Below are 128,100 nucleotides of genomic sequence, written 5' to 3'. Positions count from 1 at the left end.
AATAGCTGCAGGTGTAATAATAAAATGTAATGATTCACCATGTAAAACTCCAGTTTTCCCAGTAAAAAAAGCAAGCACCATTTGGCGGATGGCGCATGGTTCAAGATTTACAGGCCGTCTTTCAGAGAGTGTCATGCGTCCTACACCTTGCTAAATTCACTCAGACCGGATGCCAAAGTGTTCACTGTTGTAGACATCAGTAATGCATTTTTCTCTATACCTGTTAATAAAAATAGCCAGTTTTGGTTTGCATTCACATTTAGAGGACAGAGATATATTCAATTGTTCCAAGGATATTGTGAGAGTCCAACCATTTATGCTTAGGCAATGAATGCCAGCATGGCAAAATTCTAAATTCCAGGAAATAGCCAAATCCTGATTTATGTGGATGATGTTTTTGTAGCATCACCTGACAAAGAAACATGTGAAAGAGACACAGTGGCTTTATTGAAACATTTGGCTGAAGGGGTGTGGTGGGGTTTCGTTTCTCTTAAGGACAGGAGACAGTGTATTAAACACAAGATATTTATTTTGTCAATTCAAATCATGTATAGGTTGAGTAGCAGTACAATAATATCATCACTAGGTTGAGTATGAGTCCAATAATATCATCGATGATATTGACAAACAGACAGGTTCAACAAACAGACAAGTTTAACAAATACTTATCTAAGCATGATGAGAGCTCTGGAGACGATGAAAAAATCCTCCGGTGTGTTGTTGCAGAATATTCTGGGTAAAGGAAAAAACTTCAAGTACAAACTAGGAAATGGATCGCATATCTTTTTATACTCTAAAGGTGTGACTAGGGGGAGGTATTAACCTCGGCCCATCTGCTTTCAACCAGTTCTTTACGGGCTTTCAGTTGGTACGTCATGACCTCCAGACGTTACCAAAAATATCAAGTCGACAGTTTCACAAAACTATTTGATGACATAACATAATCAGTCACAGAAACATACATTCTAATTTCAAGTACAGTATATGAAATGATCTGGCTAGCTGCTTCTGTCAGTGTCTAACTTCTTCCAAGGATACCCACAGTCATGCAAGCATTTCCAAATATGGTCTAACAGGAATTATTTTCATGCAGCGTCTTCATGACCTCGAGACATCCTGGGGCCACCTTCACAAGAGCTGAATAATATGACACACACAACAATACAGATCTTTGGTTCAATTAAATGATATTATTTTATTACAGTATATTATTGTATTATTTTATTGTATTAAAAAATTTCCACCACAGAGGGACATAAAGTGAGTAAAAATAAATTACAGATGTGTAAACAACAGGTGAAATATTTGGGAAATAATCTGAGTGCAGGAGGAAGAACAATAGTAGAAGACAGAAAAACTGCAATTCTTAAATCACCTAAACCACAAACTAAATGAGAGATGATGTCATTCTTTGGCTGGACAAATTATTTCAGAAATTGGGTGTCAAATTATGCAGAAATAACCTCACCTTTGAGTAAAATGATGTATGACGAAACCCTTAAAATAATAACACCTCTAAAATGGAGAGGCTGAAGGTACTTTTTGTAGAATGAAGCAAACTCTGGTATCTAGCACTGCATTAGCCTTGCCAAATTATAGTAGCCCTTTTATTCAAATGGTAGATTGTAAAGGTCATTTTATGACCTCAGTTTTGGTACAACAATGTGGAGACAAAATGAAGCCAATAGCATATTTCTCATCTAAATTGGATAGTGTAGCATGTGCATTGCCACACTGTGTTAAAGCAGTTATTGCAGCATCCATGGTTGTAGAAACAAGCGCTATGATAGTCTTGTTTCATCCTTTAATTTTGAGAGTACCACACACGCTTCTGCAGACTAATATGACATTTTTATCACCGGCAAGACATCTTTCTTGCATGGCAACATTGTTATCGCAACCTTATTTGACAATCGAACGGTGTACAACGTTAAACCCAGCAACAGTGTTACCACTTCCTGAAGATGGCACCAAATACAATTGTCAATAAGCTGCAGGAAAGACAGCTAAAGCAGCCGCAGCAGGTTAGATATGCTTTAACTACAGAAGAAAAATCAACTTTAGCTGATACAATACTAAAAGAAATTCAACAACAAAGTCCTGAATTTGAACAAGAAATTTGGAAAACGAATGGAGCAATTTAGTGAAATGACATCCATGTGTGACCTAGCATAAACCTATCCTACCTAGCATAAACCTATCCTACCCAGAAACTTATACAAATGGGCGGCTATTTTGAGGTATGGTGTTAAACAAGTCTCAACAGGAAGGAGGGTAAGACAGATATGTCAGTATTATAATGTACTGTATCACTTATTAGTTTAATTTGTATTCAAAATTTTTTTGTAGGGCATGCTTAACATGCGCTAAATACAAAACAACAGGGGAATTTGATACTATGATGATTCCTTACACCAAGGACTACCCAGTATGGACTAGAATACCACCGAAGGTGGTTGAGAACAGCAAGGCTAAGATCCTGTGGGACTTCAGCTTCCAGACCGACAAACAGCTACTGGCTAACAAACCGGACATAGTGGTGATGGACAAAGAGCAGAAGAGAGCAGTGGTGATAGATGTGGTCACCACATCTAGAGCAGTATCACCACTGCTCTCTTCTGCTCTTTGTCCATCACCACAATGTCCGGTTTGTTAGCCAGTAGCTGTTTGTCGGTCTGGAAGCTGAAGTCCCACAGGATCTTAGCCTTGCTGTTCTCAACCACCTTCGGTGGTATGTCCCATTGGGATTTGGGTACTTCTAGTCCATACCGGGTACAGATGTTCCTGTACACTATCACAGAAACTTGGTTGTGCCTTTCCATGTATGCTGAGCTGGCGAGCATCTTACACCCTGCTACCACATGCTGGACTGACTCTGGGGCTTCTTTACATAGCCTGCACCTTGGGTCAGATCTACTGTGGTAGATATTGGCCTCTATTGCCCTTGTACTTAGGGCCTGTTCTTGTGCTGCCATGATCAGTGCCTCTGTGCTGTCTGTCAGTCCAGCTTTATTCAGCCATTGGTAGGTCTTCTTGATATCAGCCACTTCCTCTATCTGACGGTGGTACATGCCGTGTAGGGGCTTGTCCCTCCATGTTGTCTCCTCCTCCTCCTCTTCCTCCTCAGGTTTCTGCTGTCTAAGGCATTCACTGAGCAGTTCATCTGTTGGGGCCATCTTCCTGATGTACTCTTGGATTTTTGATGTCTCATCCTGGACAGTGGCCCTGATGCTCACTAGTCCTCGGCCTCCCTCTTTCCGCTTAGTGTACAGCCTCAGGATGCTGGACTTGGGGTGAAACCCTCCATACATGGTGAGGAGCTTTCTAGTCTTGATATCTGTGGCTTCTATCTCCTCCTTTGGCCAGCTTATGATCCCAGCGGGGTATCTGATGACCGGCAGTGCATACATGTTGATGGCTCGGACCTTGTTCTTGACATTCAGCTGACTTCTCAGGACTTGCCTTACTCTCTGGAGGTATTTGGCTGTGGATGACTTCCTTGCGGCCTCCTCATGGTTGCCATTAGCCTGTGGGATTCCAAGGTATTTGTAGCTGTCCTTGATGTCTTCTATCCTGCCCCCTGGTAGGTTGACCCCTTCAGTTCTGATCATCTTGCCTCTTCTTGATACCATCCGGCCACATTTGTCTAATCCGAATGACATCCCTATGTCGTCACTGTAGATCCTGGTGGTGTGGATCAGTGAGTCAATTTCTCGCTCATTCCTGGCATACAGCTTGATGTCATCCATGTAGAGGAGATGGCTGATTGTTGTCCCGCTTCGGAATCGGTATCCGTAGCCACTCTTTGTGATGATGTGACTGAGGGGGTTCAGGCCTATGCAGAACAGCAGTGGTGATAGTGCATCCCCTTGGTATATGCCGCACTTGATGTTAACTTGGGCAATTGGCTTGGAGTTAGTCTCCAGGGTTGTCTTCCACTTCCCCATTGAGTTCTTGATGAAGGCTCTTAGTGTCCTGTTGATCTTATACAGTTCCAGACATTCCAGTATCCACGTGTGTGGCATTGAGTCGTAGGCTTTCTGGTAGTCAATCCAGGCGGTGCACAAGTTGGTCTGTCTATTCTTACAGTCTCTGTGTACTGCTCTGTCCACCAGTAGCTGGTGCTTGGCTCCCCTGGTGTTACTACCAACTCCTTTCTGTGTCCCACTCATGTATTGATCCATGTGCCTACTCATCTTAGCGGCCATGATGCCTGACAGGAGCTTCCATGTTGTACTGAGACAGGTTATTGGCCGGTAGTTGGATGGGGTAGATTCCTTCTGTGGGTCTTTCATGATCAGGACTGTCCTGCCTTCAGTCAACCATTCTGGGTGCGTCCCATCCCTTAGCAGCTGGTTCATCTGTGCTGCTAGACGCTCGTGGAGTGCTGTCAGCTTCTTTATATATATATATATATATATATATATATATATATATATATATATATATATATATATATATACACATACAGGGAGAAGAGATCAAGAAGGTGGAGGATTTTGAGTACTTAGGGTCAAATGCAATTTCCTCCGGGATTAATAAAGTATCTCTCTATCTAACAGTCCAGAGCAATGGACAGTGTGGAAAAGAGGTGAAGAAGCGTGTACAGGCAGGATGGTGCGGGTGGAAAAAGTGTCAGGTGTGATAGAAGAGTTTCAGCTAAAATGAAAGGAAAGGTGTACAAAACTGTGGTGAGACAGCACATGTTAGAGGGTTTGGAGATGAAGTCAGAGAGGCCAGACCGAGATGATTTGGACATGTCCAGAGGAGAGATAGTGAATATATTGGTAGAAGGATGCTGAGTTTTGAACTGCCAGGCAGCTACGCAGGCCTAGAGGAAGAGCAAAGAGGAGGTTTATGGATGTAGTGAAAGAGGACATGAAGTTAGCTGGTGTGAGAGAAGAGGATGCAAAGGACAGGGTTAGATGGAGGCAATTGATTCGCTGTGGTGACCCCTGAAGGGAAAAGCCGAAAGGAAAAAGAAGATATGCACTTCAGGGTTAACACCTTATGAAACACTTTTTGGAAGACCTTATAGATTGCCTCAATTCAGAAATTAATGGGAACCTGATGATGAAGCTAATTTACCTGATTATATGAGAAGTATATTGGAAAAATTAAAACAAAAACAAACAGATGAGATTCCCTTGTGTCTCAGCAGAATGTCCAATTAGTTGAACCAGGAGATTGGGTATTGATAAGAAGTATAAAGAAGAAGCACTGGTATTCACCAAGGTGGGAAGGACCACATCAGGTATTGCTAACGACCCCCACCGCTGTGAAAGTAGCAGAGAGGTCAACCTGGGTTCTTTTAACACACTGTAAAAAGGTCATTTCGGCGGAAAGGCCCGATTGGGGAGGTGAGCAAAAGCCTGATAATAGGGTGGATCGGGACGTGTAGAGACTGGTGAGATCCAAAAGTCAGTGAAGATCTTACAAGACACCAATCCTGTTAGAGGGCTTCGTATTTCAGCCAAAAATGACCCCCAAATGGTTAAAACAGGTTGTAAGATGTTGGGCAGTGACTCTCTTTTTATTATTAACTTTCCTATTGTATGGTAACTGTGAAAGATGTCAAAGCGTCACACATCTCAGCTGCAAAATGATACCAATTATTCAAAAAGAAATGTTGCATTAAAATGACTTGCAGTCCATGGAGCGTATAACAACTTAATTACTCTCACAGTGCCTCCTAATACTACCACCTTTGTAGATATACCTATAACAGTGTTGAAAGGATTTAGGAGTAGAACAGAAACTTTGAGTCACTTTTAAACTATTGGTCAGGTTATTGGTGGTACTTGACTGGATATGTTTTGCGACTTAATTCGAGTGCTTTTATTACAACCCAGGATGTGAAGTACTGGTCGCCTGGTTATAGTGTAGAGGCTACATTTCTTAAAAGATAGAGTAACCCTCAGCTATCTAGGAGAATAACTTAGATTGAGCAGGAGCCTGTGCTCTTGTTACATTGATGCTGCCGGTTTCAATAAATCAAATGTCTGCTGATGGTGTTGCTGAGTTAGATGATAGAGGGAACTTCTCAATTATACATAGACCAAAATGTTACTCTACAGCTAATAAAAACAGCAAGTTCTGTGACACTGTAGTTTATTATAAGATGTTAAGTATCCAGAAGCAAATACTTTAATGTCATATTTTTAATTGTTCATGTGTGGGATGTCTAATGGGTTTAAATGTTAAATTAAGGTTAAAGCACTGAATAGTTTGAGGTGTCAACTGATGATCTTACTTATATTGGTGCCACAAATTAGCTGATCAGGTATCGGGAGAGTTTGAGTCCTATTATGTTGGTGGTGTACGATTAACAAGAATGTAGACAGGATCAACTACATCGATTATAATGTTCAAAAACTGGGGAACTGAGCACAGAGTGGGTTTGAGGCAGTTCATAATCAGCTAGCAGCTAGCTACGTCCCTTATGGCATTTCAAAACAGAATAGCTGTAGACATGTTGTTGGCAGAAAAGTTTGCTCTATGTTTGGGGAGAGGTGTTCCACTTTTATCCCCAACAACACAGCTGCTGAAGGAAGCCTCACCAAAGCTATAGAGGGACTTAGGACTCTCAGTGGCAAAATGAAGGAGCACTCTGGAGTCGACACGTCCATGTGGGATTCGTGGATGGATGCCTTTGGCAAGTATAGAACTTTAGTGACCTCAGTTTTAGTTTCACATGCAGTTTTTGCTGCTGTTCTAACCTTATGTGGATGTTGTTGTATACCTTGTCTGCATTCTCTGGTTAACCGTTTAATCACCACAGCTATTCTTTGCTCGCTGCTGATGGCTACAATGACAATGACGGTGAAGATTATGAATTAGACATATAACATGATCTCTGAGTGTAAGTATATTTGTTCTCATAAAAATGATCTGGCAGCTGAAAATCATCATGAAGAAGCTGATTCAGTGATACGAGGATGTGGGCAAATATGTGATAAATAGGAGGGAAATGTTAGATTAATGTATATATGTTATCCCATATTTACTCATTTTCATTTTTGAACCAATAAAGGTTTTGTGTGTGAGTGTCTTGCTATGCCCTGAGTTATGTTTACATAGGGGTCAAAAAGATCACAGCTGAGGTAGCAGCTGACGACTAGTTTAAGATGTGAACCTTCACCTGCTGAAAATAAGACAAAACCATATGAAGAAAAGGGTTTTACTTTTGTGACAACATACCATACATGGTGCATTGCTGATATTTTTGTCCCCCATCCTTTAGGACACATTGTTAACAAGGACTGCCCAACTGAAATAAAAAGAGGTTTCGGCGAGTCATGTTGAGAACGGGGTGGAGATCTGTAACTGATCACATCTCTGTCTGTTCTCCTCGCGAGTAAAAAATATAACTGTTGTCTTCTACTTTTTGTGAGTGTGTTTTAAATGTTCTAGGTTGTTCGAACCTGACACGTCATTCACATAGGGCCCGTTTCACAAAGCCGGTTTAGTGGAAAACCTGGGTAAGCTAACCCTGAAATCAGGGAAAACCAGGGCTTTCGGTTTCACAAAGGGAGGTAAGTTAATCCAGAGTCAGAGGAGTAAACCTAGCCTGTGTCACGAGGCGCGGTAAAGTAAACCTCTAGGTTTGTTACCATAGTAACAGACTCTGAAGCTAGCCTCACGAAACAGGTTCAGTTGAAACTCTGGGTAAGTTAACCCTGAAATCAGGGAAAACCAGGTTTTTCGGTTTCACAAAGGGAGGTAACTTAACCCAGGGTTAGAGCGGTAACCCTGGACTGTTTCACGTAGCGAGGTAAACTGAACCTCTAGGTTTGTTACCGCAGTAGCAGACTCTCTGAACATAACCTGGTCGGGAGCAGGTTTTATGCCACAAACTCAGGGTTTCTTCTGACTCCGCCCCCTTTCACCGCCGCTTTCATTTCCTGGTTCTGTCGGACGGAGAGTTTTACTGACGTAAGGTTTAATAAATAAGTCTGTATTTTAGAGGTATTTTAGAGGCGAACATAGCATGTTCGTTTTACATGGAGCCCCTTGATGGAGTTTCCGCATTAATTCACAGAGAATTAAATAATTTTGTATCGCCTTCAGATGTCCAGTCATATCCAGACAGTTCTCTTTATGATTGGTACCGATTCACGTCCCAACACACACACACACACACACCTGATCCATCCTCACATCTGCAGCAGTGCTGCGTGTAGCGCTCCGTTCAGTTTTTCAGTTTTTATTTGCAAACGGTAATTTTCCTATGTAATGTGGGAGATGCTCAGTGCGCCTCGCCTTCAAACTTTTACCCCAGTTTTTCTATTTCCCTGGAGAGAAAACCGTCAGAATCATCAAGGAGAAGTTCCACAGGACTGCAGGAGAATGATGTAGAAATCTAATAAATTCATTTGAAAGTATGTTCTCTTAATGATATTGTCCTGCAATGTTAGTAACAGTAACATCTTTTCGGATGTCCCAATACATGAGCTGGAAATACATGAGGACATCAAAACATACAGTTGCATATGAATTCCACTGAATTAACCGCTGGTGTTCACTGAGCATATATTTGTACATTGGATGTGACGGACTGTCCAGCTTGCTCTGTTAAAAAAGGATGAGAAAGTGTTGATCCCTCAGTGGAGGCTAAATGTCACTCTGTATTGCAACAGAATGTTAAGCAATAGGAACAATCGGTAACAGAAAATATTTGATCACCTTTCTTTTCTTCAATTTCCTGTTAATATCTTTTTCTTTTTATCAATTATGTATAATTTGACTAAAAGAAACAGAGAATTAAAGATGGAATGCCTAAAGAAGATTTTTTGCAAAAAAACTTCAAACACATTTAGAACATAAAGAACATTTTACAATTTTTCATCAGATGAAACTTCAAAAACACTAAATACTCAAAAACACTTAACACCAATAAACAAAGGGAAATACAATGTAAAAATTAGTACATTATAACAGGAAGTTTGCAAAAGTGAGGTGGTCATCAACTAAAGTGCATAGGACATTTTTGTAACACCAGAAGTTCCTTAAGTTACTCAGGTCTTTTGTCATTTTATAGAAACCAAATTCTAGTTTTAAGCGACATCTGATTTTACAGCAAAAAACAGTAGCTGCTTCTTGAACAGTATTCTTTTCAATTCTCCTCTTCCTGGTCACATAAATTGCAAGTTTTGCCTCTCCAGAAATAACTTTTAAAAGCTGCCCCTTTCTCTGATTCGATCTATTGTACCCAGCACCGTAGATGAATTTCCTGATACTAAAATTTTCACTGAACAAATTAAAAACATTCGTTAGAAGAGTGAAGAGCACTGCAAGTCTCCCACACTCACTGAAAGCATGAAAGACTGTTTTCCGAAGGGGACAGAAGGGACACTGGCTGGACACCGCAGGGGTGAAAACAGAGATAAAAGCATTGGAACCGATGGCACCATGTAAAATCCCCTATGAGAAATAAAGGAGGGAAACAAGTGACACTGCCCATGTCTGGAGCCAGACCTGGACGGAGGGCCCGTCAGCAAGCGCCTGGTGGCCAGGCCTACCACGGGGCCCGGTCAGGCTCAGTCCGTCCAAAAGGCAATGTGGATTTTCCCCACCCCTGTGTATCCACCACCCGCAGGGCAGACCGATGGGGTTGGGTGCGCTGCCATTTGGGTGACAGTGAAGATAGATAGATAGATAGATAGATAGATAGATAGATAGATAGATAGATAGATAGATAGATAGATAGATAGATAGATAGATAGATAGATAGATAGATAGATAGATAGATAGATAGATAGATAGATAGATAGATAGATAGATAGATAGATAGATAGATAGATAGATAGATAGATAGATACTTTAATGATCCCAAGGGAAATTCAGGTGACATCTGCTCGCAAGAGATACAATAAATACACACAACAATGACAGAAAGTAATGGCACAGCCAAAGACCCTGTATAAGTTACATTATTTACATGCTGTTACATAATTATAACAACAGGAAACAGAGCCTAGAATAAAAGGAAGGAAGCATAGGCACATGGGAGAAGAAGAGAAGAAAGAGCATTGGGTGTAGATGAAGTGTGATGAGTAACACGTGGAGCTGTAAACTGATTAAGGACCCCCACAAAGTGTCCCACAGTGCATCCACAGTGCGTCCCAGGCCCCCCACGTCTATCCCTTCTCACCCGACCTTGATGACCCTGCGGCTTCAGACCCCCTCCCCCTCAGGGGATCATGACGGACCAGACTCAAGCGGCAGAAACTGGCTTTGGGGACGTGGAATGTCACCTCTCTGGCGGGGAAGGAGCCAGAGCTTGGGTGAGGTGGAGCGCTACAAGTTGGATTTGGTGCGCCTAGCGTGGAGGTAAGCTGCAAAAAGCACGACAGTGACGCAGGCGGGTCAAGTCTCTAAACAGGTTTAATTGGACAGGCAAGGTTCTGGTACCAGGGAATCAATCCAAACAGCAGACGAATCAGACAGATGGCAGGCAAACAGGCAGGGTCCAATAATCAGATGGGTCATATAATAAAGGCAATCCAATAAACCAGGCAGAAAAATCTGAGGAGGTGTGGACAGCAGGTAGGATCCGGGGAAACATGCAGAGTCAAACACATAATCAGAATGGTCAGGAGATAAACGCTGGAAGGTCAGGACGAACACTAACAATCTGGCAGAGAGCAGAAGGCTGAGCTGGCATATGAAGGGTTGAGGCAGCTTGGGGAGTGGCTGCAGGTATGTGTAGAGAAGACAGGTGAGCAAATGAGGGACCTGATCTGAAATGACATGATATGTTAGTAAATATGAAAAACAAACTATTAGACATGAGGTGTAACAACGAGGAACGAACACGGGATTTGATTCTTCTTAAAGGGGCCCTATTATGAAAATCACACTTTTTCAGGTGTCTATATATACATAGTGGTCCTCCCTAACCCGACCAACTCCTAGAATCTGGTAAACAAACACTTCCTGCATCAATAGATATTTGGACTTTTAGGAAGTCATGGATCTGAACGACTCGATTGCTAGAATACACATCCTTGACGTCAGACTTTGCACTCTGCTATTGGGCAGAGTATTGGACGATATGGATTGGTGGACATGCTCAAGGGCGTGGACGATATGGACTGGTTGACACGCCCAAGGGCGTGGTCATCCCCAAAATGGAGTTCTTCGTGTCGGACGAGAGGTAGCAGTCTGTTGAAATGGCCTCTGTGACAAGGAGACAAGGTAGTTGCTCAGTTGTTGATTGTACAAATCAACACCAGTGTTTATTTTTCATCCCATCCAATGAAGAACAGAAGAGACCTGCATTTCATTTTTAATGGCTCTGTGCAGCTACATCGCCTGCACGTTTGTTTGTATGTGGAACCACTTCACTCCAGCCTGTTTTAGCAATGAGGGTCAGTACAGGCGGGGCTTTGTCTGAGACTGATCCTCATTCAAGGATCACTCCCAACCATACGGGACCAAGGAACTGCACCCTGGTTACAGGTAAGTCTCACCATATTTATCTTTTTGCAGTTGTCTGTGAGCATGAGTGATCGAGTGCTATTTGGCTAATTAGGTGGTACTGCTTTGTTGCGTGTGTGCGCTCCAACGTGTGTGTGCTAAACCTACAGTATCTACTGTAGGTACAACGCACCAGAGTTGGGCTCACATTTGATCTTTTTTCTTTTTGTCGGTTAGGAAGAATGAAGTCATGCTATGCTAAGCTATGTAGGGAGGTCTCCTTTGTTTCACGTTTGCGTGCTGTGTGTGTGTGCGTGCACTCCCACACGTGTGTGCGTGCTGGACCTACAGTATAAAGCTAAAACGCACAGTAAATTGTTTTCATATTATCTTTTCACAAATCTGTCAGCATAAATAAAGTCAACTTATGCTAGGCTACGTAGGGAGCTGTGCTTTGTTTCGTATTGTGTGTGTGCGCGCACGTGTTAAGAGTCGATTGTTTGTTGGTCGTCATAGCGACAAGGCACACAGGTCTGTCCTCCTTATCCAATATCAGAACATTGGTGTCCTGAAATTAGTGTCCCTCTTCCTTGTGCATCCATTCAGCCTACAGCTTCAAGGGACGTGGGGGGGCCAAACTGACCCAGTGGACAATCATACTGTTGGTACACAGCTGTCTTGCAGGACTCTTCATTCCCACTATTGAAGTAAAGGTATGTACAAGTCATATTCCATAGAATGTTTTAATAAAATTGGTCACACTAATTTTCTAAATATAGTTGTCTATAGGTGTTAGTGAATGCACATGTGTTGATAGTAGTTCAGTAAAAAATAAGTGTTGTGTATTAGAATATTCCAGCAAGACAGTGAAGTGAAGACTTAAGTATAAAATTTTTTGAGAGATTCATGTATGTCAATGCGACAATGAGTCAAACCCCACAAGAAAGAGCCAACTTTCTGTTAGTGTTGCAATATTTTAATATTTCAAACAAACATGTTTTGAAATTCTGTTGGTAATTGTTCGCACCAAAACACAGTGAAAAGTAACAATACAAATAAATAAATTAGTAGCAAGTACCAGGATGTATTTTGAACACAATTTTTCTAAACAAAGAAATGAATAAAACAATATCAATAACAGTAAAGATCTATCTTTATGTTTTATTGAACAGGTTTTGTAGCTGACATGTTGGACCTCATATGTGACAAAGTCTTGGTGGACCCCGTGCCATACACAAATAAGATGTTGTCCATTCCTCTCCCCGAGAATCTGTCTGCCCAGTATGAGCGTCCTGACAAGGAGGAGGTCATTGCCAGCTACATGACCAGGTTCAACCAAGACTCGGTCTAAATCCAGCGTAATGGCCTTTGTCTTCAGGAAACTCCTGGCGTATGTGAAGGACCACACATACTGGGATGACAACCCGGATTCTGCATCCTAAGTAGCCCCAGCACCATCCAACAAAGGTGCGATAGGCCAGATGTCTGCACCATCTACAGAAAAAGGACACAAAACTATTTATTTCACAATGTTTTCAATCCCGAGTATTACAACTGTTGTTTATTTCCTGATAGGATGGCCCTGTGTTCTCATTATTATTATTGGATGTATTATTTTATGTAAATAAATGCTTGTATATGTCAACATAAATGGATTGTGAATACCAAAAAATGTTCAACATGTCTATTAATAAGATAAAAATCAAGGTATCGCAAATACAATATATTAGACTTTGTTGTACCTTTATATGTCATGTTACTGCATTAATGAAGGAATGCCTAATGAAGCAAAATAAGACATAACTAGTTTTTATTCCGACATTTTTCAAAGAACGACTAACCGATGTATTGGTCTCAGACGTGAAGGGCCACACTTGGCCCTCAGTACGTGACCGGCCATTTGTAGGATGTACACGTTTAGGCACACAGGCTGGAACCCAGGATGTTGAGTCATGCACGGAACTTCATCAACCTCCTGCAGACGGCTCCTAACCTACAGTGAAAAACATGGTAAAGGTCATTTGAATTTACAGTTGTAAAAGTAGCCGAATACCGTGGAGACATAACTTTGTGGTTTAGCTGTGAGCTTGCTACTTGTGTCTCCCAACAGCAGTTGTTTTCTGCTTCTGTTGGCATACATTCATAGTGTCCACAGGAACAGCTGTACAACAGGTGAAGACACCTCAAAATAGAGTAGATAAAGGCATCACTGCAATATGGTTACATCATTTCACCATTAACCTGGTGTGATGGTAGCAGGTGTTAGCTCCGTGTGTCTTGTCACAGAGGACTGCCTCAAATATTTAGCAGCTTAGTAACGGGTTAAATCAATGTGATAGAAAAATAAAGTAACTTAGCCGTGAGCAGAAGCTAGCATTAGCCACATGGTAATAACTATCAGAACCACTATCAGACTTTACTGTCACTTATAGAAATAAAGCAACATTTTAACAGTTAACACATCTGTACATATACAAAATACATAATAAGACATATGACATTATTACTGTGCGATGAGAGGCGGGAGTAGAAACAAAAGTAGCTACCGGACGATGCTAACGTCCTGTGATGACGTAGGTTACACAACAAAACAACGCAGAACCAACTAAGTAACGTTCACACGTACTAACCATTCAGAAACGTCCTGCTGCAGCCGCACAGTCGGTGTTTCTTTAGGAGCTTCTGGGTCCGACTCAGGGTCATAAATGTACAGCGACACGATGGGTCCTCCAAACGCCATAATGATAACAAACGTAATGCCGGTCAGTGTCCCGTTAGCCTAACGCTCTACTTCAGAGGGGCGTGGCCCAGGTGAAGGAGGCGTTGACCAGCGGAGCTCATTAACATACTGCAGCCGGAGGCCTGAAACGAAGCGTTTTGTGAGTAGCTCAGATGAGCAATTTTGAAAACCCGATATTTAGGACCACATATCACTTTAGGTCAAAATATTTGGAATACAGTCTAGTTGGACATCTGGCAGCTGAATGACATTAAGTTAAAAACACATAATATGGGACCTTTAATGATAAATCACTTCAATCATGAATAAAACACACCTGTCATTTTTTCATGTCTATATACCTGTTTCAAAGATCTCTTAAGTCACATTTGTCAAACTCAAGAACCGGGGGCCACATGTGGCCTGCCACATCATTTCATGAGCATAAAAGTTCACATTGTCTAAAAATAAATAGGTCAACGTGTTCTTTGAACAAAAACTACATTTTCCACCAGGGCTCGAAATTAACTTTTTTTCTTGGTAGCACTGGTGCTCCCAAATTTAGAAGTTGGTAGCACCAGCAAAGACATTAGGAGCACCTACCCAAAAGCAAGGCAGAGACGGAGCGATAGAGACCGCTCCGTCCATCTCCGTTCCGCGCGCCTCTCTCCCTCGCCCAGGAGGGCTGCTTGCAGCTGCGCTCTCATCGTTTCCTGGCAGGACCGCAGGAGCGCGGTTTCACAAAAAAAGGGGCACCAGATTTTTTTCCCTAGTCGCACCGGTGCTCCCAAATATATTTAATAGTCGCATTGATAAAAATTTGGGTGCATATGCGACCAAAATGGTCGCAATTTCGAGCCCTGTTTTCCACAATGCAGTAGTTAACCCCGTTTTAACTAACAAAAACGATTTGAACAAGGTTAATGTTCTAACTTGTGTTTGATGTTATTTTTCTTTACTCACGTGGACAATTTGATCCTTGACTGATGGAGTTCTGGTTTCATAACCTGACAAATTAAAAGGTTTTACTTTATAACAGAGGAACAAACAAACATAGTTTTTCTGTTTAACTAATTGTGTAACTTTAATAACCAATAAATTCAGAGTTACTTAATATTACGGAGTAGTGACAATTATTTTACATTACTTTGAGTTACAAAAAAAAAAGTTACATTTATAAGTTACATCTGGTATCTACACCTTGGGGACAGCTATCATGCTGATGTGGCCCTAGGTGAAAATGAGTTTGACACCGCAGTCCTAAGTGTACAGGAATTGCCGAGCTTACTTTTGGCCGCATTACATTCTAGTTACTCGAACGGCACAAAAAACAAAACAAAAAACCCCCCAAAACGACTGCCCTGCTCTTAAAGCCGTACATTACTGTACAGTATATTATTTCAATTGAAAACCATTATTTTGAAGTATACTACCGGAAGTTGAGGACGTGCTGCTGCCAACTTAGCGCTGCTACAGATTTCTCTTTACCCTTTACTGTTTATCACTTGGCTGCGGTTGTCCGTCTGATCTGTGGGGCCACCTTTTCATATAGTGAATCGATTCCTGCACAAGTGTCATGTCATCTCCGGGCTTGTTGAAGAGAGAGTGTTTCGCATCTAGGACCCCGTCCTCCTTCTCTCTCAGAAAAAGATTCATAAAGAATAAAAGGGTCGCTCCACGGATGCAACATGATGCTGGCGAATGCCAGCTTTGCAGGTGGGACACTCGAAACTGCGAATAAGTTCGAATTTAGAGGATGGTTTGATTTGTCTTTTCTGTTGAAATAAGATAGTTCGCAGATGCACTTTCATGACTTTCTGGTGAGGTGTTCAGCAAAAACACGTACAAGAAAAGATTAGGAAATGTGTTCGAACAGATTTCGTATATTTAAGATTTTAAAAATTCATGGCGTGTTACGCATTCGAATATAATAGTTCAGTTCCAACTAGGGATCAGGAACTGCTCTTTCTCTCTGCAAAATTTTATGTTTGTGTTTTATTTCTCTTGGTGAACTTCCAGAGCGAGTCAATGCCTGACTGCTTCGGTTAGACTGGAAAGCAATTTCAGGGTTTTATGACTTTTCACCGTAGTGCGTGAAGTTGGGCACTATATTTTCGGGCCAGAACATTTAATGAGTAGCGGACAAAAGCAGTAGAGATAACAACGCCCACTGTAATACCTTTGCTAAGTTTATTGTCTTATACATTGATTGTGCCAGACCCAGTCAATTCAGCACAATATAACTTAAATGCGGACACAACAACATACAGACATACTTAATCTATTAACCTGGCACCAGAGCTATGCTTAAAATTACTGTCTTTTTCTTGTTTAATTAACTAATGTACAAAGTTTTTTTTTTCTTTTTCTGTTTGGGTTATTCAAATTTATATCTAAGTTACTGCAGTGATACTCCATTTGGTGTTGTGAAATATATACAATCAAACTGGTATGCAACATTAAAGGTCCCATATTATGCTTTTTCTAATTGATGTCATTCAGCTGCCAGATGTCCAACTACACTGCATTTGAAATGTCTTGCCTCAAAGTGATCCATGGTCCTCAATATCTTTCATTGAATATTGATATATCCTCCTCTACTCTCTGAAGGTTTTAATAGTGCGTAGCCTTCAGCTCCGTCTCTCCTTCCCCATCCCCCCTCTGAGCCTTCCCTATCTCCTCCCCCCTCTGAGCTGACCAATCAACACTGCCCTCCCCAGCACGTTCACGTTCGTTTACCACTCGAACGCGCCTGCATTACGGATCAATCGCTATTGTCTGCAACTTTTTTAACTTTCAGTAACTTCACCACTACATATTTTGCTCTAATTCTCGTGTTTTGCAGTCTTGTTTTTCATGATATAACAGTTGATTTTTCGGCGCTAAGCATGGACCTGCTTCCTCAGTCTTTGCTTAACAAAGACTCGTGGCTCATTGTGTAAACATGATCAGACTGGCCGGTGAGATAATTACACTGTGTTTTCTGAAAATTGTTATGGACAATGAGAGCTCTTGGATAACAAGGGAGCTAAGATAACGCAAACTACTGAAACATGGGATTTTACCGGTCAGACCAAGTTTTTGTCTCGTATTTTCGTGTGTGTGTGTGTGTGTTTGGATATATGCAGCTCTCCAATCACTTAGAAGAGCTAAAGCTGCTATCATTCACCAAAAAACAGACAATTATTCTGAATTAGTAATTAATGTGTAACTGGTTATGGGTTCGCAGTGGTGCTGGGGATAGCCTCGGGTGGACCCACACACACACCGACTGCTAACTAGTTAGCCAAATGCTAGCTAAATTCACAGCTTGTGAGGAACTTTCACTATGTATATCTGATCCAGGTCGTTACCACACACCGCTACCGTAGCCTGATCACAAAACACACACGCGCGGGCACACACACTCACACACATGACTGAAGTGGACCTCTAACTAGTTAACCAAATGCTTACTGAGTCCAACAGCTTGTCAGTGTGTAGCTCTGAGCTAGGACATTACCAGACAATGCCACCTTAGCCTGAACGAACTCCCCCTTCGGGGATTGCCACGCACTTGGGCATGTCAACCAATTAATATCATTCTAGCAAAATCCGATCGTTTTGATTTGGTCCGGGCCATGAATTCCTAAAACTCCAATTGATATAGGAAACTCCTATTGATGTAGGAAACGACCTAACCCGACCAACTCCTAAAATTGGTCGGGATAGGGAGGACCACTATGTGTATGTAGACACCTGAAAAAGTGTTCACAGGTTCAATATGTGAAAATAAATAAATAATTGTAATCAGTCCTTTTGTTAACTCTTCTCTGGACAAGAAGGTTCCACTGCATATTACACATTGAAGGGGGCTTTTAACTCTGCTGAGTTTTAAGTGCTTTTATCTGACATCCTTCTTTTTCAATTCTTAACATCAACTTTCACAAATTTCTCCTATCTGAGAATTTTTACTAAAACCTCTGTAAACAGAGGTTCTTCTAGGTGAGTACTCTATCTAAAACTGTAATGTAATCTAAAGCAGGTAACAGCTAATCTAATTTTGACCTTGCCCTCTCAAAGAAAATGTCAAATATGAAAAACTGATACTGAGAGTGAGTGAATATGTGGTTGTTATTACCCCATACCAGTCAGATTCTGTCTTGACAGGAAATCTGATGAAGCACATTGGTTAGCAAGTGTGAATACAGTTTTAAGTGAGACAGCAAAAAGCCATATGTCGTCCTGAACCAAACTTAACATTAGCTCGGTAGCTAATGAATAGCGTAAGCTTGATTACTAAACTGACTTGCTTTGATCCACATGTCAGTAAGTGCTTAACAGAAAAAGCCAGTTTTGCTGAATTTTATTTGCTGAATGACTGAATGATTTTAATTTAGCATCAGGATTGGTAACTATCACAAAAACAATGGACAGTATAACCAATCTTCAAGGTAACAAGCTAAGCACAAGCCCACCATGTGTGTGTGGGTGTGTGTGTGGGTGTGTGTGCGAGCGCGTGCGCCAGCACGAGGCATGTGATGCGAAAGTGTTGTAGTGTTGGAGTAGAAATAGTAAAGTTGAACAGTGTTTGCAGTTGCTCTATGCTGCATGTTGTTTCTGCCTGTTGCCATCTGCTTTCAGCTACTGCCGCTGGTTCGTCGCCTTTCGCAGGGGACAAAAAGAGGAGCCAAGTGCATAAGTGTCCTCTGCCGGTACATAGCCTCCCCATTGCAAGACTCTTACATTCCTTCCTCTGGCCAGAACCGGTAACTGGTAACTTGTGGTTCCAGGCAAAGCTGTACAAGAATTTGGAGCAGCCGACCCCAGAGACACGGCAAGCAGGTCCTGCTGCCTGTCAGCCCCTGCCCAGCTATTGGCAAATAGTAATAACCTCAACGGCAAACCAGGCATAAGATGGCACCAAAGACATACCACAAGAACTGAGAAGTCTGATGTAGGCTACAACAGAGGGCAACCTCCAAGGCGACCTGGATCCAGTGTCTGGTCCTTTTCTGCCAAAGATTGTGTGGAGGCTGCAGGTGCATCAGTTTCCCCACATTAAAAGATGCCACGCACAGGTGTCTTCCCAAAAGGGAACCCATCCCACTTAACAGTCCAGATACAAAGCCCTGTGGTGAACAGTAAGTGTTGACAGGGGCAAGATTGTGAAGTCTGGCAGCCCCTAGTCACAACCTGGCACAGAGTGGTTAGAAAACTGGGACCACTTCCCATACTTTGGCAGCCTTCTATCATTTAAAACCACCATCAATGAGGAGGTGCAGCACCAGCTTAGCTGTACTAGTGGGCCATACTCCAGACTGAAGAAAAGGGTCTTTGAAAACTGTGATCTTTGTTCAATGACCAACATCAAGGTCTACAAAGCAGTACTGCTTTCCACTCTTCTTTATGGGTCACAAACATGGACAACTCACAGTAGGCACTTGAGAGCATTTGAGGCAAAAGGTAAAAGGACAGCATCAAAAGTCATTTCAGGAAATGTCACATATCCGTCTTAGGGTGGCAGTGGCTCAGTTGGTAGAGTGGGTTGTCCAATGATCCAAGATCGGTAGTTCAATTCCCACTCCCGCCCAGTCATTTCGGAGTGTGAACTGAATGTGGGAGGTGTTATTTCACCCTTCAAAGCGAGCACTGTCGAGGCGCCTTTGAGCGAGGCGCCTTTGAGCAAGGCGCCGTCCCCTTTACAAGTTGCTCATGAAGGGCGCAACACGACGGACATGCCCACCACTCTACCTCCCCCTCACTGCATGCCCACAGGCCCTTGCGTATATGTGTAACAGGGCCTATATATGCATGTGTGTGATTACTAACCATGCGCTTGAGTGTGGTTCCAATTTACATTTGGGGATTATTACAGTATACTAAATAAAAAAATAAAATATCCCTAAACACCTGGGAGGCTACAGTGAATAACAAGTCTGCCTGGAGACAAGCTGTTTGAGAAGGGACTGCACAATATAATGATGATCAACTCAGTGCTGCAGTGTAGAAGCACAAATAGAAGAAAGAGTCCACTTCCACCAATAAAGTTCCACCAAAACCCACAACTACCACAGCCCACCCATGCCCATATGTCACCAAAGAATGTGGGTCTAGGAATAGCCTCTGCGCACCTGAAGACCCAGAAAAACCAAGAATGAGGACAGACATACTCGAACATGAGTCTGTCGATGATGAGTGTGTGTGTGTGTGTGTGTGTGTGTGTGTGTGAGAGAGAGAGAGAGAGAGAGAGAGAGAGAGAGAGAGAGAGAGAGAGAGAGAGAAACTACTAAATGTAACTTGCCACTATGATCATTCTTATGTTATGATGCTAGAAAAGTCTGTTGGGCTACAGAAATGCTCAAAGACAAATCAAACAGCAATTCAGAACATTGGTTGTTGTGCAGCTTTTTTTATACTTGTATGGGTCTGAAGTGGCAGCTTTTCAGTATGTTAAAGACTGGTGAATGGGAAACAGTCGGAAGTTTCAAGGCGTTGTGTTCTTTTTTACAGGTGTTCCATATTTGCCCTGTCTGGAAGTAGTCGCTCTGTTCATCGGATTCTGGCAGTCTGCCTCCTCTCATTCCTGGCCCTGCTTGGCTCTGTATCCATGGATCTCAACATGAACTTTGACTTGCTGCACACTACAGAAGCTGCTTATGATGATCTTACTTCATGCAGGACTATAGCTATCATGCAGCTTGTCAGTCAGCTTCAAAAGATGAGAAATTTTTTTACTAAAGACTTTCGCAATGATACTTTTGAATCAACTTTAGAGGTTATGTTTCCAGTTTTTGGTCATTTCTGTGACAAAATGGTGGGTCATATTAAAAGCCACGGGGTCCCTTGCAGTATTGAGTTGATTGGATTTTGCCAGGAGATGAGGAGAACCATTGAAGGATTTTTAAATGCTTCACTGGATACTATCATCCTTAGTGAGAATAGAAATTTTGCTTACACTTCAGCTATCGGAAGACTCCTTGACACTTGGGGTACAGTTGAGGATATTCTGGTAAAAGTGAAACAGAATTTAATATGGGGAGATGTACTGTCTGCAAGACTTCTGGTGACATTCATAGAGCTCAACCATCAACTAATGGACTTCCACCACATAGCAGCTCATGTTGACTTTCAGTACAAATGGTCCCATGTATTAAATTACCTTGGCTTAGCCAGGGCTTTGTCAGAACGATTCAATGACTGCTGGTTCAACAACATAACCCTCACATTAAATTTAAGCCATCATATAAAAAAATCTGATATATTTGACTCCAATCTTTGGCAAATCTCTGGAAAAAGAAGAGAGCTTCTGTCTGGATCTCATGCAAGAGTTGAAGCTCTGACCAAGACTCAGCAGTGCTTGTTTGATCATGCAGTTCCAGCTATCAGGCTGACATCTCGATCCATTTCTTCAGCGCTCAGTGTGAGGGTGTGCTTACTAGTCATGGCATGCCTAATCTACCCTGCGGTGATATTCTCTTTCAAGCAGATGACTGAATGGATACAGAATTATGCCCAGAGCTTGAAGGAAAAGACAGAAGACCTAAAGTACCAGAGGCGTCTGGCTGAGGATTTACTGCACCAAATGCTGCCCAAGTCAGTTGCCAAGCAGCTTCGCCAACATAGACATGTTAAGGCTGAGAGCTATGAAAAGGTTGGTGCAATCACAAGTTGTGTAACAATTATTCATTTTTCCAACATGGTTTTATATAGTGGTGGTTTGCTGAGAACAGTTCAAAAAGGAAAATGTATATAGTATACTGTATATTGTTTCTTCCTTGTGATCTAAAATTCCAAGTACTAGACAAACAGAAGCCAGTTCTCACCCATACATAGGGTAGTGGCAGAGATAACCATGTCCTAGGCTCATTAGGATGATGACCACTCACGCAATCACTTAATAATGGGGCAGCCATTAGAAACAATTTAGGTTTAGTATCTTGCCGAAGGACACTTCGCATAGACCGCATGAGCCACATTCTTATTTTGTAAACATACATTAAGATTAGATAGATAGATAGATAGATAGATAGATAGATAGATAGATAGATAGATAGATAGATAGATAGATAGATAGATAGATAGATAGATAGATAGATGCTTTATTAATCCCGGAGGAAATTGGACATATCCACTGCTCAGGCATACATAATGAATAAATACTGGATAAACACCATGATAAAAAGAAACACTGACACCGCAGGACATACCACAAGACTTACACTACACTAACAGACACATACAGCACTAACAGGACATACACTAAAATATAAACAATATAAAATAGAATAAAAACTGAAAATTAAGATAGCAGGAGGCCCACATGGTGGGTAAGGCACACCCTTCTTACAACGTAAGGCATGTCACTATCTAATGTCACAACATCACAACACCGTGGCCCCACTACACTGCAGTGCAGACAGACATCCCATCTCCTCCCCTCCATTCAACCGCGTGCTGACCTCGCCGACTCCCCCCCACTCTTCCTGAGAGAGTCATTGTACGCCCTGATGGCATGGGGCACTAAGGAGGACCTCAGCCTCTCTGTGGAGGCACTGTGTGACAGCAGTCTGCTGCTGAAGGTGCTTCTCTGCTGGGAGAAGGCGGTTTGCAAGGGGTGGCTGGTGTTATTCATGATAGCCCTGACTTTGGACATGGTCCTGCTCTCCAGAAGTATCACCACAGAGTCAAGGCTCAGCCCGACCACTGAGCCCGCTGTGCGGATGAGACCGGATCAGGTCTCCCCAAGACTCCTCCGAGCCTGTGCTTCGGAACTAGGGAACTGTAAAGAAGGTCCATGTCTCTTTTCCTGGCCATGCCACCCCAACACACAATGGCGTATGACAGCAAAGTGGAAACTATGGACTGATAGAACATGAGAAAACTCAGGACAGATGTTGAAGGAGACCAGCCTCCTCAGGAAGCACATGCTGCTCTGCCCCTTCTTGTACATACAGTCCGTGTTGAGTGACCAGTCCACTTTGCTGTCTAGCTGCAGTCCCAGGTACTTATAGTTTCCTACCACCTCCACCTCACTGCCCTTGATGATCACTGGCTGTGGAGAGGGGGGTGCCCGCCAGAAATCCAGCACCATCTCCTTCGTCTTGGAGACGTTGAGCTGGAGCTGGTTCTGTTGGCACCACTCGACGAAGTCAGCCACCAATGCCCTGTACTCCCCCTCATCACCCTCTCCGATACATGCCACAATCACAGTGTCATTGGAGTACTTCTGTATGTGGCATGTGTCTGAGTTGTGCTGGAAGTCCGACGTGTAGAGGGTGAAGAGAAGGGGGGAACGCGGTCCTCTGTGGAGCCCCTGTGCTGCTGGTCACCATAAAAGACAAACAGTCCTCCATACGGACGTACTGGGGTCTGTCTGTTAGGTAGTCCGTGATCCAGCTCACGAGGTAGGGGTCCACATCCATGCAGGTCAGTTTATCCTGCAGGAGCCGGGGCTGGATGGTGATAGGCCAGGGTTGTTGGGCTCAGTAGGGTGTCCTTTCTTGGGTACAGGGACAATGCAGGAGGTTTTCCACAGTGACGGGACCCTCCCCAGCCGCAGACTGAGGTTGAACAATCGCTGCAGGGGGTCCCCTAGTTCCGAAGCACAGGCTAGGAGGAGTCTTGGTGAGACCTGATCTGGTCCAACCACCTTATAAGGACAAAGCCTCCGCAGCAGAGATTAAGAAGCTTTATTGTCATCATGATACAATGAAATTGCAAGGTTAGAATAGAGAGTGGACAATTGATTCCGAGCTGCTGCACTCTGGGTGCGCCTCTACTATGGGTCAGCATAACCTAATGTTCCTATAAGCATGGTTTTTCTAATGATGGGGGGAAACTGGAGTACCTGGAGAAAAATCCTTGAGACACAAAGGGAACATGCAAAGTATACACAGAAACCCCAAGCTGAAAATGCTGGAAATGTTTGATGTGAAGCAACAGCCCTAACCACTATGCCACCGTGCCACTATGCCACCACATACATGTAACAGAATGAAGTATGACTGGCAAAAAACTGGTATTTTCTAAATATTATAAGCTTAAATCCACTGTGTTCTCATGTGTAACTTTATGCGCATTGACCTTGTAAGACTATTCAAGAACACCGTCTCTCCCAATAACACTCTGGCTGCTGTGGTAAGGTTTAAACATACCTTCAAAGTAAGATACAATACAAAACCAGATATAAATTCCATGAAAAATACATCTAACCATAACACGAAATCACTGGGAGCCCTGAGCTTGTTTCTTTGCCATCTGGAGCAGGGGTACATTGATTATGATTGGCCAGTCGATCGCTTTGGTAGTTCGGGTAGATCACGTGACATCCGTCCATCCATCATCTACCGCTTATCCGGGGCCGGGTTGCGGGGGCAACAGTCTCAGGAGGGATGGCCATACTTCCCTCTCCCCAGACAACTTCTCCAGCTCCTCTGGGGGGAGCCTGAGGCGTTCCCGGGGCAGCCGAGAGACATAGTCCCTCCAGCGTGTCCTAGGTCTTCCTCAAGTTCTCCTCCCGGTAGGACATGTCTGGAACACCTCCCCAGGGAGGCGTCCAGGAGGCATCCCGAACAGATGCCCGAGCCACCTCACCTGGCTCCGCTCAAGGCGGAGGAGCAGCGGGTCTACTCTGAGCTCCTCCGTGGTGACTGAGCTCCTCACCCTATCTTTAAGTGTGTGCCCTGCCACTCTACAGAGGAAACTTTTTTCAGCCGCTTGTAACTGGGATCTTGTCCTTTCGGTCATGACCCAAAGCTCATGACCATAGGTAAGAGTAGGAATGTAGGTTGACCAGTAAATTGAGAACTTCGTCTTGCGACTCAGCTCCTTCTTCACCACGACCGACCTATACAGCAACTGCATCACTGCAGAAGCTGCATGGATCCGTCTGTCATCCTCCCCTCATTTGTGAACAAGACCCCAAGATAACTCCTCCACTTGGAGCAAGGACTTTCCACCGAGCTAAAGAGGGCACACCACCCTTTTCCGGTTGAGACCCATGTCCTTGGATTTAAAGGTGCTAATCCTCATCCCACTCGTGTCACACTCAGCTGCAAACCGTCCCAGTGCACGCTGAAGGTCCAGGTTTGATGAGGCCAACAGGACAACATTGTCTGCAAAAATTAGAGATGAAATCCTTGGGTCGCCAAACCGGAATCCCTGCGGATCCTGGCTGCGCCTAGAAATTCTTTCCATAAAGATTATGTACTGAACCGGTGATAGAGAGCAGCCCTGCCGGAGTCCAACATGCATCTGGAACAGGTCTGACTTAATGGCAGCAATATGAACCAAGCTCTGGCTTCAGTCATGCAGCACGCGGTTGAATGGAGGGGAGGAGATGGGATGTCTGTCTGCACTGCAGTGTAGTGGGGCCACGGTGTTGTGATGTTGTGACATTAGATAGTGACATGCTTTACAATGTAAGAAGGGTGTGCCTTACCCACCATGTGGGCCTCCTGCTATCTTAATTTTCAGTTTTTATTTTATTTTATACTGTTTATATTTTAGTGTATGTCCTGTTAGTGCTGTATGTGTCTGTTAGTGTAGTGTAAGTCTTGTGGTATGTCCTGCGGTGTCAGTGTTTCTTTTTATCATGGTGTTTATCCAGTATTTATTCATTATGTATGCCTGATCCACAAAACACACGTGGACTGCTTGGGCAAACTCCCATGAACCCTTGAGGACTCGAAGGAGAGTGTAGAGTTGGTCCAGTGTTCCACAAACGGTACGAAAACCTCAATGTTCCTTCTGAATCTACGGTTCCACTATAGGTCTAATCCTCCTCTCCTGTACCCTAGAATAGACTTTCCCCGGGAGACTGAGGAGTGTGATCCCTGTCACTGGAATTTAGGATTCCCCTAGTGGGTACATCACCTACGTTTTTATCGAGAACAAACTCACGCTAGTCAGAGTTGTCTTTTGGAATTCGTGCGGGACAGCAGAGCTCTTGGACAAGAAGATGCTCCTCCAAACTGCCAGAGGTCTGCTGTCTCGTTTTTCCTTTTATTTAAGCAACAGCATAGCAACAGTACATGAATTTACGTCATCAATAGTTTGCCAATAAATGCATAAGAAAAAGTAACACCTAAAAAGTTACACCCCCCCATGTGGTTAATCATTCATTCGATCACACAAAGGTGCAGTGTCTGCGGTTTTAGTCTTTGACCGGCTCCTTTAACCTTATGCACACATTCACCAACAGATATGCATCTCCAAGTTTCCTGTTTTTGTACAAATTTCATATGTGGTTAATATTTCAGCAGAATTACATAGGGGTGAGGATACGGTGAGGCACGTGCACATCCGGGATGCAGACCTAGGTTGATTCTTTCATACACCTAGGGTTGACTTCCCGGAGGACACCCGCCACCTCTGTATTTAATCAGCAGTTTAAAGTCTATAGCATAAGTTTAGTCACATTATAATTGATAACATAATTTCTTTCACAATCCCCTATATTTGGACGTTCTGCTAGACATTCCCAACAGACTCTCAAAACACGTTTGGGCCTCCCGAGTCTGTCCGACCCCCTGCTCTGCCAGCGGATCCAGATCACCACCATGTGGTGATCGGTTGACAGCTCTTCCCCTCTTTTCACCTGAGTGTCCAACACACGCGATCGGAGGTCTGATGATACGACAACAAAGTTGATCATCGACCTGTGGCCTAGGGTGTCCTGGTGCAATGTGCACTTATGGACATCCCTGTGGTTGAACAAGGTGTTCATGATGGACAAAGTCCACAACAAGTCCAATAACAGAGCACCACTGGTGTTCAGATCGGGGTGGCTGTTCATCCTAATCACCCCTTTCCAGCTCTCATTGTCGTTGCCCACGTGAGCGTTGAAGTCATCAAAAAGAACACTGGAGTCCCCAGTCAGAGCACTATTCAGTATTCCTCCCAGGGACTCCAAGACGGCCTGGAATTCCGCACTGCCATTTGGCCAGTAGGCCAAAACAACAGTGAGACACCAAACCTGAAGGCGCAGGGACCCTCTCGTTCACCGGGGTGAACTCCAACATATGACAGCTGAGCTGTAGGGCCACAAGCAAGTCACCGAGGTGGTTGCCAAACTGTCTGAATGTTCCGTACGGTGTCCATGATGTGCATTTCTAGTTGGGACCAGAGTGGTTCTCACCAGGATGTTGAACAACTTCATGTACAATGCTTTGCTGTTGTAGTTGGTGTTCACATGCCTTTACCAAGGAATTTACATTCTCTGAAGCCTGTGAATGATTTCCTTGTTGCAAACATTGCATTATTTAATTCTTTAGCTTTCAGAATTTTGTTCCTGTTCTTTCTACATTTTTTTGGTAGTTTTCCAAAGTTATATTGCAAGTTAGCTAACGATACTGGTTTGGTTTCAAGTTTGCACTTGGATTTTGGCATGATTTGAAACACGTGGCATAAAACTGTTGTCTTGATATTATCAACTTCATTTAAATTTTCAGTGTATTTAATGACATTCGGGATGTGTATTGACTGAATGTATTGGGCATCTTATCCCATTTGTATTGGTTATAGTCACAGTTGGAATAATTGTTATCCTCACGAGGTACCGACAGTATATGTATGAAGTAGATTTAGTCCATAATAGTGCAGAGAGGACCAGGGCAGAAGTCAGCGCATCAGTACCATTAGTAGTCATGAATGACGATCAATAACCTCACAAAGTTCTGTGTAGAACGGAAGTTCCTCGGGAGGAGTGTCAATGTAGTCCACAACTGATGGACGGGTCTTTATGTAGGTAAATTTTTGTGCACCAACATGTCTATTTAAAAAAACAAAGATGGCAACACATAGGACATTTCATACAACTCTTGTATAACCAGTGGATTGTTGTGTGGGAATAGTACATAATATTATTTACGTTACTTCCATTCACCCTTTCTGTGAAGTCAGACTCAGTTCCAATTCTTGAGATGAAAGTGTCCCATTTGTGCAAATTACATAGAAGAGTGAGGTTACAGGGAGAAGAGATCAAGAAGGTGGAGGATTTTAAGTACTTATGTCACGCCCTGTGTTGGTGACTGCTCCAGCCTCTCCTCCTAGTCCTGTGTTCACAGGTGTGGGGGTGTGGGCGGAGTCGTCCTGGGAGCACCTTCACCTGGATCCCATCTGCAATCAGCCGGCTTCTTAGACCCAGCTCTCCACGCAGACAGTGCCAGATTGTTGCTCCATTTTGATGTTGGTGATTCTGGTCTCCCTGCTGCTGCTCTCTTTTACCACACACGTGCTGTGGTCCTCCGCCTGCTTTTGTTTGAATAAACGCAGCTTTTTGGATTTTTGGACTCTGGTGTCACTAATTGGGTTCCACTCTATAGTGTGCCGTAACAGAACAATCTGGCCATGACTAACCCAAGTGACCTAGATGCTTTTAAACAAGCTTTGTCCTCACAAGGGATTCTTGTGGGCCAACATGAACAGACGTTACGGGGAGTAGTGGAGAAGCTTCACGACCTGTCTTCAACTATCTCCGAGCTCACTAACCAGATGAACCAGCTCCCTGCTCTTCTCGCCTCCTCTGCTGCTGCTGCTGCTGCTGCTTCTCCTGGACCAAGTAATTCTTCTGACCCTGCTGTACCACCATCGGGCCCACCTCTTCAGCCTTCCTCCTCCCGGGAACCCCTCATGCCCATTCCTGAGAGATACTCTGGTGATTTGGGCGCTTGTGGTCGCTTCCTCCTCCAGTGCTCTCTGGTGTTCCAGCAACAACCCTCCACATACAACTCAGATAAGTCCCGCATTGCATTCATTTTAAGTTTACTTACTGGCAAGGCTGCTCAATGGGCTACGGCCTTGTGGGACAGTAATGCACCTACATGTCAATCATATGTGGTATTTTCCCGAGAAATGAGGAGAGTGTTTGATCATCCTGTCAAAGGAAAGGAGGCTTCTAAGCGTTTGCTAGCTCTTAGCCAAGGTTCCTCCTCAGTAGCCCAATATGCCATAGACTTCCGTATTTTGGCTGCTGAGAGTGGATGGGACAATGAGGCTCTCCAAGGTGTATTTTTACGGGGATTAGCTGAGAATATTAAAGATGAATTGGCAGCCCGGGATGAAACCAATAATCTTGAAGAGCTCATAACTCTGACTATCCGTCTTGATAACCGGCTTAGGGAGAGGCGCAGAGAGAAGGCCAATCGTCCACCTACTCCTCGGGGCCACATCTTTTCTCAAATGCCTGTGTTTAATGTTCCAACCAGTTCTCCTGTGCCGTCTAACCCTTTGGAAGTACTGCCTACGGAGGAACCTATGCAATTGGGTCGAGCCCACCTTTCTCCTGATGAACGACTACGACGCCGGAGATCGGGCCTGTGCATTTACTGCGGTGAGGCCGGCCACTACATTAGCACCTGCCCGAAACGGCCAAAAGAGAGGGCTCACCAGTGAGGGGAGAGGTCATGGTGAGCCAAATCTCCTCTCCCCAGTCCAACTGCCCTGATCGCCTCCAAATCCCGTCATCTCTCTTCTGGCTGAGTGAGTCTGTTCCCGTCTTCTCGTTCATTGACTCTGGTGCAGACGATAATTTCATTGACGCAGCCCTAGTTCCGCAAGCCAATATTCCCACTGTTTTAATTGAGGCACCTCGCAATGTTAATGCATTAAATGGAGACACCCTAGCCAAAATTACTCACCGCACTGTGCCCTTAACCCTCCTACTGTCTGGGAATCATAGTGAAACTATACAACTTTTGGTTATCAGCTCCCCCCATGCCCCAGTTGTCCTTGGTCTTCCCTGGCTTAAGATCCATAACCCTCACATTGATTGGGCAGTTAACAAGATAACCAGTTGGAGTGTTTTTTGCCATTCCCATTGCCTCAACTCGGCTGTAACTTCCAATGTCCGACCCCCTACTCCACCACTCAGTCCTCCAGATTTGTCTTTAGTTCCTGAGGATTATCACGATTTAGGAGAGGTTTTTAGTAAGCAAGGGGCTCTGTCTTTACCCCCACACAGACCATATGACTGTGCTATTGACTTGTTGCCTGGCGCCCCCTTGCCTTCAAGCCGTCTGTACAAGTTATCACGCCCCGAAAGGGAAGCAATGGAGATGTATATCAAAGACTCATTAACAGCTGGGTTAATTCGTCCATCATCGTCTCCATTGGCTGCAGGATTCTTTTTTGTTGACAAGAAAGACAAGTCATTGCGCCCATGTATTGATTATCGTGGATTAAATGAAATTACAGTGAAAAACAAGTATCCCCTGCCTCTCATAGACTCGGCTTTCCAGCCACTCCACCAGGCTACCATTTTCACCAAATTAGACCTCAGGAATGCATACCATCTTGTTCGCATCAGAACTGGAGATGAATGGAAAACTGCCTTTAACACACCTATTGGACATTTTGAATATCAGGTTATGCCATTTGGGTTAACCAATGCCCCTGCGGTTTTTCAGACATTAGTCAATGATGTTCTCAGGGACATGATCAACAAGTTTGTTTTTGTCTATTTAGAAGACATCCTGATTTTTTCCAAAGACCTTCCGCAACATAGACAACATGTCCGCACTGTTCTTCAGCGTCTGCTCGAAAACAAACTCTTTGTTAAGGCCGAGAAATGTCAGTTTCATGCAACTTCAGTTAATTTTCTTGGTTTTGTTATTGAGCAGGGTCAAGTCAAAGCAGACCCCGAAAAAGTAAAGGCAGTGGCCGAGTGGCCGAGACCTGAGACCCGCAAACAACTCCAACGTTTTCTTGGTTTCGCGAACTTTTATCGCAGATTCATTAAAGACTACAGCAGGAAAGCAGCCCCTCTTACCCAACTCACCTCCACATCTATCCCATATAAGTGGTCCTCTGAAGCAGATGCTGCATTCAATATGCTTAAGACTCTTTTTGTTTCAGCTCCAGTTCTCTCTCACCCAGATCCCACCAGACAATTTATTGTGGAGGTTGATGCTTCTGACTCTGGAGTAGGTGCCGTCCTTTCTCAACGCTCTGCTATGGACCAAAAACTTCACCCGTGTGCTTTCTTTTCCCGCCGACTCTCTCCAGCAGAAAGGAATTACGATATTGGTAACAGAGAACTGTTAGCTGTGGTTTTGGCTCTCCAAGAATGGCGTCATTGGTTAGAGGGAGCTGAGCATCCCTTCATTATCTGGACGGACCATAAAAATCTTTCCTACCTGCGGGCAGCTAAAAGGTTAAACTCTCGGCAAGCTAGATGGGCTCTTTTCATGGGGAGATTTAACTTTACCCTTACCTACCGGCCTGGCTCTCGGAATATTAAACCAGACGCTCTATCCCGTCAGTCAGTTGTTGATGAATCCGATTCTCGGCCTGAGACCATTCTCCTTCCAGCACAAATTGTGGATTACCCGGTGACCATGCCTGCCTGCATGATTGGGTCCTTGCAGTGGGAGATTGAGAAGGCAGTTCAGGAAGCTCAGCGCTCTCAGCCAGACCCAGGTAATGGCCCACCAAATTGTTTATTTGTCCCAGACTCTGTCCGGTCCAAAGTCCTTCAATGGGGCCATTCATCTAAACTTACCTGTCACCCTGGTTATAACAGCACACTTTCATTTCTGCAACAAAGGTTTTGGTGGCCCACCATGAAGCAGGATACTCGATCCTTTGTTTCATCTTGTACTGTTTGTGCTCGCAGCAAGTCCTCTCATCAGCAGCCAGCTGGTCTCCTTCACCCACTCCCAATTCCCAGCAGGCCATGGTCTCACATCGCCATAGACTTTGTCACGGGTCTTCCTCCTTCAGAGAGTAATACCTGTATACTTACAATAGTAGATTGATTCTCCAAGTCCGTGCATTTTGTTCCCCTAACTAAATTACCTTCTGCTACAGAAACTGCTAACCTTCTCGTCAATAATGTATATAGGTTGCATGGAATTCCCCTTGACATAGTCTCTGATAGAGGACCTCAATTTACATCTCAAGTGTGGAAAGCTTTTTGCCTTGCTATGGGGACATCTGTCAGTCTCTCTTCAGGTTACCATCCACAATCGAATGGACAAGCAGAGCGGGTGAATCAGGACTTGGGGTCTGCCTTGCGTTGCGTGACCTCACGGCATCCATCCTCCTGGAGTACATACCTGCCATGGATTGAATACGCACACAACTCCCTTGTCTCTTCTGCTACTGGGATGTCTCCCTTCATGTCCTGTCTGGGCTACCAACCGCCTCTGTTCCCTGACCAGGAGAGGGATGTCTCTATACCCTCTGTCCAAGCTCACCTCAGACGTTGCCGCCTCATGTGGAAGACCACTCAAGCTGCTCTACGCCGCACGGCAACTCGGAATCAGGAGCTTGCGGATAAGCGTCGTAAGCCAGCCCCTGCTTATAAACCTGGTCAGAAGGTGTGGCTTTCCTCTCGGGATCTCCCTCTCCAGGTGGAGTCACGTAAGCTGACACCCAAATTCGTTGGCCCGTATGTCATTGACAAGGTGATTAACCCTTCTGTGGTCCGCCTTAAGTTGCCGTCCTCTCTGAATGTCCACCCTTCGTTCCATGTCTCCCTCCTCAAGCCTGTCTCTTGCAGCCCTCTGTGCCCTCCGTCCATTCCCCCTCCTCCCCCCCGGTTGGTGGATGGGCATCCGGCCTTTACTGTCCGTCGCGTCCTGGACGTCCGGCGGAGGGGTAGGGGGTTCCAGTCTCTGGTGGACTGGGAGGGGTATGGTCCGGAGGAGCGTTCCTGGATTCCACGGGGCCACATCCTTGATGTTTCACTCCTCCGTGACTTCTACGGGGCTTTTCCTGATAAGCCTGGTAGGGCGCCTGGAGTCGCCCTCTAGAGGGGGGGGTACTGTCACGCCCTGTGTTGGTGACTGCTCCATCCTCTCCTCCTAGTCCTGTGTTCACAGGTGTGGGGGTGTGGGCGGAGTCGTCCTGGGAGCACCTTCACCTGGATCCCATCTGCAATCAGCCGGCTTCTTAGACCCAGCTCTCCACGCAGACAGTGCCAGATTGTTGCTCCATTTTGATGTTGGTGATTCTGGTCTCCCTGCTGCTGCTCTCTTTTACCACACACGTGCTGTGGTCCTCCGCCTGCTTTTGTTTGAATAAACGCAGCTTTTTGGATTTTTGGACTCTGGTGTCACTAATTGGGTTCCACTCTATAGTGTGCCGTAACAACTTAGGCTCAACAGTCCAGAGCAATGGAGAGTGTGGAAAAGAGGTGAAGAAGCGTGTACAGGCAGGATGGTACGGGTGGAGGAAAGTGTCAGGTGTGATGTGTGATAGTAGAGTTTCAGCTAAAATGAAAGGAAAGGTGTACAAAACTGTGGTGACACCAGCGATGTTGTTTGGTCTAGAGACAGTGTCACTGAGGAAAAGACAGGAGACAGAGCTGGAGGTAGCAGAGATGAAGATCCTGAGGTTCTCTCTGGGAGTGACCAGGAAGGATAGGATCAGGAATGAGTACATCAGAGGGACAGCACATGTTAGAGGTTTTGGAGATAAAGTCAGACAGGCCAGACTGAGATGGTTTGGACATGTCCAGAGGAGAGATAGTGAATATATTGGTAGAAGGATGCTGAGTTTTGAACTGCCAGGCAGGAGGCCTAGAGGAAGACCAAAGAGGAGATTTATGGATGTAATGAGGGAAGACATGAAGGTAGTTGGTGTGAGAGAAGAGGATTCAAAGGACAGGGCTAGATGGAGGAAATTGATTCGCTGTGGCGACCCCTGAAGGGAAAAGCCGAAAGGAAAAGAAGAACGGTACGGTAATTTACAGTAATCCCTCATTACTCACAGTTAAGGCATTCCAGGACACCTATGAAAAACGAAATTCCACGATCTAGCGATGAACTATTTTATGTATTATTTTATGATAATTTAACCCTTTTAACGTGGCTACCGAGCGGGTCACCTTGAAAGGGCTAGTGTACCTAGTGTACCTACAGCCCACCACCATTCCGCTAGTGAAACGCCTGCCAGCAACAACCCGGCAGGTTAGGAGGTGGTCCCCGGAAGCAGAGGAAATGCTGAGGGACTGCTTCCAGACCACCAACTGGGATGTCATCGTGGGCTCACATGGTGAGGACATTGAGGGGGCAGCTCAGTGTTTTACAGATTACATGAACTTCTGTGTGGACACTGTTGCCCCTGTTAGGACAGTCAGGTGTTACCCCAACAACAAACCCTGGGTAATAAAGGAAGTCAAGGCTGTCCTGAACAGGAAGAAGCAGGTGTTCAGAAGCAAGAACAAGGAGGAGATGAGGAAGGCCCAGCAGGAAGTGAGGGAGTGTGCCTAAGGGAGGCCAAGGAGGCGTATGGGAAGAAGCTGGAGAAGAAGCTGGGGCACAACCAGGTGCGGGAGGTCTGGAATGCTGGGCTTGCGCTAGCCATTCGCCACGTCACCATCGGCGTGTAAATTCAAATTGGCTACAAGGTTTTTGACCTATGTAGCCACAGTGGCATTCTTATTTTTAGGAAAAAAAGGCTAAAACTTACATCTTTTTTGGACTTCTGAAAATCCCCGAGCGATAACAAACTTTTTCTCTCGCTAGCGGCGCTATTTCCGTCGGTACATGCCGACGGAAATAGCGGCTGACAGAATTAGTCGAAGCATGCCGACAGAAATAGCCGAAGTGACCCGAACTCTCCCGATCATTAAATATGCACTCGAGTCATGACCTCCTCTGGTCCAAAGAAAAACAAAAACATTCTATTTTTACAAGCTAAACCCGCAAATTGGTGAACGGCAAGGCGATCGATCGAAGGAAAATGAGAATAGAGTGTTATATAGAAGAGTTTGTGTTAAAATTCTAATTGAACAACAAATGGTGAATGCTGAGAGGGGGTAGGAGTGGTGACAGACTGATCAGAAGGTAAATGAAAGATATTATCAATACTTTTTTTGTAGTCTTAGACTTTTGATCCCCATGACCGGCAGGAATAACCAGCAATGCATGTAAATGTGTATTCACCTCGCTTGCTATTTTTCGTGCCTTTTTAAATTTAAATGAAAAATCATGTTATCGAATTTAAAAAAACAAAAAACTATTCTATGGCATACCAATGGTGTTGGTGTTGGTGGTGGTCAAAGTTAAAATGTCTTCTAGTCCAAGTAAAACTTACTAGTAAACATTGAGTAATACCAAGAATCAAATTTAACAAAATCAAAGTGTCTAACTCAAAGTTAAAATGTGTTCTAGTCTAAGTAAAACTTCAAAGTAAACTTTGAAATAATATTTTGTATGACTGCATCTTCACATAGTGAATGCAAGTTTTCAATTGTTGAATCTCACATTTATACCTGCATAAAGTAAGATCGATATAAAGTTAGTTAAGCTTGAACTGCTGACTTAAGTGTATTTTTGTGAGTAAACTGAACAGAAGATTTTGCCCTCAGAATGCACCAGAATGCAGGAAAACAACCCCATTTTATAAAACATTTTCTGGGGAAGGGCCCCCGGAACCCCCTGTGGAGAATATCCTCCACACACACCCCACGACGAGTGTTGGTTGTCCGCATGCTACGCTGCTGTCTTGGACACAGAATGTGGCTTTTTGTGGCTTGCTCAATTCTTTTACAAGGAGCCACAGTGGCTTAGTCATACTAGTTCCTAGTGCAAGCCCAGGAATGGGATGAGAACTATCACCGGACATGGGAAAGGGCGCAGCACTGTGGAGGGGAATAGTGAACGAGCGAATGAACTAAACAGCTTTTTCAATCGATTCAGCTCCCCCACCCCTCCTGGCTCCTCATCCCCCGTCCTCCCTGCAGACCGCTCCACTGATGCTCCCTCCTCCTGTGCTTCCTCTCCTTCCACCCCTGCCACTTCTCCCGAGCCCACTAGAGAGCTGCAAAGCTCAACGGCCCCACCTCAACCATTGGACTGCCAACCTCGACATGATCTCCTGCTCCCAACACAACCGAGACCGTCATCACTGCAGACCTGGGGACGACAACGCTGCGGAGGCTCCGTCCCTATAAGGCGGCTGGACCGGATAAGGTCTCCCCAAGACTCCTCCGAGCCTGTGCTTCGGAACTGGGGGACCCCCTGCAGTGATTGTTCAACCTCAGTCTGCGGCTGGTGAGTGTCCCGTCACTGTGGAAGACCTCCTGCATCAGCCTTGTACCCAAGAAAGGACGTCCTACTGAGCTCAACGACCACCGACCGGTCGCTCTTACCTCCCACGTGATGAAGACCCTAGAGTGACTGGTCTTGGAGCTCATGCATCCACAGTTGTAGGGTGTAGTGTACCCTCTCCAGTTCGCCTATCAGGCCAAAGGTTGGGGTTGATGACGCTGTCTTGTACCTCCTCCACCGTGTGCTCTCCTACCTGGACGCCAGGGGCTGTGCCGTCAGGGTGCTCTTCTTTGACTTTTCAAGCGCCTTCAACACCATCCAGCCCGACTCCAACAGGATAAACTGACCTCCATGGCTGTGGACCCCTACCTCGTAAGCTGGATCATGGACTACCTAACGGACGATGCCATTACATCCGTATGGGTGACTGTTCTTCTATGGTGACCAGCAATACGGGGGCGCCACAGGGAGCTCTCCCCCATTCTCTTCACCCTTTACACATCGGACTTCAAGCACAACTTGGATACATGCCACATACAGAAGTACTCCGATGACACTGCGATTGTGGCATGTATCCGGGAGGGTGATGAGGGGGAGTACAGGGCATTGGTGGATGACTTCATGGAGTGGTGCCAGCAGAACCAGCTCCAGCTCAACGTCTCCAAGACGAAGGAGATGGTGCTGGATTTCCGGCGGGCACCTCCTTCTCCACAGCCAGTGATCATCGAGGGCAGTGAGGTGGAGGTGGTAGGAAACTATAAGTACCTGGGACTGCAGCTAGACAGCAGACTGGACTGGTCACTCAACTCGGACTGTATGTACAAGAAGGGGCAGAGCAGGATGTACTTCCTGAGGAGGCTGGCCTCCTTCAACATCTGTCCTAAGCTCCTCATGTTCTATGAGTCCGTAGTTTCCAGTGTGCTGTCATACGCCATTGTGTGTTGGGGTGGCAGGGCTAGGAAAAGAGATACAGACCGCCTTAACAGACTCATCCGCAGAGTGGGCTCAGTGGTCGGGCTGAGCCTGGACTCTGTGGAGACGCTTCTGGAGAGCAGGATCATATCCAAATTCAGGGCTATCATGAACAACACCAGCCACCCCCTGCACACCACCTTCTCCCAGCAGAGAAGCACCTTCAGCGGCAGACTGCTGTCACACAGCGCCTCCACAGAGAGGTTGAGGTCCTCCTTCATGCCTCGTACCATCCGGGGGTACAATGACTCTCTCAGGAGTAGCAGGGCGGAGGTGGCGAGGTCAGCACACAGTTGAATGGATTTTATTTAATATTATACTGTTTATATTTTAATTATAATTTAGTATATGTCCTGTTAATGCTGCATGTGTGTGCTTAGTGTAATGTCTTGTGGCATGTCCTGTGATGTCAGTGTTTCTTTTTTTATTTTTGTGTTTCTTTTTGTGTTTATCCAGTATTTATTCATTTTGAATGCCTGAGCAGTGGATATGCGCAATTTCCTCCGGGATTAATAAAGTATACAACTATCTATATATGTTAATTTCTATATTTGTCCATCCTCATCACTCCCAAAGACAATCATAGCTCTGCCACCTCTAGCTCTTCCACATCAATACCATGCAACATATCTGGACTAACAACATTCTTGTGAACTTCACCTTTCATTTTTTAGATTTGCCACAACTCACACAAATTGTCCACCTTTTTCCACCTGTTCCACTCTGCCTATTTTCTCGTATTCACTTTTCTACCAGAGCTCCCATTAGTTTTGTTACGAGACCCCAAAGCAATGACGTTCGGTCAGGGGAGGCAGGTGACGGCTTCACCTGCCATCATGAAAGAAAAAATTGAAAAATGGAAGAAATGAATTAAATGGTTATATTTATCCAGTGATGTGTATTATAAAGTTATTTTCCATTAAACATCACCAATTTTAGGTTATATTTACTCAAAATCGCTGAATTTTCACATTTACCACTGAAATACGGACAAGAGACCTGCGGTGAGGCACCAGGCAGCCGAGCCTCACCATAGATTGTTCAATGACTCGACTAGCTGTGCTGGCATGCTATGGTAAGCCTGTAATGCTAACTTTCTATATGTCACTTTTAAAATGTTTCCCATAATTTAGCTAATGTATATAATGTACAGTGTTGTTTTTTTTGTCAACAACTGCATGTGTGTAACTTCTTTCATGAGTTGAGCGGTCCTGAAACGCTTGCAAAAGTCATGAAGTGAGGCACAGTCCCAAGCCTCATGGCGCTGGTGATCCCAGGGATTCATCTGAGGAGTCTTCTTCCTTGGCCGTAGGAGAAGTGATAGTAAACTACAATCTATCAGCGAGTCAAGTGCAGCCATTCATTTGTTTTACGTCTGTCTTGCCTTACTATAAAAATGTAGGATTACATATCTAAACTCGACATTTCTTTGATACTTTTGTTCAGAAGGAGCGGCACATGGACTTCATATATAAGTAAATGTAACATTTAAGCAAACGTAGGAAAGGAAACAACACAATGGTCAAACGTACTAGTTGTGTGTTAGTTTGTATGTGTAAATAATTATGCTCTGAGACTTTAAAAATGACCTGTTGCTAATTAAATGGTGAATAAGCTTAATTGTAGGTTCATATTTTTGTAAATGTAATTATGATGAAATCAGTACCTCACCAGCCTTGCACCTCAATGCACGTTATTGCCCCAAAGTATTCAACATCATCTACCTTCTTCTCTGCAACCTGACTGACACCATGGATTCCCATATTCCGCACACTGTAAATTGTCTCTGCTTCATTCATCTAGACCTGCAGATACACACACAATACATCACATCATGCAAATTATTTAGAAACCATTTATTTTGAATATCAGAAACAACTGTAAAAAAAATTGTACCATAAGAAATAATGGAATTTTGACCCAAGGAGAGCTCAAACCCAGCCTAGATGTGTGAGAGGTAGACAGTGCAGTTCAGCAAGCTACTAACAAAAATACAAACACAGGAAAAACAAGATGATTCAAATGACAGATGAAATCCGAAAATCATTAAACTAACACAGGAAAATTTTGGGAACACATGAAGTTCAGGAGTGCAGTCAGGCAGGAACAGAGGAAAGCACAGGTTACCGTTAAAGGAGCTCACCAAGAGGAAACTCTGATGAACTGAGAAAGAATAACAGGAGGACTGTGTATACAAGGAGAAAAAGGTGGAAGTAATCAGGGACATGACCGAAGGCACAGAGAAGGGATACGGAGGTGAACAACCCTGGACAGAGGAGGAAATATTACATAAGGACAAGTTTCATTTGAAAAGTCTATGATGAAAGACAAATAGAGCCAAATGTTAAATGTTAATGAAATGTTAAAGAAAATTTGCAAAATTTCCAGTATTTGTGTCATCCAAATTTGCACTGAATTAAAAAAACAAATCATGAAATGTATTCAGTAGCTTTTGCATAATCGTACCGACCAACATAATAGAAATAAAAAAACAAAACAGATTACCTCTGTGTTGGAGGTGATTAAAAAAGAGGAAGAATAATAATATATAAAAATATGTAATTCACAGATATACCATATAGTAATGAAGTTGTCAAGTGTTATACATGGAATGTAAAGAGCAACTTAAATCATCTAGAGTAGTTTTGGAATTGTTTGTGATAATAATTGACTTGGAAATCATGAATTATTAATGGAAAGCAATTTTATGATTTTTTACACACATATAACCAAATTAAGCACATCATTCACACACACATTTACAGATTAATACTATGGGCTCTTAGTGTCCTCAACAATTGTGTTTTTATACAGGTAATAACAACAGCAAAAATGCAGAGGGACTAGTGGTATTATACTTAGTTTAAGAGAAAATTCACTGTGTCTCCCATTGTCTCTCAGAACACATCAGTGGTCCAAATTTTTGTAAATCAGTTACAACCCAACCTCTCCTCCTTATTGTACACCTGCTTGAAACCTCTCCAATAAAGAAGAAACACATTTCAGCCATATAACATACTTTTATCTCCTGATGAATATGGAGCAGTGCAATTATAGACAATTATGTTGACAATGGCAACAAAGAGAGCAAACACAAAAAATAATTCATTATGTTTGCAGATCCTGCACCAGTGGTCTTCTCATAGTAGTAAGGCACAAGAGAATAGTGTAAACCTCGAATTAGGTTGGTTACATGTACAAAGTTTATAGTGAGGAGTGTGTGGGGAAGGTTGTTTTCCACAGTGTTGCTGACTTTTTTACATTCAAGCATCAGACGCATTTCCCACCAAAGAGTTTTCACAAAGGCCTCTTTCTTTGTTAGTTGTTTAGTCCAGTAGCAGGATTACACAAAATCTAGCAGATTCAATCTCACTGTTAATGGGTGGATGGCAGCAAATGATCCCAGCCATAACTCGTTAAATTTTAATGCAAAATATTTTTCGTTGTCTTCCTTAATTAAGTAACGGCTAATAACCTGATATTCCACAACATTTTGTGGAGTTGTCAGGCCTGGATCGGGATAGCAAAAAAGACTTGTACTTTCTCCAGCAATTGTGTTTGTACTTTAATTTTAATCATGTGTTGCTTATTTCAAGAAGAATTGAGGCTTTTTACCAAATGAAGTGTTTTCTTTTTACATATGTGCAGAATCTGAGCAAGTTTTCATTTATGAAGGCAGCAACTCCTTTCTTATTCAGAAAAAAAAATAAAATTGTTGGACAAGTACAACCCACAAGAGGGCACAAGCCAGTGTCTTATTGTGCCAGTCCCAAACCCAGATAAATACAGAGGGTTGTGTCAGGAAGGGCATCCGATGTAAAACTTTTGTCAAATCAAACAAGCAAATCAAATATATGACTTACAAAGCGGATTGTTTGAGGCCCGGGTTAACAACGACCACCATTGGTCCTGTTCACCTACTGGGTGCCAATGGAAATTGGACTATTGTTGGTCGAAGAAGAAGAGGAGGAACGAGTGTTCATAGGAAGAGAGAGAAAAGGAACTCCAAGACTATAAGACTGAGAGTAGGGACGTTGAATGTTGGAACTATGATGAGAAAAGGTAGATAGGTTGTTTGACATAATGCAGAGGAGGAAGGTAGACATACTGTGTGTCCAGGACACCAGGTGGAAACGTAGTAAGGCTAGAATTTTAGGAGGAGGGTTCAAGCTGTTCTATCATGGTGTAGATAGGAAGATAAATGGAGTAGGACTAATCTTGAGGGAGGAGTTTGTGAGGAATGTCCTGGAGGTAAAAAGAGTGTCAGATAGAGTGATGAGTCTGAAGCTATAAATCAAAGGTGTGACGTTCAAAGTTGTTAGTGGGTATGCTCCACAGGTAGGATGTGAGCTGGAGGAGAATGAGAAATTCTGGTTGGACTTTGATAAAGTGATGCAGAGCATACCTTGAAGTGAGAGAGTTGTCATTGGAGCAGACTTCAGTGGACATGTTGGTGCAGGAAACAGCTGATGAGGAGGTAATGGGCAGGTTTGTTATCCATGAGAGTAATGCAGAAGGACAGATGGTGGTTGACTTTGCAAAAAAGATGGAAATGGCTATAGTGAATACTTTCTTCCAGAAGAGGCATGAACATAGGGTGACCTATAGGAGTGGTGGTAGGAGCACACAGGTCGATTACATCTTGTATAGACGGTGACATCTGAAGGAGATCAGTGACTGCAAAGTAGAAGTAGGCATGAGTGTAGCCAAACATCATAGGATGGTGGTGTGTAGGATGACTGTGGTGGTGAGGAAAATGAAGAGGACAAAGGCAGAGCAGTGGACGAAAGACATAGGTGGAAGAGGAAATGGTGGAAGAGGAAAAAGGAAGAGTGTTGCATGACTTTTAGGAAGGAGTTAAGACAGGCTCTGGGTGGTCAGGAGGTGCTTGCCTGAGGAATGGAGAAGAAGTGTGCTGGTGCCCATTTTTAAGAACAAGGGGGATGTGCCGAGTTTTGGCAACTACAGAGGAATAAAGCAGATGAGCCATTCGATGACGTTATGGGAAAGAGTAGTTGAAGCTAGAGTAAGGTCAGAAGTGAGCATTTGTGAGCAGCAGTATGGAGAATTACTTCAGTCAGTCAGTTACTTATGATTTTGTTTCACACTTTTTAAACAATTGTATATTTTCTGTGAGTCGATTATTGCATAGTGGGTACATTCACTTGTGAAAACGAATCAATTCTTGACAGGCAGGATGTGATAGAATTCTGATTTGTACCATTCTAGAAGAGCTAATGTATATACTGTATTTCTGGTTCAACATCATAACTCAAATACATCACAGCAACATTAGTATCTTCAAATAATCCTCAAGCAATTTTGCAAAACGCTAATTAGTTGCTGGTTTGACAAACAGCTTTGAGGTCCTGTCACAATGTGACAGCGTCACAATGTTATTTTGGTGTTGGAACATAGTTGCTTCTCTGGAGAAGACAAGACTGGACAAAAAGTCGAAAAATGCTCAGAGAACAAGATTCTCTGAACAAACTGCTACATGTCATGGAGAACCTCAACCACCAACTGTACGGCAGAAGGAATGAACAGAGAAGTGTATTCACTGAAAGGTGTCTTTCACTGAAGTGCTCAACACACAAAGTGGGAAATTCTTCATACCGATCAGAGTACGCTGTTGCATTCATAGTATATTCAAGGTGGGTATGGTTGACTTCTGCCCCTGAATTGCTAAGAGTGGTTTGTAGTGGTGTGGACGAACTTCCTTCCATACAGACTTGAATGACACTGGCCTCTCCATTTCTCTTCTCCATTTTTCTCTTTCTTAAAGGTCCCATATTATGCTTTTGTTTATACATGTCATTCAGCTGCCGGTTGTCCAACTACACTGTATTTGTAATGTCTTGTCCCTAATCAGAATCAGAATCAGAATCAGAATCAGCTTTATTGGCCATCGTTTGTAAAAAGCAGACGAGGAATTTGTTTCCGGCAGGTGGTGTCTCAAACTGTTCATTCATAAGTTAACTATTCTAAATACTTAAATATTATAAATAACTATACTAAATACAAAATGTAGGAAGCAAAAAGCAGTAGGTGGGGGGGGGGACACGATGTACAGGTGCTGAGTGCATGTTGCAGGGGTTTGGAGACAAATAGTTAAAATTTATTGTTCAAGTGTCTTATGGCTTCGGGGAAGAAACTGTTTTTGAGTCTGGTTGTTTTTGAGAGGAGGGCTCTGTAGCGCCTCCCAGAGGGTAGCCTTTTGAATAGACGGTGTCCAGGGTGTGTTGGGTCTGAGATGATCTTCCCTGCCCGACTCCTAATTCTTGAGGAGTACAGCTTTTGGAGGGAGGGCAGGGAGGTCCCAGTGATCTTCTCAGCAGACCTGATTGTCCTTTGTAGTCGTGTCCTGTCCCTTTGGGTGGCAGCACCGAACCAGACTGTGATGGAGGAACACAGAACCGATTCAATGACTGCCGTGTAGAACAGGACCAACAGCTCCTGTGGCAGACCGTGCTTCCTTAGCTGCCTGAGAAAGTACATCCTCTGCTGGGCCTTCTTGAGGATGCAGCTGATGTGGAGAGACCACTTCAGGTCCCTGGAAACAGTAGTCCCCAGGAACTTGAAGCTCTCCACAGAGTCCACAGGGCTGTTTGCAATGGTGAGGGGGAGCAGAGGGGAGGGTGACTTCCTAAAGTCCACTGTCATCTCCACAGTCTTGAGCGTGTTCAGCTCCAGGCTGTTGCGACTACACCAGTCCACCAGCTGTCTCACCTCCTGTCGGTATGCGGACTCATCCCCGTCCTGGATGAGTCCAATGACAGTTGTGTCATCTGCAAACTTCAGGAGTTTGACGGCTGGGTGCGTGGATGTGCAGTCGTTGGTGTAGATGGAGAAGAGCAGCGGAGAGAGGACGCAACCCTGGGGGGCACCGGTGCTGACTGTCCGAGTGTCTGAGGTGATCGCCCCCAGCCTCACCTGCTGTGTCCTGTCTGTCAGGAAGCTGGTGATCCACTGACACATGACAGAGGGGACTGTGAGCTGGTGAAGTTTGGAGGATAGCAGCTCAGGGATGATGGTGTTGAACGCCGAGCTGAAGTCAACGAACAGGATCCGTGCATATGTCCCTGGGTGGTCGAGATGATCCAGGATGAAATGCAGTCCCATGCTGACTGCATCATCCACTGACCTGTTTGCCAGATAGGCAAACTGCAGGGGGTCCAGCAGGGGTCCTGTGATGTCCCTCAGGTGGCTCAACACGAGGCGTTCAAGGGACTTCATGACCACAGATGTCAGAGCGACAGGCCGGAAGTCATTTAGTCCTGTGGTGGAGGGTTTCTTGGGGACCGGGATGATGGTGGAGCGCTTGAAGCAGGAGGGTACCTCACACAGTTGGAGGGATCTGTTGAAGATCTGTGTGAAGACTGGAGCCAGCTGGTCCGCACAGACCTTGAGGCAGGAGGGGGAGACACCGTCAGGGCCTGGCGCCTTCCTGATCTTTTGTCTGTGGAACTGCTGACTCACCTCCTGGACGGTCACACTGAGGGGGGTTGGGGGTGGTGTGGGCTGGGGGTGTGAAGGGGATGGGATTGTGGAGGGGAGGGGGGTTGGAGGTGGGGCAGGCAGGGGGTTTGAAGGGGGTGGGGTGCAGACAGTGTTTGTTGAGGGGAGTGGAGGTGTGAATGGCGGTGTGATATGGGCTGTAGATAGTGGAATGGGGGTGGTGGGTGTGAAGGCCTTTTCAAACCTACAATAGAATCTGTTGAGGTCGTCAGCCAGGTTCTTGTTGGCCTCAGCAGGGGGGGACGGGCGTCTGTAGCCGGTGATGTCCTGCAGACCTCTCCACACCGACGAAGGGTTGGTGGCTGAAAGGTTTCCTCTCAGCTTATCAGAGTAACTCCTCTTAGCTACTCTGATCTCCTTAGTCAGTGTGTTCCTGGTCTGCCGGTACAGAGCCCTATCCCCAGATCTGTAGGCCTCCTCCTTAGCCAAGCGCAGTTGTCTCAGCTTGGCTGTGAACCATGGCTTGTTGTTGCTGTATGTGCGGAAGGTCTTGGTTGGCACACACAGGTCCTCACAGAAGCTAATGTAGGCTGTCACAGTGTCCGTGTAATCATCCAGGTTGTCCGTAGCAGCTTCAAAAACACTCCAGTCGGTGCAGTCAAAGCATTCCTGCAGTTCCTGCTTTGCCTCGTTGGTCCACTTCTTCACCGTTTTCACCACAGGCCGAGATATCTCAGCCTCTGCCTGTAGGCTGGGATGAGGTGGACGAGGCAGTGATCGGAGTTTCCCAAAGCTGCGCGGGGGACCGAGCGATAAGCGTCCCTAGTTACCGTGTAGCAGTGATCCAGCGTGTTGTTGTCCCTCGTCGGACAGGTCACATGCTGCCTGTATTTAGGGAGCTCGTTGTTCAGTTTCGCTCTGTTGAAGTCCCCCAGGATGATTAAAAATGAGTCCGGGTGTTTCCTTTCAATGTCCGTGATTTTTTCCGCTAATGTATGGAGTGCGACATCCACATTAGCTTGCGGTGGAATGTAAACACCGACGAACACGAAAGAGGAGAACTCCCGCGGAGAATAAAAGGGCTTGCAGTTGATGCAGAATGTCTCAATGTCCGGTCCACAGAACCTGCTGAGCACTGTGACATCCTTACACCAACCCTCGTTGATGTAGAAACATATTCCACCGCCCTTGGTTTTCCCCGACCGCTCCTTGACGCGGTCCGCTCTGTGAAGTTGGAAGTCCGGCAGATGCAGAGCGCCGTCGGGGATCGATTCACTGAGCCAAGTTTCAGTGAAACACAGGGCAGCGGAACGTGCAAAGTCCATATTTTTCCCGCAGAGGAGGTGCAGCTCGTCCAGTTTATTGGGTAGTGAGCGGAGGTTAGCCAGATGTATTGATGGCAGCGGGGTCCTGAATCCCTGCTGGCGGAGTCTCACCAGCGCACCAGCTCTCTTACCCCGACGTCTGCGTGGCCGCAGCCCATAAAGGGCCGCAGCTCCGCCGATCAAGATCTCCGCAAAACTGCTCGGATCTGACGCAAACTGCGGAATAAAATTACCGGGTAAGAACTGTCTGATGGCCAGCAGTTCCTCAGAGGAGTAGGTGATGGGATAGCACTCAGAAAAAGACGCGAAGGTCGACAAAAAACACAAAATAAAGTAGAACAAGAGAGAGCTCCGTGCCGAGGCGTCCATCCGCGGCGCCATCGTGCATCAATCATAAGTGCATCGTGCATCGTGCATCGCCATAAGTGATCCTCAATATCTTTGATTGAATATTGATAAAATCACTTCCGCCTGAAACGCTCTGAGTTAACGGGGCGGTACTCTGAGCTCCCTATCTTCACCCCCCTGCCCCTTCTGACCGCCCTCTATCAACACCCTCCCCCCTCGGGTTCACATGTGTTTTGTTTGCATGCGCCACATGACCGTGCAAGGCACTACCAATCGGTCTGGAACTTTTTTAACTTTCAGTAACTTCGTTACTACGTATTTCACTTTTATTGTTCTTGTGTTTGTCTGTCCTGTTAATAACTGTTGATTTTTCTGCACTGAGCATGGAAGTGCCTTCTCAATTAGTCTAACGTGACTCCGTAGATCATTGTGTAAACACATGGACTGATCCTACTGAGACAACTGGTAAACATTGCAAAGAAAACACACAATGTGTGCAAATAGGATAAAAATCAGTGGAGATGCACCAGATGTTTACAGATAGGACATGCGCTATGTTTTCCGACAATCGTCACAGACAATGAGACCTTGCTGGGAGCGAAACTAACGCATAAAACATGGGAGAGGTAAGACTTGAGTACCGTGAGGAAAATGCAGATATTGCATCCTGTAATGGATACAGAGTCAGTCACTTCTATCTCATTCAGATTACTGATCTGGGCTCCACTTCTTATGACACATCTGGACCAGGGAAAGTTCATGCGCTTTCTACACAAGCGCATGAAGCCACAATGTAAACGTCAGTGTGTGTGTGTGTGTGTGTGTGTGTGTGTGTGTGTGTGTGTGGGTTACAGTACAGGTGTGGACTCACACCTGTACTGTAACCCTTGACTGGTGACACTGATTATCTATTAGGCTGTAAATAAAGACTAAGGCTGTTTGTTTATGAGCGGTGTGGATACACGCAGCTGTGTTTGCTATGACGATGAGAATATGCCTTTAGCGGACACACGCACACATGAATGAAGTGGAGTTTACTAGTAGCTTAATGCTAGCTCAGCCCTATTCCTTTCATTGTCACTCGCACTGAATAACCATGCGGCCACACCTTTTATAGACGTCACACAACTAAGTCACAGAACAAAACCCACCGATATGACCATCATTTATGCCACCACAGCTAGAGAAACAAAATACAGAAATATACTAACCCACAACTAGATGTTGCATCACCTCAGTCATATGTAAAATGGGGTATTTTCCAGCAGTGATGGCATTACAGTGAAACAAGTCTCTTTTAAATATGAAAAATTAAATAAATTAAATGCTTGTACTCACCAAAACAGCTGTTCAAAAGGCTTATTTAATTACAAAATCCATTCTCTTCTCTTTCCTCAAGAACACTTTGATGACTTGGTTGTACAGTTTATCGTTGTGTTGTAATTCCAGCAACAAATGCTTTTCTATTGGCATGGAAGCCAGTGCTGAGAGCACATCTGTCCCGTCTCTTTTTTCTCAGAAGAACTGTGCGACGTGAAAATGGTGTTGCGAGTATATGGGCAACCAAATCTTCAATTTGTCCTCTTTCAGCCATTGTGACAGCAAAAAATAAGTCATTTTTTCAGATTCAAAACATGTGCAGACTTCTCCTAAAACTGTAGACTCTAATGGTAACCCGACTCTTGTGATCTGAATAGCGCCACCTTCTCAGAGTGAGTATCCAATCACAGGACACATACATGTCAGGACAACGTGGGCTAGCTAACAGATCCTAAAAGGCCAACTTGTGATCTGATTGGCTATTGGGTCTGTCTATTAACTATATGTGCCCATTTTCTCACAGTCCTGTATTCAAGATTCTGGAAGGCCTGGTCGGATTTCATTGAACCTGGCAACACAAGCTAGCTGAATTCTGTTTGGATAAAAACACTTTAACCTAAAAATAGAACACTGACCCAGTGTTGGCCTATGTCATATTATATCCTAATGTGTAAAAAATGTCCCTCTCACCCTTGCAAGGTGGTTTCTGTGTGTAATCCTCAAGCTTGGGTCCTCTACCAGAGGCCTGGGAGTCTGGGTTCTGCACAGAATCTTAGGTGTTCCGAAGACTCTTCTGGACTGAGGCTCCGGATGTTGTTCCAGGAATCTGCAGGGGCCACTCTTCCAGTTTGAAGGTCACTGCCCCAAGTGCTCCTACTACCATGGGGACCATGTTAGTCTTGACCTTCCACATACGTATGTTCCAGCTGTTCTTTCAACCTTTGATACTTCTAAATCTTTTCGTGTTCCTTCTTCCTGATGTTGGCGTCAACTGGAATCACCACATCTATCACCACTGCTCTCTTTTGCTCCTTGTCCATCATCACTATGGTTGGTTAGCCAGGAGCTGTTTGTCAGTCTGGAAGCTGAAGTCCCACAGAATCTTAGCCTTGTTGTTCTCAGCCACCTTTGGTGGTATGTCCCATTGCGATTTGGGTACTTCTAGTCCACACTGGGTACAGATGTTCCTGTACACTATCACAGCTACTTGGTTGTGCCTCTCCATGTATGCTGAGCTGGAGAGCATCTTACACCCTGCTACCACATGCTAGACTGTCTCTGGGGCTTCTTTACATAGCCTGCACCTAGGGTCAGATCTACTGTGGTAGGTATTGGCATCTATTGCTCTTGTACTTAGAGCCTGTTCTTGTGCTGCTATGATCAGTGCCTCTGTGCTGTCTGTCAGTCCAGCTTTATTCAGCCATTGGTAGGTCTTTATATCAGCCACTTTCTCTATCTGGTACATGCCGTATAGGGGCTTGTCCCTCCATGTTGTCTCCTCCTCCTCCTCTTCTTCCTCCTCAGGTTTCTGCTGTCTAAGGCATTCACTGAGCAGTTCATCTGTTGGGGCCATGTTCCTGATGTACTCTTGGATTTTCGATGTTTCATCCTGGACAGTGGCCCTGATGCTCACTAGTCCTCGGCCTCCCTCTTTCTGCTTAGTGTACAGCGTCAGGGTGCTGGACTTGGGGTGAAACCCTCCATTCATGGTGAGGAGCTTTCTAGTCTTAATATCTGTGGCTTCTATCTCCTCCTTTGGCCAGCTTATGATCCCAGCGGGGTATCTGATGACTGGCAGTGCATACATGTTGATGGCTCAGACCTTGTTCTTGCCATTCAGCTGACTTCTCAGGAGTTGCCTTACTCTCTGGAGGTATTTGGCTGTGGATGACTTCCTTGCGGCCTCCTCATGATTGCCATTAGCCTGTGGGATTCCAAGGTATTTGTAGCTGTCCTTGATGTCTTCTATCTCCCCTTCGGTAGGTCAACCCCTTCAGTTCTGATCATCTTGCCTGTTCTTGATACCATCCGGCCACATTTGTCTAATCCGAATGACATCCCTATGTTGTCGCTGTAGAACCTGGTGGTGTGGATCAGGGAGTCAATTTCTCGCTCATTCCTGGCATACAGCTTGATGTCATCCATGTAGAGGAGATGGCTGATTGTTGTCCCGCTTCGGAATCGGTATCCGTAGCCACTCTTTGTGATGATGTGACTGAGGGGATTCAGGCCCATGCAGAACAGCTGTGGTGATAGTGCATCCCCTTGGTATATGCTGCACTTGATGTTAACTTGGGCAATTGGCTTGGAGTTAGTCTCCAGGGTTGTGTTCCACATCCCATTGAGTTCTTTATGAAGGCTCTTAGTGTCCTGTTGATCTTATACAGTTCCAGACATTCCAGTATTCACATGTGTAGCATTGAATCGTAGGCTTTCTGGTAGTCTATCCAGGCGGTGCACAAGTTGGTCTGCCTATTCTTACAGTCTCCGTGTACTGCTCTGTCCACCAGTAGCTGGTGCTTGGCTCCCCTGGTGTTACTACCAACTTCTTACTGTGCCCCACTCATATATTGATCCATGGGCCTACTCATCTTAGCCGCCATGATGCCTGACAGGAGCTTCCATGTTGTACAGAGACAGCTTTTTGGCCAGTAGTTGGATGGGGTAGATCCTTTCTATGGGTCTTTCAACCATTCTGGGTGCATCCCATCCCTTCGCAGCTGGTTCATCTGTGCTGCTAGATGCTCATGGAGTGCTGTCAGCTTCTTTAGCCAGTATGTATGGATCATATCGGGGCCCGGTGCTGACCAATTCTTCATCTTTGAAACTCTTTCTTGGATGTCTGCCATTGAGATGCTTACTGGTTCTTGTTCTGGGAGGCAGCTGTGGTAAGTTCTCAGGTCCACTAGCCACTAGGCATCGGTGTTTTGTGATGCTTCTCTTTCCCATATGCCCTTCCAGTATTTCTCCACCTCAGCTCTTGGTGGGTCTGACCGGCTGCTTTTCCCTTTCACTGAGAGTACACCTTTGCTGGTTGAGTGGAGAAGGTGTTGTTTATTCTCCTGGCCTCTATTTCCTTGGTGTATCTCTTCAGTCAGGTAGCCAGAGCCGTTAGTCTCTGTTTGGCAGTTTCGAGTGATTCAGGTATGGACAGCTTGCAGTATTTCCTGGGTACCCCTTTATTCACCACATTCCCCTTCTGCAGCTCGGCTAGCTGGCTAACTTCTCTCCGTGTCGCCTTTATCCTGGCCTCTAACCGTCTCTTCCATGGAGGGTATTGTTTGTTATGCCCTGTGTTGATCTTATATCCCAGCATCTCGAGGATTACTGTTACTGTACTGTGAATCAGCTTGTTGGTCTCAGTTATGTTCCCTGTGGGGATGGCTCTTATTGCAGCATTCACAGATCTTTCGCAGATCTTCTGAAGGTACTTGACAACTTAGCTTCGGTGTTCGTCGGAGGCTCCAGGTTTCCATTTGGGTCACGATCTTCCTTCTCAGGTCAGCAGCTCTTGTATTGAGGCTGTCTATGTCTCTTGGGGCTTGGTACCCAATCTCGGATTGTGGGGGGACTGGATAGTGACTGGATAGTGTTTTTCCCAAACGGGATTCGAACCCACAACCTCTTGGCACAACCTCCTGCATTCAAGTCAGTTGAAGTTTACTTTATTGAACCCCGCAAGGGGAAATTACAAAGTCACTCGGTTAGTTGACAAGTATACAGGCCCCCTGGACACAGCACACAAGGGGCCTGTAAGCATGCAGTTAGTACAATCACATTAAACTACACACATCAGGGAGGCAGAGTGACGGTCAGCAGCTTCGGAACGCGCCCCAATTTTGAGCAGCTTGTAGGGGGGACAGCGCCTTGCTCAAGGGCGCCTCGGCAGTGGCTGGGAGGTGAGCTGACACCTCCTACTGTCAGCTCACACTCCTGGTGACATCCCGCGGGAGCGGGATTCGATCCGCCGATGGCTGGGGCGATCCGTCTACGAGACACCTGCTCTACCGCTGAGCCACTGCCGCCTGAAACAAACAGGTGCTGCCCCCTGAAATTAACAGTTGTTTGTATTGCTGTTGGTCCAATAGTCCAGTTTTAGCAGGTTTTCTGTTGTTTAGGTTTTTTAGTTAGCTTTTTACTTAGTTTTTAGTTTTAAATAGCTTCCTGTAGAAAGAGGGAAGAACCCTGTTCTGCCAGCCCTATTGGAGCTGGACAGCGGTGGCTTGCTTGCTGTTTTTCATTTTGGCTGGCCCACTGTATTTAGTTAGTTCAGGGATACCTTAGCTAGATGTTCTTAGGCTCTTCATGTTTTAAGCTGATCCCATGTGTTCACTAAATAAAGGAAAGTGTTTCTAGTCTGTTTTTTTTGTGTTATTTTTTGTCTTTTACAAATTGTGGTCTCTTTTGATTATGTACGATCTCTGTTGTATGAGCTGGGTCAATGGATCGTAACATCATTTTGAAGCCTGTCCTAACTACAGTAGTTGACAACTAAGATTTTCAAATGTGTTTTGTGCTATCATGCTTTGTGGCAGTAGGTCCTTATTTCTGTATGATTAGCAATTTGTAGATATGGCCTGCTGATGTTGACAACTTTGTCTTGTTTGAGTGGGTGGCATCTGTGTTGAAGTGGCCAAAAAACATGTGGACATCGGTATTGCAATGTATTTTGAGTGGTGAAGTGAAGGTTTACTCAGTTGCCTTGAATTAGAAAAAGTAAAACCAACTGTGTTTGGAGCATAGGCTTACTGTAAGAGGTTTGAAGAAGCAAGGGTGTCAGACTTTCATTGAATTTACTTGGTAGAAAAAGGCTTGGCTCTTTTTGGTCACTGGTGTATGTCCAGGAGATTGAAGAAGTAGAGCAGTTAAGACGGTTAATGTTAGTGAAGCACTTTAGGAATTGTCTCCCTGGGAGAGTTTCAACATATTTGAATTAATGAAAAGTTTTTAATGTTTTCGTATTCTGAACCATTGACTTTGTTGCAAACAGGATTTTCTGCATTGGGGCGGCATTAGCTCAGTCCATTAAGTCTTGGGTACCGGAGGGTCGGCGGTTCAAGACCCCTGTTGGACAAGAAAAAAATTCTGACTGAGCCGGCAGTGGGAAGTGTCAGCTCACCTCCTGAGCACTGCCAAGGCGCCCTTGAGAAGGTGATGTCCCCTTTATAAGCTGCTCATTAGGACGCATGACGAAGTTGCTGCCCGCCACTCTGCCTTCCCCTCAACTACATACTTACAGGCTTCTTGTGTGTGTGTGTGTGTGTGTGTGTGTGTGTGTGTGTGTGTGTGTGTGTGTGTGTGTGTGTTTGGGGGGGGGGGGGTTACGGGCCTGTAAAAACATATGTGATTAACTAATAATGTGTTTCTAAAGTGGAATAATATTTTCCCTACGGGGATCAGTACAGTAAATTTTTAAAAAAAATTAAGGTGGATAATTATGATAGGATAGAATAGGCTTTATTAATATTGTATCAAATGCTATGCATTGAATACAACAAAATTGAAGATATAAATATTCTTTTGGTGCATCTACAAAAAATAAAAAAGACAGAAATAATGATTATAATTATTATTATAAATTTGATTTATATAGCGCTTTTCTAGACACTCAAAGGTGCATCCATTATTCATTCGCTCCTCATTCAAATATACACAGTCTCCACAGAAACAACAACAAGCCAATACAATGCACAAAATATAAACATGTATAAACAACATTCGAGTCTGACATGTCAAAAGGTAATATCCATGTGATGATCTGGGTCTGCCCTGTTCTGTTTTGCCTTATTCTTATGTTCCTGACTATGTCTTTTGTTTCGGTTTTCAGTTCATGTACTTTTGTTTCGGTTTTCAGTTCATGTACTTTTCTGGTTTTCTGTTACTGCCACATTCAAGATTCATTGCACCTGGCTTTGTTTCTACTGATTGTTTTGTTTGGTCTTTAGCCAATCCGTGTTTAGTTCTTCCCCATTGTTCACTTCTAGTTAATTAGTTCATCATTAGTTCCACCTGAAACTAATTTAGAACCCTGGTCTGTGTACTGAAGGGTGTTCACTTCAGTTCATCCATGTCGCAGTGTTGATCAGTATTTGTTTGTGCAGAGAGCTGTGTATGCCTTCCTTGACCATTTCCGTACGACCATAAGATTGCCTAGCACTGTTTTGTATTTTTCTGGATTCTGACCCTTGAATGTTCTGACCACGATTTTTGCCCCTTTCTGCCCTGTGTATGACGTTTGGCCTGTCTTTTGGATTACGGCTTTGCCTGCCTCCTGTGTACTGTCCTGATTCTGATCCTCTGGTTTTTGAACCTTGCCTGTTCTAGTACGACGAGCTTTGGTTATCCCTCCGGTGCTGCAATCTCTGTGTTATTCTGGTTTGAAACGGACTGATTAAAGGCTTTTGATTTTTGACACTATCACTCTCGCGACTGGTTCCTTTGCAGACCGTAAAAGTAGACTGCGACCAACATGGAACCACTAAGAGACTCACGACTTCTGGCTACGGTGGAGCGTCAGTGAGTCATTTTGAAGCAGCAACAACAGCAGCTTCTATAGGTAATGCAACACCTTCAAACCAATACCCATAAGATGACCGACCTGAGATCCATAATGAGAGCTTGCCAGTTTGCCACTCCTGTCACCACTACATCTCCACAGGAATCCCGCCTTCCTTAGCCTGAGAAGTATGACAGTAAGCCCGTTACTTGTTGGTCATTTCTGACCCAGTGTAAGATAATCTTCAGTCTCCAGCCCAGAACTTTTCCCACAGAACAATCCCACTTAGCTTACATCAGTACGCAGCTGACCGGCCAGGCCAAGCAATGGGCGACTGCAGTGTGGGAGGCTAGGTTACGATGCACCCAAAAGTCAGCAGGAAGAAACGTAGGAAGAAATGAAGAGAATCTTCGACCAGTCTCGGCATGGCCATGAGGCAGAAAGGGAAGATAACCAAACTGTTTCTGGCTTCGCGATTGAATTTCAGACACTGGCCTACAACAGTGGTTGGGAGAAGAGATCCATGTATGACGTTATCCTTGACGGTCTGTCAGAGAGGATAAAAGACGAACTGCTGACCCATGACCTACCAGACAATCTGGAGAAGCTGATCAAACTGGCTGTTCACGTGGATTCACGGATAGAGGAGAGAGAATGCTTAATTAAGCTCGGTATTTTTCAGTCTCATACTGCTCCCTGGCCATCGTCAGGACGTACCCCTGTACCGAGGAGACTTGACACACCCACCTTCAGACAGGGAACCAAGGCAGCTGGACAGGGGTTGCCTCACTAAGGAAAAGAGAGAGGAGGGTAAAGGAGTGGACCTGCCTTTACTAAGCGTGGACACTTCGTCGAGTTCCCAGTAAAAGGCAGTGCCCACGAGCAATTCCTGTTGAGACCTCCCCAAAAAACAGAACCTGACTGCCTGTCACCCTGGAGTGGAATGGTGGAGCCAAGAAAACCTCTGCCCTGGTGGATTCCAGCTTGAAGGTCAACTTCATGGACAAGGGGGCAGCCAACAGATGAAGAGCTCCCCTAGAGGGGATAGAGTGCCCACTGCTTGTGAACTCCCTAAATGTCCAGAGGATCGACCGCGTCACCCAGTCAACCACTCTCCCGAAGCTAAATACTTCAGGAAATCATCAGGCCGAGATCAAATCCAACCTCATTGATTCACCACACTCTCCCGTTGTGCTGGGCCTTCCGTGGTTAAACAAATATAACCCATCTTATTTGATGTCTTGGGGCGGCAGTGGCTCAGTGGTAAAGCAGGTGGTAGAGCGGGTCGTCCTATGATTTCAAGATCGGCGGTTCGATTCCCGCTCCCGCCCCCCCCCCCCCCAAAAAAAATACCCGGAGGTGAGCTGACAGTGGGAGGTGTCAGCTCACCTTTGGAGCACTGCCGAGGCACCCTTGAGCAAGATGCTGTCCCCTTTACAAATTGCTCATTTAAGGCACACCAAGATGGAGCTGCCTGCCACTCTACCTCCCTTGCATGCCTACAGGCCCCCTTGTGTATGTGTGTGTGTGCTACAGGGGCCTGTACACACTAATATATATATGCATGCGTTTGAGTCATTAGCTAGAGTGTGCATTCTTAATTTCCCTTCGGGGATCAAAACAGTATATAAAATTTAAAAAAAAAATTTTTGACTGGGGTAAGCACGAGATCAAGGGCTGTAGCCCATCTTATTTGATGTCTTGTTCAAGCGAGTTATCATGTTGTTGCTCCTCGGGAGGTTGAGATTCCTTGTCTGGATCAGGTCCCCAAGATGTATCAGGACCTGAGAACTGTTTTTAGTAAATCTTGTGCAACCTGTTTACCCCCTCACAGGCCTCTATGACTGTGCAATTGATTTGAGACCCGGGGCAGTGCCCCCTAGGGGTAGCCTGTTTTCTCTCTCCTGTCCAAAGCACCAAGCCATGGAGAAGTACCTGGAGGAGTCGCTGGCAGCCAGGATCATCAGACCCTCGTCATTACTTGCTGGGTCCGGTTTCTTCTTTGTGGGCAAGAAGGACATATCTCTCAGGCCTTGCATTGACTACTGCAGACTTAACAACATCACCATTAAAAACTGGTAGCCCCTCCCTCTCATGTCCACCGCCTTCGCGCTCTTCCAGGGAGCCACCATCTTTACGAAACTGGACCTGTGTAATGCTAACGATCTAGTACATGTAAGAGAGGGGGATGAATGGAAAACTGCATTCAACACATCTACTGGACACTGGGAATATCTAGTAATGCCATTTGGATAATCAAACGAACCTGCAGTTTTCAGTGTCTTATTAATGATGTTACATCCCCTTCGTGGGATGTAACAGTTGGCAAAGTCAACATCAAGTGACTTTGAATAAGCTCACTATCACCATTTCTGTATGGGCCTGAACCCATTGGTCAGATCATCTCAAAGAGTATATGGATACCTACTCCAAAGTAGGGTAACAATCAGCCACCTGCTCTACAGTACGTTTGACATCAAGCTGTATGCCAGGAATGAGCCACAAATTTACTCACTAATTCATACCACCAGGATCTACAGTAATGACATAGGGATGCCATTCAGATTGGACAAATGTGACCAGATGGTGTCAGGGAGAGGCATAATAATCAGAACTGAAGGGGTAGAACTACCAGAAGGCAGGATAGGAAACATTCAGAGAGGTTAAAAATACATTGGAAGCCCACATGCTAACTTGCAGTAAGTCTTATGCAATGCTGTGGAGGAATTTTAGCCCACCCATCTTAGCACAGTTCTTGTAATTCAGCCACCTTGGAGACATTTTCAAGCATGAACCGCATTTACTGTATAAGGTTTTGTCACAGCTCTGTTTTTAATTACTTTTTAAAAAAAAATTTATATACTGGTTTAATCTCCTTAGGGAAATTAAGAACACACACTCTAGCTAATGATTCAAACGCTTGCATTCATATATAATATATTAGTGAGTATAGGCCACTGTAGCACACACACACATACACAAGGGGGCCTGTAGGCATGCACAGGGGTGCAGTGGCAGGCAGCTCCTTCTTGATTCGCCTCAAATGAGCAATTTGTAAATGGGACGGCACCTTGCTCAAGGGCCCCTCGGCAGTGCTCCGGAGGTGAGCTGACACCTCTGGGTATTTTTTTTTGGGCGGGAGCGGGAATCGAACCACCGATCTTGAATCATAGGACGACAAGCTCTGCCACCCGCTGTACCACTGTGATACTGCCGCCCCCTCTAAAAGTCTTGAACTGAACCCCATTGAGATACCCATGCATCTCAGTGGGGTTCAGTTCATGACTTTGATTAGACCACTCCAAAGTCTTTATTTTGTATATGTGTGTCTGTGTATTTAATTAGGGTTGAGCCGGGTTTTCATTTCAGACGAGTATCCAGTACGGATAAAGCATTTTTGACGAGTACGAACATGATAGAAGTAAAACTCGTCAATACTCATGCTTTTGCTGAAGAAAACTCCTCATAACAGAATGTCTTCATGCTCTGTGATTGGCCAGTCACACACAGCGCCCGTCCCTCCCTACAGAGACACATCACTGCATCCAGAGCAGAACTGTTGCTGCCCAACTCCCACACACACATGCAGACATTGACTGATCTTTCTGTGCGTGACTTCGCTGTAGCTCACGTTGCTCTCCTTAGGTTTTCTTCAGCTTGCCTCCATTTCGGTCTATTTAAGGTTACTTGGTGAACTTGTTTCTTGCTTTGCCTTGTTGCACAATGTGGTGCATTTGACCAGACAGAGCTGAAAACTGCTTCTGTCACAACGGTCACTGCCTCCACTCCAGTCATCTATTTTTTTTTACCTGCTTGCTCTTAGTTCGACACTTTCTCACTTCAGTTCAAATTACTAATTTATATACTTGATATATATCGTCTGAATCACCATAACACCTCTCTCTTTGGCTTCATGACTGTCCCTTTTCTCTATGGCGTTTTTTGCTTCGTAATTATATCTTGGTATGGCGTTATCTAACAATTTTGGATAAAGGTGCCTTTTTTTTGGTTATCATAAAATCCATTGTTCTTTTATGCCACTTTGTGATGTTGAGTTGCATTAACTGCTGGTTTATCACTGACTACACAAGGGTAGACATTTCCCTGTCCCTATATGTCTGGCGAGAAGGAAAGCATTTGGTTCGTTCTTTTTCTATGTATCTGTTTTTTAAATTTTTTGTTCTTTTCTCAGGTCACCATTTTTTTCTCAGACGTTGTGGGCTTCACTTCTATTGCTGCATCCTGTACTCCTCTGCAAGTCGTTGAGATGCTCAATGATCTCTACATGTGCTTTGACATGCGCATTGACTCCTATGACGTCTACAAGGTAACTTTAAAATTAATGTATACATATATCCTATCTATGTAGTATGCCTCTCCATCTATGTAGTATGTGTATGTATATATGTAAATATGCATTTACATATACACCTCACGGTGTCACGTTTAATCTCCACCTACTACCTGTCAACCAATCCCAGCACATCTGCCAGAAGGAATCACGTGAACAATATGGCATGAAGCATCGGGCAACGACGGTTACACCTTTCGTTCACATGATATCTGGGACGAAAATGCTGGCCAAAGTGAAGTTTTTTGTGTTGTCGTGTGGATACTATAACCGAAACTTTTTCTATCCGGGGGCTGTCTCCTTCCGACGAAAAACAATGTGATGTTGTGTGTGTCCCATGTCTACACGTAAACACAGAATGGACGGAGTTAAAACTGGCTATTTTCTGACGTTTAACAGCTCCACGTTAAAGACGCTTTGATAAACATGCTTAACAGCTGGATATTTGCTCATCTGTTTCTTTCTTTATGAGTTATAAAGTTTCTTTATTTATTTATTTGTTCATTCATTCATTCATGTTCCTCGCGAAAAACACAGACGCCCATTCTGGGTGAGACCGTGATCCGCTGCCTGTTGATGGGATAACTCTGATGGGTGCGCTTGGTTTATAGTACCAATACATTTGTTTTCATATGTTTGATAGGAAGTCTGATATTATTGTTTCATGGTAGAATTTCCACAGGTGCCTGCTAGTGTATTTATATATATATTGAAGTGTTTGTGTGTGTGTGTGTGTGTGTGTGTGTGTGTGTGTGTGTGTGTGTTTATATATACATATACACAATATAGACCAATGTAGCCGCGAGAGGGCACAAGCCAGTGTTATATTGTGCCAGTCCCAAGCCCGGATAAATACAGAGGGTTGTGTCAGGAAGGGCATCCGACGTAAAACTTTTGCCAAATCAATATGACAAACCAAATGACTTCCATACCGGATCGGTCGGCGCCCGGGATAACAACGACTGCCATTGGTGCTGTTCACCTGCTGGGTGCTGGTGGAAATTGGACTACTGTCACTCGAAGAAAGAGAGGAGGAAAGTGTGTTTGTAGGAAGAGAGGGAAGAGGAACGCCAAGAGTATAGGACTGAGAGTAGAGACGTTGAATGTTGGAACTATGACAGGAAAAGTTGGTTGAAATGATGCAGAGGAGGAAGGTAGACATACCATCTGTCCAGGAGACCAGGTGGAAAGGTTGCAAGGCTAGAAGTTTAGGAGCAGGTTTCAAGCTGTTCTATCGTGGTGTAGATAGGAAGAGAAATGGAGTAGGAGTTATCTTGAAGGAAGAGTTTGTTAGGAATGTCCTGGACGTAAAAAGAGTGTCAGATAGAGTGATGAGTCTGAAACTAGAAATCGAAGGTGTGATGTTCAATGTTGTTAGTGGGTATGCTCCACAGGTAGGATGTAAGCTGCAGACAACGATAAATTAGAGTAGCGATGCGAGCGGAGTCAAAGAGCGTGACGACAATCGTGCATGATGCAACGTCACAATCAAGTGCAATCCTCCATGCCATCCTCCAGAAAGCAGTGGCTGTAAGTGTAGATGTTTTTCTTTATGTTTAAGTATTTATATTTGCAGACATTTTGTGGAGTTAATTTGTATTTAGAAACTTTATTTGTATGTGTATGAGACAACCTTACAGCTATCTACTTACCTGTTCTGTGTACATTAAGTTAATTGCAAATTATTTAAACTGTTTATAAGAATGTTTTACATATATTTTTTGTATTTTATTTTAGTTTCACTCCAATTCAATGTGTGACCGCCAGTAAACTGCTGTGTGGAAATTTATTAAATGAGCAAGGTCACTCACTTCCTGTCTCTTGAAAAGTAGTTTGGCTGGCTGTTTAATTCATGTTAACGCTTGGAAAGTAGAACGCATGAAGAGAACAGTACAGGTGGCAAAGGCCAAACAAGGGACTTATGATGACTTGTATGCTAGGTTAGACAGTAAGGAGGGGGAGACTGATCTGTACAGGGTTTCGCAAGACAGAGAGACAGATGGGAAGGACGTGCAGCAGGTTAGGGTGATTAAGAATAGGTCTGGAAGTATATTAACAGGTGCCAGTAGTGTGATGGGAAGATAGAAAGAGTACTTTGAAGAGTTAATGAACGAGGAAAATGAGAAAGAACAAAGACTAGATGAGGTAGCTGTAATGGACCAGGAAGTAGCAAAGATCAGTCAGGATGAAGTGAGGAGGGCATTGAATAGGATGAAGAGTGGAAAGGCAGTCGGTCGTGATGATATATCTGTAGAAATATGGAAGTGTCTAGGATAGGTGGCAGTAGATTTTCTGACTGGGTTGTGTGGTGGGGGTTTTGTTTTTCTTAGGGACAGGAGACAGTGCGTAAAACACAAGTAATTCATTTGCATATTCAAATCATGCATAGGTTGATTAGCAGTACAATAATATCATCCATAGGTTGAGTAGCAGTACAGTAATATCATCAATAGGTTGAGTATAAGTCCAACAATATCATCGATGATATTAACAAACAGACAGACAAGTTCAACAAACAGACAAGTTCAACAAATACTTATCTAAGCATGATGAGAGCTCTGGAGATGATGAATGGTTCATTGAGGTGTTGTTACAGAATATTTTGGGTACAGGAAAAACTTCACAGACGAGAGCTGCAGCGGAGTTCCAGGTACAAATGTGAAAAGAATCAGACATCATTTATACTCTAAAGGTGTGACTAGGGGGAGGTATTAACCTTGGCCCATCTGTTTTCAACCAGTTCTTTACGGGCTTTCAGTTGGTACATCATGACCTGCAGACGTTACCCAAAATATAAAGTTGACAGTTTCACAAAACTATTTGATGACATAATATAAACAGTCACGCGAACCCTGTGAGGACATATCTGCTGCAGACATTCTTTGGATGACCCTGTGCAGAAACATACATTCTAATTTCAGGTATAGTATATGAAATGATCTGGCTTGCTGCTTCTGTCAGTGTCTAACTTCTTCCAAGGATACCGACAGTCATGCAAGCATTTCCAAAGATGGTCTAACAGTAATTATTTTCATTAAGCGTCTTTATGACCTCGAGACATCCTGGTGCTAACTTCACGAGCGCTGAATAATTTGACAGACACAACAATCCAGATCTTTGGTTCAATTAAATTATATTATTTTACTATATTATTTTATTGTATGATTTTATTGTATTAAAAACTTTCTACCACAGTTGTTCAGCAGGATCTGAGATAGTGAGAAGATGCCTGAGGAATGAAGGAGAAGTGTGCTGGTGCCCATTTTTAAAAACAAGGGAGATGTGCAGAGTTGCGGCAACTACAGAGGAATAAAAGCTGCTGAGCCCTACAATGAAGTTATGGGAAAGAGTACTTGAATGTAGACTAAGGGAAGAAGTGAGCATTTGTGAGCAGCAGTATGGTTTCATGCCAAAAAAGAGTGCTACAGATAAAATATTTGCTTTGAGGATGTTGATAGAGAAGGGCGGCACGGTGGCGCAGTGGTTAGCGCTGCTGCCTCACAACACGCACGGACCCGGGTTCGAGTCCCGCTCTGTGTGGAGTTCGCATGCTCTCCCCGTGTCTGTGTGGGTTCTCTCCGGGTTCTCCGGCTTCCTCCCACCTCCAAAAGCATGCGCTTCAGGTTGATTGGCCGGTCCCAAATTGACCGTAGGAGTGTGTGTGTGTGTGTGTGAATGGTTGTTTGTTTGTTTCTATGTGGCTCCGCGGTACACAGGCGTCGTGCCCGGAGTGTCCCCCGCCTCACGCCCTGAGACAGCCAGGATAGGCACTGGCTACCCCGCGACCTGCGTTAGCGGATTAAGCGGGTTGGAAAATGAATGAATGAATGAATGAATGTTGATAGAGAAGTACAGAGAAGGCCAGACAGAGCTGTATTGTGTTTTTGTTGATCTGGAGAAAGCTTATGACAGGATGCCTGTGGATGAACTGTGGTATTGTATGAGGAAGTCTGGAGTGGCAGAGAATTATGTTAGAGCAGTGCAGGACATGTATGAAGACTGTAAGACAGTGGTGAGGTGTGCTGTAGGTGTGACAGAGGAGTTCTAGGTGGAGGTGGGACTGCATCAGGGATCAGCTCTGAGCTCCTTCTTGCTCACAATGTTGATGGAGAGGCAGACAGACGAGGTTAGACAGGAATCTCCATGGACTATGATGTTTGCAGATGACATTGTGATCTGCAGTAAGTGCAGAGAACAGGTGGAGGAGAAGCTAAAGAGGTGGAGGTTTGTCCTGGAAAGGAGAGGAATGAAGATTAGCCGCAGTAAGACATGTACATGTCTTACATGTGTGTGAATGAGAGGGACCCAAGTGGAAGAGTGAGGTTACAGGGATAAGAAATCAAGAAGGTGGAGGATTTTAAGTACTTAAGGTCAACAGTCCAGAGCAATGGAGAATGTAGAACTGAGGAGAAGAAGCGTGCACAGGCAGGATTCAACGGGTGGAGAAAAGTGTCAGGTGTGATGTGTGATAGAAGAGTTTCAGCTAAAATGAAAGGAAAGGTGTAAACAACTGTGGTGAGACCAGAGATATTGTTTGGTTTAAAGACAGTGTCACCTAGGAAAAGACAGGAGACAGAGCTGGAGGTAAAAGAGATGAAGATGCTCAGGTTCTCTCTGGGAGTGACAAGGTCAGGAATGAGTACATCAGGAATGAGTACATCAGAGGGACAGCACATGTTAGAGGTTTTGGAGATAAAGTCAGAGAGGCCAGACTGAATTGATTTGGACATGTCCAGAGGAGAGATAGTGAATATATTGGTAGAAGAATGCTGAGTTTTGAACTGCCAGGCAGGAGACCTGGAGGAAGACCAAAGAGGAGGTTTATGGATGTAGTGAAATGAAAGAGGTCAAGAAGGTAGTTGGTGTGAGAGAGGAGGATGCAGAAAACAGGGTTAAATGGAAGCAAATGATTTGCTGTGGCAGCCCCTGAAGGAAAAAGCCGTAAGGAAAAGAAGAATTGACTTGTTCAACCTTTTATTGGAAATGATCAGTATTTCTCTTACGTTGACTGCACTGATTGTAAGTCGCTATATTTCAAAATAAACCTCATTAGTGCAGTCACTTGAATCAAGTTTTTAATACAATTGCTTCTTACAATTTTTTTGTTTTCAGAGATGTTGAATATCAATTTATGAAAAAAGGTTGTTTATTGTCTGTTGATGTCTTTATTTTACATAAAATCAATGCGGATGATTTATTATTAGACTATAGCTGTCCTGGCGTTACTAACGATTATCGAGCAAATGAAGGCCGGTCTGTGAAAATATTGTCTCAGATTAAACCAGTCTGTGGCGCAAAAAAGGTCAGGGACCGCTGGTTATGAGGATTTTCCTTTAGCACAAGCACGAGTATTGACAAGTTTTACTCGTATTGTGCTCATACTCGTCAAAAATGCATTATCCGATACTCATCTGAAACAAGTATGTGGTGCAACCCTACTGGCTACTTAGAAGAACATAAACATAAAACATATTTTCATTTATTTCACCATTTTTTGTTGAGTACACAACTCCTCATGCTAGAAGTTTAGGAGCAGGATTCAAGCTGTTCTATCATGGTGTAGATAGGAAGAGAAATGGAGTAGGAGTTCATTCATAGTTTTGATGCCTTCATTGAGAATCTACGATGTAAACAGTCATGAAAAGAAAGAAAATGTGTTGAATGAGAAGGTGTGTCCAAACGTTTGTGTGTATGTGTGTGTGTGTGTGTGTGTGTGTGTGTGTGTGTATGTGTGTGTGTGTGTTTCACAAAAATTAAAGTAACACTTTTTTAATTGGGCCTGGCATGAAATCAATTAAACCTGTCTGATAATTTTCAGGTTGGTTAAGCAGCTGAGGGCATTGTTAATCACTTTCAGCTGTATTGGTGTTCATGGAATTAACAACAGGTGCACTACAGTGGCAAAAATTTGAAAACCCTCAAAACAGGACTGGTTTTACATGTGGAGGTCATCTCAAGTTTCTCTCTCTTGATCTTTTTGGCTGGTTTTCTACTCGTGCTGGTTTTGGCTTGAGTAATTATCTCTACTGGCAGTATGAGGCGATTCCTTAATCCTACAGAAGTTGCACAGGTTGTCCAACTTCCCCAGGATGGCACATCCACACGTGCTGCAGCAAGAAGGTTTAATGTGTCTCCCAGCACAATCTCCAGAGCATGGAGGAGATTTCAGGAGACTGGTGATTATTCTCGGAGAGCTGGACAGGGCCATAGAAGGTCCTCAACCCATCAGCAGGACCGATACCTGCTCCTTTGTGCAAGGTGGAACAGGCTGAGCACTGCGCGTGCCCTACAGAATGACCTCCAGAGGGCCACTGGTGTGAATATCTCTACCCAAACAATTAGGAACAGACTTCATGAAGGTGGCCTGAGGGCCCGATGTCCTGTACTGGGCCCTGTGCTCACTGCCCAGCACCGTGGAGCTCAACTGGCATTTGCTCAAGAACACCAGTACTTTTCACAGACGAGAGCAGGTTCACCCTGACCTGTGATAGATGTGATAGAAGACAAGGGGAACGTTATGCTGCCTGCAACGTCGTTCAACATGACAGGTTTGGTGGTGGGTCAGTGATGGTCTGGGGAGGCATATCCTTGGAGGGACGCATAGACCTCTACTGCCTAGGAAATGGTGCTCTGACTGCCATAAGGTATCAACATTAAATCCTTGAACCCATTGTCAGACCCTACGCTGGTGCAGTAGGTCCTGGTTTCCTCCTAATGCATGACAATGCCCATCCTCATGTGGCAAGAGTATGCAGGCAGTACCTGGAGGATGAAGGAATTGAAACAACTGATTGACCTTAACGATCCCCTGACTTAAACACAATAGAACATCTGTGGAACATTATGTGTAAGTCCATTATGCGCCACCAGGTTGCTACTCAGACTGTACAACAGCTCAGGGATGCCCTCACATAGATCTGGGAAGAAATTCCACAAGACGCTATCCGTCGCCTCATTAGGAGCATGCCGTGACGTTGTCAAGCATGCATGCAAGCTTGTGGGGGTCACAGAAGATACTGAAAGCATTTTGAGTTGCAGAAATTAAGTTTTTTTGTTAAAAGGACTAGCCTGCAACATTTTCATTTCACTCTGATTTTATGGTGTCTACATAAATAAGCCCTCTGTAGGCTGAAAACTTTTATTTCCATTAAAAGACTTTGCATCCTTTTGTTCCTAAGACATTGCCCTGTCATTTTTGTGAGCAGTGTTTATATATATATATATATATATATATATATATATATATATATATATATATATATATATATATATAATATAAAAATAAAGGTCCCTCTCACCCTTGTGGGGTGGTATCTGTGTGTCATCCTCATATATATATATATATATATATATATATATATATATATATAGACCTTAGATCAGTCTCTCCCTCCTCACTGCTACCTCTACCTTCACCTTACGCTGCATCTCCCTGTACTCCTGTCTACTCTCCTCAGTCCTTTCAGTGTCCTACTTCTTCTTAGCTAACCTCTTTCTCTGTATACACTCCTGTACCTCCTCATTCCACCACCAAGTCTCCTTATCTACTTTCCTTCCAGATGACACACCAAGTACTCTCCTACCTGTCTCCCTGATCACATTAGCTGTAGTTGTCCAGTCATTCGGAAGTACCTCCTGGCCTCCCCGAGCCTGTCATAACTCCTCCCTAAAAGTCATGCAACACTCTTCCTCTTTCAGCTTCCACCATTTCATCTTCTGCTCTGCCTTTGCCCTCTTCATCTTCCTCACCACCAGAGTCATCCTTCACACCACCATCCTATGCTGTTTGGCTACACTCTCACCTACCACTACTTTGCAGTCACTGAGATCCTCCAGGTTACACTGTCTGCACAAGATGTAGTCTACCTGTGTGCTCTTACCACCACTCCTATAGGTCACCCTATGTTCATGCCTCTTCTGGAAGAAAGTATTCACTATAGCCATTTCCATCCTTTTTGCAAAGTCAACTACCATCTGTCCTTCTGCATTCCTCTCCTGGATACCAATTCTGCCCATCACCTCCTCATCCATTGAAGTCTGCACCAATGACAACTCTCTCTCTTCTAGGTATACTCTGCATCACTTCATCAAAGTCCAGCCAGAATTTCTCCTTCTCCTCCAGCTCACATCCTACCTGTGGAGCATACCCGCTAACAACACTGAACATCACACCTTCGATTTCTAGCTTCAGACTCATCACTCTATCCGACACTCTTTTTACCTCCAGGACATTCCTAACAAACTCCTCCTTCAAGATAACTCCTACTCCATTTCTCTGCCCATCTACACCATGATAGAACAACTTGAACCCTACTCCCAAACTTCTAGCCTTGCTACCTTTCCACCTGGTCTCCTGGACACACAGTATGTCTACCTTCCTCATCTGCATCATATCAACCAACTCTCTACCTTTTCCTGTCATAGTTCCAACATTCAACGTCTCTACTCTCAGTCCTATACTCTTGGTGTTCCTCTTCTCTCTCTTCGTGCGGACACACTTTCCTCCTCTCCTTCTTTGAGCAACAGTAGTCCAATTTCCACCGGCGCCCTGTAGGCAAACAGCGCCGATGGCGGTCGTTGTTAACCCGGTCCTCTACCGATCTGGTATGGAAGTCATAGGTTTGATTCACATCTTTGATTTGGCAAAAGTTTTACGCCGGATGCCCTTCCTGACGCAACCCTCTGTATTTATCCGGGCTTGGGACCGGCACAATAAGAGACTGGCATGTGTCCTCTTGTGGCTACATTACTGTAGTGCTATATATCGTGCATTAACACTTGTGACTTCACCTCATCGTGGATTTTTGGTAGGTAGTCACGTGATACCATACATTCTATTGGCGTATGGCATCTGGAAGTGCGCTACGTTCAATGAGCCTCGGAACGCAACGCACTTTCATGAGGTACAAAGGTGCATTAAACAGTTGATCCCCATAGAAAGTTAGCACACTGACATATGAATAAACATTCTATGATTTTTACAGTAGCTTCATTTAACAGTGGGAGATAGGATAGAATTTTCAAGAAGAAAATCTAGAAAATTACATGTTAAAAAATTGCATTTCATTGAGGGAAATAAGCATTTGATCCCAACCATAAGCAATGCTGGCTCCCACAGACCATTGACATACTCCTTATCTTGGTGAAGTCATTACTTGCATTAAAGACACCTGTTCCAAAATTTCACACCTGTATAAAAAGCCACCTGCCCACAGATTCAGTGACAAAGACTAAAGGGCTGTCTAAAGTAGTCAGGGACAAAACTATTGACCTACACAAGGCTGGAATGGAATACAAAACCATAAGTAAGAAGCTAAATGAGAAGTTGACAACTGTTGGTGCAATTATTTGGAATTGGAAGAAGTACAACAAAGGGAGAGCTAGGTCTATTAACCTAGGCTGGGAGCTCCATCCAAGATATCACCTCGTGGAGTCTGAATGATCAAGAGAAAGGTTAGAGATCAGCCCAGAAGTACTCGGGAGAAGCTTTTAATAACCTGGAGGCAGCTGGGACCACAGTCACCAAGAAAAACAATGGTAATACACAGTGGACTATGCCAAAAACTGCTACTTTAGCCTGAACATTAACTTCACTTTGGCGATAAACCTGCCATTATCTGGGGACAGTGGTGTGTTCTCCTACAGATGGAGCTTGTTCCATCAAGCTGTCAATCACTCCCGTTGTGATGTCACAAAAGTGCTTATTTTAATTGGGACATTTTTTGACTCCTGGACATTTTTCTAGAAATTACAGCTGATACAGGATTGGTTTGTGTTCCAGTTTCTAGGAGTTGGTAGTGTTAGGGAAGGCCACTATGTATACAGTATGCTGAGACCTGAAAAGTACATTTGGAGGAAGAGAAATGCAAAGTATGACAATAAGAACACAATCACCACCATCAAACATGGCGGCGGAAGAATTATGCTTTGGGGGTGTTTCTCTTCTAATGGGACAGGTCGACTTCACTGCACCAACAGGAAAAGGAACTGGGTCATTTGAATGAAAAACTCCTTTCCTCGTCCAGCACACTGAAAATGTGTCGTGGATGGGTCTTCCAGCATGACAACAACCTAAAGCATAAAGCCAATTAAACAAAGGAGTGGCTCCATAAGAACCACATCAAGGTCATGGAATGGCCTAGCTAGTCTCCTGATCTTAATCCTTTAAAAAACTTATGAAGTGAACTGAAGCCCCGAGTTTCCAAACGCCAGCCTCAAAACCTCCAGGACTTGGAGATGATCTGCAGAGAGGAGTGGACTAAAATTACCCCTGATGTGTGTACCATTCTAATAAACATCTAGAAGCGTCTGAATGCTGTGCTTGCCAACAAGGTATCACCACCAAGTATTCAATCACGTTTAGCTAAGGGGTGATGGAGGAACGACTTCTTCTTCCGCGTGTTCGTTTGATTTTGGGTAGTGAGAATGTTGGAGGTCCGAATAAAGGCTGGAAATGATGAACAGTCCTTTGAAGGTTTATTACAGAATATTCTGGGCACAGGGAACTTACAGAAAGAGCTGCAGCGGTGCACATGTGCAAAGATAAGAGAGGATCACACATCATTTATACTCTAAAGGCAGGATTGTGGGCGGTGAATCTATGGTTTAACCTCGAAATGTCTGCTCTAAACCGGTTTCAGTTAGTACATCATGATCCCTAGGTGTTAACACAAAATGTCAAGTCGACAGTTTCACAAAATTATCTGAGAGTACAGCATTATTAATCACGCCGACCCAGTGAGGACATATCTGTTACAAACAAAATAATCTAAGGATACTGACAGTCATACAAGCATTTCCAAATATGGTCAAACAGTAGATTATTTCCATACAGAACCTTCATGACCTCAGACAGCCTGGTGCCATCCTCAGGAGCGCTGAATGATTTGAGACACACACCCAGACAGTGCCTTCAATCCCCCTTCCGGACTGAAAGAGTCCGACACACAGAAAAACAATCACAAAAAATACCTCATCATCAGGGGTCATCATCAGGGATGGGACTATCAAAAAGAGAAGACAGGAGCATCTGTTTATCAGCTGCTGGGGGAGCAATTGCACGCAAAAGGGAAACACGTAGAAGAGGAACCACACAGCCCAAACAGCCTAAGAAGTAAAATGATGCCAATAGGGATCAAAAATTTTAGACACACTGACCATAAGGGACCAGTGGAAAGCCAATAAAACAGAGAAAAAGAGTCGGGTTTATCCTTTGCCATCGCTACCTGCAAGTTATGCAGTGCACCCAACTGTGGTTCAATGGACTGGTGAATTTCATCATAAGTACAACATGTTTGGTTAAGAAGTACACTTACAACCCCTGATGAAGCAGTTAAGAGATCAAGCACCAGTAGATGTTGTAAAAGATTGGTTCTCATAGCATCAATTTCATTGTTATAACCCTGATAAATGTTGAGGGACATATTCATGAAACATTTAAAGCGATAATCAAGAGTTTTAATTCGTAAAGCTAATTTGCCAACGCCAATTAGGTGAATATCAAACATTAGACAATACTGTACTGATAGAGGTAAGTAATAGACAGCAGTGAATAAAATGGACTCTTTTTTACCTTTTTTAACGGACTGTACACAAAGGACTTAATGAATATCAAACATTGAAAGTGAAATTGATGAGTCATGGGAGGCTTCACGTTCTTGTGGTGGGTAGTTCCCTTAAGGAGAGCACTTGTCAGCAGAGGGAGGTCTTTGCACCTTTTCCTCTAGGATGAGTTGTCAGTACCTTTTCCTCTGGGATGAGTTGTCAGGACCTTTTCCTCTGGGATGAGTTGTTAGGACCTTTTACTCTGGGATGAGTTGAGAAGAGTCAAGTGGAGTCGAGCTGGGTGATGTCAGCTTCTTCAGGACCTTAGGGTTAGACTACCTGGTCCCAGGTTGATTCACGGGAGTATTCTGCCCAAAAAAGTGAATTAACCTCTGTTGGTTGAAGTCATCAGCAAGCGGTTGCCTGCGTTGGTTCCTCAAATAAGGAACTTTCTTTGGCTGAGTAGTTCTCAGCGATCTCGTCCAGACCGATGTCCAGAGCTCGTCCTTCACCAGCTGGGGGAGGAATGGCCAGACCCATTGGAGATCTGGCAGGTTGGGTTGAAGAGATGTGGAACCACGTGTCCCCCTTTCCCAGCAAACGGACTGCAGTTCCCGTTTGCTCAGTCACCTGGAAGGGACCTGTCCACCTAGGTTCAGACCATTTTCGTTTTGTTACTTTCAACCACACACTTTCACACACATTCATTTCTCTGGGGACATCCCTCTGTTTTTCCGTGAGTTGGGAGAAAGTAATGGTCAGTTGTTGCAAGCCTGGGGGGCCTGAAGTGTCTTTAGAAGTCAATGGAGCTGTAGGGGCTGGAAAAGGTCTGTTAGTGTGACATTTGAATGGAGTCCAGACTGTGGAGACTTCAGTGACATTCGTACGTTCATCAGAGCCAAAGGAAGGGCCTGCAACAAATTCAGAGATGAGGCTGCCAGGCAACTTTGTAATTTTGTCTTTGATTGTTCTGTTCATTCGTTCAACTTTACCCTGTGACTGGGGATGATACACAGAGCCAAAATGATTCTTCAAACCCAACATTTCTTTATTTTTGAAATGGGACCCATTATCTGATCGAACCTTCCTAGGAAACCCATGAGTTGGAATATAGTTGTTCACCAGATGTTTGACCACAACACTAGATGTCTATTTCTTACAAGGGTAGGCTTCAGGCCAGCCCGAGAAAGAATCTATGATGACTAGCAAATACCTGTATCCTGACATTGATTTAATCATGTCAGTAAAATTCATTGAAACCACCTGACAAGGAGCGTTCACGTCCGGATCGTGAATTCCCTGTGGTGGTTTCGTCATAGGCACACTGTTATACCTACAGCAAACACTGCAGTCCTGCAGTTCAGTTTTCACAATCTGTCTCATGAAAGGATGCCACCAGGATTGGAGTTGTCTCAGTGTTTCATCCAATCCTACATGGCATGTTCCATGGGCCTCAAGGATCAATTGTTTCAAATTCTTTTGTGGCGGGATTGGTTTACCTTCTTTTCTCCACTCCCCCTCTTCATCTCTAACACCCCCTTACGATTTCCAGATACTCCTTTCTTCTGGACTTGCCTGTCTCTGCCACTCTCGTACTGCATTGGCTGTTACCTGTTGTTCATTACCTTCAAGCTCGCTCACCGAAAGCTGGAATGCCGGGCGATAGCCTGTGACACATTTTGCTGTATGATCGGCAGCTTCTTTTCCTGCTGAGATAAAATCATTCAATCGTGAATGTCCTTTACATTTGATGATTGCTACTGCTTTTGGTAACATCAACACTTTTCTTAGATTCATGATGTCTTCATTATGTTTAATTTGACCTCCGGCCGCTGTCTGGAAGTCGTTCCGCTGCCATTCACTCAATGCCACATGTACCGTTACATGTGCGTAGGCCGAATCAGTGTAAATATTCACCTTTTTATCTACCACGAATTTGAGTGCTGCGGTAACTGCCTTTATTTCTGCTCGTTGTGCTGACTGTGGACCTGTGATTCGTTCAGCACAAACCTCTTAAAATCCTGTTTGTTTGTTGAACCACTGAGAATCCAGATTGCAGTCCGTCAGTTCCTTTGAAACAGCATCCATCAGTGAACAGGATTAGGTCTGGATCTGCAAGAGGCGTTTCATACAATTCAGCTCTGAAGGAATTTTCGTCCAGAACCTTCTGGACACAAAAATGTGGTTCACCTTCCAGAAGTCCTTCTGCCATGTTGACTCCCTCTTGAGTGAAAATAATGTGTGGTTGTGTTAATGCCACTTCTATTTTTCTTTGTCTTGTCCTCCGGTCCTTGTGAACATTTGGCTGGAGACATATTGGACCACACTATGTGATGTTCATACGGTCAAAGGATGATGTAGAACAATATGTGCAGTTTTCTGTATCAATCTGGCTAGTGCTGATGCAAAAGAAGCACAAAGTGGGTGTCGTTTTTCATAGTTCTCAAGTGGAGTTGACGCATACATGCAAATTTGTCTTTTACCTCCTTCCCCCTTCTGATAAAGTACAGCAGAGAAGCTGCTGTAGAGTTGTTGTTTCAAGTAGATAAAGGCGTCTTCAGCCTCAGTAGTCCAAAGAAGGGTATTGGACAGGTTCCTCATGCCTTGGTTGTTCACCATGTCACGCAAGGGACGGGTGAATTCAGCAAAGTCCATGGTGTCGACATTGTGTCGAGAGTAGTTGCAAAGTCCAAGAAATGCAAGCATTTGCTTCACATTGGTAGGTTTGGGATGGTGAAGGATGTCATCTTTGTGAGAGAGGGACATTCCTGTGCCATGTCGAGAGATCATGCAGCCAAGGAAAGAGACTTGGGTTCTGGCAATTTGAAGTTTGGACGTAGAGCATTTCAATCCAACCTTGGCCAAATGGAGCTGTAGAGCATGTGTAGCATCAAGACCGGATAATTCAGAGGGTGCGGCCAGCAGGAGATCATCTACATATTGCATCAAAAGGACACCAGGTGGCAACTCTAAAGTTGACAAGAGTCATTTCAAGTAGGCATTGAACAATCCAGGTGAAAGAACAAAGCCTTGAGGGAGACGAGTTTAGGAATAACATTTGTCGTTCCAGGTAAAGGCAAAGAATTGTTGCATGGAAGGATCAAGTGGAATACAGAAAAAGGCATTGGCCAGATTAATGCAGGTAAAGTAGAGGTGAGAGGAGGTTATTTGGGACAGTGCAGAATGCGGATTTGGGACCGGAAGAGTTGGTGTTCAGACAGCCGCATTAATCGCTCGCAAATCATGAACCATCCCAAATTTGCCTGTACCTTTCTTTTCGACTGGAAGGATAGGAGTATTAAACTCAGATCTGGGAATTTCAGTTAGGACTCCTGCTTTCAGGAGGCCATCAATTGTTTCAGAGACACCAAGCACCCCAACCTCTTCAACGGGGTACTGGGAACATAGATCGCACCAGGTTTCATTTGAAACGTAACCGGTGGGACATCACATCGTCCAACATCCGTAGGATCAACAGTCCACAAGGAATCAATCAGTTTGGAAGCATGTTCACTGTCGGGGGTCTCACGTCCATGATGTCTGTCAAGTAACTGGTGTTGGAGAGTGGACAATAGAACAAATGGTTGAGATTGAATCCAATGGGCCTCCAAAGAAGGCGAGAAAAGTAATTCATGGTGAAATGTAGTTTGCCAATCAGTAGTGTCTATACAACTCTTTACAAAAGGACCGAGATCTTTCTGCGTGTGCTGAGGAGAAACCATCAGTGAGACATGAGGATGACACAGAGGCATGGTGGGATCAGGGGGATCCTTCATTGTGTACCATTTGGATTGGTCCGAATGCAGTTCCACAGGGAATGCAACACCAGGTTTACCTGCAAAGAGGTCACCTATGCACAATTCCCACATGTCGCCTTCAATATTCTGAAATTCATTTTGATAGACTTCATCACCATGTCTGTCATTATAGAGAGTGCAATGCAATGAGTAAGATACCATATCATAAGGTCTGATGTTACGCACCCATGTTGACCATGATGCCCAAAAGTTTTCATCTAGATGCAAGCCATCAGAGTCAGTGCACACTTTCGCCCAGTAGATGTCAACAGTGGCACACGCCACAGGAGGATCTTGCAGGAGGGCCATCTGCACAGTGGGGCAAGAGGATTCAGTCACAGAGCAGAGATAGGAGTTTCCATCTGGGAAACTCAACGTTGGTCCATCAGGGCCACACTTGATGAGAGGAGATGTGGTAATCAAAAGGTCTCTTCCTAACAAATTGACAGGGCAGTTAAGCGCAAGGACAAAGCAGCAATCAAAAACTTGAGAAAAACAGTGTACAGTCACTAGAGAAGTCAATTGCAGGGATATGTCCTCACCCTTGAATCCAACGAGCAGGATATTGCGTCCAGTGAGGTGGGCACCAGGCGGCAGGATCCTCACGGTGGAGTAACGAGCGTCGGTGTCAACCATAAAAGGTATTGAAATGCCTCCTACAGTTAAGTTCATCATAGGCTCCTGCAGGCCTAGGCACGTGGATCCAGGGCACCTTCATTGCGGAAACTGTCCACCCGGTGGCAAATACTGCTGGTTGGGCACCGGTGGATCGTGTTGCTGCTGGCGTTTTTGCTCAAAACTGCATCCCTGAGGCCTGTTGAAAGTGCCTCTGACCATTCCCTGACCTGGTGATTGTCCTCTGCCGTGTCCTCCCCATCCAAACTGATAAGGGTGTTGTCTGCAGTTCCTGGCCCAGTTTCCAGACTGTCCACAATTTAAGCATACATTATGACCGCCAGGGGGCGCACCTCGACCCATGAATGGACCTGCCTGATACATTGTGCACTCCGATACAACAGGTGGTGATGAAGTCACAGAGGAGGAAGAAGTTTCCTCTTTTTTCTTTAAATCTTGTAATTGCATTTGAGCCAATTGTGCTTCAGTATTTTTGTGTTTGTCTACTTTAGATTCACGTTTTTTCACATGAGTCCGCAGATGGTGTTTAAGGTGGGAAAGCCACTTGTCTATTTCAGCACTTGGAAGGTCTGGGTTAGCATCCATGGCTTGTGCCAAGGGTTTGGGGACACCCTTCATAATGGCGGCACGGAATACCTGTGAATGTAGAGGTGACGCTGTAGGGGTGTTACCTGTTTTTAGCGCATAATCGGCTTGAGCACGGGCACAGAAATTTGCTGCTTCCTCATCAGGTTTTGGAGTGAACACCAAGTCTGAAATGACACACTCAGGGATAATAAACACATTATCCAAAGCAGTGGACAGGGTGATGTAATCACCTCTAGTTAAAGGTTGGTGATCAGGCATTGACGCTAGACCGGAATTTTGAAGCACCTGTGTCCAAATGTGCTAATGGACAAGTCTGAGTTAGAATTACGCGCATATCCCCAGCTACCATCATCCCTCCCGTTACCTGCCTCTGCACTGCCTGCAACTAGTTCCCCCCACCTGAAGAGAAAGGTGGAAGTTTCTGCATCAACACATTCAGATCGGTGGGAGCAAAGGGTCTCCAAATGGTGGCAGCATCTTCTGTCGCTGGATCCACTTTGGTAATCATCAGCCTGAATCTCCACCTGTGAGCAGGTGACTGGTCAGCAAGGTGGGGTCGGCGCTTCACAACAAGAGGTTTCAGTGCAGCTCAGAGGGGCCTTGGAGTCATTCAGGGTGGATTCTGGGTGAGTTCTTGAAAGAGACTGCATTTGACATTTTAGTTCTGCCACTTGATTCTGTAAGTGAGCAATGTAGAATTTGTTTTCCAATGCTGGTCTAGTTCGTGCGGCAGCTTCTTGTTCTCTTTTCACTTTGTGTTCCACCTGGAGGGTGCGGTTTTCTGTCTCCGCTTCTTAAGTCGCTTTGTCCTCAAGTTGGGTGGCACGTCGATGGATGTGGGTTTTCACTGAATCAGGGATTTCACCATGCCTGTTCAACTCCTTTTGTTAAACATCAAGAGAGTTAGTCTTTTGTCTGGTGATTCTTTGGGGTCGGCAGCTTTTTCTAATTTTTGTTCCATTTCCTGAATGGCAGCGGTAAGGCCAGTTGGTTAGCTACGTTCGTCAATTGTGTTTTTTCGAGCGATCTGATTAACGCACCAGATGTGTCAACATTTACATCAAGACGGCCCTCATTGATGGTTAATCTAGACCAGGGGTCGGCCACCTTAAAGGTTCAAAGAGCCAAATTGAACCAAAAAAACTAAAATCAAACCTGTCGGGAGCCGTAAAAAAAAAATTATATGCTTTATAAGACTTTCAATTCCCGTCTAATCTGTATGAATATATGTATGCTGAATGGCTGCAGCGCTGCTTCCTTTATTAAATAGAATGTGGAATCCTTGTGACTCTCCCAACCTGACGCGGTCTGGCAGCCCTCTAGGACAGAGTGGTAGAGCCACGGCTGACAGCAAGGAGTAGACCCGGGTAGACCTGCCCTCAGGTGGCCAGAGATACCGGGAGTCTCACCCGATTGGTCAGGATTCATATCACATCACTCACCACCTGCCCACTGTGCTGCCAACCAATCACCACTGCTTTCTAAAGCCAGGGCAACAACTGCCTAGGACCACACAATGCATCTGAGCTGTACTAAAAGGAGCCTGACTAAATTTTTAAACAACATGATAACTATGATAATGTAATAAAGCGTAGGCAATTTACAACAATAAGTTTTGGGGTTTTTTAAAAAGATTTTTAGCTATAAGTAGAATATCTATTTTTTTCTGTTAAGTATTATTTTTTATTTTGTGATTAATGACCAGGGAGCCGCAAGGGGGGCACTAGAGAGCCGCATGTGGCTCCAGAGCCACAGGTTGCAGACCCCTGATCTAGACATTATACACATGCTATTTGCTAATGCTATTTGCTATTATGCTAGCTTCACAGTAGTCAACTTTAAGCGCACACTCATTTAATCTTTGCAGACATTTCAACCCTATCCCAGTACACACAGAGCTCACAGAACTCATCTAACCTTTTCTCAACTTTGAAGTCTGTACACATTTGAACAATCACACACACACACACACACACACACACACACACACACACACACACACACACACACACACACACACACACACACGCACGCGCGCCTTTTCTGTCTCCTTCATCGGTGTCGTTAAACATGTCGATGAAGACATAGGAGGAAACCATCCCCTTTCACAGCATTTTCTCATCCACTCTTTCAATTCTGTTTTCTTCTTTTCCCGTTCCTTCTCTGACAGACTGCCTATGCACACATCTGCCGCATTTCTCACTTGTTCCCCAAGTAAAACCAACTCAGGGCGGTCAGGCATGGATCGCAAATGAACCATTCCTTCTCTCTGTCAAATTCACCTTCCATGGTTGCTCCCTGACCTCCCGGACTGGAAGACTCTAGGACACCGCTGCTCGAGAAAGTGTCCCTTAACACACAGTGAGACCTGCCCGCCTGTATGACTCCCTCCCTCGGGGAGATTCAGAGACTCCTTTTACCGTTAGAGCGTCTCTGACTAGTCACAAATACTCTTATAGTCGGCAAATACGTTGGTCCGACCCCCGAACATACGAACTCAACAAATGTACAGGCTCAAACTCCACATATACGAACTGCAACCATAATGGCACAATAGCCAGTTACACTAACTTTCAAATACATCGGTACTGCTTCCGGATGTACGAACTTTACTATTTCAACACAAAGTTTTTAAACGAGGAATTCAAGTCTCTAAGATTCCACAAAAGAACGAGACAACCTCTCAAGCCAAATTTCTCCAAATGCGCTGGCACAACCTCTGGCACAGCCAACTTTCAGAGGGAGCTGCAGCGGTGCACATGTGCAAAGATAAGAGAGGATCACACATCATTTATACTCTAAAGGCAGGATTGTGGGTGGTGAATCTATGGTTTAACCTCAAAATATCTGCTCTAAACCGGTTTCAGTTGGTACATCATGATCTCTAGGTGTTAACACAAAATGTCAAGTCGACAGTTTCACAAAATTATCTGAGAATACAGCATTATTAATCACGCCGACCCAGTGAGGACATATCTGTTGCAATCAAAATAATCTAAGGATACTGACAGTTGTACAAGAATTTTCAAATATGGTCAAACAGTACATTATTTTCATACAGAACCTTCATGACCTCAGACAGCCTGGTGCCATCCTCAGGAGCGCTGAATGATGTGAGACACACACACCCAAACAGAGCCTTCAGGGGTCAAATGCTTTATATTTTCCTCAATAAAATGCAAATTCATTTTTATTTTTCATTTGATGTAATTTGCTTTATTTTATTTTTTATTCCTTCAAACACTGTCAAAACAAAAAGCTTCCATGAAAATCCGAGACTGTTCATTTACAGTATGTCTTGGTATGAAAGCTTTCAAAATCATCAGGGCATGAAATACTTATTTACTCCACTGTATGTACTGTATGTGTGGGTATGTCTGTATGCGGAGTGCCTGGTTATCAGATCTCTACCTCTGCTACATGAATTTTATCCATGTGGGGGGGTGTAGAGGTGAAGCTAAACTTTATTCCACCACACTAATAGAAGTGGTACGCTGATGCACTTTCTTGGCATCAAAATTTCGATAAACCACCTTATGCTTGAATATTCTGTTTATTTTCATTACATTTACTCGACCAATAGTTAATATTCATTCATTCATCTCTTTATCATCAACCTCTTTATCCGCCATATCGGGTCACGGGAAGCTGAAGCCTATCCCAGCAGTCTTAGGGCGTGAGGCGGGGCAAACTCTGGGGGTGCGAGGCCACACCAAAACAGACAACCATGCATGCTCACTGTCACTCCTGTGGGCAATTTGTAACGGCCAATTAACCTGAAATGCATGTTTTTGGACGTGGGAGGAAGCCGGAGGACCCGGAGAGAACCCATGCAGACCTGGGGAGAACATGCAAACTCCGCACGGAGCAGGACTCGAACCCAGAACTGCCTTGCTGTGTGGCGACATACTGTATCTATCCACTGCACCACCGTGCCGCCCCAATAGTTAACATCAAATAGCAAAACATTCAGGTTAGCATTCTGGGGGGAAAAAAATGTAAATGCTTCTAGGCAGAAACCTAACCCAGTCAACACTGTTTCTCACTACCTGAGCACCAGTTATTGCCAGAAGACCAAATACATCGTTTGGGTGCCATAGGGGGACAGCCATTATAAAAAAAAACAGGTAGTCCTAAACATACGAACATTATTGGATCTGAGAGGTTATTTGTAAGTTGATTTGTTCATAAGTTGTGATTCATTAAATTTCCATCTATAATCGCTATTCCCACTGCTGCCACCAATGTAGCGATCGAGGAATAAGAAGCTTTTAACTTTTCAAGAGGTACTTTTTGAGAGGCATCGGCCCAACTCTTTTTATTGTCACTCGCACAGAAGAACTGTGGCTACACCTGTTATCAACGTCACACAACTACATCACCGAACAAGTCACTGCTGCACAATCCTAACACTCTGCCACAACTTTGTCCAGACATTTATATTCATTGAGAAAAGCAAAAAAAAAATAAAAGCAGCAATGTCAATAGCTTGCTGGCCACTAGATACATACTGACATTTGGCAAAATGCTCCTTGACACCTGATTGTTACGTAGCACAGGACAACTGCGTGCAGTGTGCCATTATTCACGTCTGTTGTCTCATCTATCACTGCAGCAACAAAAAGCGCTTTTTGATTTCTGCTTTGATTTCTTCTCCAATTAAGTATGAAATAGCATGAATGAGGTCATTTTGTATTTTTTCAGATGTCCCAATAAACACTCTGTTCGTAGACAAGTGATAATGCAAGTCTGAGTCATGCTCAGCAAGAAAAGAAAGAAGTTACGTGTAGTTGCGTACCTGTTCATTGAGCTGCAAATCCACTGTGGAGTCCCCAAAAGTTTTTAAAGGCACCATAGCTTGCAAATGTCCAGTCCAAATGTCGACAATTTCTAGCGTCCCTCAAAGCTTGTCAGCCCTAGGTATCGCTCGTAATTAATTTTCTGGAAATGGTGGACAAACCCTTTTCCAACCAGAGATAGCTTAGCTAGCTCAGGTATCGGATGACCAAATCTTTGTTTTCTCTCCATCAGCCATTGTGGGAACAAAAAGCCAGCAGATTTTCCAGGTTCAAAATGGTAGATTTCTCCGCTAAAGCTCTGTGCTCTATCTGTACTGATCTGTGTAGTGCTGCTGTCTCAGATGGGTATCACAGAACATGTACATGTCATGTCAACGTGAGGCCAGCTAGAAAGCCAAGGGGTGCCAACTTGTAATCTGATTGCATCGATCTATTAACTATACAGTATATGCCGGCTCGCCCAGAGGTGGGAGTTGAAGACCTTGCTAACAGAGGGTTCCACTAGAACAGGGCTATTCCATTAAAAGTTGCGGAGGTCCAGTTAATAAAATGTCCTCTTAGTAAAAGGTCTGAACCCAAGTCCAGTTTGTGTCTTATAGCCGCCTCTATGTCCACATTTTTGGTTATTATCAATTTTCAGTGCAGGATATTATTTAACTGAGTGCACAGCTAGCTCTTTGATCATCCATAAAAGTAGACGCAGGCAAATACATTTAAAGCCTTTATGTAAGATTTAAGAACACACACAAATCCCAGACTTAAAAATAAAATGCAAACAGAGCTGAACCTTTTTTTTCTTGTAAATTAAAGAGGTGGCAGCCTAAAGAACTGAAGGCTTACACTTCAAATAAAAAAAACATTAACATCTTAGAAAGCACAAATAAAAAGTGGCTCTTTCAGAGGAAAAATGAAAACAGAACTTCCTTCATGAGAGATGGACTAGAGCAGACATGAAACTGTTCATTTGTGAGCCTCGAACATTGCTTGGATTTAGGATTAGCAGGAGGAGCTGCTGCCTAAGGCCAACCTTTTAGTGAGATGTGATGTAATATCAACTAAAAAGTCAGCTATATTCATTCTGTACTCACCTTGCAAAAAGAATGAAACTCTGTTGCTTTCTGACTGTTGCCTTGCTAAAAAGCTGCTATTTTCAAATAGACAAGAACTGCTTTACTCAGACACCTCACATTGTTGTGCAGTAGAAGGTCATTGGCTTTTGCCTCAACAGCTTCCAGAAATCCTCTCAGGAGGCAATGCTGAAGGGTTGTGGATGTCCTAAGGAAATTGATGAGTTTCATCGCTGTGCTCATTACTCTTAACAAAATTTTCGCATAGAGTGGCACAAAGTACAGTCTGATGGATGAGGCAGTGGTAAGGAATTGTACCTGGGTTCATTTCATTTTCATATAATTTTCATGTACCGCCGCTGTATCCATCATAGCAGGTCACGGTGAGCTGGAGCCTATCCCAGCTGGCATAAGGCAGGGGACACTCTGGGCACGACGCCAGTGTACCGCGGAGCCACATACAAAGACATACAAACACGCACACACACATTCATTCCTATGGGCAATTTGGGACCAGCCAATCAACCTGAAGTGCATGCTTTTGGAGATTGGAGGAAGCCGGAGAACTCAGAGAGAACCCATGCGGACACAGGGAGAGCATGCGAACTCCGCACAGAGCGGGACTCGAACCCGGACCCGCCATGTTGTGAGTCAACAGTGCTAACCACCATGCCGCCCTGTACCTGGGTTGTCCTCTTTCATCCAGGGCACAGTACTCCTCTCTTTTCCCTCTTGTGTCCTTCTCTGGTGACAGAGACCACCAGCTTCAGATCTATGCCCTCTTTGTCAGCATCTCTTCTATTGTTGCATATATGTCCCTTCCTCTTGTGTGTATTAGTGGTGTTACACCCAGCAAAAACTGCCTTGTCTGTGTGAAGGAACCTGACACACATAAAAGCTGAACATTACCAGTAACAACTGTAGACTCATCAATGGCCACAGATATGCATGGTGCTCTCTGAGTAGCTGCATCAAACTGTTAATATTTGATTGATTTTTTCATACATCTCATCTTTCTGTTTTCCTTCAGATAATGTCTCAACAAAGGTGTATAAAAGATTATCTGAGTTGCCCCAAAACCCACTATGCCTTTATTGAAAAATTGTTTGCATTTTCTTCGGTCATCTTCAGGTGATAACTTTGCTCAAAAGCTCTGTGCTTTGTTTCGTAGTGGTGCTTCATGTTACAATGTTTAGTTAATGATACGTGTTCAGACCATATAAGGTAAAATGGTTTTAACTGGTTGACGGAAGAATAAACTTCTCCGTACACTCATTGTTAACCAACAGTTTTCCATATTAGCCTCCCTTCGTTTGGAGTAGGCTATACTGTCGTCATTGTCTCCCTTCCCCTGCTCTCCACTGTAGCAGTAAGCTCACAGTGGTAGCGGCAGCGGATGGCACTTACACAGCAGGTAAACAAACAATCAGATTGGCTGAACTGAGTGGAGATATTACCGTATTCACTGGAGGAGCTGAGCCCACCGTCTGTAGCCGCGACCATCAGAACAAATCTACTCTCGTGAATTTATCATGGAGTGGTCACAGGTCCGGATGGAACCATCACGTTCGGATCCTCAAAACACATTTTTTTTGCATTTTTTGCCAAGTCTGTCTGACCTCCTGCTCTGCCTGCGGATCCAGTTCACCACCAGGTGGTGATCAGTTGACAACTCTGCCCCTCTCTTCACCCAAGTGTCCAAGTCATAGGTCTGATGATACAACATCAAAGTCGATTATTGACCTTCAGCCTAGAGTGTCCTGGTGCAATGTGCACTTATGGACATCCCTGTGCTTGAACAAGGTGCTCATTATGGACAAACTGACTAGGAAAGAAGTCCAATAACAGAACAACACTTCTGTTCAGAATAGGGAGGCCGTTCATCCCAATCAACCCTTTTCAGGTCTCACTGTCATTACCCACGTGAGTGTTGGAGTCCCCAAAAACAACAATGGAATCCACAGTCGAAGCACTATTTAGTACCCCTCCCAGGGACTCCATCAAGGACGGGTATTCAATCAATCAATCAACCTTCATTTATGTAATGCTTAATCACATCAGCAAACATTTCAAAGCACTTTAACACACAGAAAAACCCAACAGAATCCTCCAGAGCAAGCATAAGCAACAGTGGCGTGGGGAAAAACTCCCTCATTGAGGAACAGATTCTGGGCAGGACACAGACTCTGGAGGACGGGCATCCACCTTGACTGGTTGGGTGGAAAAGGAAAGATACTGGGGATAGAGACAGGGCAAGAAAAAGAGAAAGACAGAGAGAGAGAGAGAGAGAGAGAGAGGGAGTGGCTGATAGACCAGACAGAATTTGCAGTCCAAATTATGCTGTAGTTGCTGAAGTGGGGGTGGGATTTCCATGCCCTCGTATTTCCTGTCTTCCATACTTGTTCGCCACCCGTCAAGCAGAAGCACAAAGACAGCAGCAGTATCTTGCAAACATTTTAAAGGTCAAATTAATATTAGCAGGAAAAGCAAAGAAAGACAAGTAACAGAGGTTACTAAAGTAATAAAGTACATCTAGACTACTGAAAATCCCCTTAGTAGTCTTCTGCCTCCCCCTCTACTCTTAAAGACCTGACAAGTTACCAGAAATTCTGCATCCTCAGATCGAAGAGCAGTCCGCACTGCTGTTTGACCCGTAGGCCAAAACAACAATGAGACACCTGTCCCCAACTGGAAAAAGCAAGGATCCGACCCTCTCATTCCCTGGGGTAATCTCCAACATATGGCAGCTGAGCTGTGGTAGTAAGCCCACACCAGCCCGTCACCTCCCAACTTGGGCAACGCCAGAAAAGTGAAGAGTCCAGCCCCGCTAAAGGGGTTGGGATCCAGAGCCCAACCTGCCACCATTTCCTGTCGTGGCTTATGAGACAGGTGATAGCAATTAGCATCGTGAGTTAATAATACTGAAATGCTGTGTGTGTGTGTGTGTGTGTGTGTGTGTGTGTGTGTGAATGTGTGTGCGCATAGACACACACACACAACTACATCGATTGTCCCATTCCATAGTATTCCATGTGGACCCCTACCTCGTGAGCTGGATTATGGACTACCTACCGGACAGACCCCAGTACGTCCGTATGGGGGACTGTTTGTCTTCTATAGTGACCAGCAGAACGGGGGCACCACAGGGGACCGTTCTCTCCCCCATTCTCTTCACCCTCTACACATCAGACTTCAAGCACAACTCAGATACATGCCACATACAGAAGTACTCCAATGACACTGCGATAGTGGCAAGTATCCGGGAGGGTGATGAGGGGGGGTACAGGGCATTGGTGGCTGACTTTGTGGAGTGGTGCCAACAGAACCAGCTCCAGCTCAACGTCTCCAAGACAAAGGAGATGGTGCTGGATTTCCAGTGGGCACCTCCCTCTCCACAGCCAGTGATCATCGAGGGCAGTGAGGTGGAGGTGGTAGAAAACTATAAGTACCTGGGACTGCAGCTAGACAGCAGACTGGACTGGTCACTCAACTCGAACTGTGTGTACAAGAAGGGGCAGAGCAGGATGTACTTCCTGAGGAGGCTGGCCTCCTTTAACATCTGTCCTAAGCTCCTTCTCATGTTCTATCAGTCCGTAGTCTCCAGTATGCTGTCGTACGCCATTGTGTGTTGGGGTGGGGGGGCCAGGAAAAGAGATATGGACCATCTGAACAGACTCATTCGCAGAGCGGGCTCAGTGGTTGGGCTGAGCCTGGACTCTTTGGATATGCTTCTGGAGAGCAGGACCATGTCTAAAGTTAAGGCTATCATGAACAACACCAGCCACCCCCTACACACCACCTTCTCCCAGCAGAGAAGCGCCTTCAGCGGCAGACTGCTGTCACACAGCGCCTCCACAGAGAGGCTGAGGTCGTCCTTCGTCCCCGTGTCATCAGGCGGTACAATGACTCTCTTAGGAGGAGCGGGGGGGAGGTGGCGAGATCAACACGCGGTTGAATGGATTTAATTTAATTTTATACTGTTTATATTTTTTAATTTTATACTGTTTTATATTTTAATTTTATACTGTTTATATTTTAATTTAATACTATTATATATTTTAAATTTTATACTGTTTATATTTTAATTTTATAGTGTTTATATTTTAGTTATAGTTTAGTATATAAGTCCTGTTAGTGCTGCATGTGTCTGTTAGTGTAGTGTATATCTTGCGGTATGTCCTGTGATGTCAGTGTTTCTTTTTCTCCTGGTGTTTATCCAGTATTTATTCATTATGTAATGCCTGAGCACTGGATATATACAATTTCCTCCGGGATTAATAAAGTATCTATCTATCTATCTAGTACTATGTATACAGTATATAAAAAAAGTGTTTGGTTACAGCTTTCAAATTTTGTTTAAGAAAATGTTGTCAAACTATGAAAACAGGTGGAGACAATTGGTGATGCATACATGGTAGTAAGCGGTCTGCCTGAGAGGAATGGTGACAGACATGCAGACGAAATTGCGAAGATGTCACTGGATCTGGTGGCAGCAGTCAGACAAGTCTCCATTCCTCACATGCCCAACCAGCGACTAGAGCTCCGAGCTGGCATCCACACAGGTAAGAAGACCACACTATAAGATGTATTTTTTATTTATTTATTCAGTTTATTTTCTTCTTTCCAGACATGTTATTACAACAGATTTTACTTTCATCAGTGTTGAGACATCAGCAACATCATCCGAAAAGAAAAAAAAAGGGTTGACGGGTAGTAGCCATTGGCTTGTAAGGTTCCCGCCCCTAGATCAACATTATCTCTCTCATTGCAGCTCATTGTCAACCAATACATACTTTGCATGTCACAAATCAATTTAGATTATTTTATTCTGGTACATTGTTGTTTTGATCCAAAGATGCAAATGACAAATGCAATTTTCTTGTTTGATCATCTGGCCAGCTCATTAACTTTGATGTTTTGGGCAGCCTCTTTAGAGGTAGTTATAACAGTCTAAATGTCAAATAAAAACAGCAAATTTGAGTATATCACTATCTGTCTGTGTTAAAAAAGGCATCACTTATTCATTATGACATCATCTATAAAATTGAAGATGTGTTCTAATAGCTATGTTAGCATGGGCAATGAAATAAAAATATCTTACAATTTGCACTAATTTTGTGAGGTGAATGTTGATATTCTTGCTGAGACCAGTGAGTGTTAATTAGAGCTTAGTTAGTGCTTATCAGTGTTTTTTGTTTTTGTTTTTTTTTAAAAATTGTTTTCTAATTTGAGTTCCAGTTGAATGGTTTACTAATCATTTGAATACTTCAAACAGTTATCAAGTATCAAAACCAAGCTTTCAAAGACCCTTATAGGCAGAGAGTATACAGTGGTACCTCGACTCACAAAATTAATTGGTTCTGGAAGAAATTTCTTAACTAGAAAATTTTGTAAGTAGACACATTTTCCATGCAAATGCCCTAATCCATTCCAAGTCCCCCCAAAATTCAGACATTAAACCTTTTAACTGCTGTCCTCATTGTTTTTTGGCCTCTTTGGTTAATGCGCTACTTGCCTCACCATGCCGAACAACAGAGTGAATTCCAGTCCCCCTTTCGAACTTTTCGAACCACCAGCGCGATGCCTTAAACTTCCGGTGTCCTTTCGCCGACGTTCCCTCACCTTAATTCTTTTCCTCTTTTCACCATCACTTTCTTGGGGTCCATAGTGAATACTCTAAAAGTTAATACATTTACGTAAAACGATCAGTACACCTCATGGGTGGAGAGCCGAATGACAAGGACTCTGCATACACCCATCTATCTACACACATAGACACATACGGTAGAGGTCCCTCTTAGCTAACGAGATGCCAGGAAGATGCTACGTAATAACCAATGGCAGAGCAGCTATAAAAATTTTGCGTTCAGTAAACTTTGGGAACTGCGAGTAGCAGCCCATACTGTATTTTTACCTTTCGTATCCTGAAATTTCTTTTGTGACAAGAGGCAATATTTTCCTGTTGACAAGTTTCGTAACTTGAAAATTTCATATGACAAGACATTTGTAAGTAGAGGTACTACTGTACTCTGCCCTGAGACTGGATTAAGTCATTGAAACTGCTCTGGCCTGAATGATGATACCTCCCTCTTAAATGAACTTCCACTTCTGAGATGTGTATGGCCACCTCTCAGTGTGAAATAACATTCCCTCTAAAAAATGGATGCTATATCTAGCTATCTATTTGCTATATCCACATTTTAGTCTGGAGGACACTGACTTGTTTTAGGCCTAATCCTTTTTGAAAATGGAGCTATTGACTCTATAAAGAAGCTATTTCTGTGCATTTGGGCATATCTGCCAGTGTTTTTGTCCCTTTCAAACTGCTGTGTTGGAGACTTCTAAAAGCACTGCCTTGAAAAAAGGAACAAATGTGAACATGGAACAGATTATAAAAATCATTGCAGCAAGAATGTACACAAAGAAAATTGCAGCATCATAAAAGCTGATGCAACATATTTTACTATATTTTACACACACACACACACACACACACACACACACACACACACACACACACACACACACACACACACACACACACACACACACACACACACACACCAGTAAGGCTGATCAGTTTTTACATCAGGGTGAATGGGGTTGAATACATTGAAGACGGCAACAGTGGCTCAGTGGTAGAGTGGGTCTTCTAATTGATCACAATTGATCCTGTGTCTAGGAAACTCTTTGTTTGGGGTCTCCTGGGTTCTGCTCCAAGAAAAGAGCAAGTATTGTATTGACTCACAATTCACCTTTTTGTGAGTTCACATTGAATTCAAGAGTGAGACTGAGCAGCAACTGCAAGGTAGGGCTTAGAGGGAGTCTGGGATTGGGCCAAAATCTAAGTTATTGCACCATGTTCTATCCCATGATTCCAATGAATGTAATGATTCCACAATAATCACTTAGTGCAGCAGGTGGTATACTAAAAATCCATCAAACTGACTGAGATTAGAACAATCCCTGACTGGTACAATACAATACACAGCACAAAAGTTTTCTCAAAACTTTGATTGCCAGCACAGTTTTTATTTTTATTTTAATGTTCTTTTCAATGCAATGTTTTGTATTAGGTCCATGTGTTGCTGGGATAGTTGGCTACAAGATGCCAAGATACTGTCTTTTTGGAGATACTGTCAACACAGCCTCTAGAATGGAGTCCACCAGCCAACGTATGTGTACCCATACACACAATGCATGAACACACACTCACACACACACACACACACACACACACACACACACACACACACACACACACACACACACACACAAGCTGTGTACAGGTAGTTCTCAAGAACTTTCGATTTACAGACAACTGCGCGCCACCATATCCGACTACTGTACTTCTTTCTGCCACAACCCTGCTGAAAAGCTCTGCTGCGTTCCCACATCTCCAACACTCATCCCCCCCATCTTGTTCTTGTCTTGTCTCTGAGCATCTCAGCATGTCAGTCTTACCTCCTTGGATACTCTGCTTTATCATGGCTGATAAAGCAAAGGCTAATGAAGACAACTCTGCCTCTCACTGACAAGTCGTCCCTCTTCCTCCTCTTCCTTCGCTCTAAAGGTAACTTTCATTACATTACTATATAACTGTACAGTGGATCGTCAACATCAACAGCTCACTCTGGCTGTTGTTGTTTGATGGACTTAAAAAACTGGTCTAGAGTTCATTGAATTGTTTTCTTCTTCTCCTCAAGGATTAAATTATAAATAACAAAAGTTTAACGTGCATAAACCGATCCTAAGTCAGTCACGTGGTATCAGCTGTGTAATGAGGTTTGTACATCATCATTTTCAGTTTTTCCCCTAGTTGAAGCAAGCCTTGATACATGCTTGGTTGAAACGCCCCCTCCCCTACTCGGCACATGCTTTGAAACCTCGTTTCGGAATGTCAGATCACTAATGCAAACCTTTCCACTGGTGTTCTGCATTTGGGTCCCAACCCTGCCCTTCGTGACAGAACAACCTTGCCAACACTGGACCCAGCAGACCCCTGTTTTCTCCAGGGTTTTGCTGCACTAACCAGCAGCAAGCTCCGGGATCCTGAATTGGCTGCCGAGAGAAAGCAGCTGGGGATAGCCACCATGGCATGGCTGTCAGCCTACCCTGGAATTCCAGCTCCAGTTTTTACGTCTGTCCTTGAACCTGTTCCTGCACCAATCCCTGAGCCGGTTCTAGTGCCAACTTCCCTGTCTCCGCACCCGGACCCCAGCCTGTCTCTGCGCCCAGACCCAAGCCCGTCTCCGTGCCCTGATCCCAGTCTGTCTCTGCACCCCAAGCCCAGCCTGCTTCAGTGCCTGGATCCCAGCCGGTTCCTGAACCTGTACCCGACCGCACCCAGACCCCAGCCTGTCTCTGCACCCAGACTCCAGCCTGTGTCTGCACCCAGACTCCAGCCTGTCTCCGTGCCTGGATCCCACCCTGTCTCTACACCCCAAGCCCAGCCTGCTTCAGTGCCTGGATCCCAGCTGGTTCCTGAATCTGTTCCTGACCCTGGGCCTGAACTCTATTTGATTCTGGGGCCCGACCCTGACCCTCCCCTGGGACCGCTTTTGGGATGTTGGGGGCCGTCCCTTGGGGAGTGTCATGGTTCGGTGTTGGTGCTCTGCTGTACTGGGTGTGGCAGGAGGAGAGGCCGAACTTGTTGGTGGAGCCTCGTCTCCACATCTGGACTTGGATCGGGTTGATTAGCCTGAGGCTTTATAAACCGGCTGCTTCTTTTGTGTCTTGCCAGGCTGTTTTTATGTACTTCTGCATTTCTTGTGTTTCCTTGACTTTGGTTTGTGTCATTAAAATATGGATGCAAACCTTTCTACCAGTGTCTTGCATTTGGGGCCCAACCCTGATGTGTCGTGACACCAACGCTCTGGACATTTATTGGTGTCTTCTTTCTTTTCTTCATTGATTGCAAGACTCCTCACTCAAAGCGATGGCGTGTTTGCTCCTGGGTGCGCTCTGACTTACACAAACTTTTGCAAAAAGCTGTCACAACTTCTCCATCTTCCTATGATACGCCATCCTCTGTTCTGTGTCTGGATCAGTCGTTATTAGGCTAAATTCCATGATTTTGAAACCCAATTTTCACTGACAAGACTGTTCCCCAGACTGTTCCTCAGCCTTTCCCGTTGAAAAACATAATTGACATCAATAGATGTCCTTGGAGGCCAGGGAGTTAATATGATTATATTTTTATATTCTTATTTACTATACGGTCACATGACATTGTAATGACCTGTGTTAATGCAGACTGTTATTGTGATGTTGCCCTTAGCGTCATACTGCACATCTGTTGGGCTGTGAAGAAGTTTGCAAAACTTGTGTAGCAACTTCCAAACCAATAAGTCGCTTAGAGGCTGACGACAGGGCCTTCCTTTGTCAGACGCGCTTCCAGGCAAAAATCACCACGATACATAAAAATACGTTCAATCCTTTATTAACGAAAAAAGAATAATCAACTCATAAAAACTGTTCACAGACTCATATAAGTGACTCACAAAGACGTATCAATAAAAAAACGTTGTGTGATGTGTTGCGTGTTGCGTGTTTTGCGTATTGCGGCGGTCAACAAAAAATACGGCAACCCCGCTCACCCTCTCTCTCCCCTCCACACAGGTGAGAAGATACCCTATTTAACCTATATTGACGTTCACGCCCACATCCGTTTGACCCACTTATTCCTTCAGTGAAATCACAAAAAACAACATCACAAACAACAACAAATACAATATTCAAACCATCATCATATCATCTCATAATACAAAATACCTGTAAATTCATTCATGGCTCCTACACTTCAGCCCCTAATTATTAGGATAACACATAATAATTACCCACATTCATATTATAGGAGACATGAAACAGTTAAAAGCTTAATATCATTAAAGTCCATAACACATATCTTGTCTTCTGTCTGCTTTCTTCCTGTGTCAGAATTAAGTAAAGGCAACAATCAGTCTGTCAAAAGAAGTTTTTAGCCATCAGTCTTTGGCAAGTCAGTCAAAATCAAAGTCAAACTGGGAGTCAAAGCGTTCCAATATTCAGCAGCTGCTCCTCATCCAGCTTCAGCCTCCTGTAGTAGACAGATCTTTGTTATTGGATGATCCAGACAACTGCTCTTTGTTTTAATCCGCACCTGACGCACAAATCCTCATCTGTCTGGAAAGGTTTGAAGGACTTTTCCCATGACCAGGAATTTCGAGGAGCCGTGTTGTCCATAATGAGCACTATAGCATGTGGTTACGGCCGCCATGTCCCACCTCTTGGTGAATATGCCTCAGAAGCATGTCTGAGATATGGAAGTCTTTAGCCAGTATTAGGGGTTGTTTAGCCTCCGTGGGCATAGATGATCTACTCAACCGACCGCCAACTCTCAGAACATCATCTTCAACACGTGGGAAAAGTTTATAAATGTGGCTATGGCCCTTAACACTTTTGCCATTTTGCAGCCTGGAGAATTCCTCTGGAAACTTCTTCCTCTGGCAGAACCTGATGATCTCCAGTTCGGCCTTCTCCAGTTCCTCCACTGACAGACAACTTGGAACTATCTTCCTCTTGAAAGCATCCATATCTTCCTCTAAAGAACATCTTTGTTGTATCACATCCAAATTAGACTGAAAGTTCGGTGTTCAACTGTTTCCTCTTCTTGCAACAAGCCAAGAGCCAGTCCTTGAATCTCAACATCCAAGCCACAGATCTTTTCAGACCAGTCCAAGATGAAAAGTAAGTGATCATGCGAGTCACAGCATCACTCTCTTCTCTGGCCTGTACAGCATTCACAACAGCAGCTTTCTTGATCTCAGGGTCATCTGGTGGAAGCTGATGAACGTCCTTAGGATTAACAGGCCATATACACTCAGGTTGACAGAGAAAAGGCGGACCCAAAACCCATGTTAGATTCTTGAGGAATGCCTCCACTTTCAAACCTCTAGAGGCTACATCGGCTGGGTTGCTTGCAGTGTCAACATACCTCCATTGAGAAGACCGTGAGACCTTGAGAATTTCTGAAACTCGGTTGGCAACAAAGACTTTGAACCTGGAAGTCTCGGTCTTGATGTATTTTAGCACGGATGCACTGTCTGTCCAAAATACAGAATTGTGAAGTTCCAGTTGCAACTCTCTCCTCCACAAGACATCAATGCGGCTTGCCATGGTGGCAGCAATGAGTTCCATACGAGGGATGGTAACCGACTTAAGTGGAGCTACCCTAGCCTTTCCCATGACAAAAGCACTGTGTACTTTTGAGTGTGTGCTATGTAACAGCAGGTAAGTCACTACTCCGTAGCCATCTTCACTTGCGTCACAGAAATGGTGCAGCTATGCTGTAGTTGTTTCTCCAAAGTCTGGTGGTTTCAGGCATCTCATGATGTTAAAATTCTCTAGACGGCACAGTTCCTGCAGCCAAGTCATCCATCCATGAGCAACTGATTCAGGTATGATGTCATCCCAGCCAAGTGATTTCCTGCACAGGTCGCTTAAGATTTTCTTGGCAAGCAACACAACAGGGCTCAGGATTCCAAGAGGATCGAAGATGGAGCTGACAGTTGAAAGAATTCCTCTCCTGGTGAGTGGTCTGTCCTTAATGATGATCTTGAACTTAAAACTGTCAGACCGAATGCACCATTCCACACCAAGCACTCTCTCCAACGGTAGCTGATCCTGATCCAATTCCAATCCTTTCGTGTCCTTAGCTCTGTGACTATCAGGTATTACAGTCATAACCTCACGTCTGTTGCTTATCCATTTCCTAAGCTGGAAACCACCCTTCGCACAGATGGAGACAAGGTCATGATAGAGAGATACAGCTTTGTCTTCTGAAGGCACAGACACCAGACAATCATCGACATAGAAGCAATGTAGGACCTTATCAATCACCTCTTGGCTGAACTGTTCTTTATTATCTTCTGCACATTTCCTGAGAGCAAAGTTGGCGCAGCTGGGAGATGAAGTCGCGCCAAAGAGATGCACTAACATCCTGAAATCACTGAGTTCTTGATTTAAATCTCTATCAGGCCACCAGAGAAACCTCAAGAAATTGGCATCTTCAGCTGGCACCCTTACCTGGTGAAACATGGATTCAACATCTGCCATGATTACCACTGGTTCCTTTCTGAATCTGGTCACCACCCCAATCAATGAACTCATCAGATCTGGACCTTGTAGGAGCTGAGCATTAAGAGATGTTCCTTGGAAACTCGCTCCACAGTCAAAGACAACTCTTATCTTCTTCTTTGTTGGGTGGTACGCCATGGTGGGGGATATACCAGACCTTGCCATTGCAGCATTCCAACTCCTCTTCGGGCACCTTTTCTGCATAACCTTTGGCAACCAGATCATTGATAAAGGCTGTGTAGTCTGAATAGAACGATGAGTCCTTCAAAAGCCTTTTCTTCAGGTACTTGGCACATTGCTCCACAATTATTCTGTTATTTGGCATGTTGAGTTCCTCATTCCTTAACGGTAAGCCAATCTGGTAATGGCCATTCACTTGCTTTGCTGAGTTTGTAACCAAGTCCATAAACCTTTGATCCTCTCTTAACATTCCAGGTTGCTCATCCACACTGCATTCAGGGAAATCCATCTTGAACTGTTGCTGCCAAAGTTAATCCAAATTCACAACTGACACTCTGTTCACTGACAACTCCGGCTGCTCGCAATCCATTGCTTCCTCACTTTCTACCTTCAGAGGTCCATTCACAGTCCATCCCAGCATCGTCCTGATAGCATAAGGTCAACCATTTACACTGTGAATGATTTGCAATGGTTCCAAGGCCTTAGGAACATTTGTTCCAATCAACAGTTCAATCTCTGCATCTATTTCAGGCAAACAAACTTGTTTTAAATGAGACCATCCCTGAAGATCCCTCGGTCTTGGAATGTTCCCACTGTGGACAGGCATACGCTCCTGTGTGAAAGTCTTGGGCAGTTCACAGAAATTATCATACTTTAAGCCAGAAACCTCCAATCCAGACACGATATGGCTGCTCACCACCTTTTCTTGGCCCATTGTCTGCAAAAGAATACGTGTCTTCTTTCCTCTGAGGCCAAGCTTGTGCATCAGCGCCTCTGTGCAGAATACTGCTGTACTTCCTTGATCTAAAAAGGCATATTTGGTAACAATTTTGCTGCCCTTTTTTGACTTAATTTGTACAGGAACTATGGGAAGTTTACAATCATGATCACCAGCCCCAGTCAGACCACTTGACACTAGGGTGCTGTCCACTGTTATCTCTGATTTCTATTTTTCTTGTTCAGAGTCCTTTGCTTTTTCCTTTGGAGGGATATGAAGAATAGTTGGATGTAGGAGACCACACTTTGCACAAGAAATACGTTTTCTGCAATCTTTGCTGATGTGTCCTGTACACAAACAGCCAAAGTAGACACCATTTTCTCGTAAGAAGCCTATCTTCTCTTTGTGGGTTCTTCTCTCTAACTGAGGACACAAATCCAATGTGTGTCTGCCTTCACAACAAAGACACATCCTCCTTGCAGCTTTAAGTTGTTCCTTCTCTTTGGTTCTGGGTTGAGTTTTGATTCCTACTGGAGCTACAGTGGTGGCAAAGCTTGTTCCTTTCATCCCAGTAAGTGGCTGTTGCTTGAGTTTGTTCACACCTTTATTTAATGTTGCTGAGGGAACATCCTGGATATTTCCAAACACTGGGTCAGTTAAGATTTTTACTTGTCTCTCAATAAAATTGGTGATGTCACTGAATGTAGGTCTCTGATTGTGCCTCTCTTGCAACTCACAGGCTACAGTTCTCCACTTGTCTCTGAATTTGTAAGGTAACTTTTTTATAATGGCGAGCATGTTGGCAGGTAGATCTAGCTCATTCAAGTATTCCACCCCTTCCATGGCATTCGAGCAACTTCTGAGGAAAAGACTGTAGTCTTGGAAAGCCTTTACGTCCTCTGTTTTGATGGAAGGCCAAGACAGAGCCCTTTCCAAATATGCAGAAGCTACTTTCTGCTCATTTCCAAAATGCTCCCTTAGTAGAGCTTTAGCCTTAACGTAGCCTCTTTCTGGGTTCAAGTGCTGGCAGCTTGTAACTAGTTGCTTAGGATGTCCTCTAGTGTACTGCTCCAAGAAATAGAGTCTGTCGCTGTAGTTTTCAGTGTTTCTTTCCACACCATTCTCAAAAGCTTTAAAAAATACATATTTCAATGGATCACCATCAAAAGTTGGGATCTCTCTCTTTGGTAACGATGAGAGGCATTGCTGCTGTATCAGAAGGGTAGTTATTTCATTTTGCTTTCTCATAATTCCCAGCATATTGTTTTGATCCTCATTTTGTGATCTAAATCCAGCATTCCATACATCTCCATTTTGAGTTTGGGTGTTCTCATTAGCACTGTAATTCACTGAATTTTGTTTGGGTTGGTTAAGTGACACAGGCTCAGAATGGATGAAGTGAGGTGCAGTTTTCTCCTTAGGCCTTGCTCCTTGGTCCATATAATCATGTTTAATTTCCTTTTGGTTCAGTGACATTTGTGGAATAAAAGAATTTGCATTAGCATTGAGAGCCTTTTGGTTTGATTTTCCCTGTTCCAGGTAAGAGTTCATTCCATCAGAACACTTCGATAAGGAACTCTTTCCACTTCGAATGCTCTGAGATCGTAAAACATTTAACTTAGCCATGTGCACTGCAATATTTTCATCCAATTTAAGCTGCTCTTTCTTTCTCCTCAGACGTTCCTCTTGTTCTTCCAGCTCCTGTTTGTTCTTAAGAAGTTTCTGTCTTGCCATTAAAGCTGCTAAGTCAGCCTCAGCCTTAAGACGTGTGGAAGAAGCAGAAGAAACAGTTGACTTTCTTCCAGTAGAGGAGTTTTTGCTTCCCACATTTGATATACTGTCACTTGGTTGTATGTTGTCTTGAATGTCCTCTGTCATGATTATGGACACAGCCTGAGTTGGTGTTTGATGTTCATCCTCTGTTGGATAAGGAAACACTCCTTCTCTAATTACAGCAGGATCCGAATGTCCAAAGTTGATATTTTGTTGCGGTTCTTCAGATTTACTTAGCCACTTTTTAACCTCTTCTTCAAATGCGTTACTGTATTCCATGATGCTGGCAAACCATTCGTTTTGTTTGCTTTGTTCATCCTCAGGCAGCAGAGGAATCAACACATTATGTGATGTGATAGCATTTTCACAAAGTTGAATTAAATTATCAAGATGAGGTTGAAAATGTTAAACATTTTCCCTGCTTTTCATAAGTGCTTTCATTTCAGGTATGAGCCCTTTTATTTTATTCACGGTGATTTTGCGTTCATGCTGAAGTTTTTCAATTTTATTTGCCCAGGCCTTGGCTGTGAGTTTAGTTTCTCTTTTGCCACACTCCATTTCAACACCAGCATTCGTTTTACTCATTTTCATAAGTTTCACTTTGAATTTTTTTTTTCAGTTTATACCTTTTTGATTTATATTTATTTTATTTTATTCAATATATTTTTTGCGCATTTAAACCACATTCACAGACGAAAAAAGGGGTTCATGCAGTAATCATCATCCCACACAGCAGCAGCGCAGCAGCAACGTCAGAGCGACAGAACGGAAGTTCATACATGGAGATAAGTTTGGCATCAGAATGAACAACGATAATAACACTGATGCGATGAAAAATCAAGTCACCAACACGCCATCGTTCCCAATGAACAAACAGCAGTCAATATGGAAGCCGCATTCCTTCCATCAATATTCAGCCTCATGCGTGCATCTACAGGTGTGGCTCACCTGGCTGTAGTTCACTTTGCCAGCGGCTCCAGATCTGTTCAACAACCAGCTCCTACCTCCGTAGTTTATCTCTGATGATGGTTTTTTTATTTGATCCACTTCTTCCTTTTCCCCTCTTGATCATTTGATCCGTTGCGCTGTCAGATGATGTTTCCTTTCAATGCTTCCAAACCAATAAGTCGCTGAGAGGCTGACGACGGGGCCTTCCTTTGTCAGACGCGCTTCCAGGCAAAAATCACCATGATACATAAAAATACGTTTAATCCTTTATTAACGAAAAAAGAATAATCAACTCATAGAAAACTGTTCACAAACTCATATAAGTGACTCACAAAGACGTATCAATAAAAAAACGTTGCGTGATGTATTGCGTGTTGCGTGTTTTGCGTATTGCGGCGGTCAAGAAAAAATACGGCAACCCCGCTCACCCTCTCTCTCCCTTCCACACAGGTGAGAAGATACCCTATTTAACCTATATTGACGTTCACGCCCACATCTGTTTGACCCACTTATTCCTTCAGTGAGATCACAAAAAACAACATCACAAACAACAACAAATACAATATTCAAACCATCATCATATCATCTCATAATACAAAATACCTGTAAATTCATTCATGGCTCCTACAACTTGGGAAAAGGAAACAAGAGTTAGTTATAAGCAGGTGTCTGTTTGTAGATTGATAAAGCGGATAAAGCATGTGTCTGCAAGTTCCATGCGCTCCAATGAGCAGCTTGGAAGGGTGACAGTGCCTTGCTAAAGAGTGCCCCGGTTCACACTCCAAATATTTTTTTGATCGACACAGGTCTTGAACCAGCCACCCTCCGGTCCCTGCAAGGTCCATCTCTACTACAGTTATAGTTAACACCTGGGATATCATAATATTAAGAGTTCTTAAAGATTTTCTACTGATTATTCAAGTCCAACATTTGTGGCAGACCGACATAAAGTTGAGAAAAGGATTTACACATGATTTTTATTTTTTTTGTAAAACGTGTGTATGGGAACGACACATACCTGTATTTTATTTTATTGTTTTGTTTTTATGTCCTGTAATTGTTTCTGGTCAGTCTTAACCAATAGTACTTTCATATTTAGAGTATTAATGGCATTTTTTCATTCATTCGTCTTCTATCCATGCTTCATCCGCTGTCGCAGGTTGCTGGAGCCTATACCACCAAACTGGGGGCATGAGGCAGTGTACACTCCACTCGCGATGCCAGTGCACAACTGAGTCACATGTAGACAAACAAGCTACACGCACACACACACTCACGCCTACAGTTAATTTGAAACCAGCCAATTCACCCGAAGTGCATGTTTTTGGAGGTGGGAGGAAGCCAGTGAACCCGGAGGAAACCCAATCTGACACTGGGAGAAAATGCTAACTTTGCTCAGAGTGGGACTCAAACCGGTAAGTTTAACTATGCGGCAGCAATGCTACCCACTGCACCACTGTGCCGCCCTAATGGCATTTAAACAACCTCAAATGATGATTTTAGACTGAAATTTGATAATGTTTTATGAACAATTCAGCTTACAACCAACCTCTCAGAACCAGTTGTGTTTGTAGATTGAGGGCTACCTGTACATTCATTTTTACAGATATCACACACACCTGTTATAAATGTACAGACATGTCTATAACAAGATACATAGAACTGGTGTCAACAATTTTTTTTTTTTAATAATCACGTGAAAAATGTTTAATCTTCACTTGGGCAAAATCTGTTTCATTCTGTAATGCTGATTGTTGTTTGCGTGTCAGCTCAGAAAATCCACGCCAGTTCAGAAACCTACTTTGCTCTGATCAAAGACAACGCCTATGAGCTGCAGCTTCGTGGAGAGATTGAAGTTAAGGTAAATGAACCATTATTTAGAAGCAATGCTGTGGAAATAATGTTTTTTTCAGTAGTTAATAAATCTAACCTCTGGTTTATTTTATTAAATCATTTAATTTTGAAAATATTATATGCAGTCAGGTCCATAAATATTGGGACATCAACACCATTTTCATGTTTTTGGCCATGCACACCACCACAATGGATTTGAAATTACACATGAGAGGCACATGTAGAAACTGTTGTAAATCCTACACTATTCACCTGATTTGGATGCAAATACCCTCAAATTTAAGCTGGAAGTCTACACTTAAATCACCTAGTTTGTGTCATTTCAAATCCATTGTGGTGGTGTACAGGTTCAAAAACATGAAAATAGTGTTGATGTCCCAATATTTATGGACCTGACTGTAGGTCCAATTAGTTAGAGAAAAATATACAGCAATAAAAATATTAAAATATCACCTCATGTTGTTCCATCACCGGAACAGTGTTCCGGTGGTGCAATCTGAGCCGCGGAACCAGTTGCCGACCAAGCAGGAGGTTCCGGAACAGCAGTGGGATCTGGACAACTCCGTAGTGCCGCCAGAAACGCAGCAAGCTGTTCCTAGAGAATGTTCATGCTGCACTCCTGGCGGACGGTCATGGACCGAATGACCTCAGCCAAGAGCTAGAGGTGGTGTTCATAGCACTGGATCAAGCTGTCACTGTCCCGGCTCGAACAAGACTGGTGGTGAACTCAAAAGCACGACAGACAAATAGGGCGGGTCAAGAGTCTCAAAAAGGGTTTAATCAAACAGGCAAGGGTCAGGTATCAGGTAATCAGTCCAAACAGCAGACAAATCAGTCAGATGGCCATCAAACAGGCAGAGTCCAATAATCCAGGCAAGGTCATACACAAGAGGCAGTCCAAAAAAACAGGCAGACAAATCCAAGGTGGAGTAAATGTAAGGCAGGGTCCGGGAAACAGGTTGAGTCAATAACAAACTAGAACAGCAGGCAGGATACAAAAGTTGGAAGGTCAGGGTGAACACTAAACAATCTGGCAGAGAGCAGAAGGCTGAGCTGGCATTTGAAGGGTGGAGGCAGATTGGGGAGTGGCTGCAGGTGACAAGAATGAACTGATGACGGCAGGATCTGAAATGACGTGATATGTTAGTGAAAAGAAAAACAAACAAACTACTAGACACATGGTGTGACAGCTCACATTTATCTCCTCATTGCCTCCAGCGCCCGGCTTTGCCTTGACACCCCGTTCCAGAACTTCTGAACCTGGATCCTGAAGTTTGGTTCTATCTGTGTTCTTTGGATGACATCCTTAACTAGCTACCAGGTTTTCCACAATACATTATTTTATTATACCTTTCTTCGGCCTCAGCTCCACTTTTGGGTCCTCCCCTCGTGCTTGTTGATTACAATGTCACAACTTACTGTTGTTATATTTTAACTCCTGCCAGAGATTTCACTTACTTAAAGGGACATTAAAGCCAAAATGAACAAGGTCTGTATTTGAAGTACATAAGTAAACAAAAGGCTTTGTGGCATTTTTATTTCTTTATAAGCAATGGGGACTTAGAAAAACAAAATTTATTGCAAGTTATTGAGCACGCCATGACAGTGGAAGTGACGCAATTGTAGACATTGGGGTGAATCCATATCAATGCAGATAAAGCAAGCGACAAGGTAACGATCCAATATTTTCACATTTTTTATCAGGATATCACCTAAAGTCATATCATCGTCATCGTATACTGAGGATGAGTTCCCTGTGAACCCACCTGGGGGTGTAATTATCTCGTATAATCACCCGATGTATGCGGAGGATGAGACTTTGGATATCTAGGGACTCATCCCAGGTGGCTTCATCTGAATCAAATTCTGATAGAGATATCGAACTAGTTATAATGTCTCTTTTTGGTTTACTGTGTGTATGTAAAAGTTAATCACGCTTCCGATGCCAACGCCCGTCAATGGGATTTTCCATATTATGTTAGCATAGAAATAACCGCCATTCGTTACTGTTGGACTGTGGAGTTAATAACAATTCTGGTTTATATTAATATGTCTTGTATTAACGAATGTATAAGGATCAGGGCCTGACATGCCGTTTTTGTATGTTTTATTTCAGTTTCACAGATCTTCAGTAAAATGACCTGTCTATCACTTTGATGCTGTTTACTTTTCGCGAGTGCCATAATCGTGCGATAACTGGTCTTAAAAACATTTATACAATATCTCGAGTATCTCCAGAAATTAATTAATTATTCACTAAACCATGGGAATTCAGAATAAATACTATGGGTTGTCCGAAAATGACCTTACCTTCAAATCTCTTTGGAAATCCTCAAAGGTAAAGTGCTCACGACAGATCATTGGATCTTGTCATTTTGACCCCATTTATTTGTGCTCTTCATTTCCTTCCTAGCTTCTCAGAAGGTGTTCTGAAGGAGGTCCTTGTCTTTATGTTTTTGTCCTGTTGTGTTGGCACAACCATTCACACGCAGGTAACAATGATTTTTATCGGGTTTATCGCTTCAGTGATCGCATTGTGTTCTAATAAGTGCCATATTGGCCCAAACATAAGACGACCCTGATTATAAGACGACCTCCTCTTTTTCAAGACTCAAGTTGGAAAAAGACTTTTTGTAAACCAAATTTAATTTTTATACAGAAAATACAGTACATCTGAAACAAATGATTATAACAATATATTCCGAGAAAAAGCATGTTATTTTGCCTCATTCACATCATGCAAAAACTGTCTATCACATCTTAATATCTGATGGGCATCCCGTCCTTTCGTTTCTCATCCATGGACGCGCACACCCTCTTTTTGAGCTCTTGGAAGCGGCCGCTCTGAGGACCACGGGAAGCTGTTCTCTTACTGTGAGCATTTTTTAGGCGATCTTTTTGAGCTCTCCATCTCCGTGCATTACACTCTGTGACACCATATTTTACAGTCGCTTGCAATTGTTTGAAGACTCTGCCACATTTATCAGCATCATCTTGAAGTTTGCATCATAACTTCTCCTCAGCTGCCGATTAATCTGGCCGATCTTCGACCCACTTTTCTCCAGATTGTCACTACATTTCTCCATTTTCTGTTATCTCTTCTCTAATTTTCTTCTATTTTCTTTCTTACCGCTATTTTTATTTTTCTTCTTCGTGACAGGGGTTTTCTTTGGCTTGTGGAGTTAAGTTCAGCATTCGTTTTAAAGATATCTGGCGCCATCTAGCGTTGTGAATGGGTATAATGTCGAGACCCCGAATATAAGACAACCCCCACTTTTCAGTCTTATATTCAGGCCAATACGGTATGTCGCTAATAACGTATGATGCCCACGTGACCACTGGATTGAGAAGCTGCAGTGCAGATTTTAAGGTTTTCTGACCAAAGGGATGATGCTAGACATATCAAATTTATTTTTTCTTCTACTTTACATAATGATGAATAACATCCTGTATGTGTCACTTAAAAATGAGTTTACTGTCCCTTTAACTCGGAGACCCCCAACCTATTGTAGCTGTTTTTTGGTACCTTTGATACTGTATTTGTCTCTATATACCACATTAAAAATGATTTAACAAACCCATGCTTGGTATTGTTATCTTAAGCACAACTTCAGCTATATGAAGAGATAGTTACCGTTTCTGTATAATTTACTACATTGACATATTGGGCCAAAATAGACAGTCGAATTCGAAAATGGAAAAATTGTATTTTATTGCACATAAAAACCAAAACCATGGTGATGGATCTGGTTTTGAACTCAAATAAAGGTTGTTATAGGCTTTTAACATAACTATGTGCCACTCTTCAAAGCAGTTTCTGTTCAAAATGAGATACAGCACCACGTCACATAGTAACCATGTGACGTGGCAGAGCTTGGTCTGCCACTCATGTCCACCTGACACAACTGTGCCACAGCTCAATCTGGAAGTCCTTGTGGGTCAAGGGCTTCACCTGGTGTGACTTACTGATAATGCAATGGAGGAATTCGGCGCTGTAGTAGCAATATGAACAAAGTGCAAAAACAGCGGTAACATGTGGTACAAGCACACACTGCACACAGTAGTGCAGTTGATAGCAGTAGTCCTTAGCGCGCTCGCTACCGCAACCTCGCTAGCATGCACGCACGGTACCGCTAACAACTACCACTAACAACTGGTAACGACTAAATGTAAGTGACAGTAGTATCCCAGTTTGTACAATGGCAACTATATGGACAGAAATGACGCATGCCATCTGATTATACCAATACAAGTAGTCATTTGAACCTCTTGTCTTAGATCAAATGTAAACAATCATATCTCCGGCTTTCCATGGTCAATCAGCTAAAACCGGAACAGAGTTCACATCTACAGTATACTGAAGTGTAAAGATGCAAGCAGCAATCCACGTGACATACTTTCTATGTTATGATTGGTTTAAAGCCACCACGTGATCTGATCATGGGGTGTGTTCATAGTGCAATAAGGGTTAACATGCAATTAGATCACCAAAAGTCTCTTTTATCAAAGGTTTTTGAATACCTACAGAAATCATATGCTGATTTTCTAGGTTGTATTTGTGAATGTGGAAACAACCAGAATAGAAATGTGCTACTTCAGTGTATTTAATCATACAGCTAAATTGTAGCAGGGCACAAGCATCCTAGTCCCATTGAAAACTGCACACATGAATGAATGGTAAGGAAGTAGACGCTATGTATTACTCAAATCTGGTTAAAGCTTTGAGTCTCACCAACCATCATGATTTTTCACCTGTTCATTATGTTCATAAAGGCTGAAGTTTGCCATCACATAATAGCCACTCTGTCCAGTTTTTTTAAATCATAAAAATTTCTATATCCCTCCTGTGAAAGTTGAGTTTTGGCCAAGATTATGTTTTCCCTCAAGATGTAATTTCACAAAGTTTTAAGTAAAACAAAAATTTAGAAGAAAATTAAAAATTTTCCTGACAAAATAGTCCTGACAAATTACAATATGCCATACAATATTGATGATGATATGCCATATTATCGTATTAGTCATTTATTTTTTTACAAAGGGAAGCCAAACTCACAAATCACTCTTATGACGTGCATTGTTCAGTTCTGTTCTCTCATAGAAGAAATCAGTAATAGATATAGTATTCACGTTTGCATGCATCCTTACGTCTTTGACACATTTTTTGACAGGGAAACACGATCGTCAGACAGCGTGCATCCCTGGGGTGCTAGCTTTAAATGCACTTCCATTCTCCACTTGTTTTCTCCATGCAAGATTCTTATCACGAGGCTCACCTTCGTGATTCTGCCTTATTAAAATTGACCAAACGGCAACACAACATCTGCTTGTTTCACATTCTGCAAAGAGAGCGAGGAGTTAGTTAGACCCTGCAGAGCAAGCATAAGCGACAGCTTATGCTTGGAGAGTCCGGTTGGGTTTAAACCGCTCTGAAATGTCTACTGCGGCACGGTGGCGTAGTGGGTAGCACTGTCACCTCACAACATGGCGGTTCCGTGTTCGAGTCCCGCTCTGTGCGGAGTTTGCACGCTCTCCCCTGTGTCTGCGTGGGTTCTCTCCAGGTTCTCCGGCTTCTTCCCACCTCCAAAAACATGCTTAAGGTTAATTGGCTGGTCCCAAATTGCCCGTAGGAGTGTGTGTGAGTGAGTGTGTGTGTGTGTGTGTGTGTGTGTGTGTCTCTGTGTGTGGCTCCGCGGTGCACTGGCGTCGTGCCCGGAGTGTCCCCCGCCTCACGCCCTATGCCGCCGAGATAGGCTCCGACTCCCTGTGACCCGCTGAAGCGGGTCATAACCTGTCATAGTTCCAACATTCAACGTCCCTACTCTGAGTCCTATACTCTTGGCACTCCTCTCTCTTCATGTGAGCACACTTTCCTCCTCTCCTTCGACCAACAGTAGTCCAATTTCCCTGTAGGTCAACAGCGCCGATGGCGGTCGTTGTTAACCCGGGCCTCGACCGATCCAGTATGGAAGTCATAGGTTTGACTGCATGTTTGATTTGGCAAAAGTTTTACGCCGGATGCCCTTCCTGACGCAACCCTCTGCATTTATCCAGGCTTGGGACCGGCACAATAAGACACTGGCTTGTGTCGTCTTGTGGGTACATTGATATAATTATGATTCTCGAGTGCACTCTTTAGTTCAAGCTATTTTAGCAAGTTTGCATTAGTTCAATCGTTGGCATGCTTTACAGTTCACGTGGTACCTCCGTGTGGGAAAATAACTCAGCGTCCTACCACAAAGAAATCCTCTTCTGGTTTCTCCTCGAAACCAGCACAGCTTCCATGAACCTGGAGAAGTAGTGGCCTGCACAGCCTCCCTCAGCAAGAACGACCACGACGTCCACTGAAGCCCTCAGCTCCGACATCCGTCCTCCGTCCGTGCAGTTCAAGAATCAGTCTCCCTCGATGGCGGCGGCTAAGCTAACCCAGCTAAGGCGTTTCGGCAGACTACAAACACACTCTGTCAGCACCTCAGTTTCTGCGTTAAAAGCGTGTTGTCTGGCGAACCGTTCAAGTCCAACAAACAAAAGTTTATCCATGTTCGAATCAGTCTCCACACTTTCGTTGACAAATGCTCCACGCTCGCTGTCACTACACTCACTGTCATCACACTGTCATCACACATGCTCTCTGTACTCACTCGCTACACCCGCGCCTCATTGCCGGCTTTATGCCCTTCCATTTCCTGTCACACGCATGTGAACTGGAAGTTAATTGGACAGATCAATACCGTTTTGCACATCTTTTAATAGTTTTCAAGTATTTAACCAGCAATGAAATAGTTTACAGCGCATATCGAGACCCACCAATATATATATATATATATATATATATATATATATATATATATATATATATATATATATATATATATATATATGTGTGTGTGTGTGTGTGTATATATATGTGTGTATATATATATATACACACACATATATACATGTGTATGTGTATATGTGTGTGTGTGTGTGTATATATATATATATATATATATATATATATATATATATATATATATATATATATATATATATATATATATATATATATACCTCTCCAAGGAACCATCACCTTATCATGGTGGAGAGGTTTGTGTGCCCTAAGGATCCTGGGAGCTGTGTTGTCAAGAGTCTTGTACTCCTGGTAGGGTCACCCAAGGCAAACAGGTCTCAGGTGAAGGGCCAGACAAAGAATAGTTCAGAAGATCCTATGAAAAACGTAAAAGGGAAAAATATTACCCTGCCCGGAGGAAGCCCGGGGCCCACGTCTGGAGCCAGGCCTGGACGGAGGGCCCGTCAGCGAGCGCCTGGTGGTCGGGTCTGCCACAGGACCCGGCCGGGCTCAGCCCGAAAAGGCAACGTGGATTCTTCCCACCCCTGTGGACCCACCACCTGCAGGGCAGACCGATGGGGTCGGGTGCGTTGCCATATGGGTGGCAGTGATGACAGGGGGTCACGACGGACCAGACCCGGGCGGGCAGAAGTTGGCTTTGGGGACGTGGAATGTCACCTCACTGGCGGGGAAGGAGCTGGAACTTGTGTTGGAGGTGGAGCGTTACCAGTTGGATCTGGTGGGGCTTACCTCCACTCATAGCCTTGGTTCTGGATCCAAACTCCTGGATAGGGGTTGGACCTTGTTTTACTCCGGAGTTGCATCAGGCGTGAGGCGCAGGGTGGGTGTTGGGATACTCACAAGCCCCCGGCTGAGCGCCGCTGTATTGGAGTTTACCCCGGTGGATGCAACTTACGACCGACCGACTTTACGACCACAATGTCCGGGTAACGCGGGCATTCCCTCCAGCCACAGTACTCACGCTCTGAGGCTCCCGTGCTCTCTTCAGTCACCATGGCGCACACACGCTGTTCAGTCACACCATGAGATCAATAGCCCAGCTCACTGCTGATGGGCTGGGCTGCTTAGGAGGCTGTGACGGAGAAATGTATGAATGGCGTATGGAAAACTGTTAAGCGTTACGTGAACTCTTCGGCTGGATTTGAAATTGACGAAAAACTTGATCAGATTCGGGAGAAAATAGTGAAACTGGCAAAAAACCTCTCCTTGGAGAACTCACGAATTATCACGCTGTATGAAGAACTGATTGCGCTGGAAGAAGAAAGAGTGGAAGAAGAAGAGAGAAGAGAAGCAGAGAAAGAAGAGGAGGCAACAGAAAAAATGTTCACCACCAAAGGCTTGTCAGAAGGCTTTTCCCTGTTAAATAAACTCCGTGCACACTTTGAAGAAATGGACATAGAACATAGAAACATTTGCAAGGATTGAACGGATGGCAAACGACGCTTTCCGTCCATATCGTGAAATTTATGAGGAGAAAAAGAAACAAACAATTCAGACAAAGCTCACAATGATTATGAAAAGATCGTCTCCCGCTCCCACCAACCCACACGCTGCCCCAGCTGACGATCCGGACGACCCCCAGCCAAGAACCAGCGCTGCTGGATTTAATTTTTTCTTAAGAGTCGATTTACGACCAAGTCGAATTACGACCGATCTGTCGGGACCAATCGCGGTCGTAAGTCGACGACTACCTGTATATGCATGTGTTTGAATCATTAGCTAGAGTGTGCATTCTTAATTTCCCTTCGGGGATCAAAACAGTATATTAAATTAAAAATTAAATTAAAATTAAAATGAAGCTTCATGAAGCTTCGAACCAGCGTGAACCGACTGGGAAGAAAAGCTTCAGTGATTCATGGGGCTTCATCTACCCATCACTATCCACACCTGTTGCTGGTCTCCACACCTGGACTTGATCAGGGTGATTAACAGGAGGCTTATTAAGCCAGACTGTGTCTGTGTTCTTGGCCAGTTCATCTTGTAGGTCTGCCTACGTTTGTATCTCTGCTTACGTCTTGGTTTGATTCTTGCCTGTATCTGGAGTTTTGATTTTCCGATTAAACCATGGACAAAAGCATCTCCACCCGTGTCCTACATTTTGGCTCGTTGTGTCATAGCTAAACATTTATTTTGGGCTTTTTATGAACAACTCACTAATTTCACTAAAACTTTGGTAGGGTTTATCTCAGAATAATCACTCCACTGTAATGATTTTCTGTCCCCTACCAGGGTAAAGGCAAAATGAATACATACTGGTTGATTGGCCATAAGAACTACAGCGTGCAGAATGACAGTCTGGTTTGCAACTGGAATCCCAAAATGGCAAGAAAGAAGAAGACAGTGGCATGCAGTATGGGCTCTGTGAGCAATGTAAGTTGAACTTACTCAGTTTTCGATGAGAAGGGTCCAGACTTTCTGGGCATTGTTATGTCACCCCTTGTATTGTTGAGTTCTGATGTTTGCATTCTGTGATAGCCTTGTGTCAGCCTGATTTTGTGGTCACTTGTTTTCCTTTATTGTTTTTAATACAGAACCTTTTATCTGTATACTGTTACTTTTATGTAGATACCTTGGTCCACTTTGCCTTCTCTATTTTATGAGGAGTATCCAAATAATGTTAGGGTAGAGGTCAATACAGTCATTATAATTTGCATATTGTCCATGTGTTTTCCAAAATCTCAAATTTAAATTTTTATTTTTATTTTTTCCTGTATAATTAAAAAAAAAATTTTTTTATATACATTATATTTAAGCGCATATATTTGAGTGTACTGTGTCTTAATGCCATAGTGTAGGCACAATAGAACAGAAAACCATTTTGCAATGTGGTTAAAGAGAAACAACTTTTATTATAATACATAATAGAGCTAATGGAAACACATTTTGGTGGTAGCATTTTGAGGACAAATCTGACAAACTCTTTAAAGAATACATTTATACCTTCCTTAAAGAGAAACAAGGAGCCTCTGGTTACCCTCACAAGTCAACATGAATACATAAATGAATATGAAGATAACCAGGGTATTAAACTTGATCCTAAGAAAATTAAGCGCAACCCTGCTAAAAGGCAAAATGCTAAATTATTATTAAACTCACTTTGGTGAAAGCTTGCACAAAGATCTTCAGTATTTTCCGCACTATAAGGTGCACCTAAAAGCATATAATTTTCTCATAAACCTGCAGTGCGCCTTATAATCCAATGCGCCTTATATATGGATTAATATTCATATTAATATTGGCTAAAAACATGATCGCTAAAAAAAAGCCAGCAGTCTGGCTGGCAGTCATGCCGCACTATGCCACCAGGGGCACCCTCACATGGCACTCGGGCCTAGAGGTAAGATCGGGCCTAAAAAATCTAGCCTGAACCGAGCCCAAGGGTATTAAAGCCCGACCCGAACCAAACCCGATGGTATTAAAGACCGACCCGACCCAAACGTAATTATTGACATTTTGAGCCCGACCTGAACCGAATTTCGGGCTTGGATTCGGGCTTAAGATCTAACCTCTACTTTCAGTGCATATACGATCGGAAAGGTAAAGTGACAGGAGAAAATACAGCTGACTCACAGAGGGAACTGAGTAGGTATTGTAGATGGATGTTTGTCATACAGCACCTTCTATGTTTTACCTAAATTATTTATTTTATAATGGTATTCCTTAGTTTAATACACATAGATCGTTTGAGATACATAATATATAAATGCATATTTATTTAAAAAGTACTGGCTGGGTTGGGCTTCGATCTTAAGATCTTCAGCCCGAGCCCGAGTCCAAAAATAATGTGACCCCAGCACGAGGGTATTGAAGCCCGAGCCGAAAGAAATTGTTGACTTTTTGAGCCCAACCTGACCTGAACTTGGGCTCAGGCGTAAGATTTACCTCTACTCGGGCCCACGCTCCCTAACAACGGTAGTCAAGGGGCGTCACCGAAGTGCCGTTCTCTCAGAGCAGCTGGCGGAAAGCAGCGGTGCCTGGCTACAAAAACGGCTATCAAAACACAGGGAATTTTCGACAGTTCTATTAATAAAGTTTGACTGACTGACTGATCTCAGTATTTCCCAGCCACTGTGGCGCTGGAAATAACCCACTTTAAACTTAATTAGTCTAAAAAATGCCATTGTCGATGTCAGTGCTGTAATCTGGAATCTAGTGATGGTCCATTCTATTAGTCTGCAGAAACACACGGAGAAACTGGCATAAATGTGAATGAAAGACCCTCAAAGCTGAACTTCCAGCCTTTTCTGAAATTTCAAGAGCTGAGTCAATGCTAGACAAAGGGGTCTAGTGTCCTGCAATTGATTTGCAAATGTAGTTGATAACTGAAACAACATGTTACGGGGGGGCGCATTTCGGCTTGTGTGTTCTTTCTGTCAGCGACGTGCTGTGAGATTCAAGAATAAAGTCAGTTCTAGGAGTAAAACAGCATCGCATTTGCCAGTAAGTTAGCTGCCTGAAATTAAAAACTGGTTAAAAACTTGTTTAAGACACTGAGGTGCAGTAGCAAATAGCTGCACCTCACCTCCGACTGGACTACCGATCGATTGAAACAATAATTAATATAAGACGAACGTCAGAGCTTAAATATGTGCTTCGAACTTCAGATCAGGAAATAATCCGCCCTGTTCAAACTGAGTGGTCCACTCGTAATGAATTTAACCAGTTTTTAATGTCAGGTTTTTTTAGTACTGCGTATTTTGCCAGAAAGAGTGGCAAATATGCCACTTTGTCTGGCTCTTACCTCCGTGAACCTCACCACACGTCACTGAGAGCAATAGAAATAAAATCAAATTGAACTATGTTTTTAGATAATTTTGTACTACAGTAAAATGCAGTACTTTTATCAGTAAGTCTCAGCAGATAACGAAAACACCCAAGCATGTTGACTTCTTTCTAAGATGGCAAAGTGATCTAGCGATCAGGTTTCCTTGATGAGGCTCAGAATGGCCTCATTGAAATAACAATAGTCTTTCACAGCTGACTAAAGGTACTCACAGTCATGAATGCTCTAGCTAGTGGACGGATAGCGCAACTACAGCCACTAGTTTTTTAAATCTATTTCAATTTTTTTTATTATATGCGTCTTATAATCCAGTGTGCCTAATATAGGAAATAAACAGTAAAATAAACCATTCATCAAAGGTGCGTCTTATAATCCAGTGCGCCTCATAGTGCAGAAAATACTGTAATCATCTTACAACAAGTCTGGTGATAGATAGATAGATAGATACTTTATTAATCCCGGAGGAAATTGTACAGAAATTGTACGGAGGTGAGCACACCTGAATGTTTTTTTGAATATATCTTTTCCAGCAAGTATGAAATTTAACTGTTTCATTAACGGTGCTGTTGCTCTGGTCCAGTGGAGGTATAAGTCTGAGTGTGTCTCAGCACCTGGGGATGTGAATGTTTTCACTGCAGCTTTCACAACAGCTTACGCTAGACTTGAATTGTATAAGTAGCTAGATTTACTCCAAGAAAGGATTTCGTATTGTGATACAGATTCAGTTGTATACACTTCTCCTACTAGGGATCAATATAACCCTCCGCTGGGAAATTATTAGGGAGATGTGACATCAAAATTAGATCCAGATGACTTTATTAAATCATGGAGTGCTGCAGGGCCAAAATCCTCGCAGTAAGGTAACTTTCCACGCCAAGGGGATTACACAGAATTATGAAAATTGTAAAAAATTTAACTGACACACAGATTTGGTAGAAGCGTATCTTAAAGAGTGTGACACATGATGTAAAATCCCAGCTCAATACAGAAATATTACAAGACATATGAAAACTTTTGAACTGACTAATAAAGAGAAGGTGATCAACTTTGCTTGTAGTCTTTGACAAGAGGTTTATGGCTACTGATGGTAGAAGACTACTGTTTGGCTATTAAAAGACACGGATTGTGCACTGACTCAATAAGAAAAAAACTAGATTTATGATGGGATGACCTGATGACTTCTCTGTACAGATCTTTTGAGAAAATATTATTACTCTGTATTATACCTTAGTGACAGGAGTACAGAGAGATGCAGCGTAAGGTGAAAATATAGGTAGCAAAGGCCAAACAAGGGACTTATGATGACTTGTAATGCTAGGTTAGACAGTAAGGAGGGAGAGACTGATCTATACAGGTTGACAAGACTGAGACAGAGATGGGAAGGACGTGAAGCAGGTTAGGGTGATTAAGGATAGGGATAGAAGTCTATTGACAGGTGCCAGTAGTGTGATGGAAAGAGTACTTTGAAGAGTTGATGAACTAGGAAAATGAGAGAACAAAGACTAGAAGAGATGGGTGTTATGGACCAGGAAGTAGCAAAGATTAGTCTGGATTAAGTGAGGAGGGCATTGAAGTGGATGAAGAGTGGAAAGGCAGTCGGTCCTGATGAAATACCTGTGGAGGTACAGAGTAGAATTTCTGACTGGGTTGTTCAACAGGATCTTAGTGAGAAGTTGCCTGAGCAATGGAGAAGTGTGCTGGTGCCCATGTTTAAGAACAAGGGAGATGAGCAGAGTTGCAGCAACTACAGAGGAATAAAGCTGATGAGCCATACAATGAAGTTATGGGAAAGAGTAGTTAAAGCTAGACAAAAGGCGGAAGTGAGAATTTGTGAGCCGCGCAACGTTTCTTACCAAAAAAGAGTACTACAGATGCACTATTTGCTTTAAGGATGTTTATAGAGAAGTACAGAGAAGGCCAGATGGAGCTGCATTGTGTTTTTGTAGATCTGGAGAAAGCTTATGAAAGGGTGCCCAGAGAGGAACTGTGGTATTGTATGAGGAATCTTGAGCGGCAGAGAAGTATGTTAGAGCGGTGCAGGACATGTATGAAGAATGTAAGACAGTGGTGAGGTTTGCTGTAGGTGTGACAGAGGAGTTCAAGGTGGAGTAGGGACTGCATCTGGGATCAGCTCTGAGCCCCTTCTTGTTCTCTATGGTGATGGACAGGCTGACAGATGACGTTAGACAGGAATCTCCATGGACTATGATGTTTGCAGATGATACTGTGATCTGCAGTGAGAGCAGGGAACAGGTGGAGGAGAAGCTAAAGGGGTGGAGGTTTGCCCTGCAAAGGAGAGGAATGAAGGTTAGCCGCAGTAAGACAGTATACGTGAAGGTGCACAGGTGAAGAAGCATGTACAGGCAGGATGGAACAGGTGGAGAAAATTGTCTGGTCTAGACAATTTTGTTTGGTCTAGAGACAGTGTCACTGAGGAAAAGACAGGAGACAGAGCTGGAGGTGGCCGAAATGAGGATGCTGAGGTTCTCTTTGGGAGTGACCAGTAAGGATAGCATCAGGAAATAGTACATCAGAGGGACAGCACATGTTAGAGGTTTTGGAGATGAAGTCAGAGGCCAGACTGAGGTTGTTTGGACATATCCAGAGGAGAGATAGTGAATATATTGGTAGAAGGATGCTGAGTTTTGAACAGCCTGGCAGGAGGCCTAGAGGGCGACCAAAGAGAAAGTTTATGGATGTAGTGAAAGAGGACATGAAGGTAGTTGGTGTGAGAGAAGGGGATGCAGAAGACAGGGTTAGATGGAGGCAATTGATTTGCTGTGGCGACCCCTGAGGGGAAAAGCCGAAAGGAAAAGCTTATACCTTAGTGAGCACTGTATTTTGTATTCTGCATTATACTATAAGTCATGTGTATTGTGTATTATAATTTACCATGTATTGTATGTTGTGCATTATGTTTTGTTCACATATATTTGTATATCAATAAATCCTATCAATTCTTCGTCTTTGTTCACGCCTTGTAATCTGTACAGATAAAAAAAGCCTACAGCATTTAGTATTTAGTTTACTGAAAGATTGAATGCTGAGCATGGCTGAAGAAGTGTATTTTGGTCCTCCCAACTCCCATTTACAGCCCTCCTTGTAGGAGCAAGCAGGAGTGGTAAATCATTCTTTGTCAAACAGCTTCTTCAAAATATGGAACATACTCTCTAGACTCTAGGGTTGAGCTGGGTACACATTTCAGACGAGTATCCGGTACGGATAATGCATTTTTGACAAGTACAAGCACAATATGAGTAAAATCGTCAAAACTCATGCTCCTAAAATTCTCTAAACTGCCTTCACGCTCTGTGATGATCCAGCCACACGCAGCGCCCGCCCCTCCCTACGGAGACTGCAGCCAGACCAGAGCTGGCTGTCGCTGTCCCATTCTTGCACTCACAGATATTGGGCCTATATCACAAAGCAGGTTTAGTGGAAAACCTGGGTAAGTTACCCTGAAATCAGGGAAAACCAGGGTTTTTGGTTTCACAAAGGGAGGTAACTTAAAGGGACTGTAAAGTTAATTTTAAGTGACATATGTTATTCATCATTATGAAAAATAGAAGAAAAAATAAATTTTATATGTGTAGCATTGTTAGGTCAAAAAAAGCTTGAAATCTGTGCTGCAGCAGCTTCCGTATTCAGTGGTCATGTGGGCGTGCGTCATACGCCACTGGGGCCAAACATAGCAGCCATAAGAAACAATGCAATTCTAGACGCGATTAACACCAAAAATATCATGGTTACCTCTCCAAGGAACCATTACCTTATCGTGGTGGAGAGGTTTGTGTGCCCTAAGGATCCTGGGAGCTATGTTGTCGGGAGTCTTGTACTCCTGGTAGGGTCACCCAAGGCAAACAGGTCTCAGGTGAAGGGCCAGACAAAAAATGGTTCAGAAGATCCCATGAAAAACGGAAAAGGGAAAAATGTGACCCTGCCCGGAGGAAGCCCGGGGCCCACGTCTGGAGCCAGGCCTGGACGGAGGGCCCGTCAGCGAGCGCCTGGTGGCCGGGTCTGCCACAGGGCCCGGCCGGGCTCAGCCCGAAAAGGCAACGTGGATTCTTCCCAACCCTGTGGACCCACCACCCGCAGGGCAGACCGATGGGGTCGGGTGCGCTGCCATATGGGTGGCAGTGACGACAGGGGGTCACGACGGACCAGACCCGGGCAGCAGAAGTTGGCTTTGGGGACGTGGAATGTCACCTCACTGGCGGGGAAGGAGCCGGAACTTGTGTTGGAGGTGGAGCGTTACCAGTTGGATCTGGTGGGGCTTACCTCCACGCATAGCCTTGGTTCTGGATCCAAACTCCTGGATAGGGGTTGGACCTTGTTTTACTCCGGAGTTGCGTCAGGCGTGAGGCGCAGGGCGGGTGTGGAGATACTCACAAGCCCCCGGCTGAGTGCCGCTGTGTTGGAGTTTACCCCTGTGGATGAGAGGGTCACTTCCCTACGCCTTAAGGCTGTGGGGGGGAAAACTCTGACTGTTGTTTGTGCATATGCACCAAATATCAGTTCAGAGTATTCGGCCTTCTTGGGGTCCCTAAATGGGGTCCTTGAAGGGATCCCTGCAGGGGACTCCATTGTACTCCTGGGGGACTTCAACGCACACGTCGGCAATGATGGAGACACTTGGAGGGGCGTGATTGGGAGGAATGGCCTCCCTGATCTGAACCCGAGCTGTGTTATGTTGTTGGACTTCTGTGCTAGTCACGGATTGTTCATAACTAACACCATGTTCGAACACAAGGATGCTCATAAGTGTACCTGGTACCAGAGCACCCTGGGTCGGAGGTCAATGATTGATCTTGTGATCGTATCATCTGATCTTCGACCGTGTGTTTTGGACACTCGGGTGAAGAGAGGGGCAGAGCTGTCAAGTGATCACCACCTGGTGGTGAGTTGGGTCCGTTGGCGGAGGAAACCTTTGGATAGACCTGGTAAGCCCAAACGAGTAGTGCGGGTGAACTGGGAACATCTGGAGGAGGACTCTGTCCGTGAGGCCTTCAACTCACACCTCCGAAGGAGCTTCTCATGCATCCCTGTGGAGGCTGGGGGCATTGAACCTGAATGGTCGATGTTCAAAACTTCCATTGCTGAAGCTGCAGCTGAAAGCTGTGGTCTCAAGGTCTTGGGTGCCTCAAGGGGCGGTAACCCTCGGACCCCGGTGCTCAGGGAAGCCGTCCGACTGAAGAAGGAGGCCTTCAGGGGCATGTTGTCCCTGGGGACTCCTGAAGCAGTTGCAGGGTACCGACGGGCCAAAAGGACTGCAGCCTCAGCTGTGATGGAGGCAAAACAGAGGGTGTGGGAGGAGTTCGGAGAGGCCATGGAGAAGGACTATCGGACGGCACCAAACTTGTTGTGGAGGACTGTCCGACACCTCAGGAGGGGGAAACGGGGAACCATCCAAGCTGTATACAGCAAAGATGGGACACTGTTGACCTCGACTGAGGAGGTTGTCGGTCGGTGGAAGGAACACTTTGAGGAACTCCTGAATCCAACTACCCCAACTGACCCGTCCTCTGTTGCAGAGGCAGAGCTGGAGGATGATGGGGGATCAGAGTCAATCTCTCGGGATGAAGTCACCGAGGTAGTTAAACAACTGCACGGTGGCAAAGCCCCGGGTGTTGATGAGATTCGCCCGGAAATGCTGAAGGCTCTGGGTGTTGAGGGGCTGTCGTGGATGACACACCTCTTTAACATTGCGTGGAAGTCTGGGACAGTGCCAAAAGAGTGGCAGACTGGGGTGGTGGTTCCTCTTTTTAAAAAGGGGGACCAGAGGGTGTGTGCCAATTACAGGGGCATCACACTCCTCAGCCTCCCTGGGAAAGTTTACTCCAAGGTGCTGGAAAGGAGGGTCCGGCCGATTGTCGAGCCTCAGATTGAGGAGGAACAATGTGGGTTCCGTCCTGGTCGTGGAACAACGGACCAGCTTTTTACTCTCACAGGGATCCTACAGGGGGCTTGGGAGTATGCCCATCCAGTCTACATGTGTTTTGTAGACTTGGAGAAGGCATATGATCGTGTCCCCAGGGATATACTGTGGGAAGTACTGCGGGAGTATGGGGTGAGGGGGCCTCTCCTCAGGGCCATCCAATCCCTGTACGCCCAAAGTGAGAGCTGCCTTCGGGTTCTCGGCAGTAAGTCAAACTTGTTCCGAGTAGCTGTTGGCCTTCGCCAGGGCTGCGCTTTATCACCAATTCTGTTTGTGATTTTCATGGACAGGATATCGAGGCGTAGTCGTGGTGAGGAGGCTTTACAGTTTGGTGGCCTGAGGATTGCATCGCTGCTTTTTGCAGATGATGTGGTCCTGTTTGTGTCGTCAGCCTGTGACCTGTAGCGCTCACTGGTCCGGTTTGCAGCCGAGTGTGAAGCGGCGGGGATGAGGATTAGCACCTCCAAATCTGAGGCCATGGTCCTCAGCAGGAAACCGGTGGAATGCCTTCTCCAAGTGGGGAATGAGGTCCTTCCACAAGTGAAGGAGTTTAAGTATCTTGGGGTCCTGTTCACGAGTGAGGGAACAATGGAGCGTGAGTTTGGACGGAGAATTGGGGCAGCAGGAGCGGTATTGCAGTCTCTTTACCGCACTGTTGTCACAAAGAGGGAGCTAAGCCGAGAGGCAAAGCTCTCCATCTACCGTTCAATCTTCGTTCCTACCCTCACCTATGGTCATGAGCGATGGGTCATGACCGAAAGAACGAGATCGCGGATACAAGCAGCTGAAATGGGCTTTCTCAGGCGGATAGCTGGTGTCTCCCTTAGAGATAAGGTGAGAAACACTGCTGTTCGCGAGGGGCTTAGAGAGAGTAGAGCCGCTGCTCCTTCGCGTGGAAAGGAGTCAGTTGAGGTGGTTTGGGCATCTGGTGCGGATGCCTCCGGGACGCCTCCCTAGGGAGGTGTTTCTGGCACGTCCAGCTGGGAAGAGACCTCGGGGCAGACCCAGGACCAGGTGGAGGGATTATATCTCAACACTGGCCTGGGAACGCCTTGGGATCCCCCAGTCAGAGCTGGTGGATATGGCCGGGGAAAGGGAAGTTTGGGGCTCCCTGTTGAAGCTGCTGCCCCCGCGACCCGATTCCGGATAAGCGGTGGAAGATGGATGGATGGATATCATGGTTACCTGTGCAGTGAACGGTTGTGTCAACAGAACAGCAAAAAGAATCGACTTTCAAATAAATTCACTGTGGAATTAGTAACAACTACAGTTGTTATTAATTCCACACAGTCTAATAGTAATAAATGGCGGATTGTCTTTGTGGTGGGGTTTCGTTTTTCTTAAGGACAGGAGACAGTGTAAAATATTTATTTGTCAATTCAAATCATGTATTGGTTGAGTAGCAGTACAATAATATCATCAATAGGTTGAGTATGAGTCTAATAATATCATCAAAAGGTTGACAGACAGACAGGTTCAACAAATATTTATCTAAGAATGATGAGAGCTCTGGAGACGATGAAAAAAATCCTCCGGAGTGTTGTTGCAGAGTACTCTGGGTAGATGAAAACTTCAAATACAAACCAAAATAATGAATCACATCTCTTTTTATACTCTAAAGGCGTAACTATGGGAGGTGTGAATCAGTTGTTTAACTTCATTCCCTCTGCTCTCCACTAACCTTTTCCCCATTTTCAGTAGGTGCATCATGACCTCAAGAAGTTTAGCAGAGACGTTTAGTTGACAGTTTCACAAGGCTGAGGACATAACCTAATCAGTCACGCGGACATTTAGTGCATACAAAATTATTAACAGATACTGACATTTACGCAAACACTTCTAAAAACAGATTAGATTCTTGCAGAATCTTTCATGACCTCGAGACTTCCTGGGGCCATTTCTCCCAAGTGCTGAAAGATTAGACACACACACACACACTCTAGATTTTTGGGTCAAGAAATGATATTATTTTATTATATTATTATATTATTTTATTGTATTATTTTATTGTATTAAAAACTTTCCACCACATATTCTTCCCAGATTGTATTCTACAGAATGACAGGTCCTTGTCTTTGCGTTTTTTTGCTCTTCTGTTGACACAACCGTTCACCGCACAGGTAACCATGATACTTTTGGTGTTAATCGCGTCTAGAATTGCATTGTTTCTTATGGCTGCTAAGCTATATTTGGCCCCAGTGACGTATGACGCCCACGTGACCACTGAATGCGGAAGGTGCTGCGGCGCAGATTTTAAGCTTTTTTGACCAAATGGATACACACATAAAATTTATTTTTTCTAATATTTTTCATAATGATGAATGACATATATGTCACTTAAAATTAACTTTACTGTCCCTTTCACCACGATTTAGAGCAGTTAACTGAACCTCTGGGTTTGTTACCGCAGTAACAGACTCTCTGAAGCTAACCTGGCCAGGAGCAGGTTTTATTCCTCAAACCCAGGGTTTCCTCTGACTCCGCCCCCTTTCACCGCCACTCATGCAGCTTAATTTCCTGGTTCTGTCAGACGGAGAGTTTTACCAACGTAAGGTTTTATAAATGACTCTGTATTTTAGAGGTATTTTTGAGGCAAACATGGCACGACCGTTTGAGGAGGATCCCATTTGTGAAGGTTCAGCATTAATTCAGTCAGTCATCTTCAGATTACCACCGCCATATCCGCCGCAGCGGGTCACGGGGAGCCGGAGCCTATCTCGGCGGCACAGGGCGTGAGGCGGGTGACACTCCGGGCACGACGCCAGTGCACCGCGGAGCCACACACGAAGACATACAACTCATACCTACGGGCAATTTGGAACGGCCACTCAACCTGAAGCGTATGCTTTTGGAGGTGGGAGGAAGCCGGAGAACCCGGAGGGAACCCACGCAGACACGGGGAGAGCATGCGAACTCCGCACAGAGCGGGACTCGAATCCGGGTCCCGAATCCGGGTCCGCCGTGTTGTAAGGCGGCAGCGCTAACCACTGCGCCACCGTGCCTCCCAGCATTAATTCACAGAGAATTAAATGTTTGTGTCGCATTCATATGTCCTGTCACATCCAGACTGTTCTGTTTGATCGGTACTTGTTCAGTGCGCCTCAGCTTGAAACTTTTACCCCAGTTTTTCAATTTCGATGGAGATAAACCCGTCAGAACATCAAGGAGGAGCTCCACAGGATTGCAGGTGAATGATGTAGAAATCTGATGAATGAATTTGAAATCATATTGTCTTAATGGAATTGGATTAGTAACTTAAATTTCCTTTAGGATTTCTCAATGTAATTGGCTGCATAGATGGTACCCACATTCCCATCAAGGTACATGTAGACTGAACACTATTTCAACATGTTAAAGACCGCATCACAGGTAAACTAACATCCGCACAGATCATGTGGGTTGCGGCAGACTACATTTCAGATGTGGAGGTCTGAGTCTGTTCCTGACTCTTGAATGTTTGGTCTTACCTGATCAACAGACTGTAACTTGGTCAGTAACCTAAGGATTTACACAATAATTCACTTGTCTTCATTGTTTAATCCACTCTAATGAATCCACAACAACACAGGAAAGGAGCCTACGTCACCTCAGGATGATTCCTGCTATCCAGGATGGTAAGTAGTGACAGACACCATCTGCCACAATCATAGACTAAGTTACCATCACCACCATCACAGCGGGCACTAAAAACATACAATATGCAATTCCATTGATCATCTTTATTATTCAAATACAAAGTTAGTTTTTGAATTGTTACAATAGTTAACATTCTAGTACTTAACGTTCTAATAGTTAACATGATTCCCCTGTGACCATTACCCACCTCTAACTTGTGCTCCAATGTGGTTGAAAATTTTTAATACAATAAAATAATAAAATAATATAGTAAAATAATATCATTTAATTGAACCAAAGATCTGGAGTTTTGTGTGTGTCATATTATTCAGCTCTTGTGAAGGTAGCCCCAGGATGTCTCGAGGTCATGAAGACGCTGCATGAAAATAATTCCTGTTAGACCATATTTGGAAATGCTTGCATGACTGTCGGTATCCTTGGAAGAAGTTAGACACTGACAGAAGCAGCTAGTCAGATCATTTCATATACTGTACTTGAAATTAGAATGTATTCTTCTGCACAGGGTCATCCAAAGAATGTCTGCGGCAGATCCTCACAGGGTTCGCGTGACTGATTATATTATGTCATCAAATAGTTTTGTGAAACTGTCGACTTAATATTTTTGGTAACGTCTGGAGGTCTTGACGTACCAACTGAAAGCCCATAAAGAACTGGTTGAAAGCAGATGGGCCGAGGTTAATACTTCCCCCTAGTCACACCTTTAGGGTATAAAAAGATATGTGATCCATTTCCTAGTTTGTACTTCAAGTTTTTTCCTGTACTAAGAATATTCTGCAACAACACATAGGAGGACTTTTTTCATCGTCTCCAGAGCTCTCATCATGCTTATATAAGTATTTGTTGAACTTGTCTGTTTGTTGAACCTGTCTGTCTGTCAATATCATCGATGATATTATTGGACTCATACTCAACCTGTGAATGATATTATTGTACTGCTACTCAACCTATACATGATTTGAATTGACAAAATATCTTGTATTTTACACTGTCTCCTGTCCTTAAGAAAAACGAAACCCCCACCACAAAGGGGCGTCACGAACAGGATCCTACTTCTGACACTACAAAGTGGTGTCACGAACAGAGATGGTTTCAAGACTCCATCCGCCGCCCATTTGCCTCTCCTCTAGGCAGACAGACTGCACTGCGCGCAAACATAAGGCAAGCTTTTTGGCTTAAATAATGCATTACTGTCTGCCTGGAAGAGATGCATTTGTCTGAATATATGTTGTTTGTCTGCTTAATATCTGTTTGCTTTGCGTGAAAATATTTGTCTACTGTTTTCTCCTATTAAATGGGTGACTTTCAATAAACTTTAGAAAACAAAAATAAAAAGGTGAAGGTTGAGGTATTAAAAGACAGTCTATTCGGCGAGAAAGTTCTGTAAAGATGTCAGATCCAATATTGAATTGGTAAATTATGGGTCTTTGGTTATTGGCTGACAGTCCATTTGCACACATAAATTATTTGTTTGACTGTTAATGTCCAACGTTTTTCGTCCTGGTGGGGCACAGCGGTAAAAGTCCACGGGTGGCCTTTGTTTGAATCGTTAAAGAACAAACAAAGCTTCGAAAGCCACAATAAAATTAGAGACTTGTTTGCTGTGGAGGACGGAAGTTCAAATCGGGTGCCATACGGTTTTCTAACTTCAGGGTTGGTGGAATCGTGTGTAACTGCGCCTATGAGGTCATAACGTCTTGATGAAGAGTTTTGACGATGTTCAGGCAGGTTTCCATAGGTGACGTGGTGATAAACACATGGAGTGCGTCAATGATCGATTCATCTCCGGTCATTGCGTAGAGCCTTGAGCTGGATTCCCATGTGGAGTGTGAAGTACGGCCGGTCCACCTGAGATCTCTGTAAATATTTGTCCGGACTGGGGTGGGATAATTTTTATGTTCCTGTTAGACTCTTTCTAGTGCCATACAAATTGCTTAAGTGCTTGTGGAGATTGATAAATTGGTGATTTGCCTATAAATACCTGTCTATTTGTTCTTTGTCTGCTCTATTCTCTATTCGTCTCTCTCTCTCACCCCCTCCCCTTGGCCTCACACCCTACTTCTCTGTTTATCTGACAAGGAATTTGGCTGTGGTGTGTGTGTGTGTGTGTGTGTGTGTGTGTGTGTGTGTGTGTGTGTGTGTGTGTGTGTGTGTGTGTGTGTGTGTGTGTGTGTGTGTGCGTGTTAGTGCTGAGTGATAAACCGTCATATTTTTATGTGGAATACTTTGGTGTAGTGGTATCGAGTGTGTAAAAGGTTAAATAGATTTTTGAGTTGTTGGTAAATAAACTTTAGATTCTTTCATGATATTGTGGTGTGAATGAGCAGCGCTGCTATTTTTTATTTTTTATATTTTGTTAGAGAAAGCCAATGGTTGCCTTTCTCTCTTTGTTTGAGTTTGATTGCGTTAGACGCAGTTAAAGATTTATCCGAAAGCCCCCAATAATTGATATTAACTGTTATCTCTAATATTTTCATTTGTTGCACAATGTATTTTTCAATTTTTTTTACTGACAATTCAGAGTAAGCGTGGAATTAATTTCTCTAATAGTGGGTAAGGCTTAGATGTTTGGGGTTGGAGGCTATCCAACTTAAGAATACTGTTTTGGATTCATGTTGGAGGTTATCCAATTTACAAACGCCATTTTGTGAAAAACATTCATGTGGAGTTAAAAGTCATTTTTGTCAGAAAATTGGGTTGTTTGATAAGTGTGTCACTTCATATCCAATCCAATCCAAACTTTATTTGTTGAGCACTTTACCACAACCGCAGTCGACCAAAGTGCTGTACAGGCGAATGAATAAAAAAGAACAAACATTATAGATAAAAGACAAAATGGCTCAAATATTATAAGTAAAGTTAATCAATTAAAAACATAAAACATAAAATATGGATAAAAAGTAAGATAAAATAAAATCTGGTGTCTATCTAGATGTTAAAAGCCAAGGAGAAGAGGTAGGTCTTCACACGAGATTTAAAAACAGACAGAGAAGAGGCCTGTCTTTACTGTCTTCATACAGTAGATGCTCACTGAAACAATTCTGTCTGAGCTTGGCATAAATTAACATAAAATAGCATATATTAGCATAGACTAGCATACATTGGCGTGTTAGCATATTAGCTTAGCATGTTAGCATATTATCTTAGCATATTAGCTTAGAATGTTTTGTATGTTAGCTTAGAATGTTAGCTTAGCATAAAATAACATATTTAAATGAATATTCTTTAATATAGTAGCTTTGGATAGCATAATAAGCTTAGCATTACTTAGCTTATCATTGTTAATTGTGAACGACTGGTTGTTTTGGTGTCACACCCCCTGTCCTGTGATTGGTGTTTTGACAGGCGGGGAAAGAGCCCTCCCGCAGCAGCTGGAGCTCATGGACAAGGACAACAGTTTTACTAGAGACAGGGAGTCATTTTATTTTGAAAAAAAGGGTAACATTCCATTCAGGAACGTGCCAACTCAAAGTAGAGAGGAATATTTCACCACTGAGCCTTAAGCTCAGGAGAAATGTTAAAGAAAACACAAAATAAGCCATCAATTACAAATATTGCAGCTAGTACAGCTAGTCAACAAGCTCTGTGGCATATAAAAGAGGAGTGTTAAAAACTGAAGAGGGAGGAGAAATAGATGATGCATGTCAAACTCATATTTGGATTAAAATGACAATAATAGGGAGAGAGAGGGACAGACAGAAAAGATAGAGTGGAGTATGAGATGAGAAAGGAACTAGAAGAAGTAAGACAAGAAAGAGAAGCGGAAGTTGTAAGTGAGAGAGAGGGGATATCAGCTGTCCCTGTTGGAAGATCACGAGAGCAAAAGAAAGTTGATAAGGAAGACAGTGGAGGTTGTTGAAGAAAGAGCAAAGTCAAGTAGGGAAAGAGTGGAGACAGAGAGATGTTGCCACTTCTATGCGAAATGCCAAAAGAAATTTACTGATTTAGAAACTGATTATGAAAATACAGTTACAATTCGCACAAGCTCAACTGTCAATTATCAAGACTAAAACCAAGACACAAATAACTCCTTGTCCCAAACTGGGCAGGAAGATGTGCAGGAAGATGTGCAAGTGACTGAGCGAATGGGAACTGCAGTCCGTTTGCTGGGAAAGGGGGCACGTGTTGCCACACTTCATCTACCAGACCAGCCAGAGCCGACCAAGGTTTTGATCTCCCTCCACCGGCTGGTGAAGGTGCCACTCCAGACCCTGATCTGGAAACAGAGGTTGCAGCTCTTGCAACCCCATTATGTTTTGGTGTGAGAGGAAAAGAAAAGGAAAAGATGAAAAGGAGGAAAAGATGAGTGAGGCGTCCCTCTACAACGCGCACAGCGGCGGTGGGGACTCCTGCCAGAAGCTCACCCACCGGTGTGAGGGGAAGTCTGACTACAAAGGGTGGTGGATGTATAGATTCCACTCGTCTCGATGTCAGTGAAGCAGGGAGATCCTCACACCATTAGGAATTGGGCTCTAGGGGAATGTCCTTATTGCCGTACAGCCAAGTACGGGACGAGTACACTGTGAAGGACTGATAACTTTGTGTCACCAAGAATTTTTTCAGTGATAATTCATAAACTCACTACTACATATTGTTCAGTTTTTCAGTAATCTTTGCTTTTCAGTAATAAGAATGCCATAAGTTCATAATTCATATTAGAAGTGTGTTTACTTGATTGAGCAGTAGTTCAAAATCCTATTAAAAACCTTTTTTTTAAAATAAATAATGAATTAAAATAAATTATGATTGATCAGTATCTTAAAATCATTTTAAATTTTAAAATAAATAAATAATTAAAATAAATTATTAATCATTTTAAAATTAAAATTTAAATAGATGAAATGTTCATGTTCAAATGTTTTGGAGGCTACTAAGCTTGGATTGTCTTCTCTGCAGGCTAAGAAAGCGATCGCTCAGAGGAATTTTTCCCCAAGAATGCAGTCATCGGGGTTTTCGCCTCCGTCTGTAGTGGAAGAATAGTGAGATAGTAGCCATAGATCTGCGCCATCTTTGTTAAAAATTGGATTGTTGCATTTTATTAAATTTACCAGTTTTGGTCCATGACTTAAAAGCCATGGAAGGGGGGAATGTGGTGGACCAGTATTTACACCAGTATTTATTTATTTTTTAAATTTTACATACTTGTTATAATCCCCGCAGGGAAATTAGTAGCACTCTTTAGTTAGTTCAAATCAAATCTTACATATATATGTGTGCACAGGCCCTGAACACAAACACACACATGGGGCCTGTACGCCTGCAGAGGAGGTAGAGTGGCGGCAGCTCCTTTATTGGTGTGCCCCAAATGAGCAACTTGTAAGGGGGAGGGCGCCTTGCTCAAGGGTGCCTCGGCAGTGCTCCGGAGGTGAGCTGACACCTCCCACTGTCAGTGATCTTTTTGGGCGGGAGCGGGACTCGAACCGCCGATCTTTGAAACATTGGACGACCCGCTCTACCCCGCGCTCTACCCCGCGCTCTACCACTGAGCCACTGCCCCTGCCCACTGCCCTATGTCCAGATCTGCCCTACTAATCTGGAGGTTCTAGTAAACCATTTCTGTTTTCTGTATTTTTTTAGAAAATGAATTCTATAAACTTTTTCAGCAGATAGATGGGACTACATGAGGAGGACATTTAAACATAGTTGCATATGAATTCCACAGAATGAACCGCTGGTGGTCACTGAGTGTCTATTTCACCGTGATAATCTTTGCAGTTGGGACCCTTCTGCTACTGTCCATCCATGCTCTGTTAAAAAAGGATGAAAATTTGTTTATACTTCAGTAGAGGATAAATGTCACACTCTGTATTCCACCAGAATGTGAAGCAATGAGAAGAGAACAATCAGTCACATAAAATATTAGATATTTCTTGTTAATTTTTTCCTTTTCATCAATTAGTAACTCCTGTCTGTATCATATGACTAAAACAAACAGAAAATAAAACTTGGAATATCTTAAAGCACTTATAAGCAATACAATGCCACATTGATGTATTGATGTAAGAACTAAAGCAGTTTTGGCTATTAATGTGTCAAGGAAACCATGCAAAGGAGCTACATGTCAGCTCTTGATTTCAGTTCTTAGTTAATACTGGTATATGCAGTATGAATGACAGTATGAATATTCTTTTCAGCTGTTTTTGTAACGTGCATATGCAGATTTACTGTTTTATTTACATAACATTAAAACTTTTAAATATATTTCCTTATTTAACACAACTTGATATAGATAAGACCGGATTTATTTATGGGAAGAGCGTTCACTTCATATTTACTGTATAATGTCAAACATGATGAGGATGAGGAGGATCCCGAATGAGATGATGCAGAAGTCTGACCTGTGTGAGTTTTTTTATCCCTTTTTTCTCAGCTGCTGACATATGCTCTTCTCCCCCGCTGGATTGCACCTAAATAAAATAAATTAATGAACTATTATTCAAGCCGTTCACCTACGTAATTTTAACGTGAGTGCAACGGACTACGTTTAAACTTACGCATTGACTTGAGCAGCAATGCAGTCCCATGCCATTTCCCTCTTCTTTGAAGCTGCAACACTGTTCCTCTTTCTTCTGAAAATGTCCTCGAAGTCTGCATATGCAAATATTAAAAAATTAAATCTGTACTTCGACTTCTGTAAAGTGCTACTTTGCGCTTCTTGTCCGTCGTCATGGTTAAATCGCTAAACTGCAGGTCAACATACTCTGGGTTAACAAAACTAACCCTGAAAAGCGTTTGTGAAACCAAACTCCTCGGTTTTCCAAGTTCAGGGAAAGTCAACCCAGAACCACAGGTTTACCTCAGGGTATGTTAACCCGGCCTTCATGAAATGGGCCCATTCACTCTCACCAGTCAAGGAATACGTTCAGCTGACATAAAGCGTACATATGAAATAATGAAGGCAGAAATCAAGAGGTGAAATTATCACTCATCCCCAGCCTTGTAAGAGACAAAGGCTGGATACGTTCTCTCTCTTTCACACACACACACACACACACACACACACACACACACACACACACACACAACTTCCCCTGCTCAAGCTATGTCGTCAGAAGTCGAGGCCAAACCGGTAATCTGAATGAGATGGAAGTGACTGACTCTGTATCCATTGCAGGATGTAACACCCCTGCATTTTACTCACTGTAGGTTAGTGAATGCCGAATAGGAAAAATAGGGACGGTGCTCAACAGCCAGTTAAATGAACAGTACTCAAACACTTTGGCTTACCTTTCCCATGTTTCATTTAGACTGCGATAGTTTCGCTCACTGCAATCTCTCATTGTCTATGACGATTGTTGGGAAACAGCTTATGTCCTGTCTGTAAGCATCTGTTGTCATCACAATTATTTTTTGTCCCATTTGCAAACACTGTGTGTTTTAAATTCTAAATACATAATGAACAACAGAGTCACTGTAGGCCGACTGAAAAAGCGGCTCAGCGCAGAGAATCAACAGTGATTAACAAGAGAGACAAACACTAGAAAAATAAGAGCTAAATACGTTGTAATAAAGTTAAGGAAAGTTGAAAAAGTTCCAGATGGAATGCAAGTGCTTGCGTGTTCAAGTGGCTCATGCAAGTAAAACGCATGTGAATGTGAGGGGTGAGAGTTGTGTTGATAGAGGCATCTCAGAGGGGGTAGGGGGTAGAGATAGAGGGCGCTCAGAGGGGGAAGCGGTGAGGAGATCGGGAGCTGAGAGCCACGCCCTACTAACATCGAGCGTTTGGGGGCGGAGGTGATTTCATCAACATTCAATCAAAGTCTTGCCCCCCACGGATCACTGGGGGGCAAGACATTTCAAGTACAGTGTAGTTGGACATCTGGCAGCTGAATGACATGAATTAGAAAAAGCATAATATGGGACCTTTAAATAGTTTTAAAGTACATGGTTTCTGATCAGACATTTTAGCAGTTTTAACATCTGATATATACATTTAGCATATTTCTGAATAAACTTTGTGATATAGGCATCATTCTTTTTCAAATTATAAGAATACAGTCTCATTATTTATTGAAAAGTAAGTCCTTTGAAGCGCTGACATAGGAAGAATATAAAGTGGGCACCGCACACTGCTGAATCATCATCTTGAACTTATTGTTCAAGATGATTTTGTGAATTCCAGAGTGAATTCCAGTCCTCCTTTTAAACTTCTCGAACCACCAACGCAATGCCTTAAACTCTTGGTGTTTTATGGCTTCCTTTTGTTTTAATAACATGCCGATTGTAGATGCATTACGGCCATATTCTTTGACAAGATCAACCAAACGCATTCCTTTTTCATGCTTTTCTATTATCTCTTGCTTTGTTTTTATGGACAAAAAAACTCTTTTCTTTTCCTGTTTTCTCCGTTACTTTCTTGGGGTCCATAGCGAATACTCTAAAAGTTAATATAGTTACGTAAAACTATCAGAACACGTCAATTGTCGAGGGCGGAATGACGATGGCACTGCATAGACACCTATCTAGCTACATACAGAGGTACCTCCTA

The 128,100-nt window shown here is 43.8% G+C and overlaps 1 protein-coding gene and 1 long non-coding RNA gene across 9 annotated transcripts; one reads left to right on the top strand and one right to left on the bottom strand.

The window, feature by feature from the left end:
- Window positions 1–12,585: 12,585 nt before the first annotated feature.
- On the bottom strand, window positions 12,586–14,261 carry LOC137588513 (uncharacterized). The gene is made up of 3 exons (XR_011034060.1): window positions 14,052–14,261; window positions 13,263–13,414; window positions 12,586–12,915 (listed from the first exon to the last, which is right to left on the bottom strand). It is a non-coding gene; the product is annotated as an uncharacterized lncRNA (long non-coding RNA).
- A 1,389-nt stretch (window positions 14,262–15,650) lies between these two features.
- LOC137607517 (uncharacterized) lies at window positions 15,651–107,862 on the top strand. 8 transcript variants are annotated; one of them, XR_011037991.1, is made up of 9 exons: window positions 15,651–15,856; window positions 20,633–21,773; window positions 58,232–58,366; window positions 85,209–85,383; window positions 87,898–88,394; window positions 97,717–97,799; window positions 97,888–97,972; window positions 98,327–98,418; window positions 107,491–107,535. XR_011037991.1 is itself a non-coding variant. In XM_068333347.1 (7 exons), exons 1-7 carry the CDS (start codon window positions 15,717–15,719, stop codon window positions 107,638–107,640), a joined length of 1,932 nt encoding a protein of 643 aa, XP_068189448.1. In that variant the 5' UTR covers window positions 15,651–15,716; the 3' UTR covers window positions 107,641–107,862. The 8 variants fall into 8 exon arrangements, 1 of the variants encoding a protein (XP_068189448.1); XR_011037990.1 differs by having other exon boundaries at window positions 97,717–97,972; XM_068333347.1 differs by lacking the exons at window positions 97,717–97,799; window positions 97,888–97,972 and having other exon boundaries at window positions 87,898–87,996; window positions 107,491–107,862.
- The last annotated feature ends 20,238 nt before the right edge of the window (window positions 107,863–128,100 follow it).

Source organism: Antennarius striatus, chromosome 2 (genome assembly GCF_040054535.1).
Source record: "Antennarius striatus isolate MH-2024 chromosome 2, ASM4005453v1, whole genome shotgun sequence".
NCBI classification, from domain to species: Eukaryota; Metazoa; Chordata; class Actinopteri; order Lophiiformes; family Antennariidae; genus Antennarius; species Antennarius striatus.
Note: the sequence above shows the minus strand (reverse complement) of the source record. Positions and strands in the feature narration are given on the sequence as shown.

What these genes read in the sequence shown, in the direction of transcription:
- LOC137607517 (XM_068333347.1), top strand. Translation starts at nt 15,717, where the DNA reads ATGTCATCTCCGGGCTTGTTGAAGAGAGAGTGTTTCGCATCTAGGACC. An exon ending in ACTCCTATGACGTCTACAAG is followed by an intron (nt 58,367 to 85,208) that starts GTAACTTTAAAA and finishes CTATGAAAACAG; the next exon opens with GTGGAGACAATTGGTGATGC. An exon ending in AATGGAGTCCACCAGCCAAC is followed by an intron (nt 87,997 to 98,326) that starts GTATGTGTACCC and finishes TTTGCGTGTCAG; the next exon opens with CTCAGAAAATCCACGCCAGT.